The sequence below is a fragment of the Apus apus genome, chromosome 1 (assembly GCF_020740795.1).
Source record: "Apus apus isolate bApuApu2 chromosome 1, bApuApu2.pri.cur, whole genome shotgun sequence".
Classification (NCBI taxonomy): Eukaryota; Metazoa; Chordata; class Aves; order Apodiformes; family Apodidae; genus Apus; species Apus apus.
This window is the reverse complement of record NC_067282.1, coordinates 166,308,087-166,452,265: the sequence shown is the minus strand read 5'-3', so window position 1 is coordinate 166,452,265 and position 144,179 is coordinate 166,308,087. Positions and strand designations below refer to the sequence as shown.

General features: G+C 39.8%; 2 protein-coding genes and 1 long non-coding RNA gene across 5 annotated transcripts; 1 reads left to right on the top strand and 2 right to left on the bottom strand.

The window, feature by feature from the left end:
- Window positions 1–28,563: 28,563 nt before the first annotated feature.
- LOC127379804 (uncharacterized) lies at window positions 28,564–42,103 on the bottom strand. 2 transcript variants are annotated; one of them, XR_007888364.1, is made up of 3 exons: window positions 41,851–42,103; window positions 30,285–30,350; window positions 28,564–29,638 (listed from the first exon to the last, which is right to left on the bottom strand). It is a non-coding gene; the product is annotated as an uncharacterized LOC127379804 (long non-coding RNA). The 2 variants fall into 2 exon arrangements; XR_007888365.1 differs by lacking the exon at window positions 41,851–42,103 and adding an exon at window positions 38,985–39,034.
- A 263-nt stretch (window positions 42,104–42,366) lies between these two features.
- On the top strand, window positions 42,367–119,855 carry ZDHHC17 (zinc finger DHHC-type palmitoyltransferase 17). 2 transcript variants are annotated; one of them, XR_007889353.1, is made up of 18 exons: window positions 42,367–42,467; window positions 63,675–63,778; window positions 73,558–73,680; window positions 77,434–77,511; window positions 78,769–78,913; window positions 84,763–84,827; window positions 86,017–86,179; window positions 90,528–90,653; window positions 91,892–92,034; window positions 94,362–94,464; window positions 102,455–102,577; window positions 105,831–105,893; window positions 107,123–107,216; window positions 110,992–111,075; window positions 111,467–111,624; window positions 114,738–114,832; window positions 116,698–118,075; window positions 119,589–119,855. XR_007889353.1 is itself a non-coding variant. In XM_051617917.1 (17 exons), the coding sequence occupies exons 1-17, from the start codon at window positions 42,405–42,407 to the stop codon at window positions 116,834–116,836; spliced, it is 1,869 nt and encodes a 622-aa protein (XP_051473877.1). In that variant the 5' UTR covers window positions 42,367–42,404; the 3' UTR covers window positions 116,837–119,855. The 2 variants fall into 2 exon arrangements, 1 of the variants encoding a protein (XP_051473877.1); XM_051617917.1 differs by having other exon boundaries at window positions 116,698–119,855.
- Window positions 119,856–121,978: 2,123 nt separating this feature from the next.
- On the bottom strand, window positions 121,979–130,210 carry CSRP2 (cysteine and glycine rich protein 2). Its single transcript, XM_051644160.1, has 6 exons — window positions 130,175–130,210; window positions 126,509–126,627; window positions 124,451–124,619; window positions 123,344–123,476; window positions 122,591–122,684; window positions 121,979–122,300 (listed from the first exon to the last, which is right to left on the bottom strand). The coding sequence occupies exons 2-6, from the start codon at window positions 126,618–126,620 to the stop codon at window positions 122,224–122,226; spliced, it is 585 nt and encodes a 194-aa protein (XP_051500120.1). The 5' UTR covers window positions 126,621–126,627; window positions 130,175–130,210; the 3' UTR covers window positions 121,979–122,223.
- Between the last annotated feature and the right edge of the window lie 13,969 nt (window positions 130,211–144,179).

The window sequence follows — 144,179 nt, the reverse complement described above, 5'->3', positions numbered from 1 at the left end:
ACACCCATGTTCTAGCTATTGCTGAGCAGTGCTTACACAGGGTCAAGGCTTTTCTGCTTCTCACACCACCCCACCAGTGAGCAGGTGTGCAAGAACTTGGGAAAGGACACAGCTTTGACAGCTGACCCCAGCTGACCAGAGGGATATTCCATATCATATGTTGTCATGCTCCACAGTGAAAGCTGGGGGAAAGAAGAAGGAAGGGGAGATGTTCAGAGTTATGGCATCTGCATTCCCAAATAAACATGACACATGACAAAGCCCTGCTGTCCTATGGATGGCTGAACACCTGCCTGCCAATAGGGAGTACTGAACTCCTTGTTTTGCTTTGCTTGCACTCACGGCTTTTATTTTACCTTTTAAACTGTCTTTCTCTCAACCCCAGAGTTTTCTTACTTTTACCCTTCTGATTCTTTCCCCCATCCCACAGATGGGGAGAGAGTGAGTGGCTGGCTGATGCTGAGCAGCTGACTGGGGCTAATCCATTGGCACCATTCCTCTACCACAAGTTAGTTTTGCAGGAAGGAAGACGTGCATATTGAGATAAAGGTGTTCCAGTTTGAGCCTCCTTTTCCAAAACTTCTTGCTGATGTGTTCTTTGTATTTTCATTCTCAATGTAGGCTCTTGCACAGAACAGAAGCAAACATACTCAAAGTCATAAGCTTGTCTTCCAAAAGGAGATAACCTCTGTGTGGGAGAGGAAGGGACATCCAAAGCTATGAGACTTCCTTATGGTCTTTTGTCAAGTGTCCTGGTTTGAGCCAGGATGAAGCCAATTTTCTTTTTACTGATTTTTACTGACTTTTTGTTGTCACGGTTTGACTCAGGATCAGCAGTTAAACACAAAGTCAGAGGGCAATATTTGCTGATCCCTCCATAATAGGCTTTTTATCAAGGCTCTTTTCCACAGTCTCCCTTTGGAGTTCTTTCAGTTCTCTAGGATGATTCTTTCTCCCTGTTATTTTCAATAGCTGTCTACTATATTGGATGCAATACCATTCTATGGCCTAAATATGGTCAAAAGTGAATGCTTTTCACTCAGAGTGAGTCCAGGCCCTCCTTTCTCTCACACCTATTATCAATTGCTGGCTAAGCAAGCCCAGTGAGCTAGGCCATGACAGCTACCAATATGGTCCCCTTGTGACTAGCTGTTGAGATCAGTGCTTTAGTTAAAGCAGCAGCTGCAGTTGATCCTTAACAGATTGCAAAGTAAAGCTTATGTCTTGCCATTAGCCTCCCTCCTGACCCTTGTTTGCTAGCTTGTTACTCTCAGTGTATGTTGGTTTTATGTCTTCACATTGTATGTCCTTAATTTGTAATCCTCAAAGCATATTCTATTTCCAGGCCTCACGTTAAACACAGCAGAGTTGACTATGTCTCAGTTCCTTCATTTTCTTGGCAGACAGCTAAGTTCACTTAGCTTGTAAATACTGGGTCTCTAGCATATCATTACTGAAACAAAACTTACATACTGACTGTTCAGGGTGGTTACTAGTTAGTGCTTGGGGAATTTTGTCAAAAACAGTCTACTGTCACATTTGATTTTCCTCTCACAGACAAGCATTCATTAATTCAGTGCAAAGCACGGGCATCTCTCAGAGCCTTGTTAAGATTTTTATTTAGCAGTAGGGCAATTGAATCAAGACTCCATCCTCCTCTGCAAATGTGTGTTGTGATTATGTGGTCTCCAGCCTGTCAGAAGCTTATGAAACATTTCCTAATCAGGGAAAAGCAACTCAGGCAATTTTCTCTATTTTGGCTCTTGTACCACACAGCTCCTGTGTTATCTGACACTTTATTTCCATCATTAGAAACCCTGATGCATAGAAGAACATATAAAAGCAACTCATTCTTAGGTCCTAGTCATGTTATGCAATGATATTTGTCATCCTTTACCATGTTTTTGTTACCTTCTAAATATGTTAAAGGCCAGTATCTCATATCTGGACCTTGGCAGGCTGATCTTGATAAATTGAGAGCTATGACCTTCATTTTGGCATATGTTTAATAGCTATAAACACCACTAATTAAATATGATGTGTATATTCATCACTGCCTAGCTACAGGAAACTTCTTGTCATGCCTTTCTGCTGTAACCTTGCTGTATACAAATCTAGTTGGAAGTTGCCTATTTGATTCTGCATTTGTCTCTCATGAAATATCTGAGCTGTCTTTTCCTTTTAGGTTCTATCTATGTGAGTACAATTGTCATGAAACTTGGACATGAACCACAGCCCAGGAGTCCTGAGCCCTTTTCCAGAAGACACTATACATCATCAAGGATAAGGAAAATTCTAGAGGCCTGCAAAATGGAAATGACAGTGGCCATCTTTGAAAGAATGTAAGGGGGAAAAGAAGACAACCAAGGAAATTACACTTTGCCCACTTTCCCTTCCTAGAAAAGAAGAATAAATTATCTCTGTGTAAGCACTAGAAGATAACAAAGTAGTGAGAAACAGCTAATATTAATAAATCAGAACAAATCATATCAAATTATCCCAATTTCCTCTACCCAAGGAATTTTTTAATAGGAGGAGGCCAATGTGATATATCTGAAATTTACTAGCACCTTAGTAAGTATGAAGATAGAGTCTAAGTGCAACATCTGTAAGGCATGGATATAATCTACTCTTAATTCTCTGGTTTGAAAAGCAGAAAAGTTGTCAGTGCCTCATGTGTGTTTTAGAAAAGGCTAAAGGTAACATGATAGTATCCTTAATTCCATGTTCTCTTTGAAATGAAAGTTCTTTTGTAGTGATGGTTATGCTGGCTTCAATTTTCCTCTGTCATAAAGTATGGAAAGCAGCAACCCAAACTCAAAAGTAGTTGGGCTTGCACAGGTAGTGCACTGGGCAGGTGTTGCTGTGAAAAAAAAAAAGGCTTTTGAACAAATAAAAGTCCAGAAGTAGGCCAAAAATTTAAATTATGGTTTAGCTTGAATAGACAGTCTTTCCAAAAAGTGTAATGCAGTGAGGTTCATAGGTAAATAATCTAGCTAGCAGACTAAAACCAAAAACCTTTTGAAAGTTTCCAATAGTACACAAAAAAACTAGTGAAGCTGGTAAATGCTCTTGCTAGTAAGACAGTCCATGAATTTTATTGACAGGACAAAAAATGCTGCTGCCTCCTGAAAGGAGCTCCTACTATATGAATGGTATTTCAGTACCCATGTGGGTCAAGGTGATACCTGGAGATCAGGCATTCATGAAGGCGATAGTGCTTAATCCCTCAGTGATGATTCAAAACTGATACTTCTTAGCTTAGGAGTTTTTATTGCTAATTATAGTAGCAGGTCTAATGGGTAATATTTATACTGTTTAAGTCAGACTCTCTGTGTCATTTGGTAACTGGCTTGCCTATGTGGGTAATTTATCTTTTGCAAAAACAGGAAAGCTAGAATCTAGTGATTTTTTTTCCACTGTTTTTGAGTATGTTTGATATTAAAGGTGTATTCTACTCAAAGAGAGATTTTCAGAGAGACAGATCTGACCCTGTGCTCCAAGTCTAAATAACACTGTGTTTTCATACAGTGTGAGTCTTTTCTGAATTACTACAATTTGGACTCATCTCCACTGTGCATAAGAAAGACAGTTTTGAAACTCATGCTTCATATGTCCTAAAGGTGGGCTGGTGGTGTTTCAAAGTGACATGCACTCTATTCTACTGTAGAGTGCCTTTGCACATTAAAAGCATTATTCAAATATAAAACTGTCCCCACAATATCTGCGTGGGGTAAATGAAGTATCATCTTTTGTCATAGATGGAAATATTTAAGTAGAAAATCAAAGGATTTGACCCAAGTTATGGAGGATAAGCATGCAAGGATTTATGGCTTTGTTTCTCAAACACAGGAAAACTTTACCCTGAAAAGGCTGGTATGCCTGTGAGTGATGCACTGGGGTACCTTCTGCAGGAGCTTCCTTCTTCAGCAAAAGAATGAGGTAAGACGCTCTTCCCAAGGAGATTAAAATCTTCATTGCAACTGATCTTACTACACTTTCACTATTGTTCACTGCTACCTGTGTACAGAAGGATCCTCTTGCTGGTGTCAAGCCCAAGTATAATGAATGGACTGTAGGATCAGTGTATAAAGCTTGCAGATGGCTCCTATAAACACTCTCACTTATCCTCTGTTCCCAACGATGCATAAATCACTAGCTCCATCTGCCTGCTATTTCTTTCAGCATCTTGGGCATTATAACTCATTAAGAACTGGCAGGGAAACTCATCCCAAACTGCAATGTTTTTTGCCAAAAAAAGCACAAGATGTTACACTTAACCCTCAGGAAAAACCCATGCCTCAGCATTTTGCTGATCACTCCATTACAGGAAGAAAAGCCTGCTTTATTTGGTACCCTTACCAAGGTAGAAAACAGGCTATTTCAAAGCCTGGGGTATCAGGCAGGAAATCCTTCTTCCCTATTTTTCTGTGCTTTACAGTGAGAGGGAGTGATGAGTAGTTCATATCCTGACAGATTTCACCATGATTCTTTCAGGCCTGGAGTCACTTGCACTTACCTCTGTGCTTGCCTGCTCTCTATAAATAACATGCTGTCAGAAAAGAAAAAAGAATTCATAGCTTCTTCCTTTGTTGCTGGCAATAGGAAGCTATTTTCATGCTGCTTGTTAAATATTTTGGGCTTTGGCTTTGATTTCAACAGTCGTGTCTAGAACAAATGACAGCAAGTGCAGATTGGTTGTGCTACATGTTCAATTTTGTTCAAGTGAAGTTTTACTTAAAGCGGGGGTGCAAGACACCAGGTGGAGTAAGTACCTAAAATTGTCTCAGATACAGACAGGGAGCAATATGGGATGGTGCAGTCTGAGAGATAAAAGGCTAGAGGAAAACAAAAGGGTGAACAGAAACTTAATGTTTGTGAAGAAAAGAGGGCAAGACATCTATAGATGGAGTAAGGCTAAGCACAATGGCTGAGAGAGATGGTGATTAACTTGCTGATTTGGTAAGGGTAGGCTCAGGTGAGAGTTCTCATCTCTACTGATGGGTGTGGTTTTTCCTAAATAAAAAGCTTTACAAATGTTTGATGATGGTGACCTTTTGAAGATGCTTTGGAAATTGAATGAATGTTTCCGGCTTCTGAATGTTATATGTTACCTTGCAAGCATATGTTACCTTGGAAAATGTCCTTGCTTTGATCCCTGAAGGCTCGTATTGTTTACTTACTGTTGCTCACTGTTTGCTTATCCCCAGGGCAGGTACATCCTCTTAGCTGTGTCAGGCAGGAGTCCTGATCCGAAGAGTAATCACACTGGGTGAAGACTTCATCTTGCTGCATGCACACAATGAAACTAATCAGCACAGGCACCCTTCTCTTGGTCATTTTCTGGCTATGACAGCATTTCCCAAACTCTGCTGTTCTTCTAATCTCATGTTTTGCGGATGTGTGGCCCTGCATGCATAAAGCCGAGTGGTGTTGAGGTTCCCAGGTGTGTCTAGGAGCAAGAGCTACCAAACAGCTATAAAACAAAGACATATTTACAGTAGTTTCACTCACAGGCCTATGTGAAAAAAATCATTTTTCTCTAACCTTGGTTTCCAGGATGATGGAACTGATATCTGATGGAATTGATTCCTCAGAACTATTGATTTCTATTTTGATTAAGCACTGTTCAGTGAGTTTTTTCAGGTCTTATCCATACACAAAATTAAATGACAATTTTTAGAAATTGTTTAATTATACCAGTGTAAGCCAGTATGTGGTAGCTCTAAGTTAGTTTGATTGGTTTTTTCAAGTTGGTTATCCAAATAAGTGATAAAATAAAGTGTCTCTATAGAGTTGTTACATTAGATAAGACAATTTAATAATGATTTGGCTAAAGTAATAGAGGTGTGTCTACAGGCAAGATTCTAGTGTATATTTTCTATCCTCAGTCTTTGTTACTAAAACATCATAAGAATTAGCTGTTCTAATTCTTCTAGGTTTTTTATTTCTACATCTTTCCTGCATCTCCTTGCAATGCAGTAGCATCTCAGAACTAGATACATGCAATTTAAATTATTTACAATATGATTCTCTCATACTCCCTGAGAAAATCTATATTGTTTTTGTTTAGCCTGCTTTATCAACACCAAGAGACTGATTTTGGTGCAAACAAATATTTTCCTAGCATTGTTTTTCAACTCTGTATGTGGCTTTAGATCAGAAACATCGAAAGATTATAGCATTATAATAATTTCTGGTTGCTTGATACAAGGAAATTATAATCTATGGCATTGGGAACAAGCTCATAAAAGAAGAATGTCCTGCCTAACACCCAACACATTCTACTCAGGCTGAGGTTGATGCTAACTGCAGCAATTGTGAGGAACACTACTCTGTGGAGGCACATCTCGCAACAACCACTCCAGGCTGTAGCTTCATAAAAAAACCTCCCAGAGTCCTTGTTCCCTGTCAGCTTGTACTTGAATTCTTTTATGTGGAAAAATCCTGGGGAATCTGCCAGAGTTTGATTGTTCAGTCTTTGGTTATTATGCAGAACTCACCTTTTCTTTCATTTTTTCTGGCTGACCAGGAAGGAACAGCTGTGGGCTGGGTGGATTTTCACCTTTTCATGGAAAGGATTTGGGATTGTTAGACAAAGGTCCTTTTACATGATTTTGTATTCTTTTCACTAGGTGTAAGATGCACAGAATGCAGAGCAAAACCTACTGGTTTGCTTTATGTACTTAAAGAGACAAATGATATATGAAATCAAAGATATTTTTGCTACCTTCCTGGATTTTTATGTTCTCCTTTTTATTTTGATGTTTCATAAAGCAGACAGCTACATATTAGGCCATAAATCATACTGTTTCTTTTGATGGTGTTACTGCATACATCTGAAGCAGAATAAAGTGTTCAAAACATGTATCACTTTGCTTTTGGTTTCCTTGCTTTACATATGGTAGAATTTTATTTTTTTTTGACCTGTGACTTACAGATTCCTTGAAGACACTCTGGGATAGTATGTAATTAAAAATAGTGTTTGAAAACTGGGAGTGCAAAGAGATATGTGTCAAATTCTGAGGTTACATTTTGGGCTTTAGTGAAACTGAAGGAGGGAAAAACACAAAAGAATTGGGGTTGTTCAGCCTGGAGAAGAGAACCCACCAGGAAGAACTTATAGCAGACTTTTAGTACCTGAAGGGGCTACAGGAAAGCTGGAGAGGGGCTTTTTACATGGGCTTGTAGTGAGAGGACAATTCAGTGACTTGACAGTTGGACTTGATGATCTTTAAGGTCTTTTCCAACCAAGGTAATTCTGTGATTCTGTGATTCTATGATGGGACAAGAGGTAGTGGATGGAAACTGGAAGAAGGTAGATTTAGGTTAGACATTAGGAAGAAGTTCCTTATTGTGAGGGTGGTGAGACAGTGCTACAGGTTGCCCAGGGAAGCTGTAGATGCCTCCTCCCTGGAAGTGTTCAAGGCCAGGCTGAATGGGGCTTGTAGCAACCTGGTCTACTGTGAGGTGTCCCTGCCCATGCAGGTGCGTTGGAACTAGGTTGTTTTTAAGGTCCTTTACAACTCAAACCATTCTATAATTCTGTGATTCTGTGATTCTCTGTTCCTCTGTCTGCCTGGCTTCCTGCTGTTATGCTGTATTGTAACACAAAGGCTTGCGTTATCTGGGAGAGAAAATACCAATGGGATTTGCATGGGTAAAAGGGTAGATACCATTGCAACAGATATCTATGGTACAGCCGAGCTCTGAGTGACACCAGCAGGCCCATCCAAGAATCCACTCTCAAGAGCCCAATCTCTTGGTCTTGCTAGAGGAGTCAGGATGGTGAAGTCTACTGGAGAAGTCTAAGAGGACCATAACTATTGCTCTGTCTCCTGCCAATGCGTCCATGAAACCCCTGGCAGCTGGAGCCAGGATGCATGAACAAGCTTGTAGGTGTGCGTGTGTGTATGTGAGAACTGCTGTTCTGTGTTTAAAATGAACAGCAGCATGTTCTAGGGATGGTGAATATGCCAGACTTCTGTTTTCTTTAACACAAATGTGGAATTTAATGTATTAATGTAGATGGGGGTGTTGCTGTAATGTGTTCTTTCTTCAGATAACCTCCACTTTGTTGAAAGGGATACCAGGTTGGCCAGACAGACAAAGAGAAACTATCACCATGCTTTATGTATGTAATGGGCATATGCTCTATATTGGGTTTGGCTCTTGAAGAAAGTTGGCTGTGAAAAGGGTCCCAAAGACCTGGATTCTGGGTGAGGTAGATGTCTTGTTTCCCAAGAGCAGTCAGACCATGTTTGTCTTCCACATCATTCCTTTCACTGCAAGGGACAGGTTGTGCACGGATCGGTGCAGCATTTGCTGTGTGCTGTGAGAGGAAACGATGGGCAAACCTCACAGCAGGTAACAGGGTGCAGGGGCTGCTCTTTGTTTTCATGCTTAGAGGGCCTCTAAAGTATGAAAAAGTATCTACTGTATGGAATGCTTTGTTCAAGCAGGTCAGTCCACCTGCAATATTGGCCAGGATTTGAAGAGCTGACTCAAGTTGTTTCTTTTCCTGGACAAAGGCAGGCGTAGGATTGTTGGTCTTGCTTCCAAGGAGTAACATACTGGGAATTTGAAAAGTGACAAGAGCTGTACTAGGTTATATTACATTAATTTGCTTATATGCTGTTCTAGTCAGCATGAAAAGCCTGCTTTTCAGAAAGATACTAGAACAAGTCACCTTATACTTCAAGAAGTAATAAAAATATGATACAGGAAGCTTCCCTTCCCCCATGAAGCTTCTAATTGCTATGAGACTGTTTGTCTCATTGTTAAACAGCAGTGGGAGTTAAAGAATTGAGTGAACATCTGAGATATCAGCACATATAGGCACACAAAATTACTTAGTCAAATCGTGCACAAATTATAAGTAAACCACGAGCTTACTTAGAATGAAACAAACAAACAAAAAAAAAGTGCTGAAAAAAAGATGAAACAGAGCTCAAGAGGTGGAGGAAGATGAAGACTAGTTACAGCTGCAGGAACGGGAGCAGATTTTCTTCTCTCCAGCAGATGGTAGGATTTTCTCAGCTACAAACAGGCAACAGCAAGAGGAATGACCTGAAACCTAATGTTTAAAAAAGGAATATCCTTTTTTTTTTTTTGGTCTTGCAGGTTCCTAAAAAATCTGGTGGAGTTAAGAGTTCAGAAGATAACAAAAATTGCTGGAACATATTTGGAGCTCATCTGTCAGGACTGCTAGCAGTAGTCCCTGTAAATCAGGTTTAAACTACAGCTGAAATGCCATAGCTTGTCTGTAATATGTATGGAAGTTCACAGACAGTGTTTTTCCACATAGCCTTGATATGCAGTTTAGGGAGCTCAGAAAAGACAATGTTCTGAGTAGAAGGATATCAACCTCATGAAGTTCAATAAGGCCAAATGCAAGGTCGTGCACCTGGGTCAGGGCAATCCCAAGCACAAATACAGGTTGGGCAGAGAATGGATTGAGAACAGCGTTGCGGGAAAGGACCAAGGGTGTTTGATGAAAAGCTCAACATGAGCCAGCAGTGTGTGCTTGCAGCCCAGAAAGCCAACTGTGTCCTGGGCTGCATCAAATGAAGCATGGCCAGCAGGCTGAGAAAGATGATTCTTCCCCCTCTGCTCCACACTTGTGATATCCCACCTGGAGTACTGTGTCCATTTCTGGAGCCTTCAACACAGGAATGACATGGAGCTCTTGGAGTGAGTCCAGAGTAGGGCCACAAGGATGATCAGAGGACTGGAAGACCTCTGCTATGAAGACAGGCTGAGAGAGTTGGGGTTGTACATCCTGGAGAAGAGAAGGCTCCAGGGAGACCTTATAGTGGCCTTCAAATACCTGAAGGGGCCTAGAGGAAAGCTGGGGAGGGACTTTTTACAAGGGCTTGTAGTGATAGGATGAGGGGTAACAGTTTTAAGCTGGAAGAGGGTAGATTTGGGTTAGACATGAGGAAGAAATACTTTCATCGGAGGATGGTGAGACAGTGGAACAGGTTGCCCAGGGAAGCTGTGGATGCCCCCTCCCTGGAGGTGTTCAAGGCCAAGTGGGATGGGACTTGGAGCAACCTGGTCTAGTAGGAGGTGTCCCTGCCCATGCAAGGGGGTTTGGAACTAGGTGATCTTTAAGGTCCCTTCCAACCCAAACCATTCTATGATTTTATTATACGATTTTTGAGTCTGAACTTTTGAAATTGTCTGAGTCCTTCTGAGTGCAACACTTCTCAACATCCATTTTCAGCCACTGCTGGAGGTAGGATACTGGGCCGGACAGACCCTTCAATCTGACCCAATATGGCTGCTCTCATAGCACATGACTGTGTTACTTACACTAGCAAGTTATTTAAACAATATAAGGAAACGAAATTTTGCTATAGGCATTACCTTATTCACCACAATGTGATGAAGGAGCTGGCAGGCAAGGCAGCAAGGTTTAAATTCCACGCAGCAATATGGGTATTCTCTGTATGTCTTTTGGGCAAGTCACTCATCAGTTCATTTTTCAGCTTTCTATCCACAAACTGGGTACAGTGTCCTCAAGAGATAATTATATATTCTTTGGATGACTTTGTCTTTATTATGTGCTCACATACAATAGAGAAGAGTTGGAATGATGGCTACAATGATGAACTGTAAGCATGAACTCTCCATCTAAATATGCCCTCCTAGCTAAACTTTGAAATAACTCTTGAGATCTCATCTTCTGCATTAAGGTTTGCTAACAGTAACCACTCACTCTTGTTAAAATGATAGATTTAAGTAGGTTTGATTTTTTTAAAAAAATTAATGTATTTATTTTAAGGTGTTCAGCCACTATAACTGTGCTGGTACAAATCTAAGGTTGCAAAATAGACTTCCCTTGGAAAAAACTATGTGCAAGGAGTAACCTATAGAAGTAGGACAGATCTTTATTTTTTTTCTAACATGTTCTTACTATATTAGGTCTTTAAATTCTTATTATGACTAAACCACTAAAACCATTACTGTCATTCCCTAATTGGAGTTCTTTCACCTCTACTCACAAAAGAGAGGAGTCACAGGACAACAGAACCTGTCTGGGTTTGGAGAGGGGAAGCTCTGCAAAGTAAGAACAGCTGGCCTTCATGATACAAGGCTTTTGCCTGTAATTTCCATTTTGTTGTTGAAATCGTTGTTTGAGGGTTTAGAAACTTCACAGAATCACAGAACAGTACAGGTTGGGAGGGTTTCCTGAGCCACTGGGAACAGCAACTAAATATCAGGTACTCATGTAACTTGCACAAGAGTTTTCTCTTTCTATATTCCTTGATTTTTATGATAAATAAACTATTTTTCAACTACAGAAATATCTAGTCAAATATTATTATTTCAGAGTCCAGTTTTTGCACCTTTTTTTACATGGTGTCCTATTCTTCAAGTCAACCCATTTGAATTGGTGGGATAACTTATCAGGTAGAGTGCTGTCCCCTACTCTCCTGCCAGCTTCTGTGTCTTCCTCAAATTGTAGCCCAGCTGTGAGACCCTGCAATGAAAGGTAGTGCTTCTATCTGTGTTCTCTTAATACAAGCAGAGTTTAAACAGGTGGAAATTCAAGAACTTTTCCTCCTCTTTTCATGAAGGTAGTAGGAGAGGAATGAAGGCAGCATAGTTCTGTATGAATTCATACATTCTTTTCAAAATCATGGTCAGCAGAACAGAGAGAAAGTAACTTTAAAAATCAGGACTCTTTTTTTTTTCTTCTTCTTCTAATGAGCCAGATTTTATCAGGATGAGGAAGTACTAACTCACCTCTACAGATGTCTAAGTTTTATTTATGCTCTTTCATTTCTGATATCCTTTTTGCAGCTTTAGAGTTTGCAGATTAGCGGAAATCAGGGTTTGCCATAATACTTTCCTGTATTAGCAACTTCTGAACAGATAGGTATTCAACCATCTGTCATGAGCATTGTTTAAAATGCGTCCAAGTCTCTGCTTTGGCTCTAGTAAGGTAGGAAGCCCTAAATGATTTTACTGCCACTTTTACTGTGATTGTTCCCAGCCATCTGCAGTCCCTGGAGCATCATGGATGTCCCCAGAGCCTCTAAACCTATTTTCCATCTGTTACCTTCTCACCTACAGTAGCACTAATACTCCCCAGAAGATTTCACTGCAAGAGCAACATTTGGAGCCTTCTGCTTCATGCTGGTGCTGCTAGGAGCTGACGTGCAGGCAGCAGGAATTAACAGCTTCAGAGCCCTGCAGATTAGGGTTAGACTCAGAGTTAGACTCTTGTCAAAGCCATATAATTGTGCTGGGAAATGAGAAGCTCAGGCACAACTGTACGGGGCACAACCATTAGGGCTTGACAGCTGAATGTTCAGAGCTGTTAATATGATTCCCCTCAACACATGTAGCTGATCAGAGGGCAGAGCCTTGATTCCATTTGGATCTACTTGCTGATCAGAGTAGCTGATCCAGCAAATAAAAAGCAATTTACTATTGTGCAACCTGGGATTAAGGAGGAGGAAGGATAAAAGTGAATTTGCTGTGGCTTCTGGGCATAACTATCTGCAAGATGGTCAGGTATCCTGTCTGTTGCTCAGAATTGAAGCCGTGAGCACAGTCAAGCTCTCTGCAAGGTGCAGGGGGAGCGGAGAATTGAGGGGGATGGTTTCTTGTGTTGGGGCAGATGGAATATGATTGGAGAAAGGAAGGAGCTTTCAGAGCTAGCACAGGGAGTGAGTTGGGAATAACATGTCAAAAAGAAATAGTATCTATTGATTCCATGATCTTTCCTCTATTCTGGGACACAGTCTTGAAATTTATTTATCTTTCAGCCATGGATGCACTTCAGCAGTTCTTTTCCTTAGTGCTTCACCTTGTGAGTTCTCTACCAGCCACATGGGGGGACACTGGAGGATGTTGCATACTTCATTTTCACAACTGCTTCTCTGTCTCAGATAGAGCCAAATATTCAGGTTTCATAGAGAAATGGCTGGTGATGCACAGAAAGCAGCATTGGAGTGCTTGTTCTTATTTTTCCACAGGTACTAAGTTGCATCAATAATCAGCCAAACAGTTAATTCCTGATGTTACTTTTCTCAGTAAATGACTGCAGGAATTGGGATATTATGTGATTGTGTTAAGGAGATTGGATGGCATCAGGAACTGTATCTTTGTGAAGGAGAGAGATACTTTGTGAGGGAGTCTAAGAGGGTGATAAAATCTAATGACAGAAACAAAAGAGGGATGCATGGAAAGGGAAAAACCCATTCACAGTTTCAGAAGAAAAAGGTGAAAAAGTCAGTATGTAGCAGAGTAGAGCTGGAAGTGGTATGATAGGGAAGTATTACAAAACTTCTGCTGCAGTGACACAACTGTGAATGTTGCTACCCCAGTTTGAATCAGTATTACTTTGGCTAATAATGTGGCCCTTCATGGTGATCTGAAGAGCCTCCCTTAGCTAACAGTAACATCCATAGTAGCATGTGCTTGCCTGGAGGGACCCTACCATTCAGCTTTTCTTAGGAAGTTCCAGGAAGGCATGAAGACTCTTCTGCTGCCACCTTGCTCGTCATGCAGAAGTTGCTCATCCTGGCAGCATCACTTGACTCCACGGTATGAATGAGTGCTGTTCCATACTTGGTCTATCTCTGCCTCTCCTGTTGAATGTGTTAATGCTTCCTACAACATTGTGAGACACAGTCTGTGACTGAAGATGGTAGGGAGATGATCTAGTCTAAAAAAGCTTCCTGATCTTCCTGAAAAAAAGCTTGTTCCCTCTGTCTGCATGACTTGGCTGGAGCCAGTATAGAGCTGCAGTATGTGCCAGCTTGCACTAGGTGGACTGGCAACAGCCTCAAGAAACTAGTGCATGGCAGCCAGGGATCAACAATGGTGGAAGAATATAACCAGTGTGGAGCACAGGAACCAGTTTTTGGCTGCCTGAAGAGCTGGTAAAGTTGCAAGTAGCCATCTATATTCCTTTGTTGCCACAGCAGAACAAAAGTTTAAACAATTCCAACACTACTTCAAAAATCAGCAGGATACATTTCTGAGAATAAGAATAATGGAAACTATATTTTTTTCCATATTAAAAGGAGTTCTCTACTGCCTTACTGTTTTAGAGACTGAAACTGATATTTGGCAGGGGAAAGCCCTCATGTTAGAAATTTGCTATTTTCTTGTCACCTGACAATTGAACATTTTGAAAAGGTTATAAATCACCATGATAGCTCAGTCAACATGCACTACATAAAGACTTGTTAGAGTTTGGTATCCATTTTCCCAGGAAATTTGATCTGCACTATGCATGTATGTTGCCCAAGCTCAGCTGTGGGGACCCAGAGCCCTGCAGCACCTACTTCTTTGCAAGGGTACTTGACATGAGACAACAACAAGCTTGTCTCTCGGGAGATTTCAGTGCTCCTTCTCCTGCATCAATCCTAGTAGTAATGGGACAAGAACTGGAGAACAATGAGGAGTGATGGGGAGGTGGTGGAGAGCAGTGAAAAGGGGCAAGGCACAGAGAAAGAAGACTATAGCAGGGAGCTGTTGGAAGAGGACAAATACTGGGACCTTTGTAATGCTGGATAAGGATACAGGATTTGACTGTTTCAGGTGCTTTGAGAAAAGTGTCTGGAATGCAAGAAAAAATAGATTCTTCTAAGGAAAAGAAACCACATTGTGACACTATGAAAGACTAACAATCACTCATATAGAATGGATGCAAACCCCACAGTAATTAGCTAGTAACGGAAATTAGAAAGTATAGGATACAAGAAACAGAATAGAGACTAGCAAGAAACTAGAGCTGCAAAGATGTTGCTCAAAACAACTAGATACTGAGGGGGCAAAGGGAAGACAATAAGAAAGTAATTAAAATATGAGACTGATGATGGATAGAAAATAAACATGAAGGTGACAAGAAATGTCATGAAGCTTTACAGACCAGCTTTAAAACCAGAAGCAACTTCTGTCTACACTTCCACAAGATTGTACCACATACATATGTTCTCTTATAAAGCTGTTCTTTCTAGAAGAGTTTGCCCTCCAGCTTTTTATGCTAATTGTTGTTGTTTTAGGGCCACTAGACCTAATTTATTTTATAAGGAACCAGTAATGTTCACTCATCAATAAAATAATCAAAATTGTCTCTTCACTTCAGAGCACTCCAGGCACAATAAATAAAGGAAGGGAGCTCAATTAACAGGATACTGGGGATACTGGTAGGTTTATTACTCTTTTTCTGTAGAGCTCTTGTAGAAAGACTAAACTAAATAAACTGAAGAAATGGAAGAGGAGACTGAAAGGGGAAGAACAAAGAGAGAAGTAGAAATGGACTCTTCAGCATGTAACTGTCTGATTAGGCACTTTCTTGTAGTGTGAGTTAGACCAAAATAAAATTCATCCTTGCTGCCTGTCCATTGATTTCACTGGAGGTAGAGCAGGACTGAGTATAGACTTGGCATCCTCAAATAAACGTTTTCTTTTTAGTGAGCATTTAAGTTAGTTGTGCCAATCTAGAAGAAAAGTGGAAGAGGAATGAGATTCTGTTTCTAGTTCTGCCAAAATGAGACTGTTTATAACGTGAACTGATATGTGGGATTGCCTTTCTCACCCGTGCTGCCCAGAAGCCAGCACAGACTTTGTGTTTTGTGCCAGGCCCAAATCACTGGCCACAGATGTTTGCTTCGGGACTCGAGGAGCCCAGCATTGCCCAGTACTGATGAGCTCCCCGTACAGCCTGAGGTCAAGAGTGAGGTTTCAGAAGTAGCAGTGTTCCTGATGTGAGCAGATATCAGAGTACAGCACCTTTTTCTGCAGACGTGTTTCATTTGCTGCTGATAAAAGGCCTCTGTGAGAAACCACAAATGGACACACAGCTCCACCCCATATTTCAATGCAAGTACAAACTTGGAAGACTCCTTTTCACTGCTGTTTCTGTGATTCATCTTTACAAAGTTTGTTTCAGAGGAACACTGCCTGGTCTCATTTACTAATGACACTGAAGCTCTTCTATCTTTGGAGGAAAGGCTTTACAATGACAACTGTAATGCTGCAATATTAATCTCTAGATGTCCGGTACAGATGGTACTAGTATCTGTGTGCATTAGCCAGTTTAATAAAGAGCAATATAGTGTACTCAGCAGATCCCTGATTGACCTTCCTAGGCTTTAACAAATTATATATCCAGGTTTGCTGTGCTAAAGCATCACCATCTTCTACTAATATCTCTCCTTGACTGGAAAGCAATAACTAAGTTACTCAAGCAGAGGAAGATGGATCTGTTTAATATTCCTAGTCCTGCCCTGTGTAGCCCTCCAGCCTGTTATCAAAACCTCATTTCAGATTGTAGAATTATATGAAAATGTTTTTTTGGTTGGTTGGTTGGTTTGGTTGTTTGTTTGGTTTTTTTTTAAGTGCTTATTTGTTTGGGTTTTATTATGACCATATAGTTTAACTTGGCACTAAATGTTTTGCATCAATTATAGCATCTACCATAGACCTAATACCACAAAAAGCAGTTTTAATCATCAGAATCCAGTGGATGATGTTGTCATGCTGCTCTCTAAATAGAGAGGATAACTTTCGTCTCTTCTCAGATCTACCTGTGCAATTTCTCTTATAGTCCTGCACAGGTTTCCAAGGAGTAGGAAAAAGGTAAAAACCTTGGAAAAGTAAGCAAGAGCCACACATGCCGGAAAAGAATAATTCTTCCTAAATTAGCAGCAATTTTCTGCCAAGGGGTAGTCAGTAAAGGCCATGTCTCTCAAAAGGACACTTCTGTAGGGCACAGGTTTGGCTGGGTGACAAACCAGATCAGTAAACAGACGTGTCACTGATGGAGAGCTGTTACCCTGCTGAAACAGATGAAGAGAAATATGTATATTCATTCACTTACAGATACAGGACTAAAATTGAGATGCACAAAAGAACGTAACAAAATACAGAAAATCAATAGAAGACTTAATTGTGGTCTACAAATGTGTCTTTCTCAGTAACTTTTAACCCTTTCTGAATTTCTGATGTTTCCATAAGCAGACCAAGATGGAAAGTGAAATTAGAAGACACTTGAAGTTGTTGTCTAACAAAAAGACCTGTACTTTTCATTCTTTTTGTTGCCTTATATTTGTGATTCTTAAGTTGTCGGGGGTTATCGCCTCCCATTCTGTCACCAAGATTCAGAATTCATTTTTTGAGCTCTGCAGTCAGCAAATGCATGTCTGAACTGTGCCACAGGGACTGCACTTCCCTAAAGCAGAGCAAGGGAAGCAAGTCCCTCAGCTTGCCCTCTCTCCTATGTGTCATGGGGAGAGAGACTGACTACTTTCCTTACTGAAGAAAGGCAGAAAATGATCAGGGTGATGTAATGAAGATGTCTGAATCCTCCTGAAAAGGTGGGCACAGTTGGGTCAGAACTGCTGGAGACAGAAATACAGACAGTGTAAGTAGCCATCAAGCAGTGGGGCACTGACTCTGGCAAGGAAGAACAAATTAGAATAATGTCTGTAATTGGCACCAGATAAAGTAGCAGTGCTTGAAAGTATGGATAGTCAGCCCAGCTACTGGCTCATGCTAATAATTTGACCCTTTCAGCTCATTAAGAAACAAAACACGAGGCAGAGAATAGCTCACATGTTGAATAAGACTGCTCATTACTGCAGTCAGTTCAAGCAGAGTAAAGAGCTGGAATGTATTCCAGAAAAGTGACAAAGAAAAACTAACGAGCATGAGAGCAAATAAGCTAGGCACTTGCCTCCCTCATAAAGGGAAAATTCTTATTCGACTGAAGAAAAAGAAATATGGGAAATAGAACAGGGTGGGATGGCCTGAATTGTTACCAGTGATTGTTACATGTTAAGAGGACCTTGATGCAGTGTTACAAATGGCAGATGGCCAAAGGGCATGAAAATTGCTCCTGATACCCCAGTAACTAAGCAGAATGCCATCTTTGATGTATCCTTCTACTGATTTGGATCCACAAACTTTATTTCTGGAGCCAGATCCTCACATCCATACTCTGAAGTTAGGAACCTCTACTCTCTGAGCGGGCAGCCAGAAATCCAGAAATGGGATGAAGATGAACCTGCATGCCAATAAGATGGACTGAAAGAAGCACAGCCAGCCAGCAAGAAAGCATGCTGCAGGAGGTGTTCCTGAATCCCAGCTCTTTCCTACTGCCAGGTTGGACTTGCTTTTCTCTTGGACACTTAGCCTGACTTTTGGGTACCCTCCTTCTTCATTCCATCTTTTAGAAGGTTACAGCATAGACAAGGAAGAAGTTGGACATGACCTAATGAGGAGAGAAAAGAAGGGTGGGAAATAGATTCCCATCTTTGTTCAAATCAAATAAAGTCTTCTTATCACTGGGCTGAAGGTGCATGTTGCCTTTTGTTTTCTGGTTTCCATGCTAGAGAAGAAGAGCTACTTGCTCTGGACAATTTGTTGGAAAGAGAGATTTAAGTCTAGTAGTACGTGTTCTACTCTGCTAACCCCAGCAGATAAATGGCAGACAGCACTTCTCTAGAAATGTCCTAGAGATTTGAGTAGCTGACCTCACTCCAGCAAAACTTCTGTTAACTTTAGTGCACTGCCTTGTACCTAAGTTTTCTTTGAAGAGCACATCTTTGGAATTCTAATACAAAAGCTTTCTTTTTATTTATTTTTTTATTATTTTTTTTTGTCACTGGAAAAGTTGAATTACCACTACAAAATAAATCATCATAATAATGAAGTTTTAATACAGTCATTGAAATGCCACTGTCATTGAAATGTCACCTAATGAGTGAATCTGCCTGTATTAATGCACATTGTTTTAATAACTAGCTTGTGATATATGCTTTACCCACTGCTTGGAAGGAAACACTCCTTCTCTGTTTATTTATTTATTTATTTTAACAGGGCTCTTGGTAATAAAATCAGCTGAGCAATGTTTCATGAAGGAGTAACTCCTGCCACAATCAGAGATTTATGTCCTGGTTGTAGAAACTCAATTTGTGAAATAACAGCTTAGAAAACTGACAGGGGGAAAATTAAAGGCATCCAGCATGTAGTAGAGAGGACAAAAAGAAGGGGCTAATATTTTTTTTACTTTGAGTAGATCTGGCAAATTATAGGGATTCTGTTACCTAGTTTTCTTTTGTCCTGACCACCCACATTACTTCTCACTGTGGCAAACACTGGCAGACTTGGGCTTTTAATAACGTGCCTGTTAAACCACAAGAGATCCTGGGAAAACTTTCTCAAATCCCAGCCACCCTGGGCTAGAGAAGCAGAAGCTTTTGTTAGAATTACTCAGCCCTTTGGGACATGTAAGAATAGTGTCATTATGTGGAAAGAGTGGCCACTGTATCTATCATGGATGAAAAATGAATCCCTTTCCCACAGTAGCCATCTATAATAATGTCTCTTTAAGAAGGATTACATTTGTTTCCTGTCACTTTTAACCAGCATCATTTATGTTTGTTAGCCACAGAGGCTGTACAGCACACACAGGCATACAGAACCTTAAGAAAAGGAGTTCTTGAAGGTCCCTGCATTTCACCTCTTTCAGATTCCCTCGGCTTGGAGTTGTAATCTACAGTTCACACAGATACTGCCTGCCACAAGCAGTGCTCCGCTAATGTGCTGGGACACCATCATCTGGTGGGGAGAACATTTCTTCATGCTTTGGCTGGGGGTGCCTTGAAGGCCTTTGGATTGGAAGATGAGATCTGTAAGGCATAAGTGACAGGAGATCAGAGCAATTCAGAGAGCTCAGCCTCAAATACAAAAGAGTGATGTTAACTCATTACTGAGAGAAATCTGCCTGTTAGGTCCATGACAGCCACTTCTCCTCAGAAGCTGATATATTTCTGAGCTCCTCTGCCACTTCTCCCAGATAGGAACATCCCATCACATCAGGGCAACCTTTAGTAAAGCCAATTATCAACATCACTTATTGCAGAGCAAGATTATTTTTTATGTCATCAAAGTGGAAAAGTTAGCTTTCTGCAACAAGTGTAGTGTGTCTATTATACATTATGCTACAGACTTCTCAGTTACATCCATACCAGCACCGCTTTTCACCATCCCTTTCTGTCACCTGAAGGTATAAAACACCAAGAGAAGGTCATGCCAAGCTTGCACAACATTGCAGGCCATTGTGCTTAATTATGTGTGATTTAAAAACATCATCCAGTCCTACAGACTGTTTTGAATGGAGAACACTCTGTCCCTTCTGATCAAAGAAATATCCAGTTTTGTTTTGTTTTTCCTCTGGGGTTCATGTAACCAACTCTTCCTTCCTAGTAGGTGAAAAGAAATTCTGGTCCTGCAGAAGTAGTTTATCAGCATTCGTATGTCCAGAAATATCTGGTGAAAACAACACAGAAGAGACAGATTTTCAGGATGGGTCTTTTTAACCCGGAAAAAAAGAGAGATTATTCTGTGTGACCAGCAGGAAAGGTTTTGCATCACCAAGCCACGACTGTAATGTAAATGAATTGGCAGATTTTCTACACTAGGGTGGTAAAATTGATGCAATAATACCTAGCAGCATTAATTCAAGGAAACTGTTTTGTAAGAAAGCATACCAAGAAGTGGAGAACAATCCTTTGACAGTGGATTTACTGTTGCTATTTCTTTTGTACACATCTGTAATGTTAAACTGTCATAAAATATTTTTAGTGGAAGCTGTATTATTTTTTTTTTTTGGCCAGTCATTAAGCATCTGGTGCCCTAATTGCACTAAGGTATAATTCCCCATCATAAAATGAGACCTTTTCCTGTGCACAGCTTGTATTTTTTTACTGCCTTTTATAACTCCAGCACCTACTGCATGCTTATCTTTCTGATAATTATAATCAGAAATTAATAATCTCATAGTTAATAAATAAACTAATATTTTTATTTTATTTTATTTTTTTCTTTTAAAGCAGAACCATTTCCAGGCAAACTGGTCCATCAGATCACTTACCTAAGATTTGTTTCACTGGGCATCAGTTGCTAAGAGAAGAGATAGCCTTAAAATGACAGGTAAAGGCACAGAAATGAGAGCAATCTGTAGAATACTCAAGAATATCTAGACATGTTTAACACTGGCAGCCACTGATGAGACTGTCAAATGCCTGTCAAATTTCAGATGTTTTTGTTGTGGGGCTTGGTAATACCTAGAAACACTGCCAAGAGATTGTTAAAAATAACCCCAGAAACACACCCTTTCTAGGTCAAAACCAGCTGTGAAGCTGAGCACACTGTAATTATAGTGCACTAAATGAGTTACAGCTTGAGCTAATCACACCCCACTGAACGAAAAAGCTGTAATTACATAGAGAGATAATGTGAGCTTGGCAGCATCTCCTAGGGCAGCCTGTGGCTTGGAGGGAAGTTCAAGTCCAGTTTGTTAGTTGTAGCAAGCTGGGGCTCAGCTGGGTCAATTTGCAATTCAACAGGTAAAAACAAGTTTGTGCTCAATAAAGAGTAAAACTTCATGGTATTTAGCTAGCAAAGATTGTACAATGAAAGGTTGAATTGCAAATGTATGTGAAATTAAGAATATTTACCAAACCAACCGACACCAGGCTGGTTTTATGACAGCATGATGGGGCTGTTTGAAGGGAGCTAGTATAATTTATCAATGTAACTGTATAAAGAACTGGGGCTTCTGTATTTTTCTAGTATGGCATATGTTCCTCTTGTACTGAAGCAAGAGTCTGGATGAGTTATCATTATTGATTTCTTGATTTTCAATCAAATTATTGATTTCTTGATTTTATGAAAGTTTGATGTTTTATTTATAGTGACTTTCTGAATGAATACAGAATACTAATTAGGCAACTTTAACTTTATGCTGTCAAAGCTTTTCATAATTGATGAACTCTTAATAAACAGATGATTTTGAACTCTGTGATGCATCTTGGCCTCTTTTACAAGTAGAGCATTTGGTAGACAGGACATCCTTGGCACCATGGAAATCCCATGGAGAACAGTGCACAGAAATAACTACATTAATCTTAAACAAAATGCCAGATCACTGTGAACCTCCTAGTGACCCCTTTCTCCTAAAGGAGTAAATCTGAGATAAAGGCAAATAGGAGTGGAGAAATGAAATTAATATTAATAAATAGGAAGAGAAGACAGAGCCTGGAGAACAAAAAGTAATTAATGCAACATTAGGTGGTTAACCTGGCGGAGAGTCACACCATATGAGGTGACTCCTAAGCCTCTTCCTGGAATATTTCTATAGACAGCCTGGAACACAGTGTTCTTACTAGTGATGGCTTTTAGTCTTGATCCACTCTTTTAGCTGGTGAAGAACTGAATTTAGGCTCCATGTTCATTCACAAAATATCACATGCAAATTGCTCTGCTTCAGCAGTATCTGCTCAAAAACCTCCTGTCTACCACAAACATCACTGTTGCTGTTAAACACAACCTGATAACTCAGTCAGTCAACTGAAAGGCAGTTTTAAATACAGTGCCTGGAGGCACTTCTTTTCATTGGGGGATGTTTTTGTGTTACATGTCAGCTGTCCCCTCTAGCCCTTTGGCTGCTAGATCTTCATAAGAAAGGTTGCTGTAATTTTCTACAAAGCATCAATTACAGAAAAGGACCAGATGTTCACTTGTGCCAAAGAGCGGAGGATACGGTGGGAACATTATCCTGCCAGAACCATGGGATGAAAAGGGCCCATTGTGCTTGTAAGGGAAGGCCAGTGTAACTTGCTCCCTACCAGCAGCCACATGACTCTCCAGCAGCAGGAAAGAGAAGGTCCCAAAGGGAGTGGCTGTGGTGGGAGAAGCCTGGGAAAAAGCGCCCAGGCAGAAAAGGGACTACATGGGGTAAGCAATGGGAAGCGGGGTCTGCCCAAAGCCAAGTGCGGGAGCAGGAGAAGAGCGTGAGAAGTCCTCTCAGAGCAGGTTTGTGGCAGGATGGACTCGGGTGAGGTGATCTTGTTTTGTGACTGTTGTAACCTCTCTCATTTGCTTCCGTTCTTTTCTGTGAAGGGATGAGATAGAAATTTCAGATGAGATAGGAAGCCCTGCACATGCCTGGTGGGTGGTCACCAGGAGATGACACATTCTAATGCAGAAAGTGATGCTTTTTTTCTCTCAGTATTGCAACTTGCACACTCAGAAAAAAAAACCCTTGGCTGGATTTAAAACTGTAGCTTTGGCTTAACTCTTCTTAATCAATGTTTATCTCCTCTGGAAACCTCTGTGAGAACAGTACCAAGGGTCCCAGTGAACCAGATAAGCCAGGAGTAAGTAGCTGGTTTCTTAAACAAATTTGGACCCAGGAGGAAATATAGGGAATGACAGCATGGGATGGGGGATTTTCACTGCTGTCCCCCAGGAAATGGAACAAGTGACCAGCAATAGAATGGCTTGCTGAACCTGTTTAAATGTCACCCTAGGGGAACAGCAGGATAGGTAGGATGAACTGTCAAGATTAGTTTTGACAATTACCTGCAGAATGTTATTGCTTTTCCAGATTTGATATAATATCAACTGGAGAACTTTCTTGGGTGGATAAAAAGCAAGAAATGTTCACTGTGGCTGAGAACGTTGTCAGGCTGAGAGAACCCTTTTCAGCTAGCTGCTGAGCTCCACCTATGGTGGGAGGCAAGATAACAAAGGAAGGAAAAGGCAAGGATCATGGAAAATTAGGGAAGACATGCTCAAGAAACTGATGCCAGCAGGAGCTTGACAGTGCTGTACACATCAGAAGAACTGCTCTGCAAGCTTGGTCCAGCTGCTTGGAACAGAGATATGCTGGCAAAGGTATCTATGCAAGTGACATAGGTGGGAAAGCTGGAAGAGGTAAAACAGCCCTCTCCAATTCACAAACACTGGTTTTCTTTCTTAAAATATTAATTGAATATTTTTAAAGCCACTTGGTACTTTGTCCTCCTTCTGCTCCCCACTCTTATTAGCTGCTTTGTTGTATTCCCTCCTGCCATCTGCCCTGACTCAGCAGGCAGGAAAGCAGCTCTTGCAGAGCTGGTTTGGCACAACAGAAAGGCAGCCATTTGGAAAAGTCTATGAGAGGGGTGGGATACAAAAATAAAACAGTACAGGGCAGCAGAAGGAAGGAAAGAATCAAGGCTACTAGACTCTTGGCTGATTGGTTTTGATATCCACACCAGCAAGTGAGCTTTCCTTTGTGAGCCAGGTGGTGCAGACTGGCTTGTGTCCACATGCTGCAAGGCTGGGGTTTGTGATCTGGATGGGACAGGCTGCTTGTTCCTGCTCAGTGCAATTCCCCAGCACCATGATGGTGCAATACTTTGCTGCAGCCCTTTGGTGTTTCTTGTCCTTGGCCACTTCAGCGGGTGCTGGACTAGTGTCTTGCCTGTCCTGTGCACATTGTGCGATCAGACCAGCACATGCTGTACAGGGAACAGGATGGGTGCCTGGGCTGCTGGCTGCTCAACACTCTGCTGCCATTGCAGTTCATACTGCTGCTCAACAGTGATGAGACTGAGGCCTGCCACGGGCCATTTTCATTCCCTGAGGTGGAGCCACATAAATCTCTGCTGGGTACAAAGCATCCTGAGGGATGGATGAAGTTGCTTAAGATACAGGGAAAGCATGAAATGGTTGCACCACTCTCATTCTCCAGATTTCAGCCAGGCTGTCTTGACAAGAGGAAGATTTGGGATTGGGAGACTCATGTCAGCTGGTGAGACCACATCATTCAGCCACACAGGATAATCAGTAGAGAGTAGAAAAAACCACATTCAAGTCCTTGTACTAGGAGCTAAGTTACTCTCCAGAATTAATGAATCATCTTTTCAGCATTCGGGCCCAAGAGGAAAAGGGCTGCTATTTGAAGCCATGCAAATAACAACTCACAAGCTGTTGAAAAGCAAATTTGGAGCCAACAGTTTTCCAGTAGGCACAGAGTAGTAAAGCCTTGCTTTGGGTTCCCTGCCCCTGCATGATCAGTGTCCAAGGTGTTTATAGTGAAATGCACAACAGACTGGAAAGGCTTCCTCAGCTGTAAAGGGCTGTGATAACTATTTTCATGATGTCTCAGTGGCAATGAGTGCCCATGCACTTTACATCCTTAGCAGGAATAATTGGTTAGGAGTTTGGCTCATTTTATCAAAGCCTTCATTGTATTAAAGGAAAAGAACCAAGCTGAAAGTCTTAGGAGTTAAAAGCATCATATAAATATTAAACTTTGTGTTTATAAATTTGTATTTTGTAAATTATATTTGTGTTTATGTATTTATAAACTCTGTGTTTATATTTTAACTTTAAGACACTGGGTAAATGTAAATATTTAGCTGTTTGTAAAGCTTATATGGGTACTTTTTTGTGCTACAAATAAAGTTGCAAAGCAATGTTTTCTTAAAGCTTTATTTTTTAAAAATCTCCCTTAAAAATTACCTAGTTTCATTTTTATATTCTTAATTTTGTTAGCAAAGGTGTCAGTGTGGGAACAGCGATTTTGCACTGTACCTGCATCTGCCTTCCTCAGGAGTGGTCTCTGCCACTAACATAAAGTATAGCAGCTGGCCCCAAGCCCCAAATTTGTGGTGCATTACTTCAGTGGAGTCACATGGAGGATAATGTTGTCCATCTTTCATTGTCATGTGGGGAATATCTTAAACCAAAATCCAGATTAAGTATACAATATTCATGAGCTATGTCTGTGTTGTTTACAGGATTGTACTTAATTAATAAACACAATTACAAATTGCATGGTTGATGACAATCAACGTAATTAGCATAATCTTGGTAGACAGTTTATTCTGAGTTATAAATTAAGATTTTATGAAAAAAAAAAAAAATTGCTCCAAGATTTGAGATAATAACACTCATGGAATATTTTTTTTTTCTTTTTCTTTTCTTTTGTCCCCCAAACTCCAGTAAGTATTTTCAAGACAATTCAACCCAAATGTGCAATTTAGAATATCATAATTAGCAAAGTGGAGGACTGGAAGACTAGAATTGATTCAGATGCTACCTTTAATATGCCCAGGTGTCTATGGCTCCTCTTTACTGCAGCTGCCAAAGCATCATCAAAATACAGAGAAGTGTATGTGTATGTGTGTGTACAAACCTACATATGTATTATGTATGTACACAATCAACATCAGGTTAATATGTGCAACAGGATGATGAAATCCCTGTGTTCTGTCACAGTTAAAAAAGAAAAAAAGTAAATTATTTGGTAAAGTTCTTTCCTTAAGTCCTTCATTATCAATCTAAGGGATATCTGATAGCTGAAGCCTGGTTTTTGACAGCAAAAAATAAAGGGAAATTACTAGCTATTGCATGTGGATACAAAGTAATGAAAATATTTAAATAGCATAAAATGGTATAGCCTCACTGATACAAAGAGCACTTTCTTTTTCTGGTCACGGTTATGTACTGCCAAAGGAAGGCAGCAGCAACATCATCCCGTCAGCCATACGGGGACCTCACCACCAGGCAGGCTGACTCTGGGGCTGCCCCATGTTCACTCACATTCCTCTCTCTGCTTATGCATCTCACAGATCCATTTCACCAGTGCAATTTCGCCAAAACCATTAACGGGATTTAACTTGAATTGCAAGGTTATTTCCCAAACTGCATACCAAAAGACATATTTAATTTTAGATACTGAGATCCAAAGTTTACTCACCCTTTTCATTGCTTGTTTCACTTTACAAAACAAATGCTCTTTCCTGAAACCCATTTTCCATCCTTTCCCCCTCAAAAAAAAGTCTTCATGCTCCCCTAATTATACCTTGTTGCACAAAAGCAACCCTTACTCTGCGACCTCCAGAATTAGTTTTAAGCACTAAACTAGGGCCAAAGATAAAAGTTCTATGCATTTTTTTTCTATTAATTCATGGAACATCAGGCTAGATTCCCCTTTTTGCTTTAGTCAGCCCAGGACTTACTCAAGAATGATTCATGATTTGTTTTCAGAATATATCATGACTGACAAGCTAAAATCTTTCATCTGTTTGTACACAGTTACTACAGCTTGTCAATAAGCAATCTGGATTTTTCCCAATTCTTCCAATGAAATGCTGAAACCTCTTTTTTAAGTGAAAAAATATTTACTCTGTACAAATAATGGTATATTAATTACACGTGGATTCTGAGCATGTTCATTTTTATTACATTAATTTTCTTCCACAGATCAAGGATATTTTTTTCCTTATATAGATGTCATACATCTATTACAATTTCTTTTTTATTGAATTGCCACTGAACAAAGTCATCTTTTGAGTTTATTGTTTGGTAATATTTTGTAAGCATTTTAATTTCCCTTTTGCTTGAACATATGCAGAGGAAAGAAAGTAACTGATCTTTCTTATTTGTCTTGTCAGATCACTGAGGATGCTTATAATGAGCACATGAAAGAGAGAAAGAGTATATTCTACTTTGGGCAAGTTTTACTGCGTACAGTCCGTGAAGAGATACAGAGAAAAAAACCCAGAACCCAAACCAAGAAAAAAATCAGGATTTTAGTTTGGAGAAAGACAGGTCTATTTATTGGGAACAATTAGCATAGAGACAATGTTCAAGACATGTTTCACATGTGATTGCTCAGGCTGGATGCGCAAGCACAAAAAGGGCAGGAGCCTAGAGAAAAAAATGCACGATGCACAGTTTAGGTGTTGGAAATAAGGTAGTGGCATCACTGCACCATTTGCCTGAGATTTAATGTCTCTGGTTCCTCAGCAGAGCTAATTAGCCAAGTGAGCACCTTCAGGAAGGGAGCTGTGCTCCATTCAGAGTATTCCAAGTCAGCACCTTTGTGCATCACGCTCCATTGTGCTTTACAGACACCAGCCAGACATCTAAAGAAGTACCTGAGGGATTCCCTTAGGAAATACCTGGCTGAAAGCAAATGGTAAAAAAAGGTCGTGCTTTATCAAAGGAGAAAATGAAGGGGCAATCTGGGAGGAAGGCACAGCATCTACATGGAACAAAATCACCAAATCCCTCCACAGGATACTGAAAACAAGGTTATGTTTAAGCAACTCTGACAGGTGGTACCTGTTAATTAGTGCCAGATACAAATATCTAACATCTGTGTATTCCAGTTCAGTGGAGAACAGGAAAAGAAACAGGATGAAAAATGTTCACTCTGAGGGTAAAACATGCAGCTGCCTCATTTGCATAATAGCTAGTCAATGCTGGCAAAGCTTTTGGGTGACCAAGATGAATATCCACTGGAAAAGTGAAGGGTCTGTCAGGAAAGCACTGGGCTGGGTGGCCAGGAAGTCAGTAACACAGTTGTTTGTGACCAGAAAATTATTTGTTAGAATCAAGTGACACTATACCTTAAGAAAGAAAAAAAGGGATTGATAGGGTTGTATTGGCAGTCTCAACCCCTGTACTGGAGGGAACAAGGCAAACAAGAGCCACCAGAATTAGGAGTATGGGGATCCAACTGGATGGTTCCCTCAGCTGATTAGGAAGAAGCACTTCAGGCAAGAGAATAGCTTTTGCAGTCTGATTAAGCACCTTTGAGCGGAAAACTAAAAGAACAACTACATCAGTCCTGTAAATAAATAGAGGTAGAGACTTAGATACTGGTTTCTTAACTCCTGCACAGGGAGATGCTGTTTCCTTATGATCCCAGTAAGGAAGACAAGAAAGACTCTGACAAGTTCTGTTTAAATTTATTAGTGTCAATGTTATAGAGAAAAAGAGGGTAGTACAGGTAACCTTATGTCCTTGCAGATGCTGGTAACACTGAATTGACAGGCCTTCAGATCCCATCCACAGAGGAGTTACAGTTTTATTTTTTTTTGCTAATTCAAGCTCTTTCAGGATTTTCTTAAAAGAAAATAAGTCTATTCACCATTTCTATTGCCAGATAAAAAGGATGCTCACAGGAGAACTCGTTGCTGCAGTTTTAGATAAAGGCAAGGATGTGCAGCTGGTCTAATCAGGGGCACCAAGTGGGAGCTGCCTGCAGCCTCCTCTGTTACAATCAACCACCTAAGGTGGTTGCTGCATCCCAGGTATCTGTGCAGCACAGCACTGGCCAGAAAATCACACTGTAGTTCTCCACATCACAGCACAGGTCTATGCCTGCTCAGGTTAACCTGCTGCATTCATCACTCACACCTCAACTTACAATGGTCTTCTGGTCACGAACACAGCATCTGCTTGCTGCATCTGATTTCTGTAACTCAAAAGCTAGGCTTAGCATTTCTGTTACCATGTCGTTATATACTTCAGCAACTTTTATGAGCAAAGCAGACAAAAGGTAGCCACAAATAAAAAGTAATGCAATTACACATTAAATAGAGCAAGTATTTGCCTAAGACAGGCTTACAATTCACTCAGCAGAATGGTGTATTTGGCACGTGTGGAGGAAGAACTTTATGTGAACGACAAAGGTTAGAGAGGTTAAACCTCTGAAACATGGTTGCTGGCAGGTTTGAATGCTTCTCTCTGGAGACTCTTTAGCAAAAAGCCTCATACATTGGTCTGGTCATGCAGTGACAGCCATAAATATGCCAAGTTAAATGCAAGCTAATTATAAAGCACTTACTGTAGTCCTCCAGAGTGTATCAAGATGGAGAGTTTCACTTTCAGACTACAACTTACTCCTTTCATATTCAGTCCCATTCTTTTCCTGTTGTATTCCTAAGATTTTCTTCTTCATTCAGTGACGAGGCAGTACATCTAGCAGTCTTTTCAATGTTGATTTCTTTCTGTGGTCCTTCTCAGAAGAAGTCATTGTCTGGGGGAAGTCAGTCACAAAAGTCCTTGAGGAAGTGCAGCATCAGCTGCTTTGTCCATCCCACCAATTATCCTTTGCTCCCCTTCCCCTAAGCAAACATACACAACTCTTTAAAACTCAGAACTGGTGGAACTTGGCTACCTCCAACTGGGGCTATAGAATTTATTAGATTTACAACTGGTATTAAATATCTGCTAGTGCTATATACTACTCCACAATGGGATAAGGCAGTACTGGCTCTGCTAAGGCTGTGTCAAGACAACTCAGTAAATTTACTTGGTGAATTTGATAAAGCAAACTATCTAAAGAGACCAAGTACATCTATGACAGGCAAGTTAATTGGAGATAGGATGGTGAAACTGAATAAACAGAGAAAGTTAAATTAAATTATATCTTTACATTCTTTGACATTTTTGAGATTAAAAATTGACTTCTCAACTCCTTATAATAAAACCAGCCTCTTATGCAGCATTATCCTTACTTGTGGTTCAGATACTGGAGCAATACTTCACCTTTGGTTGTGACTGCAACTTAAGTCTAAGATAAACTTGCTTGAACGATGCCTTACAAGTGAAAATACTGTGTCCACTGAAGAGGGTGGGTATTTCACTGCAGGTGCAGTTGGAAAAATTGGTTGTGCACTTACCCTATTTCTTTTTCTCTATAATTTTGACCAATGACCTCATCTCTCTTGGCCTTGCTTGAACACTACCTGTTAAGGGAAGAATGCAATTAGAACGTAGCCTGGAATCATTTAAAAATCATCTAGTTCCAAACCCCCTGCATGGGCAGGAACACCTCCCACTAGACCACATTGCTCAAAGCCCCATCCAACCTGGCCTTGAACACTTCCACAGCTTCCCTGGGCAACCTGTTCCAGTGTCTCACCACTCTCATAGGAAAGAATTTCTTCCTAATGTCTAACCTAAATCTCCGCTCTTTTTTAAAAAAAGAAACTGTTACCCCTTGCCCCATCACTACAAGCCCTTGTAAAAAGTCCCTCCCCAGCTTTCCTCTAGCCCCTTCAGGTACTTGAAGGCCACTATAAGGTCTCCTTGGAGCGTTCTCTTCTCCAGGCTGAACAACCCCAACTCTCTCAGCCTGTCTTCATAGGAGGGATGCTCCAGCCCTCTGATCATCTTCATGGCCCTCCTCTCTCTCCATGTCCTTCTTGTGTTGGGGGCTCCAGAACAATCACAGTTTTACATGTTGAAGGCCAGAGGCTGTGGCTGTACATAGAAGGAGAGGGTAAGCTATGTCTAGGCCGACTTATTTTAACTGGATTTATGTATAGCCTTGCCTTGGTTGGCTGGGGTTGGTGTGCAAGATAGGTTTTGATACCTGACACTAGAAAACTCCTGGGTAGAGTTGGCATACTTTACTGTTAAAATACAGGTTGCAGAGGACTCTAGTGAGAAGTTTTCCTGCCCCAACATGGTGGGACGGTGCGGTGGTCACTGCATTGGTCCTGTCACTACACCAGGATTTTGGGACTGATGTACAAATCTCCCACTCTCTTGACAGGCTTTTGGGAGCACTGCAGCTCTCAGATCTGGCCTCGAGCAGGAAAGCAGGGGACAAATGAGGGAAAGCAATATCTTGTACATATCACAAAATTTGAGCTCCTTATTCTTGATATATTATGTTCTAGGGGACAGCTAGCAACTGCACTGCCAGGGATGAGATGAGAGAAAGGTATGTGGATCCAATTTTTCTGACATGTAATAAATTGACCACAATTAGAGCTAGATCAGGACCCCAATCTGACAAACTTCTTGGGTTGCTGGCTGCCATATTTTGCTCACATTCCTGGGAGTAAACTCTAATGGCCAGATTCAGAGTTTATTTGAGGATTCAGTTTTTCCTTCATGTCAGATTGGCAGGGGCTGAGCAGCTTCTGCTTTCCAGCAGGAGCATGGTGCAGGGTCCATCTGCTAGGAATTCTCCAGGGATATTTCAGCTAATGGTAGTGCTGTGCATCTCTTCTGTTCTCTTTGTATTGATGCCATGCTGTGATTTTTGAGGCTTTTTGCCTTTTGTACTAATGGTCTTGCATGGTTACATGGTCTCAGAGACTGCTTTATGGTACGAGATTTAGGTGAGGGAGTGGATACTCTGAAGATCCATCCAAGCTTGATGTCGATGCTGTCACATTGTGATCACAGGGAGCTGAACTCCCAGGAAGGAGCCCAGAGGCTCCTTTTCAGTCCAACCTTCTGCCTCACCCCCTACAAGCTCAGAGAGATCATATGTCCCCCTTTCTTCCCATCTTCCTGTTCATCTGCTGCTCTTGTCTTTTTTGGATATATGCTTCTCTGTCTGCTTATGAGACTACACAAGAATTTAATCAGAACATTTCCAAAATAATTGAATGCGGTTAATGATACCATCCTTTGAAACTTTTATTATTCTAATAATTCACATCCATAACTTTCAATTGGGAGCCAATATTTCTACAAAGTGTTGGAGTTGGAGATGAATGCTTCATATAACTTGGAAGTTGTGATTATATATTTTCAGATGACACATTGCATTGTTTCAAACATAAAGCACTTGAAGGCAGCAGACACTTAAATTGGGTCAGAACCAGCAAATCAATGCAAGCAGAGGATGTTCAAGAAAGCAATATGATTTTTATCTTCAAAATCTCATGCATTACTGTGCCTAGAAAACAAACTGCTGTACATCTTTGCAAGGCTGGACTGGGTGATGAGCCTTCTAGTGGCATGCAGCATTGATTTCTGCTCTTGGTGATCCTGAGTCAATGGCTTTTCAAATCAGGCAAACACACAGGCTTTTTTCCGGACAAGACATGATGTTTTCTGCATCTCAAGTGTCTTGAACCACTTACTGGATATCATCCAGCCTTGAAGAAATTAAGGACTAGCCAGCAGGAGTAAACAGAACTCTAAATAAGTAACTTTTGTTCTCATAGTGTGGGAGAGTAAGAAACGCAGACATAGATACATGAGGAATTGTCTACATGAGGCTTTCTTTTCAAAGGCTTACATGGGGAGTGTAAAGCTGCTCTTAAACACACACTTATCAGGCAATAGTACTAATGGCATACTGTGCTCACAGTTTTCAGTTGTAACAGCAGCTGCTTGGGTAAAAAGGAGGTTCTGTTGCCTAATTTTCTAATCCTGTGTGCATTGGTTTTGGAAATACCCTTTCTGTGCAAATCCCCGGGGAAGAAAGTAAACTCTTTTCCATTTTTGAATGCCTGGGACTTGAGAACACTAGAAATAGGCCAAAGCTTTTATGCTATTCTTGATATTCCAAAGTCAGCTAAGCTAAAAGTCAAATACTGCTTAATCATGGAGAAAGAAAATATTATGGCTAGTATTCTACTCCAGATGCATGAGGCCCCATGGCATCCTTGTTCTCTTGCCCAGCCCATAGGCTGTATGCATTCCATGGGAGAGATTTTGTACAACTCCAAAATTAAAGAGCAATGCCTTTATGATCAACAAACACTTGATGGAAAAAAAACAATTTTTTTCAAGAGATGATCAGTAACAAATGCTGCTATTCTTTCTCCAGCCACCCTTCTTTTGCTTCTTTAGTAACCTCCTTTCTCTGTCTTTTACTGCCTGCTTTAATGGTTTCTTTGTCTGTCGTTTTTCTTTTTTGTCCAAAGCTTTACTGATTCATGTGATTTCCTTTCTACTCAAGGGTCTTTCTCATGGACCTCCCATCCCCTGTAGTCCACCCATTAGTTTTGCACCTTGTCTTAGTCTGTTCCTCTTTTTATTTCTCAATCTACTTCTTGAGATTGCTGCCAGCTTAAGACAAGGCTACTGGCAGAGGACAAGACCTGGCTTTGCTCCATGGATGAGCTCTTCAAGGAACAAACAATTTGGGAAGTCATTAGGCTTCAGTAATCTGCACTAAGCCCTTGGAGACAGTGTTGAGGTTCATTAGTGTCTAATGCAATAAGCGCAAACACAGAGTGATAACGTGTCACTGGAGCAAAAGGGACAAGCAGATTCTGACCTTAAAGCACTGACTGATGGAAGTCTCAAGTAATTCCATCAATATTCAGGGAATCATACTGTCTACATCAGTGCTTGCAAAGATCACATTGCTCCCTTCTCTTAAAAAATGAGCCTGGTGGTGTTTCCAAGATATTTTTGCTGCAGTTTTGCACCAGCAAAACTTCACCAGTCTCAGTGGAGAAAGGCCAAGTTTAGTGATATAAATGAGACCAGCACAAGTGAACCTAGCCCATATATTTTCTCTAAGTGCTTACAAAAGTCTTCAGTTGTATTTTGAGAGTCTCTGCATTTCTGTTCAAATTCAGTTATTCATGTTTGACAGAACCTGCTCTGGCACTGTTGTGCTTTAAAAACTGGAAACTACTCCAAGGTACAGTACAGAAAAAACAAACCTCTCTGTTGTCCTTGAAGGGAACATTGCAAGGCTGCGGGTTTTGTTCTTTCAAGCAGACTGATAGTTTTTTGTCCTGTTGTGTCAGTTCATGGTTGCTGAATGTATTCTAAAACATCTCAATTACTTTCTTTTTTACGGACATTTTTATTAGATCTATAGTCTCATGCCTCATATCCTCAGAGTGTCCTCACTGCTCTGCCATTGCTAAACAATTATCAGGAGGATGTATTTTCTCCCTGACGGATTCTAAGCTTTTCTTTCAAAGGCTAGATTTTATTGCAGATTTTATGTCAGGACAGCAGAGGCTCATTGTTTCCTCTTTATTGTTCCCACTAGAAGTCAAAAACATAAATACAGAAGGAGACCTGGAGTGATAATCCAAAGAGCAGTTTTTGATGTCCAACCTTCTCATAAAAATTATTGTCATGTACTTGCTGACCTCCTCCTTGTTGATTCTTGGCAGATAAACACAACACCTATCTCTTTTTTTCTACTGTCATGACACATCAGAGGCCAGGCTCATCTCTTACACAGCCTCTTCACTGCAGAATGACAGGTTACAGGATGGCAGAGAGTTCTGCAAGCTTTCATATTTTGGCTGTTCCCTCTGCCCATGCCTATTACCTTGTCCTCTTCATGTAAGGGGTCTTAAGCCCTCAAAAGATCATAAATGAAAAAGCATGCTAATGCTGTCCCCAGAATACCATACTACAGATCCGTCTGTTGTGCTCCGCATTTTCTACAGCAAAACAACCCGGGAACACATTGCCAGCTTTCTGATAAAGGTGTCAAATTCATTAATTAGCTTTCTAATTAACAGTAAGTCTAACCTTCAATTCAAGCCTTCACTTTCTATTCTTTTTAAGACTTTACTTGAAAACTGGGATATTGAAAATATGTGAGGAAAAAATTGTCTTTCCTCTAGTCATTGTATCAGCAACATCATGGATATATGAGGCTTCTTAGAGCATCGCACAGGATATATTTCCTTTGTATAGTAAGCATTTTCAGATAGATGTTTTAAGGAATACATGGATTAATTAAATGTACAGCATGAAGGAATCAGGCTAGACTTCTCAGTTTCAGTATTTGAGAGATGTCCTACCAGCTGGCTGCTATGGAGGAGCCAACTTGCCAAGACTACAGACTGCTGACATACTTTGGGATCAAAGAAGATGGAGGACCCAAAAGACAACAACAGTTTGAGATATTAAACAGCAAGACTATCGCAACAGACTTCCTTACTATAATTCCAGTGGGTCCTTACTCAAGCATGTATTAGGTTTTTCACTAAAAGGCTAATCAATACAATTATTTTTCTGATTTTGGTGAAAAAATGTTGGATTTATGACTGCAAAAGCCCCATCATTTGAGGCTATTGCTACCAAGTCTATTTTATTTATTGATTCTATCATTCTGAATGCCTTCTTCCCCATGCATTTGACAAACACTTGAAATACCATTACAAAACAAATGCACAGGAATTCAAGCCAGCATCCTTTTGCACAAACATATTATCTTCAGAAGCATCTACATTATTTTGGAGCCACAAAATTTTTTTAAAATGACATTCAGAGGACTGAGTGGGTGGAGTGATATCCCTCACCAGGGGGGTGCCACAGACAAGCTTCTGTTGGGGTGAGTCACATACTCTCCAATCCAAACATGGTGCCCACTGAGCTGCTGTCTGCATGGTGCAATGCCTTTCACAGGCAGGATGAAGGGTCTTTTCCACTAGTCAGAGAAACTGGCTTTTATCTGCTTAGGGTGCATGTGAAAAGTTGGGCCAGCTCCTCCATTTACCACCTGTCTTCCCAGTAGAACACTGAGAAACTTAATTCTTGCCAGGTAACAAAGTTGAGAAGGAGAGAAATATTAATGGTCAATAGTAAAACATTTAATGTCTCAAATTTGCTGGGCTTTTTTCCACTCAATTTCTTGCAAGTGCTGGCAACTGCCTACTTCCCAATTCTGGCAGCTGCCTGTGAGTAAAAAAACTCATGTCTTGGTAAGAAAGAAGCTCACAACCATATGGCTGAAGTGCTCAAGTCCAATGGGAACTAGCCTTCAGCTTTAGATGACTACAGGTTATGCTGCAGGGGTCTTCCTGTATTGCTTCTTTTAAAAAATAACACAGTTGTAGCTGGCTCCATTAGCTGTATTTTGCATTTCTGCTCTGCCTTCTGTCTGGATCTACCCAAGTTTAGGTTAAGAACTGAATGTTTGTAAGGGGCAAACTATGAGCACTGAGCGAGTTTCCAACCAAACACCACAGTGCTTACACAACGTAGCTTGCTATGAGTTATGCTTCTGTGCAGCAGCTCTGCATTTAAGTGTCTGAAATCTCTTCATTTTCTTCTTTATATCGAAGATGTTTTAATTTGTTGTCCCTCTCCTGTAAAATTAATATTGTAAAAATTATTGAAGCTTGGTTCTAGTGTGCAGTCTCTAACCATGGGTGCAGCTGGCTCTGTGTGGTCCCAACCCTGAGCTGGGTTAGCAGGAGCCAGCTCTGCTGATCCCAGAGCTGGGAGCCTTAGGGTATTATGTAGCTTGCAGCTGCAGAACTGCTGCCCAGTTACTCCTTCTGCCACTCAATCAACACGGCAGCTCCACGATGCACCAGAGATGCTCAGATTCAGGTCAGCCCGTGCTGGAGCTCCCTGCACTCTGCTCCATCCCACAGAGCACCGCCTGCATCTTCTTGCCACAGCAATCGACGGAGAGGCTTTTAGGTGGTCTTGTTGGGTTTTGTCATCTTTTATTTCTTTGAATATTCTGAGAGATTCAGAACCAACTTTGTGCTGACTAATGTCTGCAGAAGGTGCAGATTATAATTTAGATTGTATCTATTTTTTGGTCTGCTTCTGTAGACTATCTTTGGCAGGAATTGCAGGGCAATTGTGAGGGAAAAGGAACCATTAATTGAGAAGATTTAATGGACCTATTCAGTGAACTAAGGCCCCTAGGGCACCACCAACTCTGACTGTCCCTGCACACCCTCCCGGGGCTCTCCCCACCCTGCCCACCTCATGTTGGCCCCCTAGGGCCATCAGTTCCTGCCCCAGCAATGCTGAAGCAGGGCTGCTGTCCAGCTCCCCAAAGCCCTGCCCATCCTGTCCCTGTGCCCTAGGCAGTGCTAGGCTGCTCTGGTGCCCCTCTGGTTGCCCCCTCCCCTGGCCTGCCAGGTGCCCAGGCAGCAGCAGCTCTGTTCCTTTGCCTGGAGCTGTGGACAGGGTGCTAGGAAATATTACTGGGTTAAAAACTGAGAAGGCCAGACATGGGCTGTCAGAAAAAATGAAGATATTAATAAGAAATGAAGCATATGGCTACTAGGTCTGTATTACATTTAATTTTACCTTCACAGAATTGCCCCCTCTCCCACTGAGACTGGCAGAGACTGGGTTAGTGTTACACAGGGGAGCTCACATATATGCAACAGCTAAAATTTTCTCAGTTACAATATGCCAACCTGCAACTTCACAGATGAAAGTGATTATTTTTGCTGTCAGCCCACTCCTGCTCTATTAAAATTCAATTTTGTGGTGCAACATTCCCTGTGGACATGTTTGTCATTTGTTTCCAAGACATGTATATGTTTCTAGCAAATGCTGAAATGTAGGAGAAATAGCTTATAAATTAGCAGCAGCAGGCTACAGTATAATAAGCTGCTTACTGTTGTTACCATATAGTATGTGACCATCTGTAACAGGTTTAAAGCCCAGCCAAACACTCATGTATTAAATACCATTCTGTGTGTCAAACCTTTTCGTTCCACTGTATTAAAGTGTGAGTGAGCCTTTTTTCTTTTCTTTTAGGACTGCTAAAAGTGTCAGCAGTAAATTAACTCAAGATGACCAAGGTCCTGATCCTGCAAGTTTCCAAGTGTTGCTGCTTTCCATTACCATCAAGATGTGCAGTCAGAGCACTGTGAAATCTCTCAAGCAATGGTACTTTGAGAACAGGGGCTGAAGGAGTCTTTGAATTTTGCAGCATTTCAAGGGAAGTCAGTCTCATCAAGCTGTAGGAATCACAGATGTTCAAGAAGCATTTAGATGTGGTGCTTCAGGACATAGTTTAGTGGTTGTGGTAGTTGGATTACAGTTGGACTTGATCTTGAAGGTCTTTTCTAACCTTAATGATTCTGTGATTCTATGATGAGTCAGTAAAAGAGGCTGCTGCTTTCCACATATCCTTGCTTGGTCAAGGGCAGGTAACTGTCGGTGCTACTGCTCTCCCCCCTTGAGCACAGCCTACTTTATATCAGCAACTATGAACAGAGTACTTGCCTGTGTGCAATGGATACTAATTCGTCATCAATTCAGAAAAAAACTAAATAAGATGGTAATTCATGCAACACAATTTTGAAAGCTTATCATGTGTAGTGTTGGCTTATTTTGCCTGTCTGTAATTCCAACAATATAATAAATCTATAATAACTCCACAGCACGCTTTAAGTACTTCAAAACCAATTATTTTTCTATTAAAAAGCCCAGACATAGAGAAATAAAACATTTCCTATGAAAAGCAAGTGGTCAGCCCTGAAGCAGTCAGGCAGTTGGACTAGATGATTGTTGTAGGTCCCTTCAAACGAACTCAACTCCTCTCCTCTCCTCTCCTCTCCTCTCCTCTCCTCTCCTCTCCTCTCCTCTCCTCTCCTCTCCTCTCCTCTCCTCTCCTCTCCTCTCCTCTCCTCTCCTCTCCTCTCCCTCTCCCTCTCCCTCTCCCTCTCCCTCTCCTCTCCCTCTCCTCTCCTCTCCTCTCCCTCTCCCTCTCCTATCCCTCTCCTCTCCTCTCCTCTCCTCTCCCTCTCCTCTCCTCCCCTTCGCTCTCCTCTCCTCCCATATGGTAATACTGTAGAAATAGGTTACAGAAATGTTTCCAAGAGTCAGCATTAGGAACAGACTGGAGCAGGTGGGGGGCTCCTGGGGGGGTTTCAGTCACTCAAACTCACAGGCTTTCAGCCACCCAATCTGGTTCAAACTGTGTGAAAACTGGGTACTCTTCATCTAGGAATGAATGCAGAGAGAAAGGATGGGTTTGGGTAAGCACGAGCAGAATATACATTTAGATGGATGGATGTCACTTCCAACTCAGAAAACACAAGGCTCAAATAGCAACATGAGTAGAAAATGCAGTGTTGGTAGTCAATAATAAAGATAATTACTGATTCTGATCATAGTCCCTCTGCACACATACCCAGAGAACAGGAACACAACGTGGCCTCCCCAGATATTTTAGCCCCCAAAACTATTTTTTGGGTGGCTGTGCAAGGGAAATTTCAGAGAGGCCTCAGTATGGTGACAAATCCATCTCATGATGCTTCACTTAGACAAAGGTTAATTAAAACTATGTATAAAAAGTGAAGAACAACCACAGCTCCTTTAAAAATATTAATTCTTGTAGGGTTAGGCAGGGTATTTTTGACTTAGCACCTATTTTTGTGCTAAGATATTCCAATATTTTCACTTTAAGTTTTGGGCTGCCATAAGTGCAAACACTTATCTTTAATTGCAATACTTATTGCAAAGGCAAACACTGTTGGATTGCACTTTTAGTTGTTTTAAATGTCTTGTTTCACTGTCACATTTCACAGTTTAGTGGAAGATAGGAACTAAAATAGCTGCACACTCATTCTTAGTGCTGAACTGTGTGTATGGATGTATATTCTATAAATGTCTTGTCTCTGCCAGAAGTGGTTTTTTTCTTCATTAAAAAAGGTTAAATTCATCCTGCAGAATAGGGAATTATAAGACTTTGTGCTACTTAATTCCCATGTAAGCTGTATTTTGACTTACTTGAGAATTAAAAGGTGCCTAGACAGTGTGTCTTTTTTCAGCAATTAATGTAAAGCAAAACAAAGGGAAGAAAATCTGTTTTTCGTATTGGCAAATTGTGTTTTTCTTAAGTTAGTCTAGAATCTAAAATAATTTTCCAGTGCATGCCATGTTTAGCCAGTATTATAGACCTGTTCATATTGCAGCACTGGATAAAACCTCTTTGGTCGATATGGAAAACACTTGACACATCAGCTATTGAGCCTCCAGAACAACCATGCAAAAGAGCAGTTTCTGCCATTGATCAACAATAGTTCCTGGCATTTACAAGGCATCTTTAATGTGAGAGTTTTAAATTGCTCTGCAACAATAATACATTCTCAGAGTAGCCCTCTGAATTAGATTTCATAGTGTTTGATTTACAAATGAGCAAAGCAAAACATACAGGGGTAAGACAAAGTCAGATAGCAAATTTTTGGCAGAGTCTAGAAAAACATCCAACCTTAGGGCCTTTCAGATTGTGGAAGATTGTTATGAACTTTGGTACCAAAGCAGATTATCAGGTTTGTATCTGTCGTTCACCTTGCAGTGGTATGAACCTGTCTGTAGTGACAGGGTAAGACAGTGAAGGTCCATGTTTCCAAACATCACGCTACAGATTAGGAGAGGACGAAAATGCTCCAGGTGTGGAAATCTTTTCTAACTTACTTTTGAATGAAGAGCTTCGGTACAGAGACACCTGAGCACCTTCCCGTGTTCTAGTTCTGTCCTTACTTGGTGGCAAAAGGCACACTGGGTTCTGAAGAAGGATGTAATGAGCTGCAGATGAATTACATACATCAACAAGGCCTCAAGTTTAATGGCAACAATTCTCTGTACAGACATCTCTGAGAACAGAACTGGTTTCAGAATGTGCAGACCTGTGAAGAACAGGGCATAAATACCTCAACCAATGTCAGGGTCTGCATTTACAACCAGAGCCATGGGATGAAGCACAGCTTCTTTAGGCTTTCAAGGAAAAAGAACCTGCATAGTAAAAATACGATAAAGATTTGTGGTTATTTTATCACCCTTCCTTCTGTTATAAATATGAGTGAAGAACTGTAGTGATTGATAGGATTTCTATTTCTGGGGCTTGCAGGGGGTTGAAAATCCTCTTCTTCAGGCAAATCAGATTGCAAATTGTATCTAAGCCCTGGTACATGTAATAATACACAGTTAAAAAAAGATCCTCTCCTGTATATTCTGCTCTTTTAGCACTCCAGTACCTTATGGTTTCAAGTCTGTGCTTGTAGACCTGTTTCACACCCTGTTTCTAAATCCCTGTCATTCTTCTTCTTGACAATTTAAAATGTATTTATATAGCAAATATGTATTTATGGTTTAACATTTTAATAATGCTGCAGTCATGATTGTATTAGTGTTTCTCTGTCACATTTTGTATGAGATAGGAAGGAGTAATGAAAAGAATATCATTGTGGGGTTTTAGGCTTATGAGCTTAATGTATTATCATACAACATAACGTGTTGTCTAAAGGTCCTTTTCCCACAAAGGCAAATGACAGCACCATAGATATAAAGCAACAGCCAAACCAGTGATAACATTCTGTAGCTGCAAAATCATTTTTAAAATAAAAATGTAATTCATAAAAAAACGTTTGAAATAAAGAGCTTTAGGATTCCTAATCCTTGCTGTATGCGCATTACACAGCTTGTAAGAACAGAAATGACAAACTAAGCAGAACTCAACCCATTTTCCCGCAGGATGTAATTCGACCCCCGAATCTGCCGCAGATAACTCGGCCATCTGGACAGCGTGTGTGACGGGATGTCAGGAATCACCGGTTCAGCTGGGTACAAACTGGCTGGAAGGAATCCCTCCCAAATGTCCTCAGAACTGCCAGCGGGTTTAAAATGTTCTTCTTGCCCGCAGGTTACGTCCCCGTGAACACTGGACAGACATGAGGAGCCTGGAACGGCGCCAACATTAAGCGCGCCAGGAAGCTCTCCTTTTGCTCTCACTCCAAATTATAAGGAACTTACCCCTACCGAAGTGCCTCCTCAAGCCTAAAGCATCCTAATTTCAGAAGCACTGACACTAGTACCTCCAAGAAGCAACCCGTCTTTGCAGACACCTGGCCAGCAGCAGATCCCTCCCGCCGCGGGGCCTGGGGCGCAGGGGCCGGGCCCTGCCAGGGCACCGGGCCGGCTGCGGGAGGGCCGGCGGCCAAACGGCCGGAGGAACGAGCGCGCTCCCCGCGGCAGACGCGGCCAAACGGCCCCGCGGGCAGGGAAGGGCGGCCGGGGGCCCGTCCCCGCCCCGCGGCCGGGGCTCCCTCCCCGCCCCGTCGGGTCCCGCCGCGCCGCTCCCGGGGGAGGCGGCCCCGCCCGCTCGGGCCCGAGGAGCCGCGCGCCCCGCCCCGCCCCCGGGCCCCGCGCGCGCCCCCCCCGCGCGCACCCCCACCTCCCCGCCGGGGGCGCCAGGGGGCGGTGCGCGCGCGCGCGCGCGGGCCCCGAGGGAGGGAGGGGGGGGGGGGAGCGCAAGGCGGTCGCGCGAGCGCCACCCGGCATGCAGTGCGCGGCGGGCTCGCAGCAAGATGGCGGCGCCTCTGGAGGAGTACGAGAAAGAAGCGGGTTGTGTCCCCATCCTGCACCCCGAGGTGAGGGAGGGCACCGCCCGGCGCCGGCAGCGCGGCGGGCAGCGCCGCGCCCGGGACTGCGCCCCGCCGCGGGAAGGGCGGGGGACGGAGGGGGCGAGGCGAGCGGGCGGGCGGGCGGGGTGCGCGGAGGGCGGGAGGTGCGCGCCGCCCCCCGCTGCCGGCCTGGGTGTGCGCGGCGCCGGGCCGGGCCGGGCCGGGCCGGGGCGCGGCGAGGCTGCGGGTGCCGGCAGGCTGCGGGTGCCGCGGGCGGGAGGAGGGCAGGTCCGCTCGGGCCCTCCGTGGCGCCCTCACCGGCACCGGGCCAGGGGGTGAGGCAGGCGGCGCAGCCCCGCTTGTCCCCCGGCCCGCCGCGACCCAGGCGCTGCTTCGGGGGCAAAGTCGCCCAGGGGCGGTGCCGCGGCCCCGGCGTCCCCGAGCAGCAGTACTAGGTGCCTGGCCGGGCTCGGCGCCCGCCCCCGTCGTCCCGGGGGGCTGCGGTCCGGCAGCCCGGCAGGAAGCGGTTCGGGCGAGCAGGAATACATGGTTCCTCTTGCCTTTTATTGGCGCTGGCCTGCGGCTTGTCCGCAGGTGGGGCTTGGTCCGACCCAGCCTAGCGCGGGTGGCGAGGGGTTTATTCTGAAAGCAAAGGTTCTGTCTTCCTCAATGCGTTGGCCAGACGGCGGAAGGAATACTTACAGGTAACATGTAGAGGTCGTTTGGTGTCATATTTTTACCTTTCTTTTGTGCTACCCACCTTTGTCAGCAGCATGTGTGTCTTCTTGAGGACTAGTATGGTTGTTTTGAAGCATATTTTAAACAGTTCAGAAAATCTTTTACGTGTGGACTTGTCACTTGATACATAAAGTATTGTAAGAATTGATTTTTTCAGCTTACAAAAAAAAAGAGTGTGTATGCCAGGCTCCAGGTTTTGCTAAACAGACGATACTCTTTTTCATCAATATCTTTATATATATATATATATATACACTTATAGTTTTCTTGATGACTGAAGAAACTCTCTAGGCCTTTATATGTCAATGTGTATCCTACCCACTCTTCTCTACCTCTCCAAACTGTGCTTGCTTACAACTTTTAAAATAGACCCATGTTTTTTAAAGGTTAAGTAGCGAAGCAGTGTACCCCCAATAAGTGTCTTGATTTCTTTTTTCGCTGATGTGCAAAAACTGATGCTACATGTTTCTTCAGACTAACCGAGGAAGTACCCTGTTTTGCAGTGTCTAATGTTTTTCTAAAGTGACAGAAGTTATCAGTAACACTCCAGACTGTTGGATGCTGATGTTCTTTGAAATAGAAGTTCATAACTTTTGGAAACTTTAGATGAGCAGTCTGAAACTATAAAAAAGAATAAAAATCATCTACAGGCAGTCAGAAAGCCACTATGTTTTAAAGATTGAAGATGAGTAGTGAAGTTGATGAGTTAACTTTGAGTAATTACTATATAGTGAACAAAAATGTCTCAGTTTAAATTGGTGATTTTCACCAGTTGAGCAGTCTCATAGAATTTTATGCTTTTCTTTTGGTGTATGAAGTTGAGTGTGTGGTACAAAAGATGGGGAAGGAAGTTAATATATATTGTGCTGTAACATGAACCTTTATCTTTTAATATGCAATAAATATCTCTTGTCTAACTGGTCCTTTTTTTTTTTTTTTTTTGGAAGTGCTGAGTATCTGACTATGCCTTTATTCGCTAAGTAATGTTTACATGGATTTCAGTTGGTGTTCCTGTAGTTCTTAGAATCCCTTTGTGCAGATAAACTTTGAGAGGAGGATGTTTTTCATGTCAGTGGTGAGACTGGCTGCTAAAAGAGCACTTCTGGAGTGTCTTAAAAGCTTCAGGGTTCTGTACCGTAGCAGAGCTGTGTTGTCACAGGCCTGCCCACTGAATGATGTAGTGCATCTGTGTTCAGTCAATTTTGAAGGTCAGGGGCCTTATACTTAGCGATTTCCAGTTTTTAAGAAAATAGCACCATGTCCTTATATAATTAGTGATGTTGGAGTATATAATCAGTTCTTAATTTTGTATATGTGTAAAACTGATGCTTTTTATAGAACTGTCAAAATCTTTCCTGGTTTCCTACATTTTGTGCTACTGCTGTCTGTCATGCATCTTTTTTTAGGTATTTTTCCTGTGCTTTTTGTATTTTTAGGAGACTTTTGCTTTTTACTGTCTTTTTGTTTTTACTAATTTGGATTACTTGCAAAGTTTTTTGAGGGACTTTTTTGGAAGGGAGGTGTTTGGTTTTATGTGGGCTCTGTGGCTTTGTTTTTTGAGTTTGTAGACCTCCCTCCTGCATGAAAGCAAGTCAAACTTATGTAATGACTCTTTAAGGATATTTATTTGTTGTTCTTATCACAAGTTCAGTTTATTGTAACAGTGTAGATCCCACTGTTTTCTACTAGCACTGTTGTAAATTACTGGTGGAACAGCAAAGCATACAAATATAATTTTAGTGGTGAAGTACAACAATTAACATCAATTGCTTATTTGATACTCATCAGATGATCTTCTACTATATGATAAATGGATGGAGAACTGTTGGCTAGCTGATATGTCTTGGAAATAATTGCTAGAGAATTATTCCAGAATGTTATTGTTCCTGAAAGTCTTAGACAAGTTAATCCCTTAGACTTGAGATTTTTTCATGAGTGATTTGGAAGTAATAACAAAATTGTGATTAATAAAACTTGCAGCCAAACAAGATGGGTAGGTACTAAGCAGGGGAGGACAGAGCACACCATCCAGAATTCATGTGAAGTTGTGCTAGTAAAGCAAAGTGCACCTTGATGCAGTTGTATTTGAAATAATGCATTGAAGATAAGGAACATAGGCATGGGATTGTATCCTGAAATTTATTGACTGGTAGAATGTCAATATGAAGAAGCAGTTCAGCTAAAGCCCCAGTATACTGCTTTGATTTTAAAAATATGTAATATATTCCTTGATATTTTTAAGATGGTTTAGTGATTAAGAACAAGGAGATGATTTTTGGCTGAGCTTGTGGTAATACTAGCGATGAAGTTGTCTTTAAAAGCATTGTTAGACAATGAAGTGTGGAAAAGAGTTATTTTTATAATACCTTACTCTGAAAGGCTTGAAAAACTGCTCACATTATCAGAAATAGTGAAAAGCACCTTTTTTGCCCCATAGAAATACTTTCTTACTGAGATGCAGTGCTTTATTCACTTTGTACATAATGAAACCCAGTGGCTGGAAAGTGAAGCTTAATGGGAATCAAATTGAAAGACACAAGTGGTAAATAGTGAGTGAGTAATCATTGTAGTGATGAAAGGAGGGCAGTGGTGGATTATCCAGCTCTTGATGCTTTTGGCTTGAGTTTGAATGTCAAAGAGACCAAATGCAAACTTTTGAATTGTGCACATGCATAACTGGCTGGTGTTTCAAACCTGTGAATAAAAAGGAGTGTAGATTTTGTTTCGGTGACTCTGAGTAATGTGCCACCTCTTTCATAGACCTGAATTCTTCAGCAGGATTGTTAAGTTCCTAGATGACCAAAGAGAGGGAGTCCTGTGGGTATAGATCTCAGAGTGGACTTGGCATTGGCTGCCCTACGGTGTGAGAAGGTAGCTCTGTTGTAAGAGATGCAGAGCACCCGAGGGAGGCAGAGTAGTCCCTGTTAATTTGTTTCCTTCTCCCATTGTTGAGGTTTCTGGTGACAGTGATAATGGCAAGCTTTGCTTCCATTTATGTAGTGTAGCCCTAGTATGGGAATGCTGCTTGCTGTTTGTACTTGTTATCCTTCAACTAAATTATTTTAATGGACTTTCTGGCTTTAAACTCCTTGGATCTTTTAAACAGCAGCAACATCTTGACTGTTCTGTGGTAGGTTATGATAAGCTTGGATGTTTTATTTTGAAATTCAAGAATTGATGGGTGGGGAATCTTTAGGAAATGGATTTTGTTCATACTGCCACTTTTTGTTTGGAAAAAATATATGGTCTGTGGCCTAATATGGCCTGAAGTGCCAAAGGCATTTCAGCTGTTCACAGCTGCATCTCTTCCTAAGTGGTAAGAGCTATTACTGGGGAGAGAGATCTCTCTTGTTACTGCTATGTAGTGCATTCCCCAGTGTCATTAGGTTATGTGGGATGTGTTTGAGAGAGATGGAAGTTATTGGTTATTACAGATCTCTTTTTGTATTAGGAAAGTCTTGGCTGTGAAAGGGGAAGTGGTTTTTTGTTGTTGCTGTTTGTTGTTTTTTTTTTACTCTGATGTCAGAGAAAAATCTTCCGGCAAAATTGGAAGGAAATTTTAAGGCTCTAGCAGGAATTACCCCAGCTGGAAGCCTTCATTTTTATCTGTTTCTGTCCAGGTGGTTCAATTCATAAGTACCTGGGAAGTTAGAAGCACGATGTCTTCTTGTGTTCCTTGGTGGCAGTTTGAAGAGGATAGGTAAACTTACTGTAGATAGCTTTGGCTCTAATTTTTTCTGTTTAAAATACCAGTACAAACCTGATTTTACAGTTTAGCTCTGTTCCCTGTGGGATTCTGTTGATGTTGTTGGAGTTGTAGCAGGGTGCAGATTGTTCATAATTGTCCTGTGAAGGTATGGGACTTAGCGTACTTTAGATAGGATCACTCCAGAGGCTAAGCTTACATTTGTGAGCTCATTCAGAGATCAGTTATAACTTACTGTATTACTTAAAAAGGAGGATAGAACCATGAAGTCTCAGACGAATTAGCATGCTTAATATTGAAAGCTGAGTCTTGCTTCATGTATCTTTGTTAGATTTATAATTTGAGGCCAGAGGGGACTGGAGATCTAATCCAAACTTCTAATGCAGCCATTGAGCAGTTTTTTAATGAACTAATGCTTTTTATAGCCATCATACTACTTACACAGTAAAAAAGAAAATAAGCAAAATTCTACAGTAACAGATATTATTGAGTAGCTGGGCAAGTTGTCCCGAAATTTAATTAGTCTGTTTAAGACTTAAACCTGTTTCTAGTCTGAATTTAATTTGTTTCTGTTCATTACATCTTGAGAGATATCTATCCAAATATAGATCTGTCTGCATTTATTCAATATGCTGATGATTATCAGATCCCTACACTGGTGTTATGGTTTGCAGTCCTACTGACCCTTTTGAGTCTCTTGTTAAGATGTGTTCTTCGATTCTTTCCGTTTTTTCATGGCAGTGGTCTTGAGTGCTGGAACTGTTGCAGTAGTGAACTTGAGAACAGAGCACTACTCTAATAGTCACACCAGGGCCAGTTGCTCTAGTAAAGCAACTTCCACATTCTTATGCAGCATCCCTGTTTGTGTAGACCATTTTACTGATCTTACTGGGAGCCGTGTCATACTGGAAGCTTGTGCCCAGATGGTTATCCACCTCTAAGTCTCTTCAGTGCTTTCTGGATAGTTTCCTGGACAGGTCTTCATTTTAGATTTTACTTTGCTTTTGTTGGTATTTAAAAAAAACCTTACTCTAGCTTGTCCCAACCTTCCCCCAGTAATATAAGCTATCTTGTATCAGAAGTAGAGTATTATTTATCCCCCTTTCCCTCCTCACTATAAAACTTACCTCTGTTTTTTATTCCTAGTTTGCAGACAACCATGAAATAGATGAAATAGCATGGGGTCAAAATACAAGCTCTATAGGATGCTTAGTGTCCTTTCAGTAGTATTTCTATAAAAACACTCCCCTGAGGTTTAAAAATGTGAGCTACTGAAAACAGCAAGAGCTGTTTTTTGACCAATGTAGTCCTTAACTAGGACAGCATGTATGATAGTCACAACGTGAATCATAAGAATATAGTTGGTACATCGCTAGTTTTTAACACATGCCAGATCACATTAGCTCTTTACATTCTAATTTCTTAAAATATCAGACAATACTAAATAAAACGCTTTGAACATTGTTTTTGTCCATTACTACTTCATCAACTCAAAGTGCTGTGTTTATTTTTCTGTGAAGCCATAGTACTTTGGTTCACTAATCTTTGCCTTTGTTTTTTCTGTTTTTCTAATTTGTCACACTTATTGTCCGTGCTTCTCTTTCTAGTTTTACAAAAATTTTTTTAATTTAATTTTTTTTTTTTACAGTTCTCGCTTCTCTTATAAGCTGTGTGGTTTTTCACCACTCTGGACTTTTTCCTCAGTGATAACACTGTGGGTTCTCAGGCATCTAGTAAAATACTTAAAAAATAGATTTCAACTATTTACAGTTTTTCATCCACATATTTTCTTCTGATTTGGACTGTTGTTGATTTTTTTTAACTGTCTGGAAAGGCCCTCTCAAAGCATCAATGATAAATGTCTGGTTTGACCTAAATTTGTGTTGACTCAATTTGCATTTACTTGTTAAGCACAGGCTTTCTTTCTCTCAGTTTTTGTAGAATTCCAGTCTTTGAACATTTGTTTCACTGTGTTTTCCTGTTCATTCAGGAAACTAGTGAGACACTATAAATGTTGGAGAGGGTTACATTTTTACTTTGCAGAATCCTGTTTATGGAATTAAAGAGGAAATGTTTGTTTGCTGTTTACTTGAAAACTAGATAATATTGTCATTGATACCAACATGTTTAGGTAGGAGCAGCCTCAGTAAGTGGTATTTCAGGATGTGCACTCTCATCTGCTCCTTTTCAAAGACAGTATGAGGCTAAAGATTTTATTTTCATAGCATCCCTGTATTTGAGAGAAACATTGGGTTCTGTTACAGGTGAGAATGTAGAACAAAATCAAAAGCTTTTTCTGAAGTCAGAAGGAGCCTGGCTGCATTGAACCATCAGACCTGTCAGTACATTGTGTAATGTTAGACTACAGTTTGTCTTGTGCAATTCTGAAATCTAGTAATTTCTTCCTACGCTTGTAGGATACCCTCAGGTCTTTAGAAGAGTTTCCTTGATTGTCTCTGTAAGGAGGGAGGTATCAAAAATGGGGGGTGGTGGGAATGCTGTGGTCAGAGGTTGTGAGGTTGCTCAAGACCAGGCAAAGATGATCATGACTCAGTAAGGGCAGAGCAGAGTAGAAAGAGAGGGGGAACATCTGAGTGTGCTTTGAAAACACTTGTATTGCAGGCTTTGAAGGATGTGTTTTTGTAACTGCATTTAAGCTGGTCTAAAACCGTGGTGGAATCCAGACACAGCCCTTTACCCTTCCTGGTGTTAGCTCTTGCCGTTGTGTGTGGCCAGTAGGTGAGTTGGGACACTTTTTTCTAACTTTGTGAGTCTGTGACCTGATCTAACTGAAATCATTATTGTGCTGTTGTAAGAACTGATAAAAGGTAACAGAGTATGTGCATCCAGAGCTATCAGTGTGACCACCCCTTCTGTTGGCAGGGCAGTTTTAGGTTGGCTTCAGCTGATTGTGAGACCTGTCTTTAAACACAGCTGAACATGTCTGTCACTGATGCTTGTCAGAATGAGCCAGTTCAGAGAAAAGTAAATCAGTGGAAAATTTATTGGATACAAAAAAACTGTAAATAACTTTCAGTTCACTAAACCTACTCATTGAGGAGTAGGATTGAGTGCAGTACTGAGAAAAGTTAGAGGGCAAGCGGGTGTGACCAGTTTGGAAGGTGAGGAGTTGAAGAGAGTGGGACTGTTCTTAACTATCAGACAGACTAGAAGCACCTTTCGTGCACTTTCTTGTTCTCATAGATGAACCACCCTGTGTTTATTGTAAGTGGGAATTAAAGCCTAGCTATATATTTGAAGCTCCATTTGCTGGTTCAGGGTTGTGGTGGGAATGGTGAATGAATGTTTTCCATGAAGACAAAGTACTAACTTTCTTTTTTTATGTATGTGCTGAGGAGAAAAGAGGGAGTCCATAGCTAGACTGCTCATTCTGTCAGGTACACTTGTCAGTGCTCTAATTGTTGGGTTTACGTTTTCATTGTTTCTCATATAAGTTAGTTATAAACTCAAGAAACAGCATAATTTACATTTGAGTGTGGCTTTGGCAAATACTTGCCGAATAAAGCAGACCCTTCAGTATACTTTTTTTGAATGTGTGATGTTACCACATCTGAAAATTGAATGAAAAACCTTTATCTCTGAAAAAGAGTTTCCAGAATATGTTTCTGGGAACTTTCAAAAGAGGTTTTGTTTTTTTGTCTCCAAGTAGTTGAGGATCAGGCTAGAGCTAGATACATAGGTACATTTTTTGGAGTTTAGCACTTTATGAAAGCATGGTTGGTTTTAAGTTACTCTCATGATGGCTGATTACTAATGCTAGGTCTTTCAAGGATTTTATTTTTTTTTTAATGTTGAGTGGTCTGCAAGCTCATATATTTTGAGACCTAGGCCTGTTTAAGTCACTTGGGAATTTTTTTTTATTTTATTTTTTTTTTTTTGTTGAAACACAGATATTTTGGCTGGAACACAATGCAACAATCCTTGAAAAGAAAACCAAAAAAGATTTATGTACATGTTAATGTAAGTTGCTGACTAAATAAAATTTTTAAGCTTTAAACCATAGTATTTAAAACTTTGAATTTTTGTAACCTTTACAAATGCTAGTAAACACAGCTGTTTTAAGTAACACTGGCTGGTGAGGCTATGCGTGCAAATATCAGGCCTTCTGAAAAGAGTTCGATTGGGGAGCATCTGTAAGTAAATGACTAGAAAGCAGTTACTAGTTATCAGCTGTGCCTTAAATCACATGATCTCTGACCTCTGCTTAGAGTGGTTGGATTAAGGGCTCAGGTTGAGCATCTCTTAACTTGTTATATAAAAATTAGGTCTATGTTGGTGAGTATGTGGGATTATTCTCTCAGTATGATGGCTGACTTGCTTGTGGATGGAACTCAGTATCAGCAAAAGGACTACTTTAGCACACTCGACATGAGTCTTTTCTCAATCTATTTTGCTGCTTTTCAAAGAAAGCTTTGTTAAAACGTAACTTGCTTTTAAAAGAAAATCTGAGTGTTAAGTACACATTTTTTTCCCATTGTCTGTGTATTCTATAATTAGCTTCTCTGGGAATTTTAATAAATGCATCTTTTCTATTGGTGTGTCAAGAGACTGTGAAAATAGGCCAAAAATTTAGGAGGAAAACTGGCCAGACTTTCATAGGATGCTGTCAAATGGAAAAAGTAATGGGAAAAGGTGGCAGAATTGGCATTGTATGGAAGGGTTGTGGGGTTTTTTTTGTCATGTCATACTGATTTTGTGTAACTCAGTGCTATAGTAGGTGGTAGGGAGAGTTACATCACAAATTTTAAGGGTCACAATAAAGTGACTCTGATACAAAATTGCAAGACAAACACTGAACTATTTTTTTAATATACAATATGACTAGATAAGATTAAAAAAAAAAGTGGTATTGCACTTTTTCACGGATAGTGTAGTCTGGTTTAGATTAAAGTTTTATATCATGTAGCTAAACTGAAGGTGTATATGCATCATCCTAGTTTAAAAAGTCTAACAGCTCATAGCTGCTGAAGGCTCTGGCTTCTCAAACTAATAAACCTATACAGCCCTTTTTTTTTTCTGGCTAGGTCTTCATACTTACATGAGAAGAATAAGACTGCTCCCATTTGATGACAGTCAACAGTCAGATTAGCTGTTACTGGTTTCACCCTACATTTCACTGCCCTTACTTGAGAAGAAAAAGCTACTCTTACAGCTGTAAAGAATTAAATGTCATTATCTCCAAATTAAGACATGATCACTTCAACTTACGTTCTGTGACTTTGTGTTGCAGAATTTGGTGACGGGGTAACTGCAAGAAAGTGATGGTAGACTTTAGAAGAGGAATTGCCATTAAAACTTCTAACTAAGTAGCAGCAATATGTTTTTGGGGAACTAATGAAATGATTTTGCTTATGCTTATTTTGTGAGCATTTTTCTATTAATGTTCATGCATGAAAGGCTAGTATTTGTGTATATAAACTAATGTAGGTGTTCTTAATATGCAAATTACAAAAATTAAATTTATATGGATTCTTGCACTTTTTTAAAAAGTAGGAAAATTGGGAAAGCTTACTAAAAAGCACTAAAATCTAACAAATAAAGAACAGAAATTTAACACAGGTATGGGGGAAGGAATTCTATAATATAAACCTCCAATACTCCCTGTTAAATATAACACACATACGTGAGAATTATTTTGTTATTTAGCTTCCCTGAAATAGTGTGCTTAGTTGCAGTCACTTCCAATTTTGTCAATTCTTTTCACTGCAGGCACATACAGAATTAGTACAGTCATCAATTAAAAAAAGATTTCTATTTTCATTAAGAAACAAAGACAGTAGTATGCAGTACTTTATGGAACATAATGCTTTTATTTCTACATTTTTACTTTATAACTTGTTTATACTCTCTCTTTAAGTGTCAGTTATCTTGGTCACCATCCAGAATTTGACTCTGGTATCACTTCCTTGCAGCATTATTGCATAACGTTCAAGGAAAGGCAGTCCCAGCCATCTGTTACTGCCTAGCAGAGCCATGTGTAGCAGCTGTAAGCAGCAGTATTTTCCTCCCGTCCTTATGTCCAAGCAGGCATATTGACCTATTCATATCTTCCTGCTATATATATTTGCAAATTATGAAATTACTATTTCAGAGTAATTAATTCTTGGTCATCTTATTCTTTCACACATAACTTCTTAATTGTTTTGCTATGAATACTGTTCTCAGAATTCTCCTTAAGACGCTTTCATTTTGGCTTTTTTATTGGAAAAGATTAAAATATTTGAGTACTGAGGGGAAATAAGCATAACTTTACTTGTGCATTTGGTTATGTGTAGAACTCATTGGGAATGCTGATAATGTTGGTGCTCATTTTTGGGAGCTATGCTTACTTTTTTCCCCTTTTCCCCGCACTACTTCCTTTTTCTTTTGGAGTTGTGTTTCATATTTTGCTTTGTCTTTTGTTTCACAGTCTTGGTAGTCCTGTTTTCCAGAGGAGGTTCCCTTTTCCTGTTGTTGCTTTTTTCCAAAACACCTCTCTTTTTTTTCTTTTTTTTTTTTTTTAAGCCTTCTTTTCCTTCTTCTGGCTTTTTTTCTTATGCTGCATTACTTACGCATATGTGCAAGCAATCTGCACATTTTGTGTCTAATGAGTAATGGTGAACGAGTCACAGATGCATGAGTGATTAGCGCACTGTCAAAGGATAGTCACTGAAGTGGGAAGCTCATCTAGAATGACTGATCTTTGGGATAGTAATCGGGGAACCAAATTTTATTTTTATAAATAAGTTAAAACTGTCTCTCTTGCAACCTTCCAAGCCAACCAACTCTACCAGTCTCTAGAAGTAGCATCATCTTCATTCTGTCAGCCTGGCTGCCTTCAATATTTAGAAGCTGGAGTGTTTTGTTTTATGATTACTTAGTCAAATTAACAATTGCCAGCTGCTGAAATATTGTGGCTACCTCCCCTTTCTTGCTCTCCCTCTACTAGTGGATCTGGAGCTTGTCTTTTCACAGGAGAAACAGATTCAACTTGCTGTCCTAGTAAAAGAATTAGGTTTTTATGTTTCATTTCATTTTTTTCCTCCTTTAATGCATTGTTTGTGCCCACTGTGACCACAACTCCAAGTACCAAAGCCAGCTTGAGATAGGCAGTGGGAGCATGGAGCCAAGAGCTGTGGGGGAGAGTGGGCAGAGAAATTACCTTTCTCTTTTAGCAGTGGTAAACTGCTAATTTGGCTCAAGTCATGCTTGGAAATGGCTTCTTGAAACAGAGTGAAGTAAATAGAGATTTAGTGTTTGCAACCTGCTTATTGTGAAATGGTGAAATTTGACCTCTGCTCTGCTACCTTATATTGAGTTTTCTTGACTTTTAGCTGGAGTGGGACCAGTTGGCATTTGAGATCAAAATATGAAATAAATGTTTTTAGACTTTAGTTCTTCATTTTTGAATTAGCTGTTAGTGTTTCTTAACAGTGGATCATTGTTGTAAAATTAAATTTTCCCAGAATAAATGTTTTTATCATAGAAGGAAGAATATTTTAACACTTAGGAATATCATTGGAGTAATTTGTGAATTTGGTATATATTGGTAGACTCAAAATGTTATTACTCTGTTATCAATCTGTCATATGTTTTTAAAAAATCATAGTAGTTTAAAGAATTTTTACTATTTTCCTAAAATTGATATGAGGGCATATGAATTCAGGAGATTCATTCTTTCCTATTTTAGGGGATAACTGAAAAGCCAAATGGTGACAGTGACACTGACAATACACGAAGTTATGACAGGCATGATGTAAACATATTTATAAATAATTACTTTTCCATTTTTAAATGCTTGTTCCTGTTTTTTTAATACTAACAGGCAAGTAATCTAAATCAACATAGGATTTTTAAGCAGTGCTTTGTCTTCTGTCCAACAGGTTGAAGGGAGTAATCAGTATTTTTGTATGTTAACCTTTTGTTAAACTCCAAAAATAGATGCTGTCTGAATGTTGCACTTTTGATTTCTTGCTGCCTGAGCTGCTGCTTCTGCACAATGACTAACACTGGGCGAGCTCACCCCTGGGTATTGCACCATCAGGTCTGTCCTGCTGGGGGCTGAGCTGGAGGTGTGATGCCTCGGCACAGGCAGCTTTGTTCAGGTAGCCTCTTGCTGACTTAGGGCCAGTATTAGAGCACATATTATGGCAGCATTTGATGGTTGTGGCTGTGTTGAAGCCATTATATTTGGTAGTGTATAGAGAGATTAATATGCAGAGCATTTTAAATAGCAGCCTTTTAAATTACTGTGTTAAGCATTTAAAAATGTAAAACTTGCCAGAGAAGGTGATGGTAAAAGTTAAATGTTTGCTAGTTCTTAAGCTTTGTCATGGTTTTGCTCCAAGACGTGTATTTTATGTAGCTTATAGCAGGTCAATGTGTGCAAGCATGTATAGGCTTATGAGGCGTTTTGGTGTCTATACAAGTTTTATTAAGTGACTGAGTTGAAATCCTTGCATATTTAGGTTTTTTCACTTTTACAGGTAGGGTTGTCTTATTGTCGAGTCCGTGTTGCAAACTTAAATGTTTTATATATACTGCTGCAGTCCTTGAGAAGGATTTACTTAAAATAGCATTTGAAGATCTTGTCTACTTTCAGGTTATGTTTGCAACATGTTGTGTAGTCAAATGAAACAATCACCATACTTGGTTTTTCTGATTCTTACTTTCCAAGTAACTATGGAGATTAAGGGCAGAACTTGGCCACTGGCTGGATGGATACAAAGAATTTAAAAATGCTCTTTTCTCATTTGAACAACAAGTGCTTTAGAAAATACACTGTAATAACACTGTAGTGTTAGAACTTATGGTTTTCAATTAAAGATTTTTTTTTTTCTTTAAGAAGAGCATAAGTTGAACTTCCTTTTAAGTTTTAAGAATGTGCTTTTGGGTTTCAGTGCTGTGCATTGAACAACTAAGACCAGTTTTGCACTTCAGTTTGAAATGACTGTATTGATAGGACTAAATACATGGCAGGTGTAAGGTTCTACTAGTTTGGCTGAAGTAATTTGGAATCTAATTATTTCTGGAGTTTTTTCCATTGGTGTATATATAGCCTGTATATATAGCTGTAAGAATGGGTGGAGAGATAAACAGGAAGAGTTTACTTATCAATGAATGGCTACAAGACTGGTGCCAAAGGCAGGGCTTTGGTTTTTTTGACCATGGGCTGCTCTACGAGACACCTGGCCTGATGGTGGCAGGTGGGATGCACCTGTCCCAGAGGGGGAAAAGGCTTTTGGGGCAGGACTTAGCAGGGCTCATTGAGAGAGCTTTAAACTAGATGTGAAGGGGGAAGGGGAGAAAACTGGGTCTGTTAGGGACAAGCCCAAGAGAAACATACCAGGGCCTGAAGGGGGGTGGTCTAAGGAGGATTTGGTCCCACCAGTGTGCTCTACTTGCTTCCTGAAATGCCTGTACACCAATGCACGCAGCATGGGGAATAAGCAGGAAGAGTTAGAGGTCTGTGTGCGGTCTAAGGGTTATGATCTGGTAGCAATAACAGAGACATGGTGGGACAGCTCACATGACTGGAATGTGGCCATGGATGGCTATGTGCTTTTTAGGAAAGATCGGTCGGTGAAGGGAGGTGGTGGAGTTGCTCTTTATGTGAGAGAGCAGCTAGAATGTATCGAGTTTTGTGCAGGGGCTGATGAGGGGCAAGTTGAAAGTCTGTGGGTAAGAATTAAAGGGCAGGGTGGTATGGGTGATACAGTTGTGGGGGTCTACTACAGACCTCCTGATCAAGATGAGGAAGTTGATGAAGCTTTCTACAGGCAGCTGAAAGCAGCCTCACAACTACAGTCCTTGGTCCTCATGGGAGATTTTAACTACCCCGATATCTGCTGGAAGACTTATACAGCCAGCCTTTCACAGTCTAGGAAGTTCCTCCAGTGCATTGATGACAACTTCTTAATGCAAATGGTGGATAAGCCGACTAGAAGAGGAGCGCTGCTGGATCTTGTACTAACCAACAAGGAGGGCCTTGTTGAAGCAGTGGTGGTCAATGGCAGCCCTGGCTGCAGTGACCACGAGGTGGTGGAGTTCAGGATCCTGTGTGGGAGGAACAGAATACCCAACAGGACCAGAACCCTGGACTTCCACAGAGCAAACTTCGGCCTCCTCAATCAATTGTTAAGGGAAGTCCCATGGGACAGAGTGCTAGAAGGTAAAGGGGCTCAAGATAGCTGGACAACATTCAAGGACCACTTCTTGCAAGCACAGGATCAGTGTGTCCCAATGGGTAGAAAATCTAGTAAGGGAGCTAGGAGACCAGCGTGGTTAAAAAAGGAACTGCTGGGCAAACTCAAATGGAAAAGGAAAATCTATAGATCATGGAAGGAGGGGCTGGTTACTTGGGAGGAATATAGGACTGTTGTCAGAGAATGTAGGGAGGCAACTAGGAAAGCTAAGGCCTCCTTGGAACTTAACCTTGCAAGTCGGGTTAAGGACAATAGAAAGGGCTTTTTCAAATACATAGCCAACAAAACTAACACCAGAGGCAATATAGGCCCGCTGCTGAATGAGGTGGGTGCCCTGGTGACCGAGGATTTAAAGAAGGCAGAGGTGCTGAATGCCTTCTTTGCCTCTGTCTTTACTCCTGCAGGCTTTCCCCATGAGCCCCAGTTTCATGTAGCCCCAGTAGAAGTCAAGATAAAGGAGAAGTTTGCCCAGGTAGATGAGGATTGGGTTAGGGATCAGATGCGTAATCTGGACATCCATAAATCGATGGGTCCGGATGAAATGCATCCAAGGGTGCTGAGGGAGCTGGCGGAGGTCATTGCTAGTCCACTCTCCATCATCTTCGGTAAGTCATGGGTAACAGGAGAGGTGCCTGAGGACTGGAGGATAGCAAATGTCACTCCAGTCTACAAGAAGGGCAAGAAGGAGGACCCGGGTAACTGTAGACCGGTCAGCCTCACCTCCATCCCTGGAAAGGTGATGGAACAACTTGTCCTTGGCACTATCTCTAGGTATATCAAGGAGATAGGGGTCATCAAGAGCAGTCAACATGGTTTTACCAAGGGTAAGTCATGTTTGACTAACCTCATAGCCTTCTATGAGGAAATTACTAGGTGGATAGATGATGGTAGAGCGGTGGATGTGGTCTATCTTGATTTCAGTAAAGCATTTGACACCGTCTCCCACAGCATCCTTGTAGATAAGTTGATCAAGTATGGGTTTGATGATCAGGCAGTGAGGTGGATCAAGAACTGGTTGAAAGGAAGAAGTCAGTTGTAGTCAATGGGGCAAAATCTAGTTGGAGGCCTGTGACTAGTGGAGTCCCTCAGGGGTTGGTACTGGGACCGGTGTTGTTCAACATCTTCATCAACGACCTGGATGAGGGTACAGAATGTACCCTCAGCAAGTTTGCTGATGACACCAAGCTGGGAGGAGTGGCTGACACACCAGAAGGCTGTGCTGCCATTCAGAGAGACTTAGACAGGCTGGAGACTTGGGCGGGGAAAAACCTGATGAAGTTCAACAAGGGCAAGTGTAGAGTTTTGCATTTGGGGAAGAAAAATGTCATGCACCAGTACAGGTTGGGGGCTGACCTGCTGGAGAGCAGTGTGGGTGAAAGGGATCTGGGCGTCCTGGTAGACAGGAGGATGACCATGAGCCAGCAATGTGCCCTTGTGGCTGAGAAGGCCAATGGCATCCTGGGGTGTATTAGAAAGGGTGTTGTTAGTAGGTCAAGAGAGGTTCTCCTCCCCGTCTATTCTGCATTGGTGAGGCCGCATCTGGAATATTGTGTCCAGTTCTGGGCCCCTCAGTTCAAGAAGGACAGGGAAGTGCTTGAAAGAGTCCAGCACAGAGCCACAAAGATGATTAAGGGAGTGGGACATCTCCCTTATGAGGAAAGGTTGAGGGAGCTGGGTCTCTTTAGTTTGGAGAAAAGGAGACTGAGGGGTGACCTCATCAATGTTTACAAATACGTAAAGGGTGAGTGTCAAGAAGATGGAGTTAAGCTTTTTTCAGTGATGACCAGTGATAGGACAAGGAGTAATGGATACAAATTGGAGCATAGGAGGTTTAAGGTGAATATCAGAAAAAATTTTTTTACTGTGAGAGTGACAGATCACTGGAACAGGCTGCCCAGAGAGGTTGTGGAGTCTCCTTCTCTGGAGACATTCAAAACCCGCCTGGATGCCTTCCTGTGTGATGTACTCTAGGTGACCCTGCTCTGGCAGGGGGGTTGGACTAGATGATCTTTCGAGGTCCCTTCCAACCCCTATGATTCTACGATTCTATGATTCTTTGTAAAAGCAAAGGCAGCTGGCAGTTGAGTTTTGTTGGCTAGATTTTGGTATGCTACAAGCCATGACATCTGGGAAGGTTAATTTTGTTGAATACAACCATTTTAGTGTCCTGCAAAGTCCATATTTAATCAAACTAGTGGGCTTCATAAGCAGCAGAGCCATAAATAACATCTAGAACAGACACCTGGTTTGGATTCCCTTGTTACAGGTTTTATGATGGTCCCATACTCCATGCTATCAGTTGGTTTCCTGTTTACTGTTAACTTGCCCAGCTAAAATGGTGTAGATTCATACTAGATTGTCTTAATGTTAGCCTTTCGATATTTCTTTCTAAATAATTATTTCTCGAATAAGTAGGAGAAATTACTTTTCTGCATTTACAGTACTGTGTCCAAGTACAGGGTTTTCAGAACCTTGAAAAAGTTTTTTTTAGGAATGAAGAGGCTCTTTTCTGTTCCTAACTGCTTCCTTTGCGTCTGTTATTTTTTTGCCTTGTCAACCAAACATAGTGTGCAACAGCATTGTTTACAGTGACTTGGTCCAAACTGCCTATCATCAGGTCAATCAAGTATTACTGTGATGCAGAAAATCCAGGTTCTCTTTTTGTCTTTATTCCTAGCAGCTTGTTAACTTAGGAACTGAGAAGTTGAAGTTACTTTGCAGGCCACAGTCATAAACTAGGCACTTACAATGCCAGGCATTGTTACTAACCAGCATGATACTACTGGAAGCCAACATTCATTTTTGAGTTGCGTAGATGATAGGAAGTGTTAGATTTTGACTCTAGCCTTGAGAGTCCACATCCAGGCTGCAGAGAAGTGATTCAGAATTCATCTGCCTTCCTAGAATTCGTCTTAAATTATTTACTTTCAAAATGAGCAGCATTTACACCTTCTTTTCAGGCAAATCTGAAGTAATCCTTTTTTCCACAGGTAGCACTGTGATTGGAAGACTTGTTGCATGATGTTAGAGGCTGTGATGTTCATACACCTTTCAGGATTTTAGGGATTGTTTCAACTCTTCTTAAATGTAAAATACAAACTCGGCTCAGCAAATCAGGAAACATAGGATTCACTTTTAAGTTTGCATTGGTCTTGAATCTTTATATTAAATGAATGCATTGTAACTGCTAATGTAATGGAAGCAAAGAGGGAGAGTATTGTTTCTTGCTTACTTTGTATCAGGTAGTCATATTTGCCATCACCTCAAATCTAACTTTAAAATCACTTTGGCTATTTTGCATTAATATAAAACTTAAAAGTTCCAGAAAGGAAAAAAAAAAAAGGCAGTTCATCAATGCTATCAGTAGTAAAGGAGACTAAATATTTGCTTAAAAAAAAAAAAAAAAAAATTAAGGGTACTGTCATAACCTTCAAGTCCTTAGTAAAAGGAGCAGATCATAGAATACTAGAATGGTTTGGGTTGGAAGGGACCTTAAAGATGATCTAGTTCCAACCCCCTGGCATGGACAGGGATACCTCCCACTAGACCAGGAGAGGTTAAGGAATATCTTTTCTCAGTTTTTTAAACTTACATGGTTAATACTAAATCCTTTTTTTGCTGTATTCCAACAAACCTTTTTGTGAAAGCATTAGTATCATAAAAGGCTGTGGTTTCATGGTCTCTCTAGACTGACAGAAATGTATTCTGCTTGTAAATGGGCAGCTGTCTTTACTGGCTGGTGTGGGCTCAAGGGGGCAGAAGCCTGGTTTCTGTGCTTGAAAATGCAGCTTAAGAGAAGTAATGTTCCTTGGTAAATTAACATTGACCTGATAAATAATCCAAGCTTCTTAGTTTGCTTTTAGCAATTGTTAGATAGTAGGAAGGGAGACTTCTTCCTCTTCCAGCAGCTGTGGAGGGCAAAGAAATAAATTGAACTGTTATCTCCTCATTGGGATTCTGCAGGACAGTCGATTTCATTTGTTTTGACCTATGCCTACTTGACTAACCCTTTAGCTTTTCAGGGTCTGAGCATTCCAATTTAATGTGTAAAATCCTCCTGCAGTTGTGTGGTGTAGTAACTGGTGACCAGAATTGGTATAAATCCTGCCTTTTTCTGATATGATGAAAAGCAGAAAATCGCTTGGTACAAAATAAGGAATTTAGCCTTGTCTTATATTTTACTTCTTTTATTTGTAATGTCCTTTGGTATCATTTTTTAGCTGAGAAAAAAATGTTTTATGAAGCTGTGTTGCTGGATAGCTAGATAATTTGTTGTAATTGCACTTGGGATGACAGCAGATGCCTTCTTGCACTTTTAGGTTGTCTTTCCTGTAGAGAACACAATAGAGCAACATTTCTGCTGGGCTGGAAACACTTAATTGGTTAATCTAGTTAGTTTTTCAGATTTTGAAAGAAAAACTGAATACTACAGAAGAAGTATTGTCACAGTGTTACTCTGTTGATCATTTAGGTACTGTGTTAAACTGTAAAAAAAAAAAAAGGTTTTTCTGAAGATAGGTCTATACATAAGAATAAATCTGTTTTGAAATGGAAGACTTTAGCTGCACTAGTTCTCAGTGTTACTGTGTTCTGGTTTTAAAGCTCTAAAACCCTGAATTTCTTGAAATATTTTTTAATGTTTAAAATAAAATATGTTCTGACTATATAGATGACTATATTTATCACAGTGGAGTTCTACATTATGTACTTAATGCATTCGAGTTTATCTTAGATTTTTTTTTCCCTGTCTGAAATAGACACATTGTATCTAAGAAAAACAAACATTCTCAGCTGAAGTTACACTGTTTTTAAATTAATGCTGAGAGTTTTGGGATTTTTAGCAAGACTACCTTCTTGCTAATTTACTATGAGCTCGAAAGTGTTAGAAGTTCTTAAGACTTGCTGTAGTACTTCAGTGTGTTGAAATCTGATAATATGAATTTAAAATGTAGCTTTCAAACCATAGAATTTTGCATACCTTTCTAGAAGGGATGGATGGTGCCTGAAATAGTTTGCAAGTAGAAATACCTTTAAAGTAACTTGAATGAGAAAAAATGGTGGTAATGACTGATTTGATTACTAGCACCAAGTTATCAGGAAGACGTTGTGTTTGTACAACCAATATGAGTAAGCTCCAGAGTAAGAGAGTCAGAAGGCAGTTTCCTTGTCTGCTGGCAAGCTCAGTATTTAGGTCGCATTGCAGTCATTACAGAGCTGGTTAATGTTGCAAGAAGCTAGAAAACACTTTGACTAGCCACAACTGGACACAGTAAGAAGTTACTTCTCATTGTGACCAACAGCTCCTTTTGCAGAAATTACTGCACAGCTGAGAGAACATGAGGAGTGGGGAGACGTGCTCATCTTGGCAACAGGAAGTCTCCCTAGCCCTAATGTCTCTTAGCGACTTGAGCTAGTGGGGCAACATATGCCTCTTGGGAGACAAGGTGGTGGGGGTTTGTGACTGTGAATCCTTGTGAAGGTTAGATGTATTATATCATAGCAGTCTTGACTTAGAGTATCTTTATTTAAAAAAAAAAAAAAAAAAAAAGATGTATGGTATAATAATTAACATTTATCACTTGTTTTAATATGTAATTGGAAGTTGGAATCTCCTTTCATCAGATGTTTAAAAGTGTTTCCAGGTGTAGATTAAAGAAACAAAATTTCTGCTCATGGAACTGTGTTGGAGAGAACTGAATAAAAGTAAACAACACATAATAAAATCAATCTACGTACACTTTTAGAACTGTCAGGGAACTTGATTCTTTTTTTTTTTTTGCTTCACTGTTGCAGTTTGCCCTTTTTAAATGTAGCTATGCTGAATTGCACAGTTGATACACAGAAGCCATCAGATACGTTATTTGTAACAAATGGAAAATTTTCTGGAGGCTTTATAAAATTCATTGTTCAATTTAATAAAAATTCTGTCAGGGGAAGCAATGAAGATTGAATTATTGCCCTTCATCAAAGGAATTAGTTCATAGAGAGCTGTATCTGGTGAATAACATGTCATGGTCATGCCATTTATTTCTGAGACCCATAGGATAAACAAACATACGTACATCACCTCTGAAGCTGGGACAGGAGTTGAAGAATCAATAAAGTATCAGAAGGTTCTAGTAATTAGTTTTAGTAATTCCCACTTATTTATTTTTTAGAAGATGTTTGAATTTGCTATTTGAAGTATAACATTTGTTGGAGCAGAGTGAGACTTTTGTCAGTTTCTGGCCAATAGTTTTTTTTTTAGCTATGGTATGTTGCATTTATCAAAAGGAACAAAAATAAAATTGCTGTTACTTTTTGTTAACATTCTATGCAAATACCCCAGTGTAGGTTTTGGCAGAACTCTGCTGTGAGACTGATGTTTTCTGGAAGGTGTTTGAAATCTACTAGGGTATATAGTGGCCTACTTTGCAAATGTAGAAATGTGGCCAGGTAGCCACTTCCAATTTAGGTAGCTATGTAATATATTGAATTGCACACTGGTTTTACTTTTGCTTGCAAATTTTTTTTTTATTATTATTTTTTTGAGGAACTTTAGGAACATTGGTTTTGTTGTTCTAATAGTAAGTTTGTCTGTCTTAGGAAATAAAACCTCAAAGCCATTACAACCATGGATATAGTGAATCTCTTGGACGGAAAAGCCACATTGATGATTACAGCACCTGGGACATTGTCAAAGCCACACAGTAAGTTTGGTTTTGGGTGTTAGATTTGTCTGTGTCTCCATTAGTTAAAAAACAGCAAAATGGATTTTTTTTTAATTTGCATAAATTGGGAGGTGAACTGTATTTGTAGATACAGTAGTGGAGGATTTCAAAAGAGAGCTCTTTAAAATTACTGTTAAGACAAATGTATGAGCATTGTTTAAAATATGTAGGAGGAATTATGGTAAGTTGTAAACATAGTTGGTTACCGGACAGATTGGAAGAGAATGTTTGGTTTTCTTTCTGTTGGTACTAATGTTTATTTTCTGTAGATTATGATTAAGAGGTAAGTGGGCAATATTGGTATGCAAACAAGAGGATTTCCTTGATTTGTCATTATTTTTTTGTAGGTTAGAAGGGATGTGTCTCTGTAACTTCCTTCACTGTGTCTGATTCTATAGTTTCAGTGCTGCTATGAAACTGAGTTTATTGCTAATAAAGGATTGTAGGAGTAAACTGCATGAAAATTTAATAATTGTGCTCTTTATGCAGATAAAATACACAAAGTTGTCTTCTATACAGTCCTGTAGTACATACTAATTCACAAGACTTTCTAAAGAATTGTCATTATGTACTTTTTAGCTTGCAATTGTTTACCTTTCAGAAACCACTGCTGTCACTTTTTCAGTGGCCTGAGGTGATAGAGATTTTTGTAAGATTTTTATTTTTCTTGTATTATTAATTTGGATGCTTAAAATATTATGTATCTCCTGAGCTATTTACTTTTCTTCTTAAAAGAAATTACTCCTTTTATTCCTAAAAGGCATCTGCTCTGAGTGAAAGCTGATTTGCAGCTCTGCATGTGACACATGTCCCGTTTAGGTTTAGGAAGTGTGTACTTTGCTTCACTTTTTGCTTTGAGTTGTGAGGAATTTAACTTCCTGAAATAGGTTTTGACCAACTCTGCAGTTGTTGCTATAAATACCTTAATAATAATACTGCAACCTATAGCCCTCATACTGGAGGATTTTTAGAAATTGAAGTATTTGCATAACATCAAACTAGCTGCTTTTTAAAAGCAAGGAAATATGACAGCAGAAGTGGTTTTACATGTTGACTGTTTCCATTTGTGTAACTCATTGCATGTTTGAAACCTTAAAACACATTTGTCCCCATTAGGCCTCAAATTTAACTTGATTTGTGCTTTCGGCTGAGTTGTAATTCTTTTTTGGTCTCCTCAAATGAGAATCAGCAGGTTTCTAAGTTACCCAGTATGTTCTTCCCAGTCATGTTGAGATAGGATTTACAGAGAGGGTGACATCTCACCAGAAAGGATTATAGTGTTGTATTACAGCCCTATTGGTTAATATCAGAGGGAAGGGAGACTGTTAGCATGGGCATATGATGAAGTTGTGGTATCCAAACAGCACCTGACTAGAGGGAGAATTCACATTTAAGTATTTATGAAAATTTGAAGGCCATGTTATATAAAGTATTTGTCTTAAAGGAAAAAATCTCTGAAATTTAAGGCAAAAAAGAAACCCATCAAATATAATAAGGCTTAAAATCAAATGAATTATGCTGCTAATGTATGAATTCAGTGTTATTAAAAAGATGGGTCCCTATTAAAATGATGCAGTTACTCACTTTTGTAGAAATAGAACCTCACTTTCATATATATGAAAAATAAGTCATTTTTATCCTCTACCACTTGTCCTCAAAAATCAATATTCACTTAGATTAAAATATCTGCTTTGTTTACTTTTTAGTTCACTGCTATTGTAAGCAAGAGGCCACAAGAAATTATGTAGAAAAGGGCCAGTCATCTGTTTCCCAGAATGCTCTTCCCCAACTAGTTCAGTAAATTCAAGCAAAACGTAGCAAAATAAAATAAGAATTATTTTCAGTTTCTTAGTTCAGATAGTTTGTATTTTTCCCAAGTCTAGGTATCTAGTGTTCAGCATGGGATTGGCAGCACAGTGTTGTGGTTTGTGTTTTGTTTGTTTTGTTGTTTGGGGTTTTTTTTCAGAGTGCTTCAAAGCTTCCACAGAAGAATGTAACAGGTTTTTTAGTATGATATGGTAAAATGGTAGCTGTGTGCTTACCGTTAGTTGAATGACATTCTGTTGTTCTTAGCTAATGATAATAATGAAGTTGTCTCTTCCTCTGTTAACTGATCTGTCAACCAAAATGATTTGGCATTTTATGTAAGACCACTTAGATTGCAGGCTTCTTGATGATTAGGAGGTGCATTTCACCATAGCATAGAATTGTTTGCTATTACATTTGTGATAATCAAAGTAAGAAGCAGTTAGTCATGTCCCATGACTAGCCAGTCGGTCATTTAATTTTTAATTTTTTTATAATCATTGTTGCTCTTACAGTGCTCCATATACTACAGTGTTAAAAGTCTCTCCTTTGAAAGTAACTACTTATATTATTATTGCAACATACATGAAAATGGGGAACATAATTCCTTAATCTTTAAAGGTGAAGATGAAAAGGCTTAAAACTCACCTGTACTTCATATATGCACTTTAACTGTAGAATTCTATTGAGATGTTGAGTTTATTGGCACTTGATTACAGAGAAATAAAACAATGTTAGTCAAATAATGCATTTGCTGTTATGCTTTTCAACAAAGGAAAATAAGCACTTGCAAGCTCCACACATTTTTCTGGAATATTTGTTTGTTGTTTCATATTTTGTTGAACTGTTCCTGTGCTTTACCTTCTTAGTCTGCAGATGGGGCACTTATTAAATTAGCATGCTTATACATGTGCTACAAATCTAATAAACTCTTGCAATCAAATTAAGACTTTGTATAGGAAAGATCAGTTCAGCTGATGTTGTCATGGCAAAGAGTTTACCAGTGTTTGTATTTTTTCCGCCATTATGTTCCGAATAAGTTCTTCAATGGACATGGGGACCTAGGCATGCTTTAGTCCAGAAATAGTCTCTGTGTGTTTACTTTGCAGAAATTTGTGCTGGAGTAAAAATCAGTATTTGGTTTTAATACCTATTGATATAAAGGACACTTTTAACTGACTTTGTTATATGAACCTGTTCAAGGGCATCTAGGTAGTATTAGAAGTAGCGTCTTAGCCCTTCATCTTTCAGATGTTACAATATGTATGAAGTCTTTGCATCTGGTATTTGGTTATATCAAGTGTTTGGTTCACATAGGTTCCACTGTTTCTGAAAGCAGAAGCAGGCCACTAATGTTTTTGAAAATTTGTTTTAAAAGCATTAACAAAAAATTATTTCATTCTTGCCTTTGTTATTGCAATGGAGCAATATTGCATACTAATACTTAATAAGTACTTCACCTAGAACTGCATGGAAAGTCTTGGAATTTCTTCTGCCTCTACAAAGTCAGAGGGTAGGCTGTGTGTCGTTTTCATTCCTCTGTGATATCATTCAGTGCTCTCACTAGACCTGCAGGGAAACGGAGTCTTGTAAAAAAGAGTCATAAGTTATTTAAAAGTGAAATTTAATGGAGATATGTTTGGTATGTTTATTTTTATCTCTTCTGGCACTAGTAGCCCTGTGTCATCCAAGGCTGGAGTAATAAATTTGAATATGTCGTCTTGAGAAGGGTTCTGTGTTAAAGTAACAACTTAAAGTTGCTGTCTTTGTTTTGTTTTAAATCTTTTAAGCCATGAAAATAAGGAAGATAGCTAATGTTGCCAAGTACAGAAGTATATGATAGCTCATGTCTAGGAGAACAAAACCTGAGAGATGTTAGTACTTGGGTCATGATTTTCAGTTCTGTTGGGAGTGAACAGGCACCACCTGCTTATAGTGAACTTCTGGCTGTGCTGGAAGTATGTTAAATAACAATTATGAACATGGATATTAAACATCAATGATATTAACAAGTGCCTTTTTGACTTCTAGAAGATTGATTCCTTGTGCTTGAGTGTTACAATATCATTATTGCAAGATTAACTTTTCTGTTAGTTTTATTCACTGAGATAATTCAAAGTTAAGTCATATGCGTTGTGAAATAGTGCAGCACGAAATATTAAATTGGCTGAATCTTGCTAATGAAAATTGTTGGATATGTTTGAGAATGTTTTTTCCCCCTCAGTACTTCTCATCCTTCATAGGGCAACTGATAAGAAAAAAACCCAAGATACATAAGGAATAATTCAAATTGGTAAGGGTTGGGCAAAATGACAAATACTCCTGGCTTTTTTTTCAGCTGTTCACAGCAGAGGGTGGGCAGACTGTGACAGGGTACACATTCTTTATGCATGGTCATTTGTGTCCATGGAGTTTGATTGTATTGCTGAAAGTGAAATGTATCTGAAGTTCACTTGGAAGGAGGGGATTTTTTTAACCACACTAGAAGTATAGTCACAACTGTCTAGACAATTTGAGGCTTTGGAACTATGCAAGACCTGAATTTCTCTTTTCTCTCAACATCACTGTTAACAGTTCATTAAGCAGCTCTTGAGTTCTCCATTTGCAGTTGAAAACAAAGCTGTCTTACTATTTAACAAAAAACTCCATGAGAATGTATGAAAGGTTTTCTTAGTGTTTGACCACCATTGTTCATGAGAATGAGACTTCAACAGAGAGAAAAATACCATATTTCAACTAATTGCATTTCCATTTAAAACGGCTTTGATTGGAATGACAGTGATAGCAAGATAAGGGAGTGAGCTCCTGGCTTACCTACTGTTTGTTGGCATGGTGATACACTCTGAAGACAGGTTCCTTCCTACTATTGTGGCCAAATCATGCATGGATTAATCATGCAGCAAAGCTGGCAGTGTCTATTTTAAGAGTCTATGGGCTTGCAGATGAAAGATCAAAAAATGGATTACATATTTAAAATGCAAAGGACTTCTAGGATACTATTTTTGAAAATATTAAATTCAGAATATCTTTAACCTGCAATGACAAATAAAATATGACAGGTTAAGTTACCAAAATGGCTTAGAGACTGTGGTAGTGAAATAAGCCTGCATAATGGTATTTTTGCCCTGGAAGGACTAGCCCCATTTCCTTCAGAACAAGGCAAGCATAATATTACGCTTTAGTTATACTCCATATTGATGTTTACAGCATCACTCTAGAATTCACCCAGACCATAAACACATCATTCACCAACATCATAAGCACATCATCGCTGAGCATCTGAAATAGATGACTTTCTCACTTTGTAATCCAACAGTGCATCATGAACGTTTGGAGAAGGGAAGGTGAAGTTAGCTGCAGCAAATGGATGGAAGAAGACTGTAGGTAGTATGTGAGAGAAGAGTATTGCATTTGTAGGACAGAGCTCAAGAACCCATGACTACATCTGCTTCAGTGTTCTATGTAATTGTATAAAGCCTGCTGTTTCCAGGAAGAGGAGCTAATTGTAAATTCCTAAGCCTTTTTGCCAAGAAGATTTTTTTGTCTAGATCCTCTTGTGACAATTGAATAAGTGGAAGAGCTATTAAATTATAGCTTGTGTGTGACATCTTTTGTTATCAGTTATGATTGAGTTCAAGATACCAAAATAAAGTGCTAGGAACAGACAAACTGATGGTGACTTAAATAAAAATTACTGTATACCTCATTCTCAGTTTAACTTTTGAAAAGTATTCTGTTTTCCTGGGAAGGCTTTTCTTATGTTTTGCAGAAATGCATTATTTATTTGGTGTCCAAGCAGTGGGAAGTACTTTTGACTTGCAATTTGCCTTCCACTGGGGAGGAGGGCAAGTCTATGATACTAAGCCTGCAGAAGGTTTCCATTCCTGCTGCTCCTTGTTTTATCTGAACTCATGCAGTAGACTTTGCCCAGGGCCTTACAGCAGTGTATGGGTGAATTCTGAAGGGTGGTATTTGCCAACATCAGCGGAGCATAATTAGAGCATCCTATCAGGGCTTCCACAGGGGCACTGGCAACAGCGTTCTGCCTCAATAGGCTGCAAAGTTGATTAACATGCTTGTCATAGCTCTCCTTTATTTTCGTATATCTTGTGCAAAGTCCTTCAGAAAGGAGCATCCAATTTTCCTTAAGAGTAGAGATTCACGTTAAATAAAAAACCAAAACAAACACAAAAAACCCCACCAAAACGCCAAAGAACAAACATCCTCCTGCCCCAAAGACTGCAAGAGTGCTGCTTGTTTCATTTTGGGTTTGGTTTTCTTTTGTTTTAACTTGGTAGGACACTTATCTAAATTGATATGGTCTGCCACAGCTAATAGATGGTAATGTGGTTTAACCCCAGTAGACAGTTCAGCCCCGTATAGTTGCTTGCTCACGCCTCCAGTGGGATGGGGAAATAAAGCAGAAGGGTGAAAATGAGAACTTGTCAGTTGAGACAAAGACAGTTTAATAGAGAAAACAAAATGTGCATGTCAAAGCAGAGCAAAACAAGGAATTAATTCACTGTGTTACATAAGCAGGCAGGTGTTCAGCCATCTCCAGGTGAAAGAGGGCTTTATCATGTGTAATGGTTACTTGGGAAAATGAACACCATAACATCAAATGTCCCCCTTCCTCCTCTTCTGCACACCTTTTACTGCTGAGCACAGTGTTATGTGCAATGGAATATCACTGTGGGCAGTTGGGGTCAGCGGTCCCAGCTGTATCCTGTCCTCACTTCTTGTGGACCCCAGCCTGCTCACTGGCAGGGCAGTGTGAGAAACAGAAAGGCCTTAATGTTGTGTAAGTGCTGCTCAGCAGTAGCTAGAACATGAGTGTGGTAACAACATGTTTTGCTCACAAATCCAAAACAAAGCCCCACAGGAGCTACTATGGAGAGAATTAACTTGGTGCCAGCCAAAACCAGTACATATAAGGAAAATTGTAATCCATTGCATGAGAGCTTTAAGTGATTGCCTCTCACACTTTAAAGAAGTTTGTGATACTGTGTTCTTTGTATCTTTCCAATAACTTAGAATATTTTATTAATATAATTATTAATTTTATTAATATAATTAATAATTCCTTATTTTGTGTAATTCTACTTATGTAAGCAGGATGAGTCAGCTAAACTCAGCCTTAGACAGTACAAATTTTTTTAACTGTTGACTGTTAAACCTGATAGCAGGGCTATAGGTCAGTAATTTCTTCCACTGTAGCTTCCGTTAGTTATTTAAATGAAGGCAGCAAGCTTATCTACAGTAGGAACTGTTGTCATAACCACTAACTGGAGTAGAACAGCTTGTCAACAAAAGGGTGTTTTCCTGGTCTATATGAATCACTCTCCAAGTTACCTCCAGATGTTGTGATATGCTAATGTAGTATTTTCTCTCTTGCTTTCAGAAGTCCTTTCCCCCATCTCTTTTACTGTCTCTTCTCCCTCATTCTTGGCTGACCTGCCTTTAGTGGTACTAACCTGTTCCAGTGGCCCTTTCAGTTGCAGGTGTGGGGGAAGCCAGGAACAGTACATGTTAAGGCATTTGAACAGGTGTTTGTCAGGCCACACTGCTTATCTGGACTGGGACTTTGGAGATAATGCACCTCCAGATTGGCCAAACGTAGAACCTTATCAGTTTTCCTGCAGATGAGACTAAGTTGAGCAGGAGTGTTGATCTGCTTGAGGGTAGGAAGGCACTGCAGAGAGATCTAGACAGGTTGGATTGATGGGCTGAGGTCAGTGGGATGAGTTTTAACAAGATCAAGTGCCGGGTCCTGCACTTAGGTTGCTATAACCCCAAGCAATGCTACAGGCCTGGGTAAGAGCAGCTGGAAAGCAGCCTGGTAGAAAAGGATATGGGAGTGCTGGTGTACGGGTCGCTGAACATGAGCCAGTAGTGTGGCCAGGAAGGCCAGTGGCATCCTGGCCTGTATCAAGAACAATGTGTCCAGCAGAGTAGGGAAGTAGTTGTGCCACTGAACTTGGCCCTGGTGAGGCCACAGTTTGAGTACTGCATTTAATTCTGGGCTCTACAGTACGAGACATTGGGGTCCTGGAGTGTGTCCAGAGAAAAGCAATAAAGCTGGTGAGGGGTTTGGAGGACATGTTGTATGAGGACCAGGTGAGGGAACTGAGGTTGTTCAGTCTGGAGAAGGCTCAGGGGAGATCTTTTTGCTCTCTACAACTATGTAAAAGGGAGGTTGGATAAAAAAAAATTCTTTACTGAAAGAGTGGTGAGGCATTGGAATGGGCTGCCCAGGGAGGTGATGATGTCACCATCCCTGGAGGTGTTCAAGGAGTGTTCTGATGTGGCACTCCAGGATTTAGTTTAGTGGTTGTGGATTAGTTGGATTACAGTTGGATTTGATCTTGAAGGTCTTTTCCAGTGTTAATTATTCTTTGATTCTTGACAGTAATGTGTGCCTGAGTACACGTGTATCTTGTTTAGCTGGTTGTATATTTTTAAGTCTTTGTAAACAAAACCTTTTCTTTCCCTGCTGCCCTCAACTCACTGAAACCAAAGCTTTGTCATAAGAATTAAAGACTGTTGCTTTTTTACTCAGTTTGAGGCACCAGATTTTACAGGCTTGTTGGCAGTTCATTCATACCCCATGCAGTAGTCTTTGTAGCGATGTTTTCTAGTGTTTGGAAAGATTAAAAGTATGATAGCATTTTCTAGCATTTTTTATATTTTCTAGTGCAACTTTCTTAAGAAATTGAAAACAACATGATCTAAGTAAGCTGTTCTATCTAGTACTTCTTTTATGATAGAGTCCAACTAATTCATGTGCTCCAAACTTGGATAGGCTTGGAAAGCATTCCTGAGGTTTGTTCACAAGTCACTTAAGGTTTCACTGTGGAAGCACTGTCCAGATTGAGGATTCATTCAAATGCATCAAATAAAAGTGAGAATGGTAACTACTCCAGAAAAAAGGTCTCCACGTCAGTTATGCTAGCTGATCAAGTTGAGAAAAAGAGCCTTAAGTTGTCTAAGGCAGTCTCTTTGGCATAAAATAGAAGATAGAATCTAGCAGCATAAGAAAATGTACTTAAATTCCAGCTTTGAGAGGCTGTTAAAATTCTTCTTTAGCAGAAGTTGGATGTCACAAGGCATTCATCTTGATTTCAAGGTGTACTCACACATCAGTCTCCTTGAGACTTGAGAAATTCCTATGGTCTTGAGAAATTCCTGTGGAAGTGTAATATTTTCTTGCCTTATTGCACTGCTTTTGTTGCCTCAAAAAACAAGTGGTGAAAAAATATAAGCATCAAGACAAGTAGTATTTAATGTTTAAGTTAGTTCTACATGAAATGCCTGAGTGGTGATCATGCTTCCTGATTTGGTTCAACTCAAAATGTACACAGAATTTTTTTTTCAGATGGAGGTAGCTCACATTTCATAGTCTGATGAATGTACTTCATATTAAAGTACAGAATTTTGAAGTCGTATAAAAAGAGAAAATGGTACTAACATATGAGGAAGATTGCTATTCGTTATCTAAGAAGAAAAATGGGATGTGTTTGAACTCTTTTAGTGTTTGTAATTGACCTGATGATCTCTTCATCTGCTGAATTTTGGGAAGTTACTGTCAGATCAGTTGGCCTTTAAGAGATGGAGAGGAAGTACAACAGAGGTGGGAGAAACAAATGTATTTGAGTTCCTGGGAAGAATTTTGTGTATATGTGTTGTACTACTGATTGATATTTTGCCTTGCTGTGTTATATAGTTTGCTGTGAAGGCGTGTTTTCTGTAAAATTTTGAATTGATTAATACCATTTGTGCCAGTGGAAGGTTCTTGCTGCAAGAGATCCGTAATCATTAGAAATGGAAAGTAAAGGTTTATCTTCGTTTCACTTCTGTTGAAGCATTTGTATTGTGACCGTAAGTAGGGTGTTTGCCAAATATACTTTTATCTAAGGTAACAGTTCTGCAAAATCTTGTTTTTTTTCTTTGAGGTATGGAATATATGAACGATGTCGAGAGTTGGTGGAAGCAGGTTATGATGTACGACAACCAGACAAGGAAAATGTAACGCTTCTCCACTGGGCTGCAATCAACAACAGGATAGATCTGGTGAAGTATGTATTACACTTTTAAGTTAAATATGAACTAATCATGCCCTTGTAAGTGTTGATTTCTTCTAAGGTGTTAAATAATCTTAAGTCTCTTAAAATCTCAGTTTTTCATCTTGACATTTGCAGAAGAGGGAAGAAGTTAGATGATGACATAGTTAACAGCAATAAAATTTGTTATATATATCCAGAAGTCAAGCTCAGGCTTTTTTCAGATGAGATAAACCTGTGGTACCGCTGTTCAGCTGCATGTGCTTTTTTTTTTTTATACTATAGTATATTTGTTGGAATACTAAGTTTCTTTTTTTGAGGATGGGAAGTGTGATGGTAGGTGGTAATGAATGTTTTTGAATAAGCAATGATCATACCTAAAGGGCAATTCCTACTTCCTTCAGCATTTCAAGAAGCTTCAAGAACTTAAATAATGACTTTGCATTTTAAACACCTGTTACAAAAGGTAACATTGCATCACCTCTTCTTTCAAGCAATAAAATCTTCAATTGTGGGAGCAGTATGGTTTGAGGGGTTTTTTTACTTTTCACTTTATAAAAACTGGAGCATAATATTTGATGCAATGTTTTGAAACCTACTGTTATCTTTCAGAACATGGAGAGCTTAAATCCTGAAAGGGTAATTCTTAGTACTTGCTGTTTTACGTATCATGAATGTTATAGAAAATTGTTTTTTTTTCCTCTACCAGTAACAAAACAATTAAGTACATGCAATTAAATTTAAATACACAAAATATTATTGAATCAGAAGGTTTATAGAATGTTTGAAATAAACTGCATATCTTCCATCAGTCCACTTTTCAATACAGTTCTTACTAATAAATGTGTGTACTTACACATAAAACAGATGCAAAATGTTTCCATTTAAATACATTCTCCCCCTGTATGTCCATCGCCAGCACCTTCATCAGAACAGATCTTGCCTCTAGTGGCTAAGATTGTGGGGGGTTTTTTGTGTTGACAGTTGGACTCGGTGATCTTAGAGGTCCTTTCCAACCATGATGATTCAGTGATTCCCCATTCCCTGTGCTGAACTCTCACCAGATAAGGATTTATGTTCTGCTTTTCCCTCTTAGCAACAGTGACTGCATGCACTTTGATTTTGTGAGCACTGTATGTAAGCTGGAGCAGTTTGCAAATGCCTGGCAAAGACTTAGTGATCCTAATGGGGAGATCAGTGGAAATATTTTCTTCTTAAGGTGAAATCTTATCAGATCTACTTGCTTTGAATGTAAGTAGATTGCTCAAACAGGATTTACACTCCAGGCATCGTGTAGCATGGAAGCTTAGATGACTCACTGAGACAAGACTCACCCAGATCCTCCTTTCTCCATGGGTATTGTTCAGCCTGGAGAAGAGAAGGCTCCAGAGAGACCGTATAAGCAGCCTTCCAGTACCTGAAGTGGCTACAGGAAACTGGGCAGGGACTTTATACAAGCGCATGTAGTGGTATGATGTGAGGGGATGGTTTCAAGCTGAAAAAAAAAGGTAGATTTAGATTAGACACCGGGAAAAAGTTCTTCACTGTGAGGGTGGTGAGACACTGGAACAGATTGCACAGGAGAGTTGTCAATGCCCCATCACTGGATGGCGCTTTGAGCAATCTGGTCTAGTGAGAGGTGTCCCTGCCCATGCAGGGGTGTTGGAACTATACGATCTTTAAGGTCCTTTCCAATCCAAACTGTTCTGTGACTGTATGGCGTTCTCATCAAGCACAGAATTCCTTCTACCTCAACCTAGGTCTACCTAGAGAAGAAGATGGAGTTCTCAGTCTGATTTTGCAGGAAACTCAACAGTTTATGTTTACTGAAAGTGAAATGCAGTGATAAATCTTATCTTAGCCTAAGAACAGCCTTAAGGAAACATAAAACATTATTTCAATCTGCCATCTGGCAGGAGATAGCTGCCTTGTCTTTTCCCAGTTGTCAAACTGCAAGTTCTTTCTTCTAAATAAAACTTAGTAAGCAGTGCTGCTGCTCAGTAGAATCTGAACATATTCTGCATTTCTGCGGGGACCAGTGTTTAAATGAAGACAATCTGTTTAGTGTTCACCTCCCCATGAGTGACTGTCACATCAACAAGATGGTTCCAAGCTTTGACTGTGAATTTCTCTGTGCTGCTTTTTATCAAGATGAGATTTCCTTGGGATCCCTTTACAAAGGGGGACTAGGTGCAGCTGCTTAGTATAGTATCGTTTTCAAATGTGTTCTTTGGTAGCTGATACTTCATTTCACAATGACAAAATTACAGTGTACCTTGTCTTTTCACCTACATCAGACTTTCACAAAAACTTTTATTATTCTCACTGAGAAATCAAAAAACTTTTCAGCAGAGAAATTGCAGTTTTGTTCCTTTGGTGTTGAAAACCAGCAAGGTGGACTGTCCTGCATCGATGAGAGCAGATCTTGTTTGTTGCAACGAGTCTGCTGCAGTACTTCTTTGTGTTTGATGGCTCTAAAACAAGGGTATAGAAGGACCTTTCCTTTAGATGTTTTTACTTTGGACATGTATGGCTAATGAATTTTTCAGTTTCTGTTCCTAATGGTTACTTTTGGGCTGTTTTTGAAGTGTCGCTCTCTGCATCAATAAGCACTAAAGAAAAAGAAGGTAGTTAATATTTTTCACATTGTTCTGTTTGTTGCCCTACTTCTTGCCATGCCTTGAAATACTTATAGGAAATAGAGGTGCCAGAAACACAATGCTAAGGATTTGAAGGACAGTTTGTGTGGGCAGGAGAGCAGCATTCATTTATACCTGGCAGCTATTTTGAAAGCTAAAGGTCTGCAGGCACACATACTTAAAGTGTGCAAGCACTTAGAAACCTATAGCTATGTAGCTACTTAGTACTTTTCAAAGGTCTGTTAGTAATTTTTTTGCCATTGGCTTATACAATAGTGAATGAAGAAGTAGAAGCCTTCCAAGAAGGCCTGTTTTTTAAAAAAATATTAATTTATTTGTAAGATGTGCATTTTCTTTTACAATAAAAGTGATATTGCCAATTTAGTGTCCCATATAAAGAAGCAAGGAAAACAGTTCACAGGAACAGTACAAATTACTATGAATATAAATTGTGGCAGCTAACTATGGGTAAATTGTTTTGTTCATACAGGTAGCTCATCTTCTTACTAAGTTCTTGAGGGGAAAAGCAATTTTTAGCCCATCATTAAGGGGTATTTTTAAATGACTCAGATGCTTTTGTCCTTTGGTTAATAATGATTGAGAATTACGTAAAAACCTTTGTACTTGGCTAAATATCTAACTTAAGCATGAGCTCTTGGAACAATTACCTGCAAGTTGAATTGTATATAATTTTACCATATAGCCAAAATACTCTAAAAATCTTAGTCTTCTAGTAGCATATTCTTTTACCATTAATTCAGAGTTCTTTTTAACGCAGCAACCTCTCTACATATTTTAGAAGAATGTATTTTATTAAATACTTCTGTGGTAGCACAGTTTGTACTAATATATATAGTAATCATTCTGTTTTACCTTAGAACCAAACTAGGAAATAGCAGCATGTTTAAAACACAGTAGGAAGCACCCTTACTTTCCCAACCCACATAAAAAAGGCAAAAAATTGAGCATGTATAATCACCTGTAAAATCAAAGGTTATATAAAGGCAAGGAGAGGTTCTAATCTTCTGGTCTGTAACTGCCTGTTTTGTGTAACATCAAACATGCTTACTGTGCATCCTTTATAGTTAACAAAGATAAGCAATAATGTTTACTATTTCTGTAATTCCAGATACTATATATCAAAAGGTGCTATTGTTGATCAGCTTGGAGGAGATTTAAATTCTACCCCACTTCACTGGGCAACAAGGTGGGAAAAGTCTTCTAAAAATTGATTTTCCTGTGTTTTTGTTTGATGTGAAGCCTGCTACCAGTTGACTTATGAAATTGCTGTGATTTATGGGAATACTTTGTAAAATAATTCAGTTATTGATAACTAGGCAGACTGTGAATGTGGTATGTTTGAGGTACAGGAGCTTTCAGCATATCACTCAGTTTTTTGTCTTTCCTCTTTCTGATGTAGAGGAAGATGATTGCTATGATAGGAAAAGGAATAAAGCAAAATCAGAGTACATAGTCATGTAGGTTTATTCCTACTTGGGAAATGTTTTTTTTGTCAGGTTTCTGCAGTTCAGCAACACTTGTGCAGATAAGACTTGGGATGACTTTGTGTGACATTGTCCTTGCAGTGTTCTGTTATGTGTGGGGATTGTTTTAAGATGGATTTTAAATCAGATTTATGATGTAGAAGATGGTCTGAGAACTATGAGTGGCTGAGAAAATTGAAGGCAGCCTTCAAGTAGTAACTGCTCCTTCAGAAAACCACCTAGAAATACGCAGGAAGGGAACACTCCCTGTTAATATTTTTAATTGTAGACTGAAAAAGGAGACTTGGAAGATTAGCTCTTAGAACATTTAATGTGTCAAATGTTTTCTAAAGATGAGGACTTGCTTACTAGTCTCTGTTAAAGATTTTAGCTTCTATGTTTCTTTTTGTTACAGATCACACTTAAGTTCTCTACTAATAACACAAAAGCTTGATGAAATTTCCTGGTGTTTGTAGCTGTGGTCTGTTCTGTGAAGCATTGTTTGAAGCTGCTTCTGACAGATTGAAAATAATGAATACAAATTTTTGCTCATGCCAGAAACTGCTGACAGTTAGACACTGTGTCTACAAGAAGGATATGCCTATGCCCTACAAAAGTGAGAGTATACAACCAGCTTGACATCTCTTAAAATAGCAGATTTCATTTGTGGATTGGAAGAAGTCACAGTAGACTAGATTTCTAAACTAGGGGGTTTTTGTTGACTGTTTTTTGCTATACAACATGCTCAAGTGAATTGCATGTGATTAATGCATTGGCTGCATAGAATTTGCTCTTACGAATGAGTTTGCTTAGTTGCACAATCAGATCATAATGACATTTTTCAAAGTAAAACTCAAAGTGTGAAGGTTCCATAGTGTAAATAACTATTAAACATATTTGTTGTATTGAAATATTCAAATGTTAATCGTTTTTCTGTATATAGTTATTAAATTTGGGGTTTTGTGTTTTGTTGTGTTTAGACAGGGTCACTTATCCATGGTTGTACAGCTGATGAAATATGGGGCAGATCCGTCGCTAATTGATGGGGAAGGATGTAGCTGTATTCATTTGGCTGCCCAGTTTGGACATACTTCAATTGTTGCTTACCTGATAGCAAAGGGACAGGTAAATTTTAAGTAATATCATGTTTAAATAGATTCTGCTGAAAATTAGAGTAGGAAAACAATTGAAGCCTATACCTGTCATTCAGGAAATGCAAAATACTTGCCTGACTAAGCATAAAAATAATTCAGTATCTTCTATTGTAGACTACAGTAGTAATGTACCATCTGCCTGCTAACTTAATGTCCTCTAACAGTGGTCTGAGTGCTTTTGTTATAATTCCTACCTGTCTAGTGTAGTGTATAGAAATTCTAGCAGTTACTATTTTACAGTTCTTTATTTAAAATGGATTTAATCTTTGAAAATTAACAATGACAGCAAATATTTTAGATTTCTTCATAGCATGATCACATTATATGTGGGTAAAGAATCACATGACAGAGTTGTCATAGGTAATCTCTCTTTTTTGCACCTCAAGTCCACAACTTTTATTTATTGCTGTTACTAATTGCATGTGTGTGTAAATAAAAAAAACCAACCAAACCAACCCCATACCTTCTTGTTAGCCTCTTATATTACTGCTAGATCTGTAAAGTGTATATATAGCATGTGTATTCTTTACTGGTCTTGTGGTCTCACATCCTTAATTCTTTATGCTCCAAAACATGTTCACATCATTGCTACTCACCCTGCATTATAATCTATAGATTTACTCACCCACAGACATGTGCCTGAAACACAAATTTTATTTACTTTGTAAGCCATAAAGAAAAGTCAAAGCCCTCCTCTTCTTTTACAGTCTTGCTAATGCTGTTCTCACTTCTTTATTCTGCTTATTCTTTCAAGTGGCAAAGGAGATATAATCCATTAAGTCAGATAGAATGTGACTGTGAAATCAGTTTGTTTGGTCTGTATAAAAACCAAGAATATTAGCTGCAGAAAATTATTTATGCCTACATGTGTAAAAAGATAAACCTTTGTTCTATGCTGTATTTGGTTTGTATCTGAGAACTGTTTGTTAGAGCAGTATTTAGTGTATGGTAGTAAGTTAGATGCAAGAAGAGGCTGATCATATATAATCACTGTTTTGTGAGGTATAGTGGTTGGAGTGAAATGTTTTTTTCATCAGGAACAAGTTCTGTATTTTGTTCACAAATTATGTGTAATTGTATCTGGGTTTGTTGCAGTTGTTATGCATCTGTGAACTTGTTTAAAGCATAGCATTCATAAAGTAAAATGGCCTTTAAAATGTTATAGTGTGATTATGGCATCTTACTCGTGGTTATATACAGACTGTCCTATTTATCTGAGCATCTAACACTTCTGTCCAAAAGAAGCTGTGTGTCTTTATATGTACATACATAAGTGCACAAAATTGTCCAACTATGATTTTGATATCCTTTCCGTGCTGTAAGCTTGAATTAATTTTCACAGCAATTTTTGGAACCACTTCAGAAAGTTTATCTTTAAAATTATGTATTGATTTGTATGTTTAAGATACAGTATGTTTAAAATGTAGTAATATAAATAGTGTTTTAATAACAATCCCTAGAGAGTAGACTTGCCCTTGTTTTGAACTTAATTGTAGTACCTCTGTGGGAAATGACAACTAAATAAATGTCAAAATAAAGGCCTGTGTAGGCTCTTGTGCTTTGTTAGTTCTGATCCTGGTGCCTTTGTGGACCTGAATGATCAGAGGAGAGCCAGCTTTCGTAACTGTGTAGAGAACTGCCAGGTGGATTAATAAGTTGCTCCTAATTGCTTCTTGTCCTTTTTTGAGATAGAGCTGGCTCAACTTTGGTGTTGCTACTTCACTCTCTTCCTGGGCTGCAGCAGCCAATGGTAAAATTTCCCATCTGAGGCTCAAGTCCAGTCAGGCTCACTCCACCTTCTGGAGTGGGTGTAGGGAAGAACTCTTGGTCAGATGCCCTCTGGCCTTGGTTGGAGGTGAACCCGCTTTCATGCCAGCAAGTACTAGTTAGCCCAGAGGGAGCAGTAGCTGGTAGCGGTTTAGTTGTGGCTCTTGCTGCATTTTGAGAGACTAGTAACCTGGCTGTGTCATAAGTTGCTCAAGTTGTTTGTGTCAGTAGATTGCCTGGGTCAAAATCAAGCCTGGGAGCAAGTACATGGTGTAAATATAATCAGATAGCAGGTAACAGAATCTGGAGCACGGTTAAAGTTTAGGTAAGATCATTATTTTTATAAATGCAAGAAAGAAGAACTGAGAAGAGCTTGAAGGCACTTAAAAATGTTCAAAATTGATGCTTGTACTACTTGATTGCTTGACACTGTGCTTACACTACTTAAAATGCCAAAGGCACATCAGGGCCAAGCACACAGAGACATGTCATCCCAGAATAGGTTAAGATACGGATATGATGTGTCAGATGTTTGAATAACTTGTTCTCATCCAGTAACGTGAGATAACTTACCTCAGTAACAGATAATGAGTGACTATAAAGTTGCTAGTTGGGTAATGTAAGAAATACTCTGGAGCTACAATTATAGTGTAACTGTTTAGTACTCATAGTTTTAACTATCACTTATTCATCAAGTATGTATTTTTTTTTTATTTTCTGAGTTGCTATGTTATATGTTAACTACTTCACCAAGCTACAATAGTGCCATCTGCTGAGTTATGTTCTAGGAGTAGTTGCCATCTAGGTTGGGAGATGCCAGTATGGTACCAACAGCCTTGGTTATTTTGGTGCTGCAGTACATGAGCAGTGCTCCTAAGCACTGTTACCTCTTGGCACTGAGAATCATTCTCGCCAGTGGGCTCAGGCCAGTGTACAACCAAATGTTTGCTACCTATACCCAACCTCCAGCACATTACTTACAGAAGTGTAAGTCCAGTCATGATTGTCAAAACTGACTCTGCAGTTGATGGACTAGAGTATTCAGAGCAAAGCTGCTACTGTTTGAGAGAACAAAGTAGGTTCCGTTCTGTGTGTTACCTTTCTTGAGCTGTCTGGTGGTCTGCACTCCGTTCCTGCCACAAGAATCTTAAAAAATCTGTGCTTCTAGTGAACAGCTAGTACATTTTTCCTAAACTAGGAAATGTTTTCAGCCTTCCATCTCCCTGATAAATCTTCTTTACTGTATGCTTTTAAATACGTCACCTCTTTAGAAGCTTATTTCCCTTTCTCTGGACATGTGGCAGAGATCTTTTCCTTATGGAGAAGAGGATCCTAAACAAGGACGTGATGGATCTTTCTATGAAGGTCTGTGTTTTGTGAAGTAACCAGTAATGGTTCTAAAGAGGATCAGATTCCTGGTCCCTTTGTGTGCAATTTTGTGCACTTCTAAGTGGTATCTCTTTATGCTTTTTGTGCTTTTGAAAAGGCAGTATTGTATCTCAGAACTGGTTTGACCATTGCTTGTTAAATGTCCTGGTAAGCCTTAATGATGCTCTGATCTCTAGCTGCTATTCAGAATCCTACCTCATCAGCTGTATTGCTTTCAGAAAGTCATGTTAAGCAGCTGAATAGTTGCTGCTGCTTCTCTCCATGCAGGTAGCTTTCTCCCCTATATTTTTGCCTCTCTAAAAGCTTTTTGTGGAATCTTGTATTAGTGTCCTAGAATTAAGTCTGATTATCTTTATATAAGCAAAGTTATTCTCTTTCAGAACCAGGGTTGTTCTACTTCAGAAATAAGTGAAAAATTTGCCAGTTGTGGTCCACAAGAGTTCACACTTGCAATACATAGAGAGGGCAGCACTATGTGCAATTTTTGATTGTTACATCACTTCTGTGATGTATCTTTGGTCCTTGCAGTGCTTGTACTGTGTTCTAACAGCATAGGTACACCCCTTCACGAGTATTATCAGATTGACCTGTCACTGAGATTTAAAAAAGAATAACACCTGCTGGTACCCACGAGAACAGAACAGTCTCCTAATATGTACCTGCTGCTGAAGGTTTACTTTTTTGTCTCAGCTCTGGCAAAATGCAGCAACAGAGCTTCCTTTTCTGAAACTTTGTGCTTGCTGTGTGGTTATGGTAATGATCTGGCAGTCACAAAGAATTTTTGATGAGAGGTTTGTTAGAGCACAGGTCTGCTCTCTACAACTATGTCATCTTACTTACATCTATACAACAGTATGCAAGTCAATCTTAGTTGCTTTACCCTTTGTTAAAGTTCCTTTGAAAAGGGATCTGCTTCAGGACACATTGTAGCTTAACATGAGTGATAGCTGTAGCCTGCATAGGTAATTGATGTGCAGGGATTAGTTTTGAGCTCATGTCTTTTTTTTTTTTTTTCTTTTAGCTGAGTGCCACCTTATGTGCAAAGTGTAGTTTTGATTTATCATGAAGAATTGCTTTTCTGTGTGAAGTCTAATGATAGAAGAGTGATTGTTCATGTTTCAGTAACTTTTACAGTTTTTAAAATATGTTGTTCAGACAGTGTGACCTGTGAATTGAAGTCATCATTCTGAAGGATGAATGAACTTGAGGTTAGGCTGCCATGCTAATTTCCTTCAGGAGCTCAAGAACAGGAGGTTAAAAGGAGTGCCAGCATTTGCATGGTCCTAGTTGACTCAGAAGGATCTAATCTGTACAAGTACTCTAGTCAAACAGACTTGGATCCTAGTCTTAACGCTTGTAACTCTTTTCTGAACAAACGGTAGAAGAAAGTAATAGTTCTTTCCTCTCAATCAACTACTTTTTAAGTTTCTGATTTTGTTTTTAATAAATGAAGCAATGGAGTAGAAGCTCAGAAATGTAAGGTTATCTCCAGGCTAGGGACGCTTTAAAAGCAATTATTTGGAAGAACTGAATTGTGTTTTCTGGAAGACTTCCACTTAGCTCAGGCTCAGCACCATGAGTGGGAACCCCTGGGTGCTGGGCTTTTGGCAGACTGCAAGAACAGAAAAGAAAATTCTGGGGTTGATAGAATCACAGAATCGTTCGTTAACATAACTGCTGAGTCTAGTGCTGAACCATGTCCCTAAGCACCACATCTACAGGTCTTTTAAACACCTCTGGGGATGGTGATTCAACCACCTCCCTGGACAATCTGTTCTAGTGCTTAATAATCCTTTCAGTGAAGAATTTTCTCCTAATACCCAATCTAAATCCCCTACTATAACTTGAGACCATTTCCTCTTGTCCTATTGCTTTGTTACTAGGGAGAAGAGACCAGCTCCCACCTTGATACAACCTCCTTTCAGGTAGTTGTAGAGAGCAATAAGGTCTCCCTCCCCTTAGCCTCATTTTCTCCAGACTAAACAACCCCAGTTTCCTCAGGCAGTTCTGGTAAGACTTGTGCTGTAGACCCTTTACCAGATTCCTTGCCCTTTGGACACACTCCAGCACTTTTATGGCCTTCTTTTAGTGGTGGGTGTAAAACTTGATATCCAGATAGGTAAATACCTTTGGAACTGAGTGAACTAAGAACTTGCTTTGCAAGTGGAAAAATAGATGCAACTAGCACTCAGTAGGATGTAGGATTCAGGTCATGGTGTTTATTGTAATTTAACAAGTATTTAATTAAATATCGGTGCATTGTTTTAGTTTTTAGTTTTATTTATTAATGTTTTAGTTAAACTAATCCTTGAGTTTATTTATTAGTTTTAGTTTTTTATCCTGCTTTTTAGTACAATAGTACACCATCTGTATGTGTATGTTTTATGTTGAACTTTAATAGTAAGAAAGAAATTACAGCATGACTGTTCCGTAGTTTCCAAATTAGATTGTAATGGTTATATATTTGCAATGGTGGTGTTAAAATCTGTTTTAAATTTTAAAATGCTATTTTATTATGTACTAAAACCTTGCCAGTATTTCTCCAATTCAATTTTTTAGTCTTAAAATACTGCTTTTATTTACAAACTTTGTATTTACTGGATTTGAGCATGCTTACCTATCTCAACACCTTTTTTTTTTTTCCTTTTTTTTTTCCTTTTTTAGGATGTAGATATGATGGATCAAAATGGAATGACACCTTTAATGTGGGCAGCTTACAGAACACATAGGTAATATTTCACTACACGTCTGACTTTCTTTAGTTGTTAACTCAGTAGTCCACACAGCCACTTGTGCCCAGTGGGATGGGGAGGAGAATCAGAAGGGTAAAAGTGACAAAACTTGTGGGTTGAGAGCGCTGTGCGCCCAAGCAAAGCAAAATAAGGAATTCATTCTCTACTTCGCATTGGTAGGCAGATGTTTAGGCATTTCCAGGACAGCAGGGCTCCATGTGCAGTGGTTACTTAGGAAGGCAGATGCTAGAACTCTGAACGTCCCATCCTTCCTTTCCCCCAGCTTTTGCTGCTGTGCACAAGATCATATAGTATGGAATATCACTTTAGTCAGTTTGGTTCAGCTGTCCCAGCTGTGTCCTGTCCCCACTTCTTGTGGACCCAGCCTGCTTGCTGACAGGGCAGTGTGAGAAACAGAAAGGCCTTGATGCTTTGTAAGAGCTGCTCAGCAGTAGCTAGAAACATGGATGTGGTAACAAGACATGTTTTGCTCACAAATCCAAGACAAAGCCTCACAGGAGCTGCTGTGGAGAAAATTAACTTGGTGTGAGCCAAAATCAGTGCAGTGACGTATTCAAAAGAGAGGGTATTATGCAGCAGTACTCACTAATATAAACTTTTCATTTGCAAAATAAATCTTTCTGTGGATGTGATTGGAAAAAGTTGATATAAAATGACAGTTCTCTGAAGAGCAGATTTGTCTGAGTTAAATTCCTGCCTAGAAAGGCCTATCTCTGTTGATTGTTGAGAAGAACGCTGGCTAGATTTTATAAATACCTACCATTACCAATGTTATCATCCTATTTAATTTTCATCTTTTGGAATATGAAGTGGAAATATAACATCTTTTGGACTTGGTTGTTACCTGCCAAGTATATGGCAATGTACATACTTTAATAAATCAGATCATGACTGTTAATTTTTGTTAAACATGAAAACAGAAGTGTGTAACAGTTGTGTTTTATGACATCCCAGAACAAACTGTCTTACTGAGGTCCTTTAAAAGTCAACAGAATTATGGTTGCTCATTGGTGAGAAGAGAATTTGAGCCATTCATAATCATCAGCAAAAATATTTATATTATGTACCTTATTAGTATTCTTCATAGGAATTGAATTCATTAACAGTAAGTTGCTATGTATTTGGATTAATCTTCTGAAGATCTAACAAGAGTTTTCTTTCCTAGTGTGGACCCAACCCGATTGCTACTTACATTTAATGTTTCTGTTAATCTTGGAGACAAATACCACAAAAACACAGCATTGCACTGGGCTGTGCTAGCAGGAAATACTACAGTTATTAGTCTTCTGTTAGAAGCTGGAGCTAATGTTGATGCTCAAAATATAAAGGTAAACACTTGGTCTGTTTTTGTTTAAGTGGTTTGAGGCAGAAATAACAGAGCCTATGATAATTCTCAAATAATAGATTATTGTGGGTATGGTGGGATCTTGAAGATGGAGCAGAAGCCATGCTACTGTTTAGTTTGGGAATCAGTTTTTCCTAACTGATGCATAACCACTTAACCTGCACCTTCAAAAGTATTCGTATAACTAATTTACCAATGATTATTTGCAAATATATAGAAGTGAGGTGTGCAATTACACTGCATGTGTGAAGACCTGTGCATTCGGATGCAAAATTGGAAATCTGACTGAATGTCTTCTAGTGAAGTTCTGGGGTGACCGTCTGTTTGTTGGAGCAAGATGTGAGAGATCTCTGTCCTCCTCCAGAGAGATGACAAGTGCTCTAGTACATTTCCCAGTGTCAGCAAGGGATTTACAGTAAGAGTAAAATAAGAAAATGGCCTCTTTTTTGCATCAGAACTTGCTGCCTGACTGCTCTGCCAGTACCTCTTAAAGATGAAGCTAGATTCAGCACTAACAGAGCCCATCCCTAGCATACGTTACACCAGCCAAGCAGCTGTTAGAATTTGTGCCATAAACTTGATGCCTACAAGAGCTTCTCCAGCAGTGGAAGGTGCGCCTATTAGATGTGTTTTGGTTCATTACCTCCAAACTATTCTGTATATTAAATTAGATGCACTTCACCACCCAAACTGTCTCTTCTGAGATGTCAGAGAAGAACTGACTTTTAGACAAAATAATTCTCTACTCAATTTCCCTTCATATAGTTGTATTTCCCACCTAATGAGTGTTGCAAGTGGAGTGGTTACACTGGAAAATACAGCTGTAAATCTGAGTTTATAAAATGTTAAATAATTACATTTATTTGACCCTTCACCATTTTCCCTACTGATTAAACAGGACAGGACCTGTTGTGCTTGGCATGCACTGATGTGAATATATAATAATTATTCTTGGTCTGTAAGGTCAGTTGTGTGGATGAGTTAAGGTGCTAGTCTCACTTCTTGTAAACTGTTAAAGTTTATTTTCTATGCCACCTAATGGTAAAAATGAAGGTATTTTTGTGGAAAAAAAAAAATCAGTGTGTCATATCTTGCTTCCCTTGGCAAACTGGTTAGTGTGATTAGTCATCACATTACATACAGTTCTGGATTCTTATGAAAACGGCTAAAAAATGTGTTTGTCCAAATGAAAAAGTATCTGCTAGTGAAAGCAGTTCATGGTCTCTCCTTCTTCATTGACAGACAGCAGCAGTCATTAGAAAAGTAGATTTTTGAACCTGCTGGATCATGATCTCTTTTCAGTCATGCCCAAAGACTTGTCTGGTTTCATGAACCACTGCCTACCTTCGGTGGTGAAGTCTAGGTTTCTTGCATGCCTTTTCAAGTTTCTAGGGTCTTCAGTAGATCAAAATAATTCTAGCAGTGGCAGGTTTGCCATCCTGCCAGTGGCTTTATAGCAGATAATCATTTGGGTGATAGTAAACATACAGGAAATAAAAGAATGTAGTTTATTTTTATAGGAATATAGAAACTCGGTTTTGTACTTCTCCTGTGACTGTTCAGCAAAAAAGTTTACTTTTAGCAGAAACAGGTTGTTAAGTGTCTGGCTTGTGTTTCTCCAGAAACAAAAGGAATTGTAGGAGGCTCCTTTCTGATGCAGTCCCTTCCAGATTTCTGCAGCACTATCTAGTGAAATTTTTTTCTCAGATAGCCCACTGGATACAGCTAAGGTTAAAGAAATAATGTTGGCTGAAAGCTGTTAATCTTTTCCAAATTACAAAGTGGCTGAAATAGTAGGTGTGAGCTTTGATCTTGTTATCAGCTCTAGGGAGTCCATGTTAGAAAGGCACGTGCTGCTGGCTGCCTAGGTTTGAAACAAGTTGGAACTAGTAATCCCAATAAGGTACTCTTTTTACTTTGCATGACAGTTCAAGAAGTATAGGAACAACTGTACTCTTATTCTAGAATAAAGATTGATACAAGCAGTGGGGTTACCCTGTTTGTGTTATTTATCCTTTTTCTATTATTCTGTACAAGAAAAATAAACTTTTGGTGGTAAGATACTTACTTTTTTCTTTTTGAGAACTGGATTACAGTTGGAGTTGGAAGCTGCTTTTCAGTAGTCAGAGTGGGTTTTTTGTTTGGTTGATTTTTTAATTTCTTTTTTGTTAAGGAAATTATCTAGCCACACTGGTAGACAGCTTGGGCAGACGAGGACATGATTTCACAGGGAATTAGCTTATCACAGGCGACCAGGGGGAAACCTGTAAATTTTATTTAAATCTAAGCAGAAGCTCCTTTATTTGCTAGAAAGCAATAGAGATCTAGAAGAGCTTTTATGGTTTTAAGAAAGTTTTGGGGCTTTTTGCTTTGGGTTTGTTTGTTGGTTTTGGTTTTTGTTACTTGATCTTTTAATGAATCATTGAATGAACTTTAGATGTAGTGTCTTGATTATGAAGTGTATCTGTAGGCTTATCTGTGGAAGTCTACATGTAAATTTTCCTATGGTAATGACTCTTCAAATTATGCTCTTGAAACACTTAAAATATATACTATTGAAGCAGTATTGCTTGCTGGAAAACTAAGTATGTTACTAGATTAAGTTCCCTGATACTGTTTTTTTTTTCCTTTCTAAGCAAGTCAGCCATCCAGCACCCCTGTGAATACAAAGAAAATATAAACATGGCCAGATGATGAGAAGCATAGTCAAAGACTTTAAAGCTCCCTCAATCTTTTTATCTAGGTAGTTCCTAGGTGTCTCATGGCCCTCTAGTGGAAGGGATGATCAGCTGGACCCCAAGAAAACTTCAGGATTTACTTGGGAGATCAAATCCCAGAGGGGATTGCTTGTCCACAGGTAATCTTTACAGTCTAGATATGTAAGGTGATATTAAAACAACAGCATCTCTGGAGTTTTCCAGATACTAGCAATTCAAGGTGTTACTAAATTTGTGATGAAGCAGGCACCATAGTTTGAGTTCAGGCATTGCTGTTGAGAATGGAGTTGAGTTAATCTGTTTCTTAAACATTTGGCTAAATCAGTTTGAAGCCAAGTTAATTCAAAAGGTTATTCTTTTTTAACTGCTTTTGCTAACTAAAATTCTTGCACAGAAGGAGTGTGAGGTCCTGTCCAGTAGCAAAAACCTTCACCTTACAATCTGTAGTCTGTGCTATTTACTGTCCTTTTAGAGATTTGGAGCAAGATTTCAAGGGCAAAAATGACAGTTAAGTACTCAGTTCCCATTTTCTTCTATGGGATATAGGTAGCTAACTGTACTTTTTAATCTTTGAAATCTGTCTATAGTAATTATTGCCCTTTCTGGGTAATTTCAGTTTCTGGTACCTGTCTCACTTTTTTTTTAGGAGGGGGCCGAGCGATGGAGGATTCAGCCATTTTTCAAGCCTCCATGAATGGTTTGTTTAGGAGGGGAGTTAACTCCAGTAGAAGAGAGGAGGAGTCAAATGCAAAACTGAAGCTGGAGGTACCTGCAATTGGTTGTCTCTTGCCTCCTCTATAATTTTAGACCCAGTCAATAACTTTCATTTAGCTCTCTTCCTAAATGTTTAAAAAGCAATAAAATCAAATCAGTTTGATAGGCACCTTTGGCCCCTATATCTTTCTCTGTGTCTCTCTTTTGCTTTGTCTGTTGATCCTCTGAAAGTAGGGAAAGAGAAAGCACGGACTATTGCTGGCTTAGCATTCAAAGTACATGAAGCACAAGCCAAGCATAAAAGCTCAGTTTTGGAATAAGCTGGACATAAACAGTGTATTCTTTCCTGTTTTCTTCCTAGGACTTCAGTAACTGAGATGAATATAAGAACATGAAGCTTGTGGAAAAAAATTCCATTATATTAATAGCTTCACCCTGCTGAAAAGGCAGAGATTTAACAGAGAAGTCAGGCTTTAGATGGCAAGAGTTTCCATGATCCAGTGGGTCACGAATTCTTATTCTTTGCTTGATTTCTGCTGCCTGTCAATAGCTGAGGGAGAAGCACAGTCTTTCATTTACAGACTAGTAGACTGTGTGTAGTACAGTGAAACACAATGTGTTGTGCCAAAGGCAACAATTCTTGCTATGTCAGAACATACATATTGTCAGGATCACACATTTAATATCCTACTTGTCCACGCATGTGTGGTTGTGAGAGAGTGAAAAAGACTGAAAGGAGTGAATGATGTTTGGTGTCAAGTAAGCTGCAGAGCAAAAAGTATGTGAGGTAGCTTAAGCTGATTTAAATGTATTATTTTTACCTGCCAATCTTCTTTCAAAAGTGCTCTGAATGCATTTTATTTTTAAATTGGATGTTTCCCACTTTTATACTCCTGGCAGGGAGAATCACCACTTGATCTAGCAAAACAAAGGAAAAACGTTTGGATGATCAATCATCTACAGGAAGCAAGACAGGCAAAGGGGTATGACAGTCCATCCTTTCTGAGAAAACTAAAAGCTGATAAGGTAAGAAGTAGGATAACACGTAAATAAATAGTACTGCTGCTGTTGGTTTGGGGAGGTGTGTGTTTGGTTAAGGTAAGCAGTTTGGTACTGTGGTTTCCTCACATTTCCTCACTTTTTAGGAAGGATCTTTTTGTTATGACAAAATTAATTGCAAAAGAAAAAAACAAGCTTTGTTCAAGGCAGGAGGAAAGAAAACCTCCATGCAGTTACCTTTAGTTTTTGTGCTTAGTGAACATTAGGAACATACCAAGTGGTTTGGTATTGTTTGGACTAGCCAAGACTTTCACAAAGCTGTCTCTCAAGTATCTAAGGAAAGAAGCATTTTAGATATCCTGAGCTGTGATCTCTCTAATGATGTAGTGGTTTGTGTTGAATGAGAGAAGCAAGGCAATCTTGGCAGTATCATGTAATATACAAATCTGATGTGGAGGCCTTTTTGTCTCAGATTATTTAATACTTTAGATAAAGGGAGACAAGAAAAGAAGGTGTAAAGGATAACATATTGCTCTAGCATGAAGAATTGTCTAACTGCATATAGTTTGATAACTTATGTAGAGCTGACATTTTCTTACCAGGCTGAGTGTTGTGCTGGATATTAAATATAGCTATCACTGATTTGTTGCAACTTCTTGATTTAAAGACACATTGCGTCTTGATGATTAAAGTACTGGCTACAGCCAGTGGTAATATAACGACACAGTGATTATTGACTGTAAGTGGTTTGTGCATTGCATTGTGTGTACATGGCTATTGTGACTGTGCTTTGAATAACTGGAAAGAGGACAGTGCCTTCATCAGGAATTGTACTCACATAGTGCAGGACAAAAAAGGTCCTATCTTTCTTCATAGACACTTCAGTATGACTTTATTTAATACTTGCGTGACTGCAGTCTTTGAAGTTCACTGAGTTTACCATGTAGTTGATGTACACTTTGACAAATTCTTAAAAAAGAGCTACTGTTGCCTTTATTCTGGATTAACAGCAGAGTCTATAGAAGACAGTTTTTCAAGAATAAATACAATTACGGCTTTGTTACAAAATTTTAGGAAGATTTTTTTTGTGCATATTCATTGGACTTATGTAAATAGAGGAAATGAGAAAAAAGTAAGAAAATTCCTCCCTCTATTTAAGCTTCCTGAAAATTTAAGTTTTTGTGACTGTCCTATTTATTCTAGAATATTCTTATACAATCTGTTGTTGAAAATAGAGTTACTTACAGATATTTGTTTCTATATAGGAATTCCGTCAGAAGGTGATGCTGGGAACTCCTTTCCTAGTTATTTGGCTGGTTGGGTTTATAGCAGACCTAGACATTGATTCTTGGCTCATTAAGGGGCTGATGTATGGTGGCGTTTGGGCTATGGTGCAGTTTCTTTCAAAGTAAGTGTTTTACCAGAACACTGTCTGTTTAGCGTGTACAGAAGAAGTGCTTTGCTGACATCTTTATTGGATAAATAAGCTTAAATTTCTATTTTATGTTTTTTTGACATGTAATGTGAATTTTTTGTTGGAATTTTAAAAATTGCTAGCTCTTGTAATGTTCCGTTGTCTTGCAAATAGCCATGGAATTACCTTGGGTGAATATCACTGAGGTTATAGGAACTAAGAGCAGAACAGAAGTTCAGTCATTATCCAGAAGAGGGTGCTGAATGTCTTTCTATAAAGAGTTATCAATATGAATTTTGCAGAGAGCCGTCAAGGGGAAAGCTAGTAGAAAGGAATAGAAAAAAGATCTGTGCGAAGGTGCTATTAAAACCTATTTTTTAAGAATTTAAATACTTAAAGACATCTAAAGATAGAAAGAAAGAAATGGAGTCAGATATTGTAACTTTTGTTGTCATGGAAAGGGTGATTAAAGTAAAAGTCTTCTTTATAATAATTTTTAAAAAATTTGTTACCTGATCATAAATAATTTTGTATTTGTGATTACTTTCAATATCTCTAAATGCACTTATGTGTACATGTGCACATATACACATGCAGGCATGATTTTCAAGATCTGTAGATTATTTTGTATATCCTTCTCTTTTTGTTGGCATATGTGACGTATAGAAGAGCTTATTCTATCTTCATACTTAGGAGCTTTCTGCTTTAATGGCATTGAATTCAATCTTTCTTTGAACCTTACTTCTTCCTTTCTGTTTAAAGAGGAAAGGAAAATATATCTGTTCCTTAAACCAAGTTAATAGAATTTTAGTGAACTTAGTACACCAGGAAGCAGGTGGGAGGTCATGAAGCCTTTGCCTCTGCAGGATCTTGGAGATGATCTGTTCAGTCTTTTGGTCATCTCTGAGGATGTGCAATTTGCTCCTCCCACACATAATTTATTTGGCAATGCAAATCCTCAACCATGCTGCCTGCAGGAGGCAAGGACAGGATTTCTTCAAGTTTCTTAAGATCTGTATTTTCTCAGCTTTTATATTCTTGATTTACCTGACATATTCAGGATTAACAGTCTTACTTTCTCTTATCCTTTGCTTAATGTTTAGTATAAATACTTTGGGAAGCGTTTTTCACAAAGCCCAGGCTTGAATTAAACTTTTGCTGTTATTCTAATAGTATTTCCTTTCCCTGTTGAATTTTAGCTAATCTGCTTAGCTGTGATTTCCTCCCTACTCCTTTCACACACACACAAAAATGCACTGACATTACTGAAAGAAAGATTACTGCTAAGTAACTAGTGTCCAAATGTATAGTCTCTTATTACTTGCCATCTTAGCTCATTTTCCTTATAGGATTTTCTCAAAAGATGTAAGAAACTTCCACTAGAGAAGAGACATTTACTGCAAGGCAGCAAAGGAGTGAAATGGAAACTACTCAGTGCATGCATTTGTCTGTGACAGCCCTGGGGGCACCACCAGAGCAAAAAGCAAAATGCATGACTGTCAGGATGTTTAGGCAGATGATGGAAGTTTTGTTTCAAATTTAGCAATTTTGGTATGTTTAGCAATTTTTTCTTGAGTACGAAGTAACTTAGTCATTCACTTAGTTTGTTTCAACTGTGTTCAGATTTATTCAGAGTAGTCTTTAAAATGCAGGAGTATAAGAAGGTGAAAATAATTTTGTTGGGTTGATTATTTTTATTTAATTAGAGTAGCAGCATTCTGTCTTAGAACTTGCCAAATCTAGTGATATTAGAAATAAATTTATCTGGTTTTTTTCTGCTTTTCTATTGACAACTGTAACAGAAACAAAAGATTAAAGAATTTGAAATTTTGAAGTATATAGGCTGATGGCACCACGGTCTCTTAAGCTCCTTTCTTACTGAAGTAATTTTAATGTGTGATTTTCATTGTATGAGTTTCAAAAATACCTTTAGCACTGAAATCTCATAAATAAATGCAGTGTGCAACCACTGTCCATGTAGGCTTGGAATCTCACGAGTTTATAACTGCTTTCACAGTGTAGTTTTAACATTAGTATTTACCCATTCTACCTTTCTTGTCCAGTTCTTGACATTCACTTCACAAGTTAATTTATAAATTTTAATTAAATAGCTTTCAGTCTTCACCCTTCTTCTGCACAGGTTGAAAAAGGGAATTTCTTATGAACCTTGAAGGTAAAAGTGAGGAAGATGTTTTTATGGGATATTTTACAGTATCCCATATAGTACATATTTTAAAGAGAAGTGTTTTTCAGAAGCAGTAGTTCAGGTTTTGTATTTTATTAGTCAAAACTTATCATGTGATGTTTCTTCTACTTTATAGGTCATTCTTTGATCATTCCATGCACAGTGCACTGCCCCTTGGAATATACTTGGCAACGAAATTCTGGATGTATGTGACGTGGTTCTTCTGGTTTTGGAATGATATCCTTTTTTGTGTAAAGTAATAATATTTTTTCATGTTAGTATATCTAGATACACCCTACGTATAAGCGTAAGTAAACTAATTAAAATGTTAAAATTACTATATCCATTAAACATTGCTTCCCATATTGATGGTAATGATTGCTTTAAAAATCTGCACGCTATTGCATTCTTCAGTAAATTAAAGATTTTTCTCAAAATAGGCTTACAGTAGTTTGGAAAATTTCCTGTGCTTTACCAGTTTCTTAAGTGGAGGAAAGGTAGGCAACCCTGTAAAATACGCTCTGGCTGTGAGGTGACAAGGTGCAATTGACTGCATTTTTAGATGCTGCTTTTATGAAAGCAGTAGGTAATTTCATGTCACATATCATTTCCAGTGGAATGAGCTTTGTATTTAGGACTTCTTAAAGATTGTGCAAATTCCAGTTTGTACAAACTTCAGATACTGTTCACTGTGTTTTCAGATGTGTGTATTAACAGCATTAGATTATAGGCATTCAGCATATGCCCATCTTTTTATGTTTTCGACTGTCTAGACTATGAACTTCTCATAGTCACAGGGGTAGAAAGAGATTCTGAGTTCACTGAAGAATTTCTGCTATCCACCCTGAAGGAATAGATTCAAATTTTTAAACAACTTTCTTGTTTATTGGAATTACAGTAACCAAGAAAACAAAATAGAGATTGAATGTTTTATTAGATGTTTAATACCATTCTTATAGTTTTAAATCATTGAAGAGAACTGCAATTGGTGATGGATTTTGGCTTAAATTTTCTAGAAACCCATTTTCTTTTCATCCTCAATGGGATTACCAGGCAACAGAATAGTAGCAGTGCAACACCTTTATCATCTTGTTAATATGTTCTCCAACTGTAGCTCATTAAGCCTCACCTTTTTGGTTAAGAACAGAGAAGAGCCCCTGATTCCATACTGGCTTTGGCTTGCAAAGGTCCTGATGTGAATAATAGCACTTCCATGTAACTGGAGATTTAAAAAACCTAAAAATAAAAATCTAGTAGGTGTTTGGTAAAAGAAAAATTCTGTCAAAATTGGCATGTGTGTGTGTCTTGAAACATAGAAATGCTGGTTCTGCTGCCAGTCTCTCTCTCTGGCCTGGTTTTCTGTGTTTTTCCTCAAATTTACTAGTAAATGCAGAATGAAGAAAGCAAGTAAAAAACTAATATGAAAAGCATTTTTTAAAGCAGTAGGTAAAAATGGAGGTGTAATTTTCTAGTTTTTAAGGAATAGAGTAGAATTGTCTCACTATATCGTGTCTCTAGATTGAAGATGCTTTTCTATTCTTTTTGCTAAGAAAAACTGACTTTTGGGAAACAGTGAAATACAAGTTTTGGAGGCATTTTTAATAACTACACCATCTTACTTCTTAATCCTAGCTCTCCATACCTTGTAGGTTTTCTTTAGAAAGTCACATTTGCTAATGCTACTACATGTTTTGGGTTGCAAATGTTGAGCTACTGTGAAATACTTTCTTGTGGTAACATAACATAAGCTTGAACCAAACCCAAGAATGTGTGCAACTTTCAGTCAAATTTCTTGACCATATTAAAATGGCTGCACAACCAACACAACTTGATGATGGTCTCTATCATGATGTAGAAACCTGTCCCTTAAGGCTGGCAAATTGTGAGATTTTTATCTTGAAACTCGTATTTTATTAATATTTGTACCAACTTGCTTCGCTTTTTATTTCTGTTAGCTGTTTATGTAACTTGAAGTTTGGGGTTTTTTTTGGTCACAGAGTAACATTCACTGTCCACTAGAAGTAGTAACCATAATTAATTGCCCTGATAAAGTCTGACTTAAGAATGTCAATAAAATACTGTACTGCTTCTCTAGTTTAAGGTAGGTGTGTCAAAACCTTTGCAAGTCTTTTTGTACACAAAATAGTAGTCTAAAAAATTCAGTTACTAATTGCTTTTGTTATAGCCAACACAATTCTCTGACAAGCAGTTCTAGAGACTTTAGTGCTTGAGGCAATCTTCCTTTAATTGGTGATTTTTAATTGGAAGTCTCTGTAATAAGATTCCAAATTCATTATTCTTCTTCTGGAAAATTGCCCTGTAGCTTTATTGGAAAAAAGAAATTGCATGCCTCCTCTATTTTTATAGCATGAGGCACAGCATTGTGGTTGGAGAAAGGATTCTTGTTTTTTTACAGCTTTATATGATTACTTACAAGAGACCAGTGTGCTACTCTGTAATGTTCAAGTGATAAAAGCTGCCCTGGCAGTTTCCACAAATTCTGACCACCTTTTGCTCAGGGAAAAAGTTTCTATAGCCTTAAACAACTATCACGAGTTGCCTTATTGGAACTTTACATTATGAATAATATAAAGGTCTTAATTGCTGCAAATGTTACTGTGCTATACTGTATTACAGTAATTACATATATATACACACATTAAAATTACATATACTGTAATATGGTAAGAATTTTAGTTTCTTATAGGTATGTCGAAGGTGTCTGCGAGGTCATCTGATCTTCTGGGCTTAATCCTAATGAGACAGAACAAGGCAATGTATCAGAAAGAACAAACAAACCCAAAGATTAGGAGTGTATTTTCTTAAATTTCAGGGTGGTCGCATGCAAAAAAAGTCTATAAATCATAAGGCTTAATTATATGTCTTCTAAAAGGCCAATCTTGAAAATAAATTCAGTTTTGATTAATGTAGAGTACTGAATTTTTGTAAATGTTTCTGTTCTGTTGGATTTTTCTGAGCAGCTTCTGAGTCTGGTATATTTGTTAAAATAGAAATCCCATTACTTGCTGGGAATGAGGAAGTTATGATCTGTATTTATGGATATATGAGTCTATGGTCCTATGCTTCCCTGCCACTTTTGCTGGTTCCTTTTAACTGTATTTTGCCCATAACAAAGGATAGTTACATCTTGCTCTGTTAGTATATTCTAATCTTCTATCATTTGCAGAGTAGGAGGAAAATACCCTCAAAAATCCTGCACACTGAATCGCTATATTTCAATTTAATTTCATTTTAAAGAAAAAAAAAAGATTTAAAACTACACATTTAATAATATGAGACTGGAATTTCTCATTTCCTTCTTTTTCACTAGCGTTTATAGGTAGAACCTTCTATTTTGTCCTGTAAAAGTTCAGGGCACAAGTACCAAGTTCATATCTCAGTTGTTCACCAAGTCTTTTTGGTTCCAGCTGACCAAATAGTGTCTGTTATGTCAGAAGGTTTTTATAGTGCTCTGTTTTTCTAAGATATCAGGGCTTGCTGTAATCCAAAATATTCTCAAATTTTTTTTTTTTTGTTCTACTACTTCTGTTTGTTGCAACTGAGATTGTGCAGTTTTCATTAATTAAGCTTTTTTGGTGTAGCATACTACTTGCAGTGTTGAGATAACCAGATTATATAAGCCAATTTATAATTTAAAAAATAATTTATAATTGACTAATACTGTGTTATTTTATTTAAAATACACTTCATGTATTGATGGGTTTTAGGTGAAAGAAAATAAACACTGCACACTTTTCAGTTAGGGATCATTTAAAAAAGTGTGTAAGAGAATTAATTATTTTCATGCTTTCACAAAACTATTGCAATAGCCCAGTGTTTTAAAAACTGTAACAAGCCAATTGGTACAGTTAAGCAGTTAAAAACAAACAAACCAACCCACCAGAAAATCATACTGCAAAAAATTGCCTCAGGAAAACAGCAAAGTGCCTTTTATGCAGAACGGAAGAAGCCAGTAGACATGTTTCTAGATGAACCAAAGACCCAAAAAATCCAAACCCCAGGCCCAAGTATCCAGAATTTCTATTCCTGGCTCTAAATGTTGTGGTTTTTTTAATTAAAAAAAAATATTAAATAATTCTGGGGTGGAAGAATTGGCAGCAAATGATTTTTCTTTGCAAGCTATGTTTTTGGTTTTTTTTTAATTAGCTAGAGGATGGAGGGTGGAGAGCTTTTGTGGAGCTTCAGTTGATTAAAACTGGATTTTGTCTAATAAATGCCTAGTCAAACGAGGCTTCTTATGTAGCTATCTGCTGTTATCTACCTGGACTCTTAGATACAGATGTATAGCTGTTATGAATTGGCAGATTCATTAGCATGTATTGATCTCTGACAGCTTACACTGCAGAATTTTCTGTTTAGGAGAAAAGGACTTTATTACTGGGTTTGTAGTCAGTGGAGGGGAGCATCTTGGTGTATAACATGCATTTTGGCTTGATTTCTGAATCTTACATGATGTGTAGCTGGGGTAGCAATAAGCTACCTAGTGTTTGAGCCCTTTTAAATGAGCTTGAGTTCAGGATGAAAAATTAGCTCAGCATGTATTTTCCTCACTCATGGAGTGCTTGCTGGGTTTTAATTTTCTTTTTAATAAGGTGGTCTTTTTTGGTTTTAGCTGGTTTCCTGGAATAGTTTTCAGCCTGTTGCACTTGTTCTAATAACGAAAGGGTATTGATTAGAACTAAAAGTAGCAAATGTTTCATGGGTACTTCTGCTTTGTCTCACAATGAATACTGAGGAAACCTCATAGAAGACAGCAAACTGGTGACAGGGAAGCAGGTGAATGCCTGCTGTATCTGCATTTTGCAGCCCTTAATGATAGGGTAATTTATCTTTCCTTGTATAGTTGTGAACAAGGATGTTAGGACAAAATGAGGCAGTCTGGAGAAACAATTCCCTACTTTGTAGCTAATGCAAACCCTACCAGGGTTTCTTGCTTATGGAGAGTTTTGAGAGATGATACAAGTTGCTGCAATGTCTTTGGAAGTAAACTTCAGAGGGGAGGTCACCATGATTTAGATACTTCCATAGCTGTGTTAGTTGTTTCAGCTCTCTTTGTAGCCAGTGGAGAAAAACAGACACTTGCACTGCGTCTCTGGCTTAATTTGTCTTGATACTGAACATAGACTGGACGTGGCTTTTTGCTTGCTGTTGTTAAATGAAGGCATACTGGGTGATTTAAGGTAGGAGAGATGAATCTCATGGTTTGTTTGAGTCGTTTATCTACATCAGATGCCTGAAATGTTCTCGAGCAGGCAATTGTAACTTTCTCTATCAAAATCTGGTTGATTATCATCCCTTCTGCCCAGTTTTGCCTTCGGAGAAGTGTTTTTTTTTTAATACACTGCTGAAAAATACTGGTAGCTTTATCTTTCTTAAATCGCTTTTCTAGTCAGTAAAAAAACAATTCCAAAGCTTGAAGGTTATAAAAACCCTTTTAATGGATAAAAAATAAATTGTCTTTCCCCTATCGTCTTTAACAGTCTAGACATGACGTATAGCAATTAGGAATGGGTCATACAATTTATTTTTTTCAATTGTACCTTTATTGTTTGCAACAGATGTCTGATTAAGGTATTTTTAATAAAAAAAAACATTTTTAACTATTGTGGTAAAATCCCTGTGATACTTTTATTAGCTTGTTCTTGACAAGAGGTAATTCTAGAAGAAAAAAAAGGAAGAAATTAGACTGTATAAATATTGAAGTGAAAGCTTTTAATCTGTAATGTATCAAATAGAACTGTGAGTGTTTAGATTATAGTATAGCTGATGGTTTCCCCCCCCTATTATGAACTTGCTGGAAACAGCTTGTTACAGGAAAGATTAATTAGCCTTCAGTGAGTTAATAGTAACAATCTATACGAAGTACACGATTGAAATTCTAACATAACTTGCCAGAATTTTTAATTAGACATTCACAGCCAGTTCCTACCCCCAACAGAACAAAACAAAAGCTATTTGGAATACCTGTGAAATGAATGAGATTTCCTCAGTATTTCAGAAGTCAAAAATATGCCTTACTTGTATTTTTCATGTTTCAGTGTTCTTTCACATCACAGGAGCAGTGTATAAAAGGGGAAGAGTGTATAATTGGGGGAAGAGTGGCCTGGCAGAGAGGGACCTGGGAGTATTGGTTGACAGCTGGTGGAACATGGGCCAGCAGTGTGCCCAGGTGGCCCAGAAGGCCAATGGCATCCTGGCTGTTATCAGGAACTGTGTGGCCATCAGGAGTAGGGATGTAATTCTCCCCCTTTCCACAGCACTGGTGAGGCCTCACCTCGAGTACTGTGTACAGTTCTGGGCCCGTCACTTCAAGAAGAATATTGAGGTGCTGAAGCAGGTCCAGAGGAGAGCAACAAGGCTGGTGAAAGGACTAGAGGGAAAGTCTTACAGGGATAGGCTGAGGGAGCTGGGGTTGTTTAGCCTGGAGAAGAGGAGACTCAGGGGGGACCTTCTCACTCTCTTCAACTACCTGAATGGAGGTTGTAGTCAGGTGGGGGCTGGGCTCTTTTTCCAGGCAACTAGCAACAAGACAAGAGGGCAGGGCCTGAAGCTGCTCCAGGGAAGGTTTAGGTTGGGTATTAGGAAGTACTTCCTCATGGAGAGGGTGATTAGACATTGGAATGGACTTCCCAGGGAAGTGGTGGAGGCACCGTCCCTGGATCTGTTCAAGGAAAGGCTGGATGTGGCACTTAGTGCCATGGTCTGGCTGATGTGCTGGTGTTAGGTCATAGGCTGGACTTGATGATCTTAAAGGTCTTTTTCAGCCTTTGTGATTCTGTGTTAGATTTAAGATACCTAAAGTTATTCTGTAGAAATTCTGAAGTTTTTTCTTTCAATGTTTGCTTTTATCTGTACTATGTAGATTTATCAGTGGTTTATGTAATTTTTTTCTTAATACTGCATTTTTTCTAAAAACAGAGTCAAACAAAGTAGAATATACTTGTAGATATACAGTTAAATATTTGAGCATCTACTCTAACTTCAAATTCCAATTTTTTCAAAGCATGCAAATTTTATTTTGTTGTCTTCAAAGAATTATATGCCAATTTAGTACAGGTTGCCATGCAGTGCTTTTTTTAAAGTCTTACATGCAGGCTTTTGTAATGCAATCACATAATACATTAAAACTTTAATTACAGTAGGAGTTCTAATGACTACTGAAGTAGAGAGAAATATTAATCTTAAGTTACTCAATATAGTGTAATTTGGGCGTGCAGTGATTTGTGCCTAAGTAGTAACTGTCCTTTTATCCTGGGTGATGCTGTAGAGGCTTCCCCCACCACAGCTTTGGCAAATACAGCCTCTCCTTGCATTTCTGACTGACAGCTGACAGGTATCTTGGGTCAGATTGGTCAATTCTTTTGTAGATGTATCAGAATAAATAATTTTCCACCTTAAGAGGAAAAGGCCTTGGCTGAAGTATTTGGTTTTTCAACATAATTGCTAAGAAATGTTTTAATTCAGTGAAAAAATGTCAAGTGTTGTAAGACTAGACATGTTACACAGCAAGTCATTCAACACAGGAAATATATTTTAAAGCTAATGGTTATTTTCTGTCTTTATGTGGTAATTTATTTTATAAATTATTCCAGAGACTACTTAATCCTGTGTTTTTATAAGTATTAGATGTATGAGTGTGTTAAAAATAGCTTCTGTTGGTGTAAAATACGGGTATTGCCTTATAATAGGACCAGGTTTTTTGGAGATAAGAGGTGTTGAGATGTGATTGCCATGCACCAGTGATCATTGCAGCACAGTTCCTTCTATGGCTAGAAATGGTCCTTTCTGTGATCTAAAGGGAATTTCAAGCCACTGAAAACATGGTCAAATGACTGTCATACTAACAGAGCTCTGAAATATTTGTTATGAAAACAGGAAATACTTCTAAGGATATAAATTCAATTGAATTTAATTTATTTTAAAGGGAAAATAATTTCAAAAACTGAATTATCATTATTCATTCTTTAGAAGGATAAGTGCTTCAGAAATGCCTCATGGAGAACGCCATATTTAAAAGTAAGTTTTTGTGTTTGAGCAATGGAAAATACTGAATACCAAGCTGGTTCTTAGAGCAGTGTTGGATTTTGTAAATTCAGAAGACAGTGACTCGAGGGCGTTCACTAAAATGAAAGTTATTTAAATTTTATTTCAGAATTGTCAGTGGGTGCTTTCAAGAGGAAATTTTAGATTCCTTGACTTCAAACACATCTCAATTTTTTCTTTATACATCTTCCATTTCTTGCTAATAGCGTTGCACTTTTCTACAATTTTGGAAAATCCTGGAAATCTGATCCAGGAATCATCAAAGCCACAGAAGAGCAAAAGAAAAAGGTAACGCCTTGAGATATGTTAAAATTGTTCATCAGCAGTCCTCCACCAGCTAGAGTATATTGCTGTTGAGTAAATGAAATGTCAGTAAGTTGTTGTGTAACAAAATATCTAAAACATCAAAAAATCTTGTCTTCCAGTTTTCTTTTTTACAGTCAGAATATATGTTCAAGTCTGACTGGTCCAAAGGTGCATTTAGGTTGTTTTGAGTAACAAAATAAATTACAACTTAAATTATCAAGATAAAAAGTCTAAAAAGTGTTTGAGTGAAATTGAAAAGGTGAAGTTGCAGAGTTTTGCCTTACTGAAATAAATAACCCATGATGGGAAAAGTGTTAGTTAATTTAATTCAATTGAAATTTTCCAGACTTTTAAGCACCTGTGATTTTCCTTGCCTTTGTGTCTAAAAGTGTTTGACAAGCATTTTGAGACTAAAACAACCAAAACCCCATGCAATCTGGGATGAGTTTTTGTTTTGGTATAAATATTAGAGAAAATATGGATGATCTACTTCTGTCTTTCTTAGACTTCACAACACTATTATTAGCATTTCTGATTTCTTTTAATTAAAGTGCATTGTTCTCAGCAGCCAAACTGAGCATCATATATACCAAAATTACACAAGCAGCAGAATAATTCAGTTTCATTTTGGTTAAGTTTCCTAGAAGCTCACATCCCACCAAAAGAGAGTATTGAGCTTCTATTCTACTTCATGGTCGCTTATAAAAGTACCTGTGTGGACTGACATCAGATGACTTCGAATTAGAGCCTTATGGAGGGGTGAAAATAGATGGTTGGGATAGCTTATGATAGGCTTCTACTGAGTTATGTTAGTCAATGTGCAGATTTCCTGTCCAAATTCCCTTTCTATATTGCCAAAGTAAATTCCAGGCTAAATTTTCTTCCTTCAACTGAACTAAGTTAAAGAGAAGAGTCAGCAACTGTTCTTTGGTTTGGATTCAGCAAATTGCACAAATATGCAATTCATTTTGATCTGGTTGCTTAATTGGTTAAGTGTAGTTACAAAAGCCATGCTGAACTGGATAGGAATTGTGAAATGGAACTTCTTCGGTCAGATACATATGTCTGTGGATGTTTTGCATTTCTTAAATTGCAGCTAAACAAATTGTGAAGTGATCTATAATCAGGGACATAAACAGCCACAAGGCATGTGTCTTACCTTTGTGCAGTGTACTGTTTTCTTGTGTTTTCATAATTTGTCTCCAAATGTTTTATGTTCAGTTAACGTTTAGCTTTGGAATAAGCAACCAAAAAATTATTTTAATTCCAGATGACAGAGTTAAGTAGGTTTGGAAATGTGTATTAAGCAACAATTTTGGATGTTTATTCTCCTGATATGTCATGTCCTTTCTCCTATGTTACAAAAAACCCAAGTCACTCTTAAAATAAGTAAATAAATAATAAATAAATTCCAAGTTTTCACAATCAAATATGAATAGTTCAAAACTGCAGAAAACATACCCATGGTTTACAAAGGACAAAAATGTAGCTGTAACTTGACTACTCCTGGTTCTCTCTATGCTGTGAACTGTAAGGAGAGTTATGTTTAAAGGGGTTTTATCTGCTCTTATTTGGTTCTGTTCTGCTGGAGTTTGGGATCTTGTTTGTGCACAATACTGAACTCCAGTGTTGAGCATCACACCATATACATTTCTTGGTGCATTCTTTCATTAGTCTGTAGTGTAGTGGGTACTCCCACTGAAATCTGAGGAACTGGTTTATGAAATTGTCCAACGTATCAAAAGCCACATCAGCAGCCTTGAAATCACAGTAGATATGTGTTGGGTTTTTTTTGCTTTCTGTTCATCTGGTTTATTTACAGAAGTTACCCTCTTAAATTTCAAGTCCTGTAGTGGGAAATGTTAGAGCAGTGAGGGATCACGGAGGGGAGTGAGAAAGGGATGTGGAGCACTAAAGCTGGCAAGCTGCAGGAGGGACATGGAAGGGCTTGTGAATGGCAGTGGTTGGTTGAAGAAAGGATCTGAAGTGTTGTAGTGGTGGAGGCAAGAATACTGGGCCAACAGCAAACGGAAATACAGCAAGCGAGGATGAAAACAGTCCAACTTTCAGAGCTTAGTTAAGAAGTGTTAGAAAAACTGTAAAGATTGTTACTCTTTTACCTGAAATCAGCAGGGAAAACATTAAGACACGGATTTGCCACCAGGCTGTTGTCTGTAGTTCTTACTGCTTAGTTTGAGGAAGAATTTCCAGTTAAGTGTATTTTGAAAGGAAATTCCTGTGGCTTCTGTTGAGATACCCACATTAGTGGTCATCATGTAATTAGGGAAGTTCTGTTTATGTTGCTTTGAGAAAATAGTTGTAAGGACTGTTCTGTTGCTTCTGGAGTTAGAAACTACGTTGATGCATAAGATATTCATGGTTTGAAAGGCAGCAGCAGATTAATCTATTTGCTACGAGGCTGAGCAAATTCCTCTTAGGAAGGCTATTCTGGCAAAAGGTGTTTTCAGGATATTTTCCTTAGGTTGTAAATGTCATTTAAATCTCACGTGTCATGGTTTCAGTTGCTGAATTTTAAAACTTGCTGGAAACCATTTAATGGTTAATAGTTTATTTCTATTCCAACACCAAAGTGGATGCTGAAGTAGTGTACAAAATAAAAAAATATATTGTTTACTGTGAAAGTACAGGCATGCTTTAACTGATACCTACTCCTGTGTATCACTAGACCTCTGAGTATAGCACTATCTATAGGAGGAGGTTTGGTTTTGCATTGCTTATTTTCTTTCTTGAAGCTTCAACATCTGGGGAAAGAGGTGGATAAAGATTTAAAGGTTTTGATGGGATACATCTGGAAAGAAAGTCTGGTTTTTAGACTGGCTGATCCTGCTTGCTAGTTTTATTTGTGTTCCTGTTTAGAAATTCAGTTGCGTTCATTTTAACAGGTTTCACAATGGTTTAGTCAAATGTGATAATCACTGTGAGGATGTATCAAAATGAATAGAAGCTTGCTTTTTCTCTAATTAAGCCTAAATAGGCTAGAAATAAGTATTAGCTAGAATTAAATTAAAAATAAATGTGCATAGTGCTTTAACAAAATAGATATAAAATCAGTTTCAGTTGCATTTAAATTGTCCCTGTGTCTAGAAAGTACCTGAAATGAATAGAGTTCACAACCCTGGATCTGAGAAGCAGCTGTATTACAGTGGTTGTCAACATTTGTTTAGATGCTAAATTCTAATTTCTTTTTTCTTTTTCCTTTCTCTCTTTTCTGCAGACAATAGTAGAACTTGCAGAGACAGGAAGTCTGGACCTCAGTATATTCTGCAGTACCTGCTTGGTAGTGTGTTTTTTATGAATTGCACCACTGATTTTTCTTCTTCTCCTGCTAGGCAAAAAGTAGATTTTCCCATACTGAACACATTTTTGGCCTTAATAATGCAGTTTCAAGGGAATGATTTGTTTAAATCCTTAATTTAAGCAGTGTTTTCAATAAATAATACACAAAAAATGGTACACAAAAACCTCACAACAATAAGAGGTGGTGGTGGTGGTAAATCTCTGCGGCCATAACTTGCTAGTGTCAAAATCCAAGTATCCAATATATCTACCAAGATGGGTGGTTATACACCTGACAAGTTCTGAAAATCACAGGTGACATTTCACCACCTCTAACTCACAGTAAAATTAAATGGTGCTTCTAGTAATATTTTTTTTTCCCCAAATTAGGTGTATTTTTCAATTTGACAGTAACCGGGGGGGGGGAGGGAAAGAATCCTAATTATTGTGAGCAAATGCTTTTATTGGACTAGTTAATATTTTTTTCACCACAGAAAATTTAAGAGGAAATAACTGCTTATTAGTAACCCTAGTAAATGTAATGTGTTTCTTTTTCTAGAAAGTTAACTAGTGAGTGAAAAATTATGAAGTTTATCAGTATTAGGCTATAATGCTCTGACCTATGTAGATGATAAATGATGCTAATATTCCCAATATTGAATCTGGAAAATTATGTACAGATACGGCACCATAAAAATTATGTTTGGAAATGAATACATATCTCAAGCCACTTAATATCACTTCTTTTATTGCCATTTTATTTTATTTATTTTTTAATATTGGGAATAATTAAGCATTCTGAGTTCCACTGAGTTCTATTTGTTAAGTTGTGTTCCTGTCTTTAGTAAATAAACTGAAACACTTTAGTTATGTAGCTCAGCTATGAATGATATTGACAGAATTGTGGAACTCAATGTAATTGCGTACTTTGGTTGTTAAAAAGCTGAAATGAATCTGGTTGCTATACAAAGCTCAGTGGCTGGAGGGGATGGGAGAACTTCGTATGGAAAAAAATTAAAATCCTAGAATCCAAATACATAGGTGTTTGTGTTACATCCTATGCAGATTAAGCACAATAGCTAAGATTGCTTTAAAAAAATAGCATCAAGTTTGAAGTTCTCTTACGAGGTTAACAACAAAAAAATCAAATTGCATTTGAACTGAGGGGTTTCTCTAATAAGTGTGTGAGAGCTTTTTGCTATTCTAAACCAATGTTTAAAACCATTGCAGATACGGAAGCCAGTGAGGTCCAAACACTGTGGTGTGTGCAACCGATGTATAGCAAAGTTTGATCACCACTGCCCATGGGTGGGTAACTGTGTAGGTGAGTAATTTGCTAAAATATGGTCGTCACATAATAGGTAAGGGAAAAGCTGAAATCAACCCTGCATGTTGTGCAGGGTTTTGTCTCTTCTCCTTTCATGGTAAAAGTGACTTGGCTTCTGCCAAGGTCCGAGAAAACTGTTGAGGACTTTCAACAGGAGGAAAAGCATTTTCAAACTGAGCTTCATTTTTTTCTGCATTTTACTTTCTGCATTATTCTCATTGGTATGGTCTATTATATACCCATCCTCAAAACAGTTTTGTGTCTGTTTGCTACCTATATGTTTTTATTAACATTAACTCTAGTAATTGAAAGGTGCAAAGCGTGTGGTTTTTACTGTCCACAGAAAAGATTTGTACTGATTTCACAACTGACTGTTATCCATTATATAAGATTAAAAATTTTGTCTTTGCTGATAGTTTTATAGTTTAATGGTAAAGTATACGTATTCAGAAATGTAATGATCATAGCAGTTAGATACAGAATTACTTTCTATTAATCTGTTCTCTTTCTGACTCCCAGGTAGTCATTTAGTCTCCCCAATGATGTTGAAAGGATCAGATACAGAATACGAATAAAGTCTCTTAGCTGCTATTATTCCCCATATTATTTTTTGAGAAACTGATTTGAAAGCAGTTATTACATAGGAAGCACTGAAAACTTCACAGTTAGGAAATTAATTAGGACCTGGTTTCACTGACAACTGACAGCAAATAAATGCTTTATTGTAGTCCTTCCAAATATATATAATAATGGATAATCATTGTAGTTTGGTCTCATGATCAAGAATAGAAGAGTCAATGCTGACATTTGAATTGTGATAGAGCATCATTGGAGTCTCGTTGAGGTGGGCTTCTACTTTACATTTCCTACTGATGTTACTACCTGAGTTACTTTTGATTTGTATTTTAGATGTTTTACAATGAAGAACTAAGGCCCTTTTACTTTAAAAAGGCAAGGGGGCTTAGGCTTAGGTTTTGGAGAGTATTAGTGACAGTTTGTATTGCAGCAGTGCTGAGGAGTGCTTGTCAATGGGACAGAAAGATCCAGTATTTTCATCAGTTATTCATAAAGCATAAAAACCAGCCAGGTGAGGAAAAAACCCCTTAGTTTGTGTGTATTAAGGGAGTATGTGAGTAATATGATTCAGTCGGATGGAGGAAACATTTCTTTAAAAAACTACAGTGATGGAAAGCAGAATCTTCCTACTAGTGCTCTTGAACAGATTGGGATAACTGGAAGTAAAGTAAACACTAGGAAATTTAAAAGTACGCTGGGAAATAAGTATTAGAAATCACACTGTGGGAACAGCCCTGAAGTGGAGGGAGTCATGGTCTAAATGACCTTATATGGCTTTTCTGTCTCTCTCAGATTGGTATGTGGGGACTCTGAGCATAGGATTACAAAACAGAACCCATTCTTAAAACAGCATTCATGGTATGTTTGCCAAAAAGGGAAACATGACTCACGCATTCTGGAAAGGTGGAATTTGGAAATGTTTTATGTAGTCTTACTTCAAATGTGTTATAAGGATAAGAATTTACTAAAGATAGGACTGAGAAATACTGTGTGTTAAGACACTCTAAAATAAATCCTTTGGGGATAAAACTTTCCACATAAAGAGTTTGACAGAGAATATTTTTACCACTCTGAAGAGGTTGACAGAAAGTGCAGACTATTTGAAAAATTAATTGGCAATTGGGGCAAATAATTTTCATCATACCGACAAAATTTTTGTTAAAATTACAGTCAGCAAGTCTCTACAGGTAATTATACCTATCTTTTTAAAGGAGTATCAAAATGGCCTTACGTTTTGTACAGTTGGTTGGTTTAAAATGAAAAATAATGGATTTAATTAAACTTGCAATTACATTTCAAACACAAACTACAGACTTGCAGCAGAAATTCAGTTTTCAAGTAATAGCATGAAAGGAGCTAGAGCCAGATTTTAAACTGTCATGTCACGTGGGTTATGCTGACATTGTTCTGAGTTACTGCACTGATTGCTGTGAGTCAGAAGGTAGGTCTTGTTTCTGTGAGAGATTTTATGGTTTAGAATAATGGTAACTTTTTCTCCCCAATAAGGATTCTTCTCCAAGAGGCTAGGATCAAGAAAAATAAAGAAATTTAGAAATGGTCTAAATCATGCAACATAACTCCGTTAGTGAAAAATCAGTTATCTGTGTTAATATTTATGTGTGGTATAAGCACAAGCATATCAAAGAAATTAGCCACAATTCTTACAGCATTGTTTTAACTCGGGGGGGATAATTGAATGGGATCCTGCCACTCCGGGGTGAAACTGTAGAGAATAGTGCTGTATTTTGCCCAATCTTATTTCATATACAGAAGAAAGGCAGTTTCTCCACTTTCTTTTTCCAAAGTCTCTTTTTTAAACTGTGACCAAGATTGTACGTGTCTCATTGATAGTTTTAAGTACTTCATGTGTGATTTTACCAAAGACAGGTGGAGTTCCTGTTAAGCAGGATTTCATTCAGTATCGCTGAGGATGCTGCTGCAAGGAGCATCTCATCAGATGCCTCTCATGAACCCCTAGGTCATCATTTAACTTTTGAGTTTATTTAATTTGTCTGTTATGAAGCTTAACAGAAACTTAGTATGCAAATGAAAGTGGTACCTTAGGGACATTCCCAACACTATTTCTCACATGCTCTTAAGTGACTGAAGACAATGTTACAACATACTTTATTTCTGAAAGAACTGGTTTGAGTTTCAAGGAAATGTCTTGTGTTTAGTCTAGCTTGTGTTGTATGTGTATTTTTCCTCATTTCTTATTTACATAGTCTCTCAGTTCACTTGCTAAAAGCACTTGATTATTTTCTGCCTCCAGAGGATGCTCTTATTTTAGAAGGCAAAACACTTGACATAATGAAGTCAGTGGTGTGCTGGTAGATGATGACAGCCAAATCTCTTGTAGCCCATTATCATCTCTGTGGGTTTAGTTAACAGCCTAGAGCTGTTGGAAAGTTGCAACACTGGCCATATTTTAGAAACAGAAGGCTAAGTACTTCAGAATTATTATATACTTGCATAAAAAGGCATCTTTTAAACTCAGTGTTAAAAATAGATCAGTCTTTTATTAAATTAATTTTCTTGCATCTAAATTCTGTCCTAAGCAGAATGACTTTTAGTACATTTATTATGTCAGCCAGGTTCTTAGACTTCGTCTGTTCAGTTAAATTCTATTTGTTTTACAAGTTCTATTAGATTTTATTTTTATAAATTATTTATTTTAGCTAGCTTCATTAAGCAGATTTAAATGTAAGTAGTGAGTTATCTTACTATAAAGGGAGATGCTGTATTTAGTCATATTTCTGTTTCTTTTTAAGAGAGCGAACTCTGCAGTCTGATTTTTTTTTAAATAGAATTCCAAAAATATTTATTGATGTGTAATTCCTGGCTGTTCAGAACTCTGTAACAGCTGTCACCAACATTGCTCAAAATACTGTCTATCAATAATAATATTAACTCATGAAAGAGGTTACAAATGGAGTGCTTTTTTGTGGATCACAGGATGACAGAAATTGAAGAAAATAAAACATTGCTTTGTTGTCTCAAAAGTGTAAAAAAAAATATCATAAGTAAACCAGCTAATTGCACTGTCTTGAAGTTATATTTGCTTAATACTGGAGAGTACTGATTCTGTATATGGTAATAAGCTAAGCAAGCAATAGCGATTAAACTTTCTGATGTAGTGTTGTCTTTCTTCTGAAACTGTAGTAAACTGACCCTTGTTCTCCTTGTGCAACTTCAGGAGCAGGGAACCATCGCTATTTTATGGGATACCTTTTCTTCCTCCTTTTTATGATCTGCTGGATGATTTATGGATGTATCTCTTGTGAGTAAATGTGATTTTTTCACTTTTTAATTGCTTGTAAATACTTTGTTTATCTATTGGTATGAATTTCTACAGATTTCTGCCGTATCAGACTTCTTGGATACTTTTATTCTGAAGTTGAACTGCTTGTTAATAACTGACTATATTGGATATGTTGTTAGATAATGATATTTTTCTTGCCCTGGATTTTTTTTTTCTCATCACAGACAAGTATGTGCATATGTCATATATTCAAGGAGTTGGGAAAGGAAGAGAAAGCAAGTAAAGCTCTTCTGGCACATTTTCATTTCCTTATTTAATATAATAAATTATAACATGGGCATTATGTTCATGTACAATAAGCATATCTTAAATCTCCTGTGGGGTTTTTGACACTGTGTTTTTTCTCTAGACTGGGGTTTCCACTGTGAGACAAGTTATGCAAAGGATGGATTTTGGACCTATATCACACAGATTGCTACCTGTTCTCCATGGATGTTTTGGATGTTTCTAAACAGTGTTTTTCACTTCATGTGGGTGGCTGTGTTACTCATGTGTCAGATGTATCAGGTATGGAAGAGTACTTAATTTGTAATGCTGAGTCTTGGGAGTGACATAAGAATATAAAATAGTTCTGTAATTTAAATGTTAATTTTCATTATGCAAGGCCAAGTATTCAGTCTTTCAGCCATGCTGGAGGAGGCAGACATCTCTTGTCTCTGGATGTTAGACATCATTCACTTCTCATGCACTAGTGTCTTTGTTTTTGCAAAAGGTTAAAATACCTACTTCCCACTTTCCGTTCTTAGAATGAGAGAAAAGGCAAAACAGAGCAGAGAAAGGCATTGAACATTAATAGAGGATAAGATCTGTGCATCAAACGTGGAATAATGCAGGACGTCATTAGCAGAAAGGGGATGCAATAATTTCTTCCACTGCTTCAGTGAGATTTGCAATCACGTTACTGTACTGTAATCTGACCAAATCCAAGTTTTTCTTTATAGTTTTTAAGGAAAGACAAATCATACTGAAGCCATTCAGCATGACTTGAAATTCTTGCAGTATGACTTGTCGTTGATGAACAGTGATACTTAACAATTCAATCTATCCAGAGATCCTGGAAATAAAAATCGTCCTCTAAGTCAAAGGTAAAACTGCTCAGGAAATCCAAGTTTTATTCTCCACTTTCTACAATTTTGATCATTTACAACATACATCAATTTCGAAATCTTGTATGTGTGAGCAAGAACCATTCAGTCTTTTAGAGGTCTTTCCTGCCCAAGACAAATAAGTAGAAGAAATACATGTATTTTAAAGCAGTCTCACCAACCACACCTCTATGGTGGGATAAGCATGTAACTTTCTAGAGAACCTTCCATGATACTTACATTATGATCCATTAAGTTCCCCCACTGAGAATTCCTGTTGATACAATCTGTGTGCAGATGAATCTTTGTATTATGCCACTTGGAAAAATACATGTCTTAGCATTTTGTATCAGTAGTGTAATTAAGCAAAATAATTACAGCATTGGACTTCACTAATACTGGAAAAATGAAAACTGAACACACAGTCATATTACTAAATTTCAAAAAAATGTATGGAAAAAAACAACAAACCAAAAACAACAAACAAAACACTTAGGATTATTCTTGACGAATCTCTTTGGAGTTTGCCATAACCATAAAATTGATAGATATTATTTAATTTGCTTCTTTAGTTTTGCAGCTGCACAGCCTCTACTCTTGCAGCCTTCCCCCCCCAGCTCCTTCCATCGTAAAGTTTTAACTTGTCCTTGCTATTGAACTGGCCAAGGTTATTGCCAGATCACTTCTTACAGTCTTAAAAAAATAATTTAAAACCTTTACTTCCTACTTCAAAAGTTGGCCATTGAGAGCCCATTTATTTACATAGACATAAAGCTTCACTGTGTTTTATGGATGCAAAGAAACTTATTGAGATATTAAATGCATCAAATGAGGCTAAGCCAGCCCAATCTTTACTTTCTCAATATTCTTTCTTTTGTAACATGCAGCAGAGTTAATTTTTTATATTTCACCAGGAATTACGAGGTTTATCTTCCTGTAGTATAAGGCTTCTAAGGGAGTTCTCAATTCTTTTTTCCAATTGCATCACATTACAATTAATTACAGTTTTACATAAGATACCCTTTTAGGCTAACGTAGTTGGAAAGCTGTTAGAGAAAATCATAGTATTTGGGCCAAATGATTCTTTAAAAAGAAAAAAAACCCAACAACATCACAAGCAACAAAACCAAAAGAACCCACCTTCTTTCTGTTCCTCTTTTTGTCTTGTGGACAGAAAAGCTACGTTACTTCAACAAATTTATGAATGGAGAAAAATATATTACTGGAGCTATAACCTGAGTAATAAGAGTGGTTCAAATGCTGTGTAAATTAACTCCTGAATCTATTGTTTACGGTACACTTTAACTGACAATATAGTAAACGCATGTGTTTATTTTGAAATAAGAAGTCAGAGTTTATTCAGTGATCATTATTTATTTTGGATCACTTTCAAAATTAAAACTTTTATGCAATCTGGTACAGCTGTTGTATGGTGTTTCATGTTGAAACCTAATAATTTTCCCAGACAAAAATTCCTTCTTCGAAAAAAGGAGTATAAAACAGTAAGTTTGCTCCTCCTTTTTTACTCCAGGATTCTGTACTGAGACCAGTTCTGTTTAATATCTTTATCAGTGATCTGGATGAGAGGATCAAGTGCACACTTAGTAAGTTTGCAGATGACACCAAGCTGGGTGGAAGTGTTGATCTGCCTGAGGGTAGGAAGGCTCTGCAGAGGGACCTGGACAGGCTGGATTGATGGGTCGAGATCAATTGTATGAGAAGAACAACTCCATTCAACACTACAGGCTTGGGGAAGAGTGGCTGGAAAGCTGCCCTGAGGAAAAGCATCTGGAGGTGCTGGTTCATAGCTGGCTGAACATGAGCCAGCAGTGTGCCCAGGTGGCCAAGAAGGCCAACGGCATCCTGGCTTGTATTAGGAATAGCATGGCCAGCAGGAGTAGGGAAGTGATTGTTCCCCTGGATTTGACACTGGTGAGACCTCACCCTTAAACACTGTGTACATTTCTGGACCCCTCACTATAAGAGGAACACTGAGGTGCTGGAGCATGTCCAGAGAAGGGCAATGAAGCTGCTGAAGGATCTGGAGCACAGTCTTCTTATGAGGAACGGCTGCGGGAGCTGGGCTTGTTTGGTCTGGAGAAAAAAAAGGCTGAGGGGAGACCTCATTGCTCTCTACAACTACCTGAAAAAAGGTTGTAGTGAGGTCAGTGTTGGTCTCTTCTCTCCAGTAACAAGCAATAGAACAAGAGGAAATAGCCTCAAGTTGCACCAGGGGAGGTTTAGATTGGATGTTAGGAAAAATTTCTTCACCAAAATTGTTGTCAGGCACTGGACAGGCTGCCCAGGGAAGTGGTGGAGTCACCCTCCCTGGAGGTGTTTAACAGACTGTGGCGCTTAGGGACATGGTTAAGTGGTGGACTTGGCAGTGTGCTAGGTTAGCCATTGGGCTTGATGATCTAAAAGGTCATTTCCAACCAAGACGATTCTGTGATTCCTTTTTCAGTCTGGCTTCTGCAGGGCTTTTTTGCATGTTTTTACATGAGCTAAACTGCTTGCTCTTTTTCCTGTGTTCAGATATCTTGCTTAGGTATCACTACAAATGAAAGAATGAATGCAAGAAGATACAAGCACTTTAAAGTTACAACCACATCTATTGAAAGCCCATTCAAGTAAGTTTTAAAGTGTAAAAATATTTATTATTTATGTAGCCTTGTATATGTTTGAGTTGTGCAGCTTGTTGAAAAAGAACATAGCTCAATACTTCTTAAGTATTTTCACTACTTAGAATGTTGAAAGTAACAGCTGTTATTACAGTAACATGTTCTGTCCAGTCAAAGGAAGTGATAGATGTTTTGTAGTGACTCTGGACAGGGTTGCAAATACATAGAAAATGCTAGTTTTCAGCAGTGGTCACGTTTTGCCATAGAGTTTAGAGGGAAATAAATACCCTTTTTATAAATCAAATGCCTGAACCAGAGGTGGTTGCTTATTGCATGGTGTTGGTGTTGACCTGATCTTCACTTCCACACCAGGCACTTTGTCCTGATTGATACTTAATGTACTGTTGAATTTGCTCTATGCAGTAGCTCCTCTTGCTCTCTTTATTGTGAGAAAAGAGGCAGCACTTCATTCCTACTCTGGAGGAAGAGGATGAGCAAAGCTATTTGTGAGGGAGGCAGCAGGCTGTCCTGGGAACTGAAGTGGGTCTTGAATGGGTGAGACATGGCCTTTTGGGTATCAGTATGTAAAAGGTAGGTTGGGATTCTGGTTTCTGTATTGATGAGAGTGAGAGAGGGGCTTGGGGATGATACAATACTGGGATGGGAATATGGTGGCATGGAACAGCTGATGGATCCAAAGCAGGAAACGAGTAAAGGTATGAAGCTGGAATATTGCTGGGTTGAGGGCATGTTAAAACAGGAGCAGTGAAAGTACAGAAGTACATCACATCCTGCTGCATACGCTGTGTCTCCTGTGGGAGCTGCTGCTCTCTTAGGTGGTACCTTGGGGAACAGGAGATAGAAGTTCTGGTTGCAGTTTGATTTTTGTGCTACAAGAGAAGTTTGTGTGGTCTTTTAGTATCCTTCGATATAGAACTTCTACTGAGAAGCAGATGAGCATTTCTGTATGGTCACAGTCTTCCTGCAGATTAGAGCTTCACAAAAATGTATTTTGCCTGAAGAGTTAGGGCCTTGCACAGGAAAGGAAAATGCTCATTTGCATCTCCCAAAAAATGTCATATTCACAAACCACCTTAATTGAAATAGCTGCCATTATAAAAATGACTCCTGAAAATAACACCAGACTTTTAAAATAACTGGCTTGGCATCACCTGTCAGGTGATGCATTGACATCAAGTAGTTGTTGTCATCTTGTTTCTTAGACCTATTCTTGCATATATCATAACACAAACCCCTCTTCCAGAAAACTGTGATCTATTCAGCCCTTGTGTAATTGAGTTAAAAAAACCCAACATGTTGGAAATGAGATGTAGGTATCTTAAATATTTAAGAATTAATTGATTCAACAGCAGAAAGCACTTAGTTCGTATAATTCAGATTATGCTTTCTTAATTTTGTGTGTTCTAGGGACTTAATTGATCTTAGACCTGCAGCTGATGAGGCAGTATGTATGACAGAAATTAATAGAAATGGAAATTATTCCAGGGACACATTCACTTTGTACTGTTTTGTCTTGCATCCATCTGTGCAATGCAACTTTTCTCTTAGAAGGAATTACCATGCTGTGCTACATGGTGTCACACTGCCAATAACAAGTTCCATTTCTCGTTAGTTTTGCTAGATTGTTGGAGAAAGTTAGTGTCTTGGTTGTATCCAGGGATCAAACATTCACCGTTCTGGTGACTATTGCCTATTTCAGAACTTGCTCATCAGTAAGCACTAAGATAATTCTTAGCTGAATTGCTTTTCTACTTAAAGAGTGAAGAATCAAATTTGTAGGTAGACAAAAACTTTTGTCCTTTGTTAGATGAGCCATGGTATTGTTTGCTAACGTGTTTTTGTTTTGTTTTTAGCCATGGATGTATAAGGAACATTATAGACTTCTTTGAATTCAGATGCTGTGGTCTTTTTCGGCCTGTTATCGTGGACTGGACGAGGCAGTATACAATAGAATATGACCAGACTTCAGGATCAGGCTACCAGCTGGTGTAGCACCACCTTCATCCTGTGAGCATATCATATCTGAGTGGTGCCTGAAAAATTTTCTCTCTCTCTCGAATCCGCATCCCTTGAAGAGTAGCATGCTATGTGTAGGGCTGGTGATGAATCTTAAGGTACCTTCTCTTCATCAGAATTTTATTAACAAAAGTAAAAATGGACAGAGTAAACTGCCAAACCAGATAAGGAAGAGGAGGAAGATCAAAAAGGGATTTTAACAGTTCTTAATGTGAGAATTATTCGTGACAGCATATTCACAGTATTTGTTGTTGGATTTTTTATTTAAGGTCTTTCACAATGGAGCATGAGGTTATTGAAGTATTGACATAAGTAGTTACATTGTGCTGAGCAGAAAAAATTATTTCCCAATAATTCCACTGAAACAAGAATCCAGAATATAAAACTTAATTTCATGAGGCAGAGTTCACTGATTGCTATGTTGTAGTTCCTATAATGTGATTTTTTAAATACAAATTTTCTGTAGTATTATGTACATTGAAAAATGTGCTTTTCAATACTGTTATAAACATCATGTGGTGGGAATCCCCTAGTGTGTTAAGTTACAGCAGAAGGGCACGTCAGCTAATGTTGAGAAAAAAAATACGTTGCCCACATATTTTGGTGATTGTTTTTGCCACCAGTTAGTGGTACAACTACATACTTGTAATAACCCTGTTCTGAGATTATATAGTCTAAAATAAACAACTGTGCAAATAAGGGAAGCTCTTCTGTCAAAGTTAAAGCCCTGCTTAAATGCATGATACACCTGTAAAACTAGATTACAGCATATAATATTCAGGAAAAAAAGTGGAAACAATTCATTATCTTTGAAGTAATCGTATAAGTAACTTACAGACTAGCAATGTTTCAATTTTAGGTTCAATCCTCACACAGTAGTACAGTATAGTGTAATTGAGGTTGTGTTGGAAGAGAAGTTGCACGGGGGAAACCACAGATGTTAAAGCAAAAGTCTTGGTTTTAAAAAGACAAGATAGTTTTAAATTGAATGCAACTGCAGAGGAAGAACTCAGAGTTGCCTGAAGTGCTTATTATTTTTGGATGTAAAAGAATGGAAACCAAACTTTGAAAAAAAAAAAAACCTTAAAAATCCCCATAACAGCATGCACACACAGAAAATGTAAGAGAGTGTTCTGAGGAAGATGGTGTATTGGCACGTGGGAATCACCCTTTATTTCTTTTTTTAAGTTCTCATGCTACAGATATGTTTGGAAGGTAAGGAATGATCTGAAATTGCATTCCAAAGGGGCTTTTCTTGAATGTGATGCACTGATTTTTGTTATGGTGTTTTCATATACTCATAGTGAGTTGTTCACTGCTTCCTTAACTATTGTTTACAGAGAGACTGAGAATCAGGTTAGTTCTCTTCTTAAGTGCTGTAGCAACCCAGTGGTTCGAGAAACCTGTGAGGGGAGTTTGAGGAGGGACCTGAAAGCAGATGTCTGAGACCAGTGTAAAGAATGTGTATCTGTATATAAATAATTTATCAAACAGTTTTCTCTCTGTGAGTGTGTGTTTAGTGTATTTAAAGCTGCTCATTTTCATTTTATTCAACCAAAAAAAAGTGTAGGAAGATATCTAATGAGCTTCTAGTGATGTTCAATATTGCTGTTAATAGGCATTTATGCCCTGCAAATCCACTGCATGTTTGATGCTTGGCAAAATTAGCGTTTTCTGTAATATGCAGATTACAGGTAATAAAGCAATCTAGTGGTATTCCCAGCCCTTGCCTTAGTAAGAGGAGCAGTGAAACTGTAAATAGTTGATGTTCAGTATTTGCAAGTAAACATTTTTTCTGTAGTTGTTTGTTGATCTCAAGACACGCACTTAATTTGCAAGTACCAGATATCAGGATTTACAGAAGTGCAGCATTAGAGTACTCGGATGTTTTAATACTGGAAAAAACAAGATAGTCTTGGACACAGTTTTGATGGGAGAGGTTTGGATGTAGGCGTGGCAAGAAGCTTTTGGTATTTTTTTCAGACAAAATTTGTAATCCTAATGAAGACACGTTCTATTTCAGTGAAAACAGTTGACATTGTTTATTCATCTTTTTTTCTAATCAGAAAAAAGCATGAAGATTTTACAATGTTGTTTTAATGACCAGTAATGTCCTGCATATTTGTTCATTTTTTTTCTTTTCACATTTCTGCTGGGGGTTGGTTGACTTGAACTTCAATCCACTTCATTAAATATTGCCTAGCACCAGGGGAGCAGTTCAGTATGTGATACAAGTTCAGGTTTTAGTTGCCCAGTAATATTAACTGCCATGAATTGTGTCATGCAGTCCATGTCAAAAATATTTGCAAAAAAAAAGGTGATCATTGGTAGTACGTAGTGAGTTCTGCACTGTTTACTTGTTAATAGCTCTCTGGTGACAGTTTTGTTGAGACCTGCAGAATTTGAGCAATGGTAGGTAGTTGTGAAAATTAACTTGCATATATGGATTTGGGATGTATGAAGTTTCCAGTGTAAAATGTAACTTGTCTTGAGTAACACTGAATGGTTGGATGTGAAATCATCAAATCAAGCAGGGGGGAACCAACTATGCAGCATTTTTCTGTCAAGTTATCAAACTTAAAATTCACTTGTTGAACCAAAACTGCGTTGCTTCTGAAACTTAACAAAGCTGATCCAAACCAACAGTAGATCAGACCAACTTAATCTGACGTAGGTAGAATAAATGGGAATTTTGTCTTGGCCCTAAACATGTGCTGTTTCTTTGCAGGTTTCTGTATTCTTTGATGTCCACCAGATTTTGTTTTTTTTTTTTCAATTAATGTGTAAAACAGCATCACTACATTTTAAGCTATGGATTTTTTTGTATTCTTTATTTATAACTGTGCCAAGTATTATTTTAATACTGTCGAGATCTTGATGTATTACATTGTGAAAAAAAAAAATCTGTAAAATGTTTAATAAATTAGCTCTCCTTACATAAATTAAATCTGTTAAATTTTGTAAGTTATTAATCAAATAAATATTGACTCTTAGATCCAGTGTTTGTCTTGACTTGGGATGTGATTTCAGTGTTGTTTCTGTCCAGTTTCAGAAGCCATACCATGAGAAAACAGCTGCCATCTTGTTTCTTATTTCAGTAAAGTCTTTCTGGAAAGATTTATGGGTGTCTTAAAGACAGTGTTTACCCTGTTCTCTACTGGTGTGAAATCCTGTAAATTACTACAATGGGTTTTGGTAAATTACACCTTTGTACTACCAATTAGAGTTACCATTCACTAATTAGATACTGCTTTCTTTAGAGCAAAGCATGCTGGCAGCTAGTTAAAGTTTATTATGGGAGAATTCCTTCTGGGGAACATTTCAGGTGGTAAAATGTACATATTTAAATAAATTTGAGGTATTCTAAGAGCAAACAAGGCATCCACACAGAGCTACTAGGTATGACCAAGATGTGTGCTTCTAGGTGGCATTTGCAGGAGACAGAATACCTTGATTTTTCTGGTCCATGCTAAAGGTTAGATCCTGAGTAGAAGAAAAGTAACAATCCAAGTTGGAACTTAAAACAGGATATTTATAACTAGTAATATGTATTAAAGTATGAGGCTAGGACTAAAGAACACACCTAATGGGGAGGAATAAATGCCTTAGTGTTTTCTGTTGGGTGTGGGTTCAATATTGACACCGATGGAGGATTGTTGTTGCTGTTTTTCCCTTCCCCAAGCAAAGGTTCTGGTGAGGACTCTGCTGACCACCCTTTGACTTGCTTGGTAAAGAGGAGGGAAAGTATTTTGTCTTGTGAGAGAGATACTTTGTGCAGATCTCCATCTGAGATTTGCAGTGCTCCATCAGAGCAGTTGTTGCTCTTGGGAGGTATTGGGTGTGCTCCTGATGACTTGCAAGCCAGTTCCTCAGTGTGTTTTATTTGGGAAGAAGCCTGCCCTCTGCACCCTCATTATGGCTTGATTAGAGTTCAATCCCTCGTAGCTCCCATGAGCTGCCTTTAAATAAAATCAGCTCTTTTTGCTAGGAAAGCAATGTTTACTTGTGAATGCTTGCATTTGGGTTTTATCCACCTGGGGCTAGTGAATGGAGATCAGTAAAAATTGCATCTACTAATTCCAGGTTTACTTTATTTGCAGTATCTTATAAACTTAGTGCTGTATCTTATAGACTTAATGCTATGTTCACATGCTCTCCAAACCTATGTACTACGTAAGAGCTGCAGTTCAGGTAATCAAAGTACTTTTGAGAACCAGTGTCTCCTGGAATTAGGCCTCCAAACTTTGAGTTAGTCTTAAGTATTACTCAAGCCTGGGCTGAGCAGTTATTCATCACTGCTTCACTGAAGCTGAAGAGACAACATGTAACCAGGTGAAAGCACTTCAGTGTAGGGTACTCATTTCTCTTGACAAGTATATTGTCTTTATGGTTACAAGTTTTCCTTTTTGCTTAATTCCTTTGTTTTTCTGTTGGTAAATACTTTGTGGGGAAGTAGTGTGTGGAGCTGTAAGTCACAGCTGTAACTCCCTCCAGGAAATGAAGGGAAAGCCCTTAATTAGTGGTTTAAATAACTTCCCATCACTCCTATAGTTCATTTTTCTAGGACCTGAAAGCTCTTTTTGTTACAGATAAATGAACAAGTCTAGATGTCCATTTTTGTCAGCATTAATCACACCTGCCAACTGCCAATGCAAATTCACTAAAGTAGCTACATGAACTAATGGGGAGTGGTTTCACCTGCTCAGTAGTGTGTCAAGAGCATTATTTTTGTTTCTATTTATTGAACAATGCTGTTCAGCATTTTATAACACCTTGCCTGAGAAGAGGAAGCACTTCCATTGGGAAACAAGGCTAAGAAAAGGAGATATAATTGGTTTTGTGTCCTCAGCTGCCAGGGCCTGGATACCACTTCTAAGTTAGAGCAGTCCTTGCTCAGGTTGGAAGAGTCAGAGGGGATTAGTATGAGTAGAAGGACCAAAGGTTTCTGCCCAGGTTCCCTGGGCTGTGTTGTTGCTTGCTGTCTCCCTCTGACCCCAAACGTGCTGCTTCTGCCTTCATTTAATCTATCATCATTTCTCCACCCCTGGAGACTCAAAGTACCCCAGCACTCCTCTTAAGTATCTTTTTATTGCTGACAAAGCATGTAACACACTTGGGTTTAGGATATATCAACAAGCAAAGCTTTATTGAATTGATACTCAGTATTAAAAGTGTCAGAGTGTGATACACAAAGCAAGAAAAAAGCAGTGTTTTTAAAAAAAAAAAAAAAAAATCATCTGCTGAACGTATGGCCCAAGCACTACAGTAACTAGTATCTGTTTCACAGTAGTTAGTAACGTTTAGGGAACTCTCTTCTTTCTTGTAGCAGGGTCTCAGCAGAGCTGTACAGGGTTTCAAGCTGTTCACTGGGCGTGAACTAGGGCACCTGCTCCCTGGCCGTACCCAAATCCCTTGGGGCCAAAGTTCTTCGCATAACAACCTGCAAGAAAAATGAATGTGGAGTAGCTGAGGCTTTGGGCTTGTCAATTAAGTCACCAGAACACCTCAATCCAAAGCAATGCTTAAAAGCATGTTGTTAGGCTGTGTGACTGCCATGACTGAAGTCGACCGCCACGGCTTTTGGGTCAGCGTAGCTCCCAACCTACTTCATGAAAGCAATTCCTACATCAGTTCCACAGCTGGATGTCTGTGAAGACGTGTTGTTACCAAACTACTGTGTGGATCAAGTTCCATAAAAGCATCATAAACAAATGATCTTTCTTTCCTTACCTTTACAATAGATTTCTCCCTCTTTTTCAGTTAGGGTTGTAGATTCTAGGCTTTTTCCACACTTGGCACATCGGAAGCAGTTTTTGTGCCATGGCTAGGGAAAAAAAAAACAACACAGCAAGATAGGTTAGATACACAGGATGCCTGAGTTTGTAAAAAATGCATTAACTGGAGAAGCCTGTATCAGTATTGTTTGTAGATGACTGGTGCAATAAAAACCAGTTCAAGTGCATGAGACTCTGCATTTCTGCAAGTGGCCCAAAGCCCCAAATTCCACACAGCATTCTGCTCAGGGCAGCATTCTGAAAGGTTTGGGCTTGCTCTAATCAATTCAGAGCAGAACTTTGATGCTCTATAGTGAGTCAAGACAGCTGGCAGACTGACACAGTTTTACATGGTATTTTCAGAGTATCCCCTGCCTGCTGAAATATTCAACCTTCATCCTAAGCTGCACACCACAAGACTGTTCCCTCTTTTGGGGCAAAAGTGCTCCTCCAGTCTGTTTCAAGCCTCTGGCACAAGATCACGTGGAAGCTTCACCTCAGAAATACAAAGGGAGCCCTTGTCACCCTGCACTTCAAGTGCTTTCTGTTTAATATTGAAGACCAGATTGATTTGACTATTTCCAATGTTGAAAAATACAATTTTAGGGTAACTGCCACACAGTTGGTTCCCTGCTGGAACCCACATAACGTATCTGGCACATTATAAAGTCCAGGTAGCAGGTACAAAAGGGCACAGGCAGTTCCTTACCTTTCCAGCTCCTATTACTTTCTCTGCTGCATAAACAGAATCACCACACCTGGAGCATTTCTCTGCCCCACCGAACTTCTGAGCAAACTTTGAAGTGTTTGGACTTGTTGTGGGCCGGTGAGGAGAGGGCGTGCTGAAAGAAAGGGGACTTTCATTGTCTTTACTGTTCTACTAAATGACCTCTTGCTCTTCTTTACAACAGTAACAGAGCTGCATCTAACACACAGAATACAGTACTTTTGCAAAACTGGAGAGGTTAGTTGCCAACAAAGCTATCTAATTACATCTGGTAGGGGGGGAAAAAACCAAACAATAAAAAAACAACAAAAGAAAGGCCATGCTTCAAAGGATAACAATAAGCTACTGTAAAAGCTTGTTTTCTGAGAAGACTTTACCTTTTCACTTCTCTCTACAAGTGCTGAATTCTGTATCAGGAGACGGATTTGTCAGATAGTAAGCTACCAATAATTCTGTTCAACTCCTGCTCACTGAGCATAATCTGGAACCTGATCTGATCACTGAACCTGGCTGGAGCACATACATCATATAAACATCAAGCATTACATTTGGGAACTTGCATGAAGCAAGTTGTGAGGCATACTTCAGCTTCTTCCCATGTGCTTTGCTTTACACCAAGAACTTTGAATCAGAGTAGGAATGTTTACTATTTAATAGGCCTTTTGGCTTTGGCTAACTAAGCACAAATGGTTCTTCATGCCAGTTAAAAATTTATTCTTGTAGCCCCAGATTCTCAGGTCTCCGAATCCATCCCTGCTGGAATCTGTTGAAGATTTTCATTTGCACCTCATTTAGGACAGCAACTCAAGACCCACAGTGTCCTCTGTGGGCTCCTGCAGAGCCATCAGCAGCTCCATAATCCAGTCCCTGTGACTTATGCATATGGTTAGTGCATCTTTACCTGCACCAACTCCTGTTCTTAAGGTGCCTATTCACACAGTTACCAGTGGAAGCTTTGTGCACTGCAGGTTAAATTTTCCAGTACGTATATTCCAGACAATAGGAACTGAACAAAACCCAGCCTGAGGGACTCCTCTGAAAAGAGTATTGGAGGACAAGGGTCACACCCCCCCAGCTCAGCAGACTCACCTCTCAGGCTTGATGCCTAGTCTCTCTCCCCTGTCCATGTTCAGCGTGCCTGCCCCTTGGCCATATCCATAACCTTTCGGGCCATACTTTTTTCCATAGCAAGATTTGCAGTAAACTTCAGCATCATGAATGGCTACAGTTGTGCTGTCCAAGTTTTTCCGGCAGACCACTGGAAGGGAATAAAAAAGTTCAGTTGCCTTAAGGGACCATTTCCATCAGCACATGCAATAAGCCAAAAATCAAGTGTGAAGTGATATTATGGGTTTCCTTGTCCACGATTCTTGCTCTTAGGCTGTGGGACTGCCAGAGATTAGAGGGGGCAGGTTGTTGTTTGAATTAGCCTATAAAGGGCTCTATTCCTTCCCACTTCTCCGTGACTGTGACATTTAAAGCCTGGAAACTTGCTGTGGTTTGATGAATGAGGCAGCTCATAAACCCCGACTGTGGAGTCAGCAGTTTCCCTTAACAGATGCCATACAGCATGAAGCAAAAGTCTATCAGTGGACAAGTGCCCCTGTTTTGCCCTTTTGAACAGGGTGGGGCTATTTTAAAACAACCTTCAAGGTTTTTCCTCTGCTACAGTACTGGTTTGGGGCAGAGCTGGGACTGTTTCACAGCTGGCACTGGAGAGGCCGTGTTTTTCTGGCATTCCCACAATGTCCCTCAGCACAATACAAGCACTCTACTCAAGGTTACAGTAGAAGGCAGAACTATTTCCTTCTTAAATCTTCTTTTGTATCCCAACTGGCACAGTCTTTCCATCTGCAACAGCATTATGCACGTGCTAAAGAATTTGGGGAGGAAAAAAAAAAGCCTTATGAATTTTTTGTTTAAAAAGAATGTTAAGGTCTTCAAAATACAGGGTGACCTTTGCTTATGACATTCATTAGCTCCAATATTATTTTTATAAGACACAAATATCCAATAAGTAAATGAACTAATGCATGTTTGTCCAGTCTACAGACTTTAACCCCAACAGAACTATGTACTAAGGAAAGGCAAATACTCAGACACACTAGAGCCATTGTTTGACTCTCAGTTCCAGGTTTCCTTTAATAGAAACTCCCATAAAAGGCTGAAAATGAGGCAGCCGAGACATCTAATCTTTTTTTGTGAGTGCTGCAGAGCTAAGGGAAAGGAGTGTAGGTGTGCTGAGGCTCACATGCCAGCACGGTGGGCTGACATGAAGCTGCAGGCTAACAGCAAACTAAGTTTGAGAGGGCCAGTTGTAGCTGTGGCTTGAAGAGGGATAAAGCCCAGCTCTGCCCATAGGTATTAAACCCCAGCAAGCAGGACAAACCAATACCTCAGGTCTGTAATAAGGTAAAATTCTCTGATTCAGACAGACAGGCTGTTTGTTTGTGAAGCAGGAGCCTCTGATTCAGAGTGACCCTTTGTTCCCTTCATCTAAGCAGAGGTCTTTTCAGCAGAGAAAGCAATTTTCAATGCCTCGCTGGGCTTGTTGGTTGGACTGGAAAATAATGCTTTGGACTCCTTTCATCTGAAATAAACCACAGGCCCTCGTGCCAAGAAAGTCTAGGCTTTTGGCCATGCTAAAGCGTTGAAAACTCAGCTGTGCCTGATCAGGCATGCTGGTGTCCTGGTCTGTGTGGGATTTCAGAGCAGGGGTTTGGTAACTGCTCGTTCTGCTGCTGCCGGCCCCAGGACCACCAGGAGAAGCCCAGCTGAGCTGAGATTAGTGCAAATGGGGCTCTGTCATTGGGCATTATCCTCTGCATGAGCAACACTGAACCCAGGTTTCCATCCTACACATAGATCCCTTAGACTCCTGAGAAGGCTGGGAGCAGGGAAAATAGAAAAGCATGATGTGCTCTGCTTTGGGGGGGGTTGGGGGGGGGGGGAGTGCATCCCACCCATCCCACTCTGGACAGGTACAACAAATCTCCCTTTGGCACTGCTAAGCCCAAGAGACATATGGGGAAGATCACAGGTGTCAGCTGACCCTGGGACATCTCCTGTGGACCAGCACCTTGCTGTTGGGACCCCCCAAGCTATGCCAGGAGAGATTTTGCAGGGGAGCAGGAGGGGAATACTTACTGCAGAGGAAGCAGCACCGGTGGAAGCTCCTGCCGTCGCACTGCACCTCCTCAGCGTGGTAGACGGTGCGGCCGCAGGCACCGCATTTGTTGCCGCCTCCCCAGTTGGGCATGGTGGTTCTGCACCCCCAGCAGGGCCAGAAGGGAGAAGGGGAGAGGTTTGTTAGCCACGGTGTCCTCCATCACCCCGGCTCAAGGACACTTGGGCTTACAGGGTCCTTTAAACCAGGTCTGCAAAGGTTGTACATAAGAGCACAAGCCTGCGGCTTTGCCAGCTGTTTAAGAAACATGACTTTCCACCACGTGAGAAGTTTTTATGATCAGATCAACTTCTCTGCCATTCAGATCCCAGAGCAGAGTGGAAGGCTTAGTCGGGCTCTCTATGGCTGTTTGTAAAAGCAGATGGACTGGCAAGGGGAACAGAGGCTGCTGCTGCTGCTGCACAGCAAGAAAACCAGAGAGACAGTCTTCAGGAGACATGTCCTCCCGTCCCTGCCTGGGGATTTGAAAGTTACATAAACTGGATGTGCACAAATTAGTTTCATGCACAAGGGCCTTACTGTACCTGAGTGAATGCCCCCCCCCAATGGATTTAATTTCTGTTTCAATGCTTTGTTAACGCTGGGCCTCTTGTCTGGTGGAAGCAAACCAACTGTGCCAACAACGGCATTTTGTTTTACTGCAGGGCCTATCATTTGGGATGCTGTACAAGCCAAAGTTCATCGCACCAGAGAACCACTTATTAGGGCTGCAGGGACACTGAACCTGCACTTCAAAAAGTTCAGTGGGGAGTATTTCCCAGAAACTGTGTCACTATTGCACAGACCGTGCCTTTACCAGAGAAGTATATGAACCAAACCAAGCTGCTCAAGGGGCCACAGCTGCTTTAAAATAAAGTAAAACTCCCTCTTCTGCATTACTTGCAATGGACACTCGGAAGACTAGCAGGGAGGGACAGGCACGACCACCCATCCTGTCAAAATACAGCCTTGGGAACAGCCTCCCACATTAAGCCAGAAGCAGCAACTGTTCCATGTCAAGCTGAGCTGCCCCCTCCTCAGCTCCCTGGCCCTGTTGCCATCACCACCGCCAGCTCCCACTCAGCTCAGCTGCTGGAAGCCCAGAGAACACCTCCTGACACCCCATCAGCATCACCATTCCCTCCAACATGCTCCCTACAGCAGCACTGTGTTACAGGTCAGCTACTGGGGAGGGAAAGAAAGAAAGAAAGAAAGAAAGAATTTATTGGGAACTTCTGACTTCTCTTGGCACAACCCACCTCCAGTTACCCTATGTTGGCGAGAGAGGGAGAAAAGTCATGTGACAGCAACCCCACACAACATCCATGGCCTGCTGCCTTCAATCTTCTTTGCTGCTCATCCTCATGAGCCAGAAGCAGAGGGCTACCAATCTCCAGTTGTCCCCCAGGCCAGCAGAGAGGAAAGAGAAGAGCCATCATGACACAGGGAGCCAGGGAGAAGCACTTCGCCTCAACATGACCTTCTTCTAAGGGGATCTCACCAACCTGTATGAGTGACCTCAGTGCAGAGGGGTCTCACTGCTGCCTCACACTCCCCAGGCACAGCAGAGCAGACTCACAAATCCCATCTCAGAACAACAGTTTTGGCTGAGCCTGAATTAAGTGACCCATCTTGCTAGTACTGCTAAAACAAGCCTCCTGCCCATGCAGCCTGACCAGTAGTTTGTCAGTTTTAGGGACGCAGGGAAGGTTGCACAGCTCCCAAGCAGGTGACGCTGCCAAGTAGCTGCTACAAGACCTTTGTCTGAGACAAGCAGACAGCCATTCATGGCATGTGGGAAAATAAGATTAGTTTATTAACCCAAATTGGGGCATCTTAGGTACATTCCTAAGCAAAGGCTTAGCAAATTTCCTCAGAGTGGCTGAGCAGTGCCATTTGCACACTGACACTAATTACTGAGATATCCCTTTGTTTAATACTTCCACGGGATTAGCACCATTACTGCTCCATGGTTTAGCACTAATACCCTGACTGAGCTCATAAAATTAGTTTTATGACATTTCCCACTTTGCCTTTGTCATTCTTGGCACAACTGTAGAGTCTAAAAATTAAGATTCCATTTCTTTTATTCAAGTGCTTGGCTGTGCTACCGCACAGCAGCTGACATCAATCATGGGAAAGAGCGTCCTTAGTTAAAGGGAATATAGGCTGCACAAAGCTTTGGAAAAGGAATGCATGCACTTGGAAAAAAAAAAAAAAAAAAAAAAAAAGAGGATAAGAGATTCTTTTCCACTTTGTATGCTTTCCAAAACATAAATGGTATTGGTACAAGAACTACTTCTTCTGTCTTTTTCCCTCATCATCCCTACACTCATGTTCTTTTGTGGATTTACATGAGTCTAAATTATGTTTATCATCTTGTTAGCAAACAATTTCTTAGTTTCCATGCTCACTACCAACAGTTTCCAGCTTTGCCCCAGATTTCCCATGTAACATTGGGCAACATGGGGTACAGCTCCACCCCTTCTGCCCAAGGCAGACAAAGCAATAGATGATACGGTTACCATTTGCTGACACGAAACTTCTGATAAGGGCTCTGAGAATTCATTACAGAAAAGCAAAAAGGAGCTGAAGTTGGTACTTCAAGGTGACCTTGGTCTCTTCAATAGAAGATACTTCCATTTATCCTCCCCACAATGTTCCCATAACAGCTTGTGTGGGAAGAACAGCAATATGTCTTCAATTACCTGACAGCAAGGGCTACCCTGAGGCACCAGTGCCCAGAAGGCACCCAAGGAGAAAAGGGCTGAGGACTTGAAGAACCTGTGCAAGTAGGAGAGTGTACAAGCCTGCATCCCTGCCCACCAGCCGCTCTGTGCCCCCTGGGGGCTTCATGCTGCCCAGGTCTCTCTCTGATTGCTCCACAGGTAAGCTGGCTCACACTCCCAACCCTGCATTAGGCCTTCCCTGTTCCCTCAAGCCTTTTTGGCTAGTTCAGGCAGGCCTCCAGGGAGCTCAAGAGCAGTAATTAAACATCCAGATGATCTCACTACCAGTACCAAGAGCTTTGACTTCTGATTGCAAGTTTGTTGGCAGCTACTTTCCTCTAATCAGAAAATCCTGACTTCTGCTAAGCTGGTACCCAGGCAAGAAGGGAGCACATTACTCAGCGTCCTCGGCCAGTGACAAGCCACAGCAAAGACCTTTCCAACCCGTTTGTTAACAGCAGGTTTAAATGCAAGAAACCTAAACCACCCCCGAGGAATTTCAGGCTCTCCAGTCACCCTGGATCGCTTTTCCAGCGTCCCGCTGGGGAAGCCCTGCGTGTTGCTGCCCGTAGGATGCAGCAAGCCCAGGGAAACCACAGCCCCGGCTCTTCCCGTCGCCGCCAGCTCCGTCTCCCCCGGAGAGGGGGGAGCCCGGCAGCGGGCGAGGGGCGGGCAGCAGCCCCTGCAGAAGCGGCCGGGCTGGAGCAGACCCCTGCCCCCCCAGCCCTCCTCCTGCCCCGCCGCCGCGGGAGCCCCCTCGAAGCGAGGTGGGGCGGGACGGACCGGACCCCACGGGCGCAGCTTCGGGCGACCGGCTGTGCGGGGCTTTCCTTCCCGCCGAGCCCTCCCGTCCCGTCCCGTCCCGTCCCGTCCGGCAGCTGCGCGCCCGCCCGCTGCCCTGCCCGGCCCCGCACTCACCGCGGGTCTCCTCTCAGCTCGTCTCAGCCCCGCGCGTCCCCGCAGCGCCTTTAAGAGCCGGGGCGGAGCCATGGCGGGCCTGGCCCAGCCCCAGCGGGGCCCCGATGTTGCAGCGCAGCCCCGGCCCCGCCGGGCAGCAGGAGACCTGGTTCCCGCCCGGTGGGTCTGAGCTCGTCCTGCTGGAGTGGGAACCCGGGGCGCCCTTCAGAGCCGGTGCCCGGGCCCCCAAGTGCGGGGGAGTGCAGGTGTGAGCCTCCTGTGGCCACCACGAGAGGTGGGAAGGCAACAGGAGGGGTCCCGGCTGCCGTCTCGGATAGGAGCCCAGCCTGTGTTTTTACTAATTTTTAGTTTTTTTTCTTTAAACCCTGAGCTGCTTCAGTGTACACAGGCAGTCCACGCTGGCCCCGTGTTTGCCCAGGGACTGGGGGGAGGAGGGCAGGGCCCAGAAACACGTTTCTCTGGACGCGAGAAGGTGGGATGGGGTGGGAGCCCTGAGGCACCCCCGGCGAGCAGCCCACATCGCAGCTCCCTCCTGAAGCACTGCTCCAGTGGGTCAATTAGGAAGGGCTTTACTAGTTTTCACAGCAATCAGGCCGGTCCGCAGCATGCTGTAGGAAACCGCTCCGTGCTCGAGCTGCTGGACGAGAGCGGCCCCTTCCCCCGGGTCTGCAGGGCTGCCCTGCACTGGCTGGTTCGGCACAGGTTTACACAGAGAGCTCCCTGCGTTTAGAGGGATATGCTGATTTATCTCATCCTCTTTATTAATCAAATGCCAAATCAGCTACTCATTACCCGTAGGAGCGCCTGGTTGCTCCATTTCGGCACCGGAACGACTTCTCCACACACACCAGAAACGAAGCCGGGTGAGCTGGGTGGAGGCAGCTCCTCACAAAACCTCCGGCACAAGCACCGAGCAGCGGAGGGGCTGGATGCAGGTCAGGTGAGAAACAGGCCCCCCGGGGCTGTTAGCTCAGCGGGCTGGGTGGCATGCAACCCGCCTTGCCCAGCAGCTGCTACTGGGGACAAGTGGCCTGTACCACGAGATTGAAAATGACCTCCACGTCAGTGAGGAAGGTGAGGTGTCCTCTCCCCATAAAGTGTGCTTCCAGTGGCTGCAGGCTGTGTGCCGGTTCTTTTCCTTCCCATCTGTGATTTTCTTTTTTCAATTGCAATCGACTGTGAATGAGTCAACTGTGCAGGATTTATGCGTGTCTCAGACCCCTGCTCTGTAAAGCAAGGGCAGTACTGGTTCCTGTGGAACAAGGGGGTGTTTGCTGAGAGCAAGACCAAGAGCCTGACCTCAAGCATCATAGCAAGAATTTTAGTCTAGGTTTTGAGGGAAGGAAGCACAACGAGAAGCAGAAGTATTAGTAACTGTTGTTTCACGACTTAGAGGTTACATGAAGGAAGAGGACCTCTCCAAGGCAGACAAATAAGAGGGGTGTGAGTCAGAGCAGACTGACTCCATTTATTGCATGAAATGCCTGTGCTCTCTTGTCCAACCTGTCCCACTCCCAGCCCTGCTGGAACTACATGTAATGATGCTAAGTTATTTACCATGTCTCCTGAGCTACCCTCCAAAGTTATTAGATTTTCTCTTTTGATAACATTTCCTACAGATTATAAAAAACAAACATGAGAGATCCCAAAGGGAAGAGAGTAGTACTGCAGTTCTGGTGAGGTCTGACCATCCTCAAAGAAGAGGAATTCTCACTGTGAATAAGGGGGCCACACTGGTGCAAATGAAGCTCTTCCGTGGTGAGGCACTGCTAAGTGAGCTAGAAGAGAGTCTGACATTCAAGAATTAATTTTCTTGTGTCTAATATTTAGTCAGTCTGTTAGAAGCAGAGTAACTATACTGGACAGACATGAATATATTGATAAGTCCATTACTATAGGAACAATATTAAGGAATATGTTACTGCAACACTTGGAAGTAATACCTTGTAATAAAGGAAAACAGAAGCAAGAATGAAAACTTTCCCCACATGCTTTATTTCTATTGAACAGGACTATTTCTATCAATACATTTTATAAATATGGTTATATGTTATCTATAAATCCATCCTTATTTTGTATATAAAGATACATACCCTGTCACCTAAGCTGATCTCTTCTTCTCTGTCTGTCTTTCCTGAGGGCACAGTTTAGAATTTTTTAAAGATAAAGCCTGCATCTCACCCTGCCACATTCCTCCTCACTGTCCTGCACTCCTTCACCTTGTTAGCCTGAGCATCTCTCCCACTGCTGAAGCAGCCCAACTGCCCTCTTCAACCCCCTCACCACCCTCTGGACACAGTCCCATCTTTCTTCATGCCTAATACCTGCCATAAATTCCTCTTTCCAACTCACTTGCCCAAAAGCTCAGATACTGCCTCTTCTCACTGGGCTGGGAAGGAGCTCCCACCTAGCCACCCCCATGGCAGGTCCCTGCAGGCAGTGGGGATCTCACAGCCTGCCAGCTTTTTGTCTGACTTCTGCCATTTTGAGCTCAGCAGCTTGTAATTAGGACAGTTTATTTTGGAGAAACAGTATTGAAGTGTATTAACAGCTCCTGTTCATTCCCCTGATGACCTGACAGCTCTGTGAGTGGAGAGGTGTGCCTCCATTTTCTTCTGCTTCCTTGGCCATGGGAAAGCCTGTAGACTGCACACAAAACAGTTTTCCCTTGTAAAATTGCCCCAAAGCATGTTTGTCACCTCAGAACAAATTTCTCAAGGTTTTAGCTGTGCCATAATTGTATGTAAAGGTTGTTTTCCATGTGTCAGGGAGCTGAGTAAATCAGCATCTTGTCTGACCTAGTTACTTCTCAAAAGACTTGTCACACATCAGAGTCCTCAGGTCTTTTACGTTCACAAAAATGCCTTCCACTCACCTGGGATTATCTTATCCTCATATGATCTTGCAAGCATGGTACCACATGTCTGCTTACAGCAGAGTGAATCTGCTTGCTCTTCTGGTAATCCTTACTATTTTATGGAAATTTATTCTAGATAATCCAGATTTTACTTTGCAGGGGGGTTAATCATATTCTGACATCGTTCTTGTCAGACCTACTTTTATCCAAGTACTGCTACTAGAGCTCCCTTAATTATGTTCTTGGCAGAGCATAATTTAGCTAATTTTCCCATTACAAAGGACTGTTTTAAAGCTAGCATTAGAGCTTATCATTTGCCAACCTTTGAGGTCAACCACCTCACAGCGGTTCCCATGGTACCTTGATTAATTTCTCACTGGCCAACCCCCAAACTTGCCTCTAGTAAAGGGAATTTTCCTTTGCGCTTCATGCAATATCAGCCACTGAGAAATTAATCCATGCCCAGAGTTACTTAGATTTACCCTATGCTAGAGGGGCATATGTGTTTACCTAATTTCCTTGTCTAAATATTCATACATCTCAATAGTGCTATACATTAATTTCACCATAAATATAAGAATGATAAACGAATGGAGTTTGCACAGATTAATGAAAATACAGAGTGTACTGGAGCTGTGGGGGTTTTGAATCAGGTCTTTGAATCCAAAATACAGATCTCGGAGACATTCAGTAGGAGAAGCCTGTGCTTTCCATGCTCATTGATTTATTTATCATTGGTCATATTTACAAATTATTTTACATCTAGAAAATCTTGATTCTAGGATAAAATTAATTACAAAATTCTCATATGCCTAGTGATTATAAGTAATAGCTATTTGGGTATCCAAAACCAACATGATCTAGTCTAGCGTAATTTTATGAAACCTGTAAATCTTTGTTAACCTATGTTTTAATATCAGTGCTGCTGCTCAATGTAGAAAACAGTAATCAGATTTGTGACCCTATTCTAAATCTATCCAGATCTTCCTTTTTATAGACCATTTATTTTTTCTAATATACCTCATGATATTTGTTTCCTGAGATTGGACTGGTCCTGAAGAGTCCTCTGCTATCAGGAATTCAAAATTAAGAAATTAAGAAAATGTAAAAGTTTAATTTAAAACATTTGCTTTGTTCTAAGTCATAGCCAAGGGAGATGTGTGTGCTTCAGCGCAAGTCCTCAAAGTTATTAGGCTTTTGCAGCATCCCAGATGTTTCCCACATTGAGGAATTCTTGGTCCCACCTGAAGCACTAAAGCATCTAGTATTATTCACAAAAAGGTGACTGAGCATCACCTGGATGCATCATCCCTTGGGTTAGCTCTACCACCTATCCCAGGATGATTTGTAGTGACACAAGGTCAGTAAATCCCCCAGATCACTTCAGAGCAGTGCAGCATGGTTGTGCAGATGTGCAGGAACGGTGCCATATTTTGCCAGGCTCCATCCATCATCGCTAGGGATGACCACAGTGGCCTTTGCAGTGCTTCAACCTGACCTGAGGTTTATCTAAACCCCATAAAAATGAAAGAAACAGAGGGTTTGCATCTAATCCTAAATACATTTAGCGAGGTAAAGCACAGTATAGGCTGCCAGTGCTGATGTTATCAGGCACTGTAAAACCCCAGCAGAACATTGAAGTTATTATATTCAAGTTCTGAGGTTTTGAATGGAGGTTTCTGGAAACCTAGCAAAACATGAGCTCTGTTTCAGATGCCAGCTCAGCAGAATACTAATACCTACACTATTAATGATGTCACCTCCCTGGCAGGAGGCATACTTTCAGCTGAAAGTATTGATTTCTTTAATAAAGCTCGATTTATTCACCATATCCCTTGCGTTGTGCCATGGAAAAACCTCCAGGCAAGAGCTTTGGTAATCTCAGCCATGAACAAGCTCTGTCACTGACTGACAGGATTTCATTAGTGCAGGACAAAATCTGAGGACCCACACAGCTTGTTCCAATAATAACATTACTGCTTTTGAGGAGGGCAGGGAAATGTGTTTGATATTAGACAGCAGACAAAGAGGGGATGGCAAGGTGAAATGGTCTGACTCTGCTGTTTTCAGAAAGCTTCCCAGCTCCAGCAGGCTGCTAAATGAGTTGCTGGGAAGACATCACCCAGATAGCAGATGACAGCCTTGCTAAATCCATAATGTGAAAAAGCAGTGGTTGGGTTGAAAAAAGAGCCCATGTGATTATTATTTATTTTTTCCCCCTATCATCCCCTTTCCCAGCAATGTCTGGGACCCTAAATCCTTCTTCTTCACCCTAGCACCACTACGTGTATCTTCTTGTGCTGCTCAAAGGTGAGCTGTGCCAGGAAAGGATGGTGATCATGGTGTTCCCTGCCTGCCTGCCAAGGAGCACTGCTTCAGGCTCCATTACATCACCTGTGAGCAGCCTTCGTCAGAGCCACTGGCAGTCTTGGGCTAGGGCTCTTGTAGATGTTGTGAGAAAGAGGAGGGTGGATGGTTTCCAGGTTGCATCGCGTTCCCATCGTGGAGTTTCCTGCATCCTTACATCAAAGGAAAGCATTTCGGACTCCACAGAAAGAGCTCGAGGGTGGTCAGCAGTAAACCCAGCAACGTGCTAATGCCTGCTGGAAACCAGGACATTTCTGTGGATGCTGGGTTGCTACAAAACATGTCTTTGGTGGCCCTACCCCCAGCAGCATGACATGCTAAGATACACTTCTGCCTCACCTTTCCCAGGCTAGGAACATCAAATCTAGGGAGAGGGAGTGGAAGTTTTGGCCAGAAACCTTCCCAGCCTCAAGGGGAATAAGCTGTTGAGTGTGGTTAGGCTGTGGCACGTCTCGTCACAACCAGTAGTGTTTTAATTACCCTGACGGTCTGCAGAGGGGCTCAGTGGGATTTAATATTGCTCCTGTTCCCAACTGAACAAAAAATGAGCATAAGGCTCTTACTTCACAACTGAGTGCGATGCCAATGACAAGCACATGCCCCTGTGGAGTGCATGAGCGTGCTATGAAGTCTTTCATTTCCAGAAGTCTCTTGGTGGGAGAAAGACCACACTCTCCATGAACATGATTATGCTTCATTAACAGCATGTTGACCGAGAATAGGTGGCACTGGATGTGCCACTAGCAACAAGAGGCTGTCATAAGCTACAGCCCACCTGTGATTCCTTAGCCTGGAAACTGAGCGTCTGCAGCAGGTTCTACCCACAAAGCAAGGGGGACCATTTCTGTTAGCTCTGGATGGACCAGTCCCTGTCTCTGACATAGCCCTGGTGTGCAGGATTCATGGTAGCAGCTGTGTGACACAGCAGTAACACCTGACATCTACATTTTCCTATGTGTTTTAGGAAGAATTGAAGCTGAACTGCTCACCTCAGTGCCATCTGAGGGGGAGTGCATATCCAATGAATTAAACCAGCTGATGCTGATTATTAATTAATACAGTTATCATCACTGGTTGGAGTATTTTAATTACCTCTATGACTAAATAACTGCCCCGTGGCAATGCTGATTATAAGCAGGGGTTTCAGCAAGGATAGGATGTCAAGACTGAGTGCTTGGAGATGTCTCCGTGATTCTAACATGCAGAGCATCTTAATGCACGGTGATCACCCGATGTGAGATGCCAAGCAGAAACTGCTCATCTGGGATGCTGCCTTCCATCAGCAGCAGGGACAGACATCAGCCACCACCGGCACTGGCGCTGATGCTCCCCTGATCCCTTGAACCCGCTGCACTTTCCTACTCCCATTCCCGTCTGTGCTCCGTTCCTCTCATTAACCATAACTTTAACCAAGGTGTGCAATGGTTCCCAGTTGAAAACAGCTGTGCAAAAGTTGTTTACAGTGGCAATGCTGGCTTTGGCTGATCACTGAACTACATCAGCAGCAACAAATCATTGTCAGGCACTCTGTTTTTCTGCGGTTTCTTTGGATAACAATTTACGACCTCCTTCCATGCACTGCGAGTGAAAACAAGCTGCTCTTAAGGAGATCACGTTGGCTAGCTATTGCACGTCACACAGTCTTGGCAATCAACACTTTTTCCTGGCACAAATACAGGAGCACTAGGAAGCTACGGGATGTCAGAGCTTCTTCTGTATGGTGCTGGTGGTCAGTCTTCTGCACTTGGTGTATTCCAATTAAGTTGGCTGTGGTCACATAACGTGCACTCTGTAACAGTGCACACACTGTTTTTCTAAGGCAGAGCAGCAGCTGTACCATACAGATAATTTTGTGGAGAAATACAGGTGTAAAAAAAAACAATGCCAGAGCTGGAAGGATTCCTACAGATATTTTATCAATCAGAAAAGAAGATCCAGTTTTAACAGAAGTGAAATTCCACAGTCAGAAAAAAATCCCAGACAAGTTACAGTATTTTCCTGAATTGGATTACAAATGTCACTTTTGGAATAAATAGAAAAAATGTCAGTTATTCTTTTCTCTTTTTTGTCCTGTCAGTTTGTTATTTGCACTTCACTGAGCAAGGCAGTGAAACAAGGCTGTTGTGCTTCTTATTGATTCTGCTTTGTGTTCAAAATCAGTTTATCATTCTAGATGTTGGGCAACAGTAAATGGTGTTTTCTTTTCTAGAACAGATGAGACAGATATCTGCACTAACTTTAGAACTGAACAAATTGCCATTGTCTACCAGAGGGACATTTCTGGTAGATGAGTGATTACAAGGGAAAGTGGAACAGAGATTAGTAGGAAGATAATATGCAAGGTCCCAGTGGATAAAGTCTCTGGGTGAGCACAAAGAACCAACATTTAATGCCGTTTGAGACTTGAAGAGTGAACAAGGGAGACAGATAATCATCAGCATGAGAAAGGTTTTAGTTTTAGGTTGAAAAGAAATTATTTTACAATTCAGAAGTTAATGCCAAACTGGCTAATAGTTGCAGAAATATATGTATTTTATGTTATCCTTCCAAGTCATGGTACTACTTGCACAGTAAGATTTTTTTATTTTATTTTTTATCCTAGGATTGTTTTTCCTGTAGCATTCCAGATGTTCAAAAGCTTTAATAAACAATATGTTAATTTAAATTCTAGGAGAGATTTTGGGGTGATTTTTCCTTACCACCAAAATGCTTATTCCCCAAACTCAAAAAAATAATTTCCGCTTTTTCTTTTTTTTTCAGGAACTGAATTTCAAGTCAGAAATTTATATAGCCATATGTATCTGTGTGTAGATAAGTATATGTAACTATATGCATCACCGTAGTGATGTCTGGGTCATTTTTAGTCCTTGGTTACACACTTTATTATTTACTCTTTATTATTTGTTCTGCATGTTGGAGCTCAGTGCAAGTACACATCATCAGTTCAATATAAACCACGTAAAACTTTCCCCTCTTGACTGAAAAAATCATCAATTGGCATGTTCTACTCTGCAGTTTAGCACTATCTTTGTGTGCACATAACAGCCTCGGGGACATGGCCCAGAGTGGGAGGAACAGCAGAAGGGTCTTTTGTCTTTTCTCCCTCTTGGTGGCTGGTGTATGTTGTGCTAGAGCAGCTGTGGCTGCTGGCTGTTGTGCTGGTGGGGCTCTGGAGTTGTCACCAGGCTGCAAAACCCTCCTAAAGAGTAGGTGAACCCCTAGTCTAGACAATGATGAGGCCAAATCCCGAGGCCACTAATGCCAACTAAGAGTCCCATGGCTTTCAGCAAGGTCTGGATGGGCTTTCACTCCTTTTCTTTGGCCGTCTTCCCCCATCTCATAGCGAGGACAACAGCAGCCAATGCTGGGATAGCCGATGGGGAGCAATGAGTTTTAACTGCTTTGTGCCATGTCCCGTCACAGCTGGTTACAACTATAATCCTCTCACTCATCAAAGGTCAACACACTAGCCTGTAAATGAGATACGAGGCTGTTACGGTGCTGGTTACTTAGCAAGCAGCCTTCTGCCTGCCTCTCCTTCACCGTACGTGTTCCAGCCCTGCTCCTGCACGGAGCTGACACATCACTATTTCCAGTAGTGAATTCTCAGCATGACTGGGGCCAAACCCCACAGAAACTGAAGCGAAAGTGCAACAAGCACTGAAAAATTTCAGCAGCTACTGCACCACTAAAAAGCCTTCATGTTAATTTTACATTCTAACCTTTGTGTTTGCTTTACATTGGAGAGAAAAGAATTTTGTTTCCAACTTGTGGTTATTTGGTGGGAATTAGGCCTTTTAAAGGCACCTTGGCATTGTACATGTTCATCTAAAACAAGCTTTTAATGTCCTAAGAGTAATTACATGGGCCTGAAATTCACAGCTACATTTTTTTTGTATTTATTTACATATAATTGTTGTCATTCAACCAGACGCTGTTTTCAATTCAGCATTACGTTCCCAGTGAAAAGGTTAACAGAAGTCAAAACTAATTAGCTCTTCTAAAATGCAGTCAATTTCTGCATAACAGAATAAGGTTTTATTATTATTGCTATAGAAAAGACATAAGGTAAAATAAAATTGCTTTGCAGGTTAGCACAATTTTTACTATTTTATATTTTCAGTGGTCTTCTCTAAAAGTTAGAGAAGGGAATGGGGTGATTCCATTGCCTGTGGTGTATTTGGAGTCTGATGCCAAAACCAACAGGGAAATCAGCTGAGAGATTAAGATTGTGTGAGATAGTTGCTGATAATTAAAGGTTCAGAAGAATGAATTCTGGTAGTTTCCATCATCCTGTGGCTGTTTTTCAGCCAGGGAGAACTTGCTAAATTTAGGGCACACAGCAGAACACCTCTCATGCAAACTGACTTCTCTTTTACCACATTCAGGTTGCTCTTAGCCACTTGGTATTTCAGGAAAATGTTCTCAAAGTGCTGGTGAGCTTCAGGAGTACAGTTCTCCTTTGGAGAGATGACAGGCATGCAGCTTAGACATCAAATCTGTCTTTGGTCATGCAGATTAGACACTAAATCCCATTATCTGTAGGACACCTGGAAGCCTTGGAGGTTTTGGAGATTTCTGCTAGTTTCTTTCCTTGCTTCCAGCCCACCAGTTTACAGCTGGGCAAGAAGTGCAAGGCTGGCAGGACACTTGGCCAGACATTTTCTAGCCTGCTCACCCACATTTTGCTCACTGTGCTGGTAGCTCATGAGCGGTATTGTATGTGCTCAAGCAAACTCCATGCTGGCTCAGTGAAGATTTCACCATAGAGGATGGAGACTCTGCACTTGTGTGTGGATGTCTGTGGGACTCAGCCCATCATTAGGGCCTTCTTGCTGGAAATGAGTGTTTATGATAGGGGAAAAGACGTGTTGCCTGGTCCAGCAAGAAGGAAAGTGCTGACAGCTTGGCTGCCACCAGGGCACTGCTCTTGTTGCTCTGGTCTTGTACAACCAACCAAAGCCCTTCATGAATGAGGAAAGTTAGTGGTCCTTGGAGCTGATTTTTTTAGCTACTGTAACTTTGTATGACATTCAAATATGTGTAAATGTAATCTTTTCCTGGTGTTTTATAAGCCAATTACCTCAGTACTGTGTATGGAAGCAATTTCCAGCAGTTACTTGCTTGCTTGTACAAACACTTCCTGATATTAATTTTGCTTCCATTGCCTCTCCATTCCTCCTCCTCCTGCCGTATGGAAAATGCAGGACATGCCATGTTGCCTAATCCTTTATTTTCCCCTATGCCTGGCAGTCTTTTCTCTACCTCCACCCCAAAGCCTTCATGTGGCTTGTTTTGCTCCACCTTGTCTGAAAGCAGCTCACAAGTTGGTACAAAATGCACGTGTGTGCAGACACATGCACCTATACATGTGTGTATATGAACATAACTGTTTTCACGTGGACCAGGAGGGCAACATGGTTAACATCAACTCACATCTATTGCCCTGATGTTTTCAAATAACTGCTGTCAAGTTTCAGTATCATTTTAGTTTGTCTTAGCAGTCCATTTACAGTTGAATTCATGTAGTATTTTATTGTTGGATTCTTTTCTCTCTAGTTCAACAGTACTTCAGGGAAGAAATGTTGAAAAAATAAATAAACATGAAATAAAATTATTGTGCAATATAACACTCTAATGTTAGAATTTCACTGTGTTATAAATAATTTCATGTATAGAAGAGGAACAGGCTTTTGATTTACTACTGTCTGTCTGAATTAGTCATATATGGTAAAATTCTGTAAAATTCAGTCATATTTGACTGAAGGTGTCTGTTATTGTTGGCATGAAGTGATACGCTTTCCAGAACTGCTAGACTACTCATGGCACTGGACCAATTTGTTATTTTGGGAGTAGATAAAGTCTTTGTTTAGCCTTCTGGCACTCAGCACAGCTCTTAAAAATGGTTTTCTTTGTTTTGCTTTAGGTTTTCTGTTACTGTTAAATCTGCTGCATTCTGTGGGGTTTTGTCACAGGAGACAAGGGGCCTGAGTATTAGGTGTACTCTTTCTTGGATGTCTTCCCAGAAGGCTTAATTTCGGGTGAGTGGGAGGGGGACACGTGCAGATAATGTACAATATTGTGCTTGTATGTTGCAGTGTCAGCACTCCTGCTTTCATCTAGGACCAGCAGCTGTCATTGTTGCTGATATTCACTAGATGTCAGATATGATTTTTATATTATACCACAGCACCTGGAGAAGTTGAATCATATTTTTCCACATGTAAGTGTTACCTCATTGTGTACAGTCTATAAGTAAACAACATGGAGACAAATCTAGTAGAGGGCTTGGACAGTTAAGGGAAAAGTGTGCTTATACCTGGCTGCAAAGCTTCCTTGGTTCCTGATTTTAAGGTTACTGGACCTGCATGTTTATGCAGACCCAGGGCTGCCCTAGTTCTGGCATGGAAGTCACCTCAGGGCGTGGAGGGTGCCTGAGGCCAACTCAGCTTCCAAGGAAAATGTTCCTGCCCCTTAGCCATTGCAGTGCTTAGTACACAGGCAGGATTGTTCTCGAAGAAATGCCATTGCCAGCTTCCCTGAAGGCAACTTGTGATGCTATTGTGTACGATAACCTTGCAATTAGAGCAGTCAACAGGAGTATGGGAAACATGGATTTAGTTCTCTTTCCAGGCGGAGAAGATGCCAGCAGTCCTGGAAGACTGTCCCCTTGCCTGGCTCCAAGCTGTCCTGTGAGAGTGGAGCTGGCAGCTGTGGGTGCAGGGAGAGAAGCTGGAGTGAGGGGTTATCTACCCTGATTTCCTTATGCCCAAGGCTGTTTCAGTTAATTACTCAGGCACTGCTCCCTCTAAGAGCACCTGAGCAGTTATCCAGGCAGACAGAGAGCCCAGGGCTTCCCAATCAGAGGTGTTCAGCAGTACAAACACACTGCTCCTGCTTGCTCCTCCCTCTGCTCATCTCCATGAACTTGCTCTGCAGAACCAGGAGTGCCTCAGCCTGGGCTGACCTGTTTCCTTGGGTACCAACCAGAAAAGTAGAAATTTGCATCCCACGCTGTCTCAGCTGTTACTCACCTCTCTCTTCTAGCTGAGGTCTAAAAGAAAAGTGAGCACCCTGCTCCATTTTTCAGAGCCTCATGGGTGCAGAGGAAGGAAAGTCTTTGAGGCCAGCCCAGAGCCAGAGTCCTAAGGGGCTAGACTGAAGATTGTCTTTTATTTCCTGGTTTCTACCTCTCTGTAGTAGTCCACAGAGTGTGTGAGCTGAGCAGGGCTCTGCTTGCTCTGTGTTTACTGTGGCACCCATGTGCACTACATAGGAAGCATTACTGCCAAGCCACGGGGGTCCAAGAATCCTCTCTGGTGCCAGGTCTGTGGGCTTGATCCAGGCTGAGCCTTTCCTCCTGCTACACAGCTGGGACAGACTCTTGTGTAGCTCAGGAGGTCACTGGGCTCCACTGATTCATAGTCTGGAGCAGTTTGCTGAGCTGGGGCTCTGTACTTACAGTGTTTTTATTGAAGAGGTTCCCAAGATTGTTCTTATTCAGTCAGGGCTGAAGTAAGCTCCCTGGTAAAATGCACACTTAAGGACATACCTTAAATCCAATCAGGTCAAATGAATCTTAAGTGGATTCCCTTTAGTAGCTTTGCAGAACAGGACAGTGATCTTAGGACATGATTTCTCTGTGCTTGCTTGCATTGGAGTTGGTGGGATGAACAGGCTGGTATTATTACACCATAGCTCAGGTCTTGGAGCTCAGTGAGGATTTCAGACTTCAATTTTCCTTGGAAGGCATCATCACTCATTTGGATGTATAGCATAGAAATGACACTATGTTACCTTTCTGTGCTCTCCTGCCACAGCATGTTTTCTAGATGGTTTAGCAGAGATAGTAGACTTGGAACATTCACGCATTTGAGGCTCATAAAATATCTTGCAATCCTCAGCCTTTTGAACTAAAGCACTTCCATATTTTCTCAAAGTTACTTTTTAAAACAGCAATCAATGAAAACATCCCCAAGAGTCCAGTTTTCCAGGAGACAGCTCTTCATTCATCTTGACTACCAGATTATGTTGCAAAAGGCCCAACTCAGCAAACACAAACCCACAACTTTACCTTAAGTCCCACAGGAGTCTCGCTGAGTACAATTCTCGCTTGCATTATCATGTGTTTGAAGAGTCTGAACACAGAGACCTGATGCTGGAAATAAGACAGTCAGTTTGACAGCATTTTATTTTTTTCAAAATGTTACTCCAGCAACACATGGATCCCCCTTGAGCCCCCAGGTGAGCAGCAAGTGGGTGTCACTGGTGCCCTGATAACAAATATTTAAATGATTTTTAGAGGGATGAGAAAGCTCCAGATTTCAAATGTGGAGGAAATTAAGCTTCAGCAAAAGGTACATTTTTATCCAACATGTATCGAGTCTCTACAATTTAGATGAATAAATAGCTTGCAGTGTGACTTAAAATGCAGGGCTGTACTGTATAGTTCTGCATCACTGGTTTGCTTGAGGCTTGGACATTTGGGTCTCCTGACAACTCAGCTGAGGCAGCTGATGTGGATCGGACCCCAGGTACCTGCAGTACCCCCGTGTCCCTGTTCTCCTGAAGCACGGGTTCCTGACCACCCACCAGGCCTTTTAGGCCTGAGAGGGAGGACGTAGTCCATCATCCTGATATATAATTCCTTTATCCTGGAGTCAAGACCTTGAAATCTCAGCGATGTCATTTGGTTTGTTTGTAATTCCAGTGTAGAGACAGGACTGGGGAGTACTGGGTGGGAAAAAGGGTCATGCAAAGAGTGCAACAGTTAACTCGTGG

What these genes read in the sequence shown, in the direction of transcription:
- ZDHHC17 (XM_051617917.1), top strand. Translation starts at nt 42,405, where the DNA reads ATGGCGGCGCCTCTGGAGGAGTACGAGAAAGAAGCGGGTTGTGTCCCC. An exon ending in TCCCCATCCTGCACCCCGAG is followed by an intron (nt 42,468 to 63,674) that starts GTGAGGGAGGGC and finishes TGTCTGTCTTAG; the next exon opens with GAAATAAAACCTCAAAGCCA. An exon ending in ATGGGTGGGTAACTGTGTAG is followed by an intron (nt 107,217 to 110,991) that starts GTGAGTAATTTG and finishes GTGCAACTTCAG; the next exon opens with GAGCAGGGAACCATCGCTAT.
- CSRP2 (XM_051644160.1), bottom strand. Translation starts at nt 126,620, where the DNA reads ATGCCCAACTGGGGAGGCGGCAACAAATGCGGTGCCTGCGGCCGCACC. An exon ending in AAGTAATAGGAGCTGGAAAG is followed by an intron (nt 122,685 to 123,343) that starts GTAAGGAACTGC and finishes TTTTTTCCCTAG; the next exon opens with CCATGGCACAAAAACTGCTT. An exon ending in GGGAGAAATCTATTGTAAAG is followed by an intron (nt 122,301 to 122,590) that starts GTAAGGAAAGAA and finishes TTTTTCTTGCAG; the next exon opens with GTTGTTATGCGAAGAACTTT.